Below are 144,179 nucleotides of genomic sequence, written 5' to 3' on the forward strand. Positions count from 1 at the left end.
GAGCATTGATGTTGGGTATCTCATTAGACTCACCAGAAACTCTTTTGAAGTATATTGGTGGTCTACACAGCTACATGAGGCATACCATCCTCATGTTTAATCCCACTAGTATAGATGAGGTATCTGTATAAGCTACTCATCTAGAAGCTAGAGGAAAGAATGGAAATCCAGAAGTTGGGGGACCATCCCAACCCACTGTAAGCAAGAGCAAGGAGAAAAGAAAGCAGAAGTGGAAAGCAAGGAAGGCTAACACTGCACAGAAAAGCAAAGCTTCATGCACTCACTGCAAAAAGGATGGGCATGATGATGAGCACTGTTGGATTTTGCATCCAAGAGCTGAGACCTAAGAAGCTCGAGGGCAAGAAGAAGAAGACTGCTGCAGCTATTCAGAAAGATTTGGGGTCAGACTTGGGAGATAAAACAATCATTGCAGCCACAGGTATAAAAGGTAAGAATTCTGAAGCATCTACTAGTAATTCTGCTCAATCTGTTATTGATGAAGAACATGAGAGAAAAAGGCATGAGCTTTTCCATATTCGGGTTGTTTCCAAAAATCAAAAGATTGATACTTTGTTTGATAGTGGCTCACAAGTAAATCTAATTTCTGAAGCAATTGTAAAGAAACTGGGATTAAAAAATACACCTCATAAGAAACCATACCCATTAGGATGGTTGAATGATAAAGCACAACTACAAGTGACTAGACAGTACAAACTCAAGTTTTCTTTTGGGTCAGCATTTGTAGATGAGGTTTAGTTAGATGTAATTCCTTTGGATATATGTGGAATTGTTTTAGGAAGTCCTTACTTGTATGATAGAAAGGCTATTTTCTACAGAGCTGAGGACAAGTATCTACTTGTTAAAGGTGGAATCGAATACTTTGTAAGAGCTCACAAGCTCAAGAATAACTACACTCTCATAAACTCAGGACAGATGAAAAGAATGATAAATTCATGCAAATAATTCTTACTAATGGTTGTAAAGGAAAAGAAACCTGATAAAACCAATGTATTTGACGGCTGTAATGCTAATCAGCAAGCTGATATAGAAAAGATTGTTTCAGAATATGATGTCTTGTTCCAAGAACCTAAAGGTCTTCCACCCAAAAAGGGAATAGTACATGATATTATTTTGCAGCAAGATGTTCCATTGCCTAACATTGGGATGTACAGGTTGTCTGCTTTAGAGAATGCTGAAATCAAGAAGCAGGTGCAAGAGTTGCTCAAGAAAGGGTTCATTAGGCCTAGCACATCACCATGTGGGTCACCAATCGTTTTGGTGAGAAAGAAAGATGGCTCGTGGAGAATGTGCATTGACTACTGAGCACTAAATAAGATAATGATAAAAAATCGTTATCCCCTTCCTCGCATAGATGATCTTTTAGATCAATTGAAGGAAGTTGTTTATTTCACCAAGTTGGATTTGCACAGTCGATACCATCAGGTCAGAGTTGCAGAGAAAGATGCATGGAAGACTGCTTTCAAAACAAAGCAGGGATTGTATGAATAGATGGTTATGCCTTTTGGCCTAACCAATGCTCCTACTACTTTCATGAGATTAATGAATGATATACTCAGGCCTTTTCTTGATGATTTTTTTATTGTGTATCTGGATGACATTCTGATTTTTAGTAAGACGTGGGAAGAACATTTAAGGCATGTTAAGTAGACATTAGATGTTTTGAAAAGAGAAAAAATTTATTTTAAACTCTCCAAATGTGAATTTGGCCAAACCTCTCTAAATTATTTGGGTCACATAGTAGGGGGAGGTGAATTGAAAATAGATCCCTCTAAAGTGGCAGTCATTGTAAACTGGCCCAAACCCAAGTTTGCTACAGAAGTGAGAAGCTTCGTAGGAGCAGCACAATATCGGAGGAAGTTCATTTCAAATTTTTCCTCAATTGCAGCTCCCTTACATGCCTTGACAGGATTGAACAAGGTGTTTCAGTGGGGATGCAAATAGCAGAAAGCCTTCGACACCTTGGAAGAAAATATTAGTACAACACTGGTACTAGCACTGCCAGATCTACAAAAACCATTTGAGATCGAAACTGATGTCAGTGACTATGCCATTGGGGCAGTGTTGACACAACACGGTAAACCCATATGTTATCATTCTGAGACTTTTAATCCTGCAGTAGTTAACTATCCTACATATGATAAAGAATTGTATGCATTAGTTGAGAGTGTGAAAAAGTGGAAACATTTCTTAATGGGAAAAGAAACAGTAATACATACTAATCATCAGCCACTTCAATACCTACACTCCCAAACTAAGTTGCAGCAATCAAGACATTACAAATGGATGGGTTTTCTACAACAGTTTCATTTAGTCATCAAATATAAAAAGGGCATACATAACAAGGTTGCAGACATGTCATCTAGACCCATTATAATTGCATCTACCATACTTAAGCATAATTATGTGCTGCATGAAAGCTACATAGAACAGTATGCTCAGGACATGGAATTTAAAGATGTATATGCAACTTTGAGTCAAGGTAAAAGAATAGAAGAATTGGAATATCACATGAAGGACCAACTCTTATATCATTGTGGGAAACTCTGCATTCCACAAACTAAGAGAGTAAAGATCATTAGGGAAGCACAAACTTCTCTGATATCAGGTCACTTTAGGGTAAGTAAAACAGTTGCACAGTTGCAAAGGTTTTGCTATTGGACGAGAATGAGTGAGACAGTTTCTAGATATATAAAGGGATGTGCTATGTGTGCGAAAAGCAAGCCCAACAACAGAAAACTAGGCTTGTACACTCCCTTGCCAGTTCCTTCTCACCCTTGGGAAAGCATTGTTTGGTCAATTTAGTGTGTCCTAAATTGCTATATAAATTGTCAATCCGGGAGTCATAAACTCCTGAAGTGAAGTGCATTATATATGCAAGATAACCGATTTCTTATTTCTTTGTCGTTTTTTATTTTTGGCTTGTTTTTGGGTTTATATTTTGTTGATTCCTTAATGTGAGATGGCGAAATAAAAAGTCAAGTATGGATATAAGTGTTCAAGGCAATGGTGACCTCTACAATGATTTCCAAACTTCAAAGTTCTCAAAAAGGTTTCAAAACTTGCAATGATGAAATCAATTACTAAGATAAAATAAAAATGTACCAAACAATGAGCTAGTGACTATGAAAGCCAGTATCCTTGGAGCTATATAAAAAGAAAGAAGACTGAACTCAAAGCAATTCAAAAAATGTAAGAAAAGTAAACTAAATCATACTACATCAACTCATATTCTGACCCCTCACCATTCGACTCGCTCTGGCTATAGGAGGTAATCATAAACAAATTGAGTAATCTAATATCTAAATTGCATAAAATGAAACTAAGATCAAACTACGCATTCATACTTCAATCCCTCACCATTCGACTCGCTCTGGCTATAGGAGGTAACTGAAAATGACATGAGTAATCTAATCACTAACTTGCAGAAAAATAAACTAAACCATATTACATCAACTCATATTCTGGCCCCTCACCATTTGACTCGCTCTGGCTATAGGAGGTAATCATAAACAAATTGAGTAATCCGATATTTAAATTGCACAAAAGTAAATGAGCAAAACAAAACTGAAAGAAATAACAATGCTGGAATTAGAACTCAGAAAATAAATCAGCAGAAGGACAAGATAATTTCATGTCATTAATCAATAAAAAGCTATGTGAAATTTCCCGGGCTGTCTACAAGAACCTGAAAGAAAAACACTGATCAGTTAACAGTCATTAGAAAGCATAAAAGAAACTATGGATAACAGCTAACATGAATACCATAAACAATGTAATATATATAAGCAAACGATTATGGCATCAATAACATAAAGGAAGAAAGCATGAAATTATACAGTAATTACAGAACCTTGGTGTACAGGAGCCCTCTGCAACCTTGGCCAATCAGCAATCAGTCACAAATTGAACTTAAGAACACTGTCTTCTCATGTATTAAAATGCAGTCATAATATAAAGATAGAGTCACGGTATAGTGGGCTCGTAAAACAGTCAAAATTACATACACAAAAGCTAACTAAGATGTGTATGATAACGCGTTATTTATAACTGAGGATGATACAACTACTTCCTAAATTCTGTGCTGCTAAACATACACGTGAATAACCACGTCCGTAAATCTAGCAATATGGTAGCTGTGACAATTAAATCCAAGGAGTGGTGGCTATTAGATTTGGTTCACGGAACAGTCCAGAGGTGTTAGCACACCTCCTGAGATTGAGGAATTTTCCATGCAAGTCTTCACGTGGTAAAAACAGAGTCCTGCCACCGCAAAACTCTTAGGTTGATCACCGCTTTGACTGTCCTTGACCATGGCGTTTTGTGAGTGATTCGGCTGAACCAAGGGGACACGTTCCATGTCCATATCATTTGCAGCTTGACCATGTGGCCGGATTCTCCAGTAGACACCTATAACATAGACTTAAACAAAAAGGTTGCGGAAAGTTGAGCTGGCTGCAGAAAGTGACAAGATTCTGCAGCTAACTGAGCAAAAATCTAGATCAAACAGCAGTCACAAGACATAGTTAGGAAACCATTTTATAAGCTCTTTTTAAACTAATATGCAATGATTTGACAGCTTGGTGGTTCAGGTAACTGGAAAAAAAGGCTAAAAAGGTGTATAGCGAAGATGTAAGTTTGGGACTCAACAAGCATTTCCATGGATTTTGTTGGAGGACTGCCCAAATCTAGGAAAGGTCATGATTATATATATGTTGTTCTGGATAGGTTCAGCAAAATGTGTATTTTGATACCTTGTAGTAAACAGATTACAGCTGAACAAACTGCAAAATTGTTCTTTGAACATGTATGGGTTCATTTTGGATTACCCACTTATATTGTATCTGATCGAGACACCCGATTTGTGGGGAAGTTTTGTTCAAGTCTGTGGGAACTAATGGACACCAAATTAAAGAAAAGCACAACTTTTCATCCACAAACAGATGGCCAAACAGAAGTAGTTAACAAGACAGTGATCTAGTTACTGAGAGGATATTGCAGCAAACACCCTAAACTTTGGGATGAACACTTGTGTTATGTGCAGCATGCTTACAATAGAGCCAAACACTCTTCTACACATAGATCTCCTTTTGAGACCTGTTTTGTTTTCATACCAAGGTCTCCTTTGGATTTTGTCTTTGGTAAACATACCATGGTTGATAGACACAATGATGTGGACAAGGCAACTAGGTTCATTGAATAGATCAAGGAGATCCACCAGGCAGTACAAGAATAGCTAGAAAAGAGCCAGGCCAAGTACAAGGCTAGGCATGATAAGCATTGGATGGAGCATAGTTTTCAAGTTGGAGATCAAGTCTGGATGTATATCAGCAAGGACAGGATGTAAGGTGAAGGTAAAAAGCTAAAACCTATCAGGTATGGACCCTTCAGGATACTTGAGAAGATTGGTGAAAATGATTTTCGCCTTGATCTACCAGCTTACATGCACATCTACTCAGTCGTAAACGCAAAATGCTTGAGGTTATTTGAACCTTCAATGATTGAGGACCCTGAAGAGTAGAGTCAATTACCTTCTGTTGATGGCCTGCTACCTGAATATCTTAATGAATTACAGGAAGACATAGTGTTGGACATGAAGGTAAGGACGACGCCTAATGGACAAGTGGAATACCTTAGGATTGGGCACAAAGTTTCGAAGCCAAGTAGTGCGAAGTGGATTGAGATTGGACAAGTGAGAAAGCAATACCCTCACTTAGTCGATGCTTGAAAACCAACTTTTGGTGGTCCAAAATCTCTTTCAGTGGGAAGGCCGTGATCCGAATTGGATCCATCAAAGACTGGCAAAGAACCATGACTGTATTAGGTTGGGACGAATCTCTAAAAATTACAAAAACACCGATCAAAAACACCCTGAACCAATGACAATGGTAGCCAGCGTGGAACGACGAGGACCTCGGTCAAAGTGCGCTGACTGAGGCCCATGGAGACTGCGCAGGAGGTCAAAGTAGCCCCTAGGAGCCCCGGATTGAGAAAAGGAGGTGATTTTTGATGTGCGATTAGCGCCTAGCACTAATCGCGCATTGTTGGGCAAACAGGGCCGAAATGGGGGAAGCTCGAGCACTTGGACGCATGGCGAACCGGAGAACCACGGGCGGGAAAGGCAAAAAGCGCTAATCGTACAAGGCGGGACCTGCACTCTAGAAACTGGCGGTATTGATCGGGGCGCCCTCAAATGGTAAACGGTTTTGGAGAAAGCAAAGTGATCCCACTCAACGATCGACGCGTGGCGGTAGAGGAGAGAGAAAACCACTGTTGATCGTGCGTTATTGGTCGAGCAGGTCAACCGCGCAGGACGTGCGTATGACGTTGGATTTGGGGAATCCAGAGCGGATGGCTGAGATTGCGCCCGATGGAGGAAGTGGAATCAACGAAGGATTAAGTCACGTTTGTGAAGATTTGAGGTCCGTTTGACCGCCACAGTGGAGGAAGAACGCATCCATGACGTAACTGAAGAAATGAACCGATGAGCAGGCTGGCACTATTCAAATGGGGAGATGTGGCCACTCCCTGAGCGTTCATGATGACGCCGAACAGGGAACTCCAAGCGTAGTTGCAGAAGGTAAATTGACAGAGGCAGAAGAGGAACCGAACGGGCATGGGGGTGAATGGCTAAAAGCCATGAATAGGAATAGTCGAATAAAAAGTGGAATTAGACACAGAGAGAGTCAAGAGACGACGAAGGTGGAACAGTTGAACAGTGAGAGACAGAAACCAGAGAAGAGGTAGTTAAGTGAAAGCAGAGATAGACAGAGGGCCGAGCTAACCAGTGGTAGAATCGAGCACCAGAGAGCTTGAGAGATTCAAGCCATCCCCTAGAGGAATCTGTCAGGATCGAGATTCACATTTGGCTCCTTCCACTATAGACCAGAAGATCATAGAGCTGGTAGGAAAAAGAAGAGTCTGTGTACTCCAGTGGTTTGGGAAATCCAAGAAAAAACCCTTCCAAGCAAACCTACTTCAGGAGAACTCACATTGAGTCCTTGCATTGTAATTCTCTGCTCAAATACCCAATAAAATAAGGCCACCACTGAAAGCTGGACCGAAGACGTAGCCCTGGAGAATAGGGTGAACTCCTTATCAAAATTGCTTGTGTCTTTCTGGTTGCTTACTGTATTTCTCTGTTGTCTTTCCATTTGAAATGTTTGTGTGTTGGCAATCTGATCGATCCGTTGCTTAAGTAACATAGAACACACACTGACACATGAGTCTGTAATACCTTTTGTTTAATAAATCTTTAACTGATGTTGCTCATAGGGTGAATATCAGATCACACACCCAGGGGGTTTCTTTGTGCTGCTTTCCTTTGTCATTGCTTGTCGCGATCCCACTTCAAAGTACTATTTTTACACTTGGGTCCTCCTCGCACGGTTCAGACCTCATCATCTATAGGTTCTGCGCCAGGGAGGTGGAAGTGTGCCCTTGTCACATAGTCTTGCTATTAGCATGGGAAAGTCCTCGGCTTCATGATCAAACATCGTAGAATACACACATGAGGGACGCCTTGGATTTTTGCAATCTCGGGCATAGTGTCCCGGTCCTCCGTAGTTGTAACATATTAACTGTCCTTGACCTCTTCCTGGTCCTATTCCACCTCCCCCTCGTCTGCGCCCCTGAAATCCAGTGCCCGTTGGCCCTGCATTCTAATCAAAAGATCGTGTCTTGGTATGAAATCGGTAGGCAGGAGTCCGATCCATCATTAGGCCATAAATTTGACAAGCACATTCATCGTGACCTACTGATCTGCAGAAATTACAGAACAACTGTTAATAGTTTTATGTATACTTCTACAATAGGTGGCAGTTATCTGTTGTGTGTTTCCCTTCGATCTCACAAATCACACACCATAGTGCAGGTGCCGCGTTGGGTCCTGCCTGTGCCTTTGGTCTTAGTGGCATCGGCCCTCCTCCCGCTAGGTAGTTCGCGAAGACTAGACAGTGGTCCTTGTCATGCGCCTGGCCCTTACATTTTACACCCCATACCTCTTCGCACACTTCTAGGCAAGCTGTCCTGTCTTGTTTCAAACCCTGCATCTCCAAACATAATTTTTGCAACTGCGCATGGATCTACTGAACTCCCAGCTTGGTATCTTGCAACGGGTTTTCATGTACCCTCATCGCAGCTTCCAAGGCCTCAGCTTGGGTAGTGAGCTTTTGTTGCGACAACGCGTTTTGTAGTTGCGGTGTTAACGATGCTACAAAGCACGTGAGCTGTTGTCCATCTATTAGTGTCATGTTTTCTTTACACTTCAACCTTTGATCTAGATCCCATCGGGTTTCTCCTGGTAGCATTGCAATTTCTTTGAACTCGATGACTGACTGTGCCTCTGACTTCAGCTTGCTAAATTCCTTGTCTAGCGCTGCTTGGATATCCACAATTCTTGCATTTAGGTGATCATTGGAATGCTTGATGTACCATGTCAGTGTGCAATCTTGCAGAACACTGACCAGTGTTACCTTCTTTATGTTGTCGTCTATGACCCCTTATACTTCCCATACAACCTTTATCACGAACCAAAACTGGTCCAGGTCTTCGCTTCATACTGACTTGAATATGGGTAACTTAATTGTGCTTGCCATAATGCTTCGTGGTGGTTGCAGAGGTGGTGTGGGTGAAGGTGAAGTTGAAACTAGTGAAACTGGCAGTGGTGTGGATTGGAGTGGTGTGCGCGGGATTCACTGCCTTATCAAGTTAACCGCACTTCTTGGGGAGACCTTCGTGAGCTCTTCCTTTCTTGCAGAGGTGAAATCAAGGGGCTGGTTCCTAGATCTATACTTCCTTCGCCTCTATAGATTTTTCCACTTCGCGTAGCCCCAAACATCAATTTACTTGCATCACCCATTTTTCACACAATAGCATCTTAATCCAGGAGTTCAAGGATTTAATGTACTTACCATGCAGTCCTTTGAGGAAGCATCGCTCTGCCTCACTATAGCTAATCGTCGTGTCTACTGCAAACTCAGTGATAAATCCTCCAATAATTCGGTCGATCCAGTGATCCACAGTGCGCACGATCTTATCTTCTGATGCTTCCAACCTGCGCACCAATTCTAGGGTCCACACAATAGGTTTCTCAAGTCTACACCTCCCTTGATTGTCTTCTAGCTTCACGATCCACTCATACAGCTCAGTTGGGAAGGATGCAAAGAATATTGCATGGATTTATGTATACAAATAGCAGTCTAGCCACTTTTCTTCTGATAACCATGGATTCTTGTTTTCCTGCGTTGCGAACTCGTGAACCTTTCGATCCAACCAATTCTTAATTTCTTTCTTTATTGGATCCCAATGATCTGACATCAGACATCTCTTAGGCAGATCCCGGTCCTGGCAACGGAACCATTTGTTGGCTTAATGGGGCCTGACCCAAGTTCAAAGTTAACTAGCCAAACAAATCCTGGTACTACTAGCCCTTTCAGCAATAGTCCACGGTGCACTGACTGAGGTCTCACCTAAAGTAGTACGGGAGGGTGCTAGAACTAGGTTTCCACACCCTAGAGATGTCTGATGAATTCAAGTGGTCCAGGGTTCGACCCTGCGTGCATGTCGCTATGTGCACTTATCTATACCTCGCAGCCTAAGATGTTGTCTTTGCACAGCCCTACTTGGGGGCCAAATGCTACTATTACTCAAGCTCTTACTAGTATTCCACCATCAGTTCATTAAATTAGCTTATTTGCATGTGTAAATTCTACTTAGCAATATAAATCATTCATACAAGTGTGTGTGCAGTAAATAAACCATATAATTTCAATTGAAATCAAACATGTAATAATTCAAGAACATATACACAAGATTTAGATCAAACTTCTCTTTATTATTCTCTCCTTTGGTTAAAGACTCGACTCCGCCCTGCGCACTCAGCTGCAGGGGTCTGTGCACTCAGCTGCAGACTACTAGGCCTCTACACACTCAGCTGGAGAGACTTCTCCTACCCTATGACCTAGAACACACTTACGCACTTAGACTCATTCTTTCCTTGAGCATCTATTCATCCTTCACTTAGATTTATCTTTTACAACCTAGAGCCTTGCTCTATTTATACACTTCCATGGTCCGTGGACCATGGGTAGGCCGACATTACATTACAAAACTTAAGGCAGACAACCTTATGACTCTAACCTACTTCTGCACCCCACGCCCATACTTTGCGAAGCTTTACAACATCATTCGGGCAAAATATGGGCTTTAAGCCCCAAAACATGCCTCGGGGGGGATTCCATGTCCAACAACCATTTAGACAACCTCTACCTACAGTTGTAGACCCTTGAGGTACGTTATGGCGATGTAGCATGTAGATTTTTTCCATTTACCTTGGAAGGCCGCGCAACTACTTGGTATCATAGCCTTCCACCCAACTCCATACATAACTTGGGTTCTTTCAAACCTAAGTTCCTTGAAAATTTTATTGATGATAAGACCCCAGCCATGCTACTCAAAGAATTGGGAAACCTTAGGATGGAGGGAAAAGAGAAAGTGAAATATTTCAATCATAGGTTTATGCATATTTTGAACAAGTTTGCAACAGACACCAAACTCATGACTCCATCACTATCGACTATTACACGTCTACACTGCCAACCACCATTGTGCAGTTCATCAAGTGAGCTATGAAGCCAACACTTTTAGAAAGATGCGAAGAGGCTATTGTTGTTGAGAAATATTTGCGTGCCATTGGAGTCATCATGGATGATGAATCAATCAGACTCCAAGGATGCGAGTAGAAAGCCCCAAGAAACAGTGAGCAAGGGCAAAGACAAGGAAGCAACTGACATTGAGACCCTCACTTGCCTTGTCAATATTTTGACCACCGAAATGTCCAAACTCAAGCAACGGAAGACAGACACATTCGTGAACAGTCATCCACCTAGACAGAGATAGGCAAGAAGTTCATCAACCGATTCATCAAGCAAAAACCAATTCAATTCCAAATTCGTACATAAGCCTATGTCCCAACTTGATCAATGCATTGATCCTAAGTATTGTTCCTTCCATGAAGAATTTCACCCCAAAAACTCTTGTTTAGATTCGAAGCAAGTTGTTACCTCTGTCTATACTCATGCACTCGATGCAGATGGCGACATACAGGATCAATCAGAAGACATTGATGATAACAAAGAGGTTGCACCTGATGAAGCAACAAGTTCTGGGCATGTGGTGAATTCATATTAGTGCTCTCAAGTAATCTTGAAGACGAACACCGAGAAGCAGCCCCAAAAGCAAAACGATCGTTACCATATTAGGAGTAAAGGGGCTCCCCCTACACTTGAGGAGATGCAAGAGAAGGTGAGACAGCTGATAAAGAAGGCTGACCCACTAGCTGCCTCAAAGCAATAAACACAAAACAAGTCTAGGAAGACAACGATGGATAAGAGTACATCCATAGGTAGAAAATTGCAAAACCCTCTGCCCGATAGCATGAACATTTGTTCCACCCCGAACACCTCAATGAGTCTACCTCCTATCAATTACAACATAGTCGATGACATGAAGAAAATTCAAGTGAATATCAGTTTGTTCGAGCTAGAAAAAGTCCAGAGTTAGCGAGATATCTTGTTGCGTGCATCGAGACAAACAACAATAGACAACGTGACCTCCACCAGCAAGGGAGCAAGCATACCTCCTGGATCACTATCCACTGTGCTCATTACACTACGGATGGGAGAAGAAAACTCATGTTGCCCCCCATTCCTACTTTCATTTGAAGTTTTCAACTATAATGTCCACAACTGCTTGGTTGATTCTGGCATGATGGATAATGTCATGCCACTCTCCATTGCTAAGAAGATCAATGCATGATGGAGTGAAACATCTACCAGAACCATCCAACTCGATCAAACATTAGTACCAACCATTGGTGAACTACAAGACATGATCATCTAATTATCCCATGACAGTTGATTCCACCAATGCATCAACATAGTTGTTGTGGACATACCAGAAGCATATGGCCTGCTACTCATCGGAGACTGGTCCCGCAAGCTAGATGGATATTTTGCTACAGACTGGTCTCACATGTGGCTTTCGTACAAGGGCAGATGCAACCAAATCCGAGTGTTATCAGAGAGGTATATGAAACATAATTTCACTCCCCTCAACGGTGAGAATGGACCATTGGCCTTCGCAGAACTCATGTTTGGCAAGTGTTTCCTGGAAAATACATTGGAGTGTTATCTTGCACGACCAACCCCAACCTCATCAGAAAAGAAGTTGGGACTCCTTCCTCACCCAACTGATGATAACGAAACGTGGACTATTTGTTTTTTTGATAGTAGTAGTAGTAGCAACAACAATAGTAGTAGCAGTACCAGCACGCCAAATGGTCCATGTACAGACAAGCTGTGGGCCATGAGTCTTGACAAATCAGGAACACATGATGGCTTAAGGAACGAGTGTATTTCAGTCATCCAAAATAATGAACCATGAGTGATTTTAAGTTTTTTGAAGTCCAAAGTCACAAACTATGATGTTGAAGAACTCGTGCTAAACACACGAAGGACCAACACCATGAATGAATAGAGAAACTTGGGAACCCACCATGATCTGAAGATGGCCAATCTTGGTACAATTTACACACTGCAACATCAATCAATTGTTGACCACCTGATCGAATAGTACCGAGATGGGTCTGCACGAGTAGATGATGACCTCAGTACCCATTGCATGAGAGCAATCTAACACGAGATTCCAAGTAAAGGAGGAGACAAGCCATTGCAACAAAGAACAGGTAACACATACATGTTGTTTGTCCTCCTTTTGTCAAAAAGATTGACTAACATTTTAAGTGTTTGGATTACTTGCAGAGTTCATCACCGTACTTGGTTTTCTAATTTAAATCCTGCACGTAAGAAATCTCGAAGGATTTTCTTACGCATTGACTTAAGAAACTTAAACCCTTAATATATTTATATTATAAGGGTTGGTCCGTTAGTTAACTACTTTCCTTTTAGTTTTAATTATTAAATAAAAATAAAAATAACAATTATAATTATTATATATATATATATATATATATATATATAATTTTACACCTAATATAACTAAATTTGACCGTCGTCCTATGTTAATTTTTTTTTGGCCCAGCTAACCGTTGGTGGCTCTGCTCTAACTATTTAACATGCGAAGCTGGATCTGTTTTTTCAACTTGTCCTGATGATAAACCACACTGGTTGGTTCGAAACGCCTCGACAAATGGTTTCTCATGTGATTTTCGCCAAAAAATCTATCATAAACTTGTTATGGATCACAAAAGCCTCAACTATACAATTAAAAACAACTACCTTGTGCCATCATCCGAGTCCATGTTGCACATAGTACCTAAAACAATGGTGTTTTCTTCACTTGTAGGTATTTCTGGAATGCCACCAGGTTCCAATAGTAGATCCCGGTGGACTGGCACTGGTCCATGAGAAACTTGGCTCACACATGTATCACTTGCAATCACATGACAGGAGGATTAATAATCTTCCTGTTAATGGCCAGGTCCTCAAACACTAGTTTCTGTAGGTCGAGTTGCGCCTGTGCCATGTACATAGTCTGCTTGTTGCATGTTGTTTCATTTGGTTTGTTTTGATTATTATCTTTATGTTTGATCCTGCTTACTACTTTTGTTCACGTTCATTTTGTTTGTTTGATATATTACTATTTTTGTTTCCAGAAATAAGTGTTGCCAACTACTACGTTCTTGATTTTGAATAGAGTAGGTGGCTGAAGTTTGAAGAGACTTGTGACACTGCAACACTTGGCCCGTCTTGTGTCCATTTTCTCTATGCTTGGTTACAACCTTCGACCGATGAAGTCGTGACGGAAAATACGAACCATCTGTAAGGGAAGTTTTGGTCCAACTGTGAACTTGTTTCCACACTGGGAAGCCCATAACTGTACTCAAATTTTTGCTCTGTGTGTTTAAGCTACTCCAACTAGTAGAAATGGAGAAGGGGAAAAACATAAATGCGCAAACCTATGTCAAAGGTCTTACATGATTCTTTGCAGGAACAACCTCTTTTGCTCTCAATAAGTTGAGATCCCTCTTCCGCCCCAAAAATAAATAATTGCCTATGTAGAGTTCTCCTAAAAAATACGAAGGAGAAAGAAGAGAAAGGCTTCTTGTGTAGAGAGGTAAAACATGCAACTCCACAGGGTACTGACTAGGCTCACTAGCAGTGGAGCCATGTGTGTGTTCCTGCATGACTTTGCTGGGGTACTATCCAGGCTTGTTGGCAACGAAGCAACACCATAGATGAAAACTTATACTCTGAAAATATTCAACTCATGAACTAAACTACCCTTCCCAGATTCAAAACACTGAGATCTAAGTTGAACATTTGATTGTGTTTGACTGAGTTGGCAAAGGGTGAACCATGTATGTCCATGGGGCAAGTGGGGAAACTGAAGTAACCTGCACATCGATTCAATACTCCCTGAAAGACCAAGGCCCTGTGCTAGCAATGAACCAAAAAAGAGAAGTTGGAGTTCTACAAGTGTGTCACGAAGTGTTGTAGTAGCTACAACCACCCTCCAAAATTTTGGCCTGCACCAATTTCGGAGCCTCCCTGAAGAGTTTCACTTGATGGTTGCACACACTCGAGTTCAATCTGTGAGATCGTGTGAGTATTTACATTCACCTTGCTTGTTCATTGCATCCAAGTCTCTGCATGTTGATGACCAAGTCATGCTTGCAACCGTGTTCTAGTTATGCTCAAAGTCTTTGCTTCTTATGTGTCTGTTGTGTTCACCTTGAAAGCATCTGTCGCACTCACACATGGAGTCACGTTCACTGTCACACATGCGTCATCTTGATCATGAATGATCAATCACGAGTGTCACTCTCGTCACTTGCACCATTGGTCAGTCATGTTGAACATGTGATCTGGATGGTTTTTTCATTTCATCATCAAGTCATGCGAGTGTGTGTTCATATGATCACCTATGCATCTTTCGACTATTCACACACTTAGTAATTTTGTTGAAGTTCTCACAACCAAACTCCTCACTGACAACCAGACCATCACCCACCTTTCGACTTGATCGATTATCAACCAGATTAGTGCAGAAGCACCAAGCTAGTCCTTTAAAGCTGCGATGTCCACAAACAAATCAATCAACTGTCATGTTGGCCACCTAGACAGTTGGACCCGGCAGCCACCTCGAGACTAACTCCCCTCAAAATTTGCGCAGAGGCCATTAACCTCACTCGTTCAACTGGCTGGGGGAATTGTGCAGATAGGCCAGATAGACACCAAGTTCCTATCCCTGTCTCCTTTAGAAAATTATGCAGTTTTCCCAGTCAATCATCCGGACAGTCGACTGACTGTTCATATAAGAAATTTCACAGTTCTCATGAGCAGGCCTTCTGCTGCCCATCAATCAGCTCACCTCAGAAATTGTGTAGAGATGATCAGCAAGCTATCCTCCAAGCCTCAATGCATTTTCCCAGCCAGCAGCTCCCAGCAGTAGATAGCCTGTTCCCTCTAGGAATTGTGCAATTTTTGCTGCCAGTGATTGGGCAACCAACTGCTAGTTCTGTCTAGGAATTTCACAGTTTTGGCTACCATTTCCCTCTAGGAATTGCACAGTTTTTCCTACCAATGACCCCAGTAATCAAATAGTAGTTCCCTTTGGGAATTGTGTAGTTCTGGCTGCCAGTGACCCAGCAGCCAACTGGAAGTTCCCTCTGGGAATTGGCAGTTCTAGCTACCAGTCTCCTAGGCAGTTCCCCAGAAAAACTACACAATCCCTGCCTGCTGACCCTTCATGCATTTTGCCCTGTTCCAACTTCCTATGGAATGTTGCAAAAATTTGGCTCTCCAACCCCTGCTGACTGTTCGTTCCGAAAAATGTGCAGAGCATGCCTTCCTTGCCCTCCTAGAGCCCAGATTGTTCTCACCAAAATTTGTGCAATTTTTCCTGCCAGCTGATCTAGACCTTGTACACAGTCATTATCAACTCAGATTGCTTATCTCCATCTCTCGGTGACTCTTGTGTAGTTTTCATCAGCTGTTGCCCAGAGCCATCATCCCGCATCACAGCCTTGCTGCCTCTCTCGGTCAACCCAAATGATCATGTGTCATGGTAGACTAGGAGGTTTTGGATTTGATGTCGTCTCGTCATGAGTTATTGCAGGTACAGGTACAACAACGAACATGACAAGACAACGAATGGGATGACCAAAGGGAGCACATGCAGATAGATAGTTTCACCAACAGAAAAATGAATGAAGCATGTGAAGCAGACAAACGTGAGGAACATGCACCTTCGCAAACAAGTGAGCCTATCAAGCCTTCTTGCATGAAAGCAAGGAAAAACATGTTAAAGCTTCATTAAGTGAACCAAGGACCATTGAAGGCTTCACACACTTCTCCATGTGGAGGTGAAGCTATGGTACACCATGAAGACATCCATCACTAAACAACATTGTAGCTCGACATGCACTCCAGCAACAACAACACAAATGTACCAGCGTTTTCATGTCAAGTCATGTTGAGTCAAGTCATGAGTCATGTTTCCCACATCTCCACTATGGGCTTGTTGTCAATCAATGTGATGTAACATGGAAGTCCAAGAGACCCACTTGTTGAACATAGAGTCATGTAAGTCGAAAAGTCATGGAAGTCGAACAGTCATGAGGGTAGTCAAACAACCACAAGGGTCAGTTTCACCCTTGGCTATAAATACCCCCCTCATTTGTACATGAAAGGAATTTTCACCTCAGCTCCTCCCACATAGCCAAGAGATTCTGTAATATTTTCTTTGAGGAGTAAGTAGTGGCTCCAACGCCCCGCTGATGGGGTTAGTGATGTATGGTGTAATGATGTGTCTTGGAACTTTCGCTTAATTCCGAAGTTTGTCAACTGGACAACACATTTTCACACATGTATTGTATTTGTTGTAAGACTGATCTTTAACACTTGTAATGCATGTTGCTTTAACCTGTGTTCTACATCTGAACTAATTCATTTGTTGTAATGCATAATCTATTAAAGGTAATGTGTTGTATATGTTGTTAATGCTATCCCGTCTGTGTTGACTACTCTGCCAGACACCAGAAAGACCTTTCGCATGAACCTTGTTGTAACAACCGTTGCACTCGTTCGGACTGATCCGTGAGTGTTGAACATGTTATCTTACCTTGTATGTTGTGACTGCCACATTCGAGTGGACTGCTCCATTGGAAGCTATGTATGTCGTTTGTGTTGTGTGTTCCAAGCCGAGTTGGGACTGATCTTTTTCAACCTAGAACTCAACTTCACCTTATTCCCCTCATAGTGAGAGAACCATTAACATAAGTACACTTACACTCACTAGGCATGCGAACCTCACTTCTCGAAGGCAAAGAAAGCCACTCTCGTATGCTAACAAGCAAGAGATGAGGCAAATCCTTAAGATAATGGCAACCAGACCATCATACCAGATGGGACTCCCACACCAAACGATGTGAGGTCTAGTTGGGACTTCATAGCGGGGTGATCCCTTAAATGTTGGTGGGTCCAACACCATCAATAGGCTAGTAGGGGTCTAGTCTGGTCCTTGTTGATGTTTTTGCAAATGCATCTTTGTTCCCCTATGAAATTTCATTTTTGAACTTGTCATTGAGTTATGTAGTGATCTGGGCTCTAGGCCTGAAAAAGTGGCACAAATCCCAGAGTCGCAGGCACAAAATTGGGGAAAAACTCCCCATAAGCTCCCTTCAAGCCTCCCAGATGAACCCTTATCCATATCAAGGGAGCATCCAGTGGTTTGAAACACTAAAACTTCAGTTGGTCTCAGGGGATGCTTACCTGAGTGGTTGGGATGGCTCCTAGGAGTTCTATTGCTGATGTGGAAGGTATGTGTGGTGTGCTTCCAACAATTCCACTTCCTTAAAGTGGCTTAGGAGGTTGAAGCCCATTATAGTGGCCTCTCATCACATATTTACCTTGGTTGGACGGTTACTTGGGTAGATGTGGGATGAGGGTGTTACAGAGTGGTATCAGAGCAGGTTTCACTCTCTTTGCATCATATATGATACTACAAAGTGGTAACAAGCATGGTTCAACCCTTGGACTGGATGGGCGAAGTGTGTTTGTCATGGATGCATATATGTTGTATATGTGCTTGTTATCTATGCATGGTAGTGGTCATTGTCACAGTTGTGTTTCCATGTAGGAGTTGATGATGTTTTTGTTGGGATGTGTTTGTCATAAATTCATGTCAGTTGTATATGCATTTGTTATGCATGTCAGTGTCTATAGGTTGTTGTGCATTTATTATTATGGTTATGGTTATGCATGCATAATAGATTAGATATGCATTGTGAGGTCATCGTATGTAGTTATGTGATCATGATGTAGTTATTATGTTATGATTCTTCTGTGTTGATTAAGATAGAGCATGAGATGCAAACCATCAGAGTGAGGTTGCAACACTAAACTTTTGGGTAAGAGAAGCTCATCATACATGTATTGTATGTTAATTAATGGATTGTTATATGCATTAGGGTTATATATATGTTTGTCATTTTATTGTTGTTGTGGTTACATGCATGGTAGTTTCTAGTGAATCAATGTGGTCATATAGTCAATGCATTGTTGTTGTTGTTTTTAATTTAGATAACTTGATGATTATGTTATATGTTAACTTGTTGATTTTTATATGATAGTTAACTTGATGATTATGCTATATGTTGTTGATGAGTATGTTATATGTTAACTTCTTGTTGTTATATGTTACTTAACTTCTTGATTAGGGTTATTGCAACTAAGATCTTGATGTTATATGTATCATGCTAAATTTGATTGGCCTATGTAGATGGTTAGGGTTATGACATTCAGGTATGAGTTGACATATTTGTGATATTGTGTTGTACTAATCTAGACTTACTTTGTATATGTGATTTTTATGCATGAATGATAATTATTTATGATTTTATAATGTGAACATGTTGGCTAGTTATTGTCATGAATATCATGACCTTATTTATGGTTGATTTGATATGTTGTGAAGTTATATCATGCTAATATAGCTTGATTGTGCAGACAATATAGCCTCCCCTGAGATACATTAAGGTATCAATTTTCTTATGTCGTATATTTTTTGCTTGATTGTTTGATTATGTCGTCTATTTTTTGTTTGAGTGTTTGGTGTCTATTATGTTGTCTAGTTGATTTATCTAACATGGCATGTTTATAGTTTGTTTGAATGTTTGATTAATTGCATGATATGAGTATGTGTCTGTAAGATTGCATGAATAAATGATCTTGTTTTAAGATCGTTGTACTAACACATATGTGTTGAAATAGATGATATGTACTTAAGTGTAACATTATGTATTATGACTGATGAATGTGAGTTGATTTTGATTATCACATGGTTGTTAGACTTGGTGAAGGTTGATTTCCAAATAATATATATGTTTCCTTGATCTTTGGAACATGTGATCGACATGTGTGAACAATTGTAGGAAACATGCTTGGTATTAGCATGACAAGGTAACAATTGATTTGTTTATATAACTATCCATTGGGTGATGTGACAGTACATAGTAATACTAAGTTGTAGCAAGGTAAAGGTAAAATAAAGGAATTGGGTAAGAATCCTTTGGCTATGTTTGTAAACTGCAATTCCAAACGAATGAGTGTTTTCCATACAAGAAGTCTTCTTAACCTTGATTTGCCTGAAATTATGTGGATATGTGCTATATTCATGGACATGTATTTGACAAGTATAATAACTGGTGTCTAGTTATAGCTAGATCTTTCAAGGGAATTGGAGTCCCTTGAGACATGGCACATATGTGTTCAGCTATAAGGCAACGTGCTTGACATAACAAGGTAAGATAAATGGTGTATTGTTATGCTTATTTATGCACTGGCAATTATGTGTTTATGGAAGTATGATGCAAGGGATTGCATAGAAAAATAGACTTCCATGAAGTTGTGAAGAAGGCCTAGCTTGGGGTCTCCCTTGGAGGATTTCGGAAACATGGGGATTGGTTCATGGTGTTTGTTGTTAGTCTTTTGCTTTTGGTCTTTTGTAATTTGTTTGCGCTTGATTTTCGGTTTGTTTATGTCTAGTATATGGCCATACCACTTTGTTTGTGATGTCGTATTGTTATTGGTTTTCATGGTCTGCTTCTTGTTCTTGCCTTTTATGTTTGAGGGTCTTGGGAATTGGTTGGGAAAAGAAGAAAGTTAGTGGAGCTTGGGGAGAGCTGAATGAAATGTAGTAGGAAATCTAAGACTCAAATGAAGCCCAGTGCATCTATAAGGGAAGTTGAAGGCAAGAGTATGACAATCAATTGGATTAGTTGGGCCCACTGGTGTAAATGGACGATGGCAGGATAGTCATGAGAAAAGTAATCAAGAAAGGTAAAGTAAATGGACTTGAGGTGTCAGATGCCTTGGCTATGTCAGGAGTCATTGTTCTTAGTGTTGTGCATGTTGCAAACAGATAAAGGGAGTTCTCTTAACCTTGATCTTATGATATCTGGTAATTATGTAGTGATCATGATTATGCTGATGTATATATATGTATATATGTATGTCATGTCTGACAAGGTCATCACGGATCATGATTGTTTAATGTTAATATTTATATGTATTTATGTATGTATGTATATCGTTTTCTGACGGGATCATGATTGTTTTATGCTAATGTTTATATATGTGTATCTATGTATGTATCTATGTCACTGTCTTATAGGGTTGTCAGGGATTTTTCTGTGGAGGAATGATTTCTTATGCAGGTGAAGGGAATGAAAGAGGTTCCTGGTCTATGAAGAATCATGTGGGAAGAGCAGCCTTGAAAAAATTATGAGGTCAGTATCATGTGTATATGAGTTGATATTATGTGTTTATAACATGCCTATGTTTATGTTATGGATGGGTTAAACGCTGAGAGATACATCATCGAAATGAAAAAAACGTGATCCATGACATGCTACGATAAACATGAATGGCGGAGAGACACTGGAAACAAGATTTCTTGGAAGAGATAGTGTGGTTTCGGATGTGCATTTCTATTGTTGTGTATATGTTGTGCATATCGTATATTCAGTGACTATACTTATGGTGTTGAGTGCATGTTGTATATATGGTGTTGTGTGTATATTCCATATGGGGTGATGGGTATAGATAGTGATATGTACATGTTGGATATGTTGTGTTGTGTACATATGTAGTGTGTGCATGATGGATATGCGGTGTTGTGTGCATATGGTGTTGTGCGCATGTTGGATATGCAGTGTTGTGTACATATGGTGCTATGTACATGTTATATATGTAGTTCTATGTACATATGGTGTTGTGTGCATGTTGTACATGTGGTGCTATGTACATATGGTTTTGTGTGCATGATTTTACATGTGTTGTTGTGTGCATGTGGTGTTATGTACATGTTGTACATGTGGTGTTGTGTGCAGGTGGTGCTCTATACAAGCCATGCATCTGGCACTGTGTACATGTGGTGTCATGTACATGTCGTGCATGTGGTGCTGTGTACATGTGGTATTGTGTACAGGTTGTACATGTGGTGCAGTGTACATATGGCATTGTGTACACGTTGTGCAGATGGTGTCGTGTACATGTGGTGTTGTGTACACATTGTGCAGGTGGTGTTGTGTACAGGTGGTACTATGTACATGTTGTACATGTGGTACTGGTGTACATGTCATATTGTGTGCTTGTCATACATGTTGTGTTCTGGGCATGCGATACTATGTATGTGCATTGTGTAGTCATGGTATTGCAACATGTGTATTAATTTCCTTGTACTTTTTGTACGTATATGTATTGTGTTGTACACCGGATGTAGGTGTAGGTGTTGTGTTGTACACCAGGTGTATGTGTATGTGTTGTGTTGCGTGTCGGATGTGGGTGTATGTATTGTGTGGTGTTGTACGTCATGTGTGGATTTACATGTTGTGATGTACACTGTGTGTATGTGCACGTGATTAAAGAGAAGCAAAGGAACTGGGTGCTTTTCGGGTTTAGAAATCGATTCGATGCATGTACAGAAAGAACAAAGGAAAAATTAAGGACTGACGAAGGATAAGTATTATTATTTTATTTCATTTTTTTATACATATTGTTGAAGAAAAGTGTAACTAGGTTTGGTATTTGTTAATGTAATCTTGATCTTTGTACTTGTCAAGAAAAAAAAATATTATTTTTATTAATTTATATGAATGAGTTTCTTGCTCATTCCGTAGGTCTAGGAAAATAAAAGAGTCAATATTATGTTAAATATCTCTTTATGAGAATTAATGTAATGTACATGGGTCAACCTAGTGTCAAGAAGCCCTCTAAGACAAGCACCATTCTTCAACAAAGAAGACTACAAGCAAAATGATGAAGAGAACTTCATGTTGTCTTGAAAAAATGAATTAAAAAACTAAAAGATGACATGCCAGCTCATATAAATGACAAAACAGTTCACTTGGTCATGTTGAATCAAATACAAGGTCAAACCACTATAAATAGGCATGTAAAGTTCATAATTACAGTCAGATTTTCGAACAATTCTTTGCAACTATGGATGGGTACAAGAGGTGCACGAAGCACAAAAAATTGGATTGCTTTACAATTTCAGATGACATAGAAAGTACAGATCTTAGATGGCACAATGAATCTTAGAGAAGTGCAGGATTATAGGAATCTCGGACAAGTGCAAGATTACAGGAATCTCAGACAAGGGTGCAGACATCTCAAATAATTACAGTGGCACAATGATACAGTCTCATTGTGGTAGAGTAAATCTCATTGGAAGAAACACACAGTCATAATTGTAGTGATAAGGACGATATCATGAATCCTACTAAACCACATTGGCAAAAATTTGATGTGAATATACTCTGTCTCAAGAGTGCAGTAATGTGATCTCAATGAAACACAATCATAAGACTATAACCGCAGTTAAGGGTGCAACCATGAGACAATCATGATCTCGATGAATTTAAGGACAAACATCAATCATATATGTGGAAACCTCGTTGAAGATTTTGATAAAGGATCATTCCTAAAGCAAATATGATGATGATCTCAGTAGTAACAAAGGAAGAGGATTGGTGTCTTGCTCTTGGAGTGGCATAGAGGGTCAAGTATGATTGTCTTGGTGTTCGTCAATTAGAATCTCTATAAGAAGAATTATGTGCAGGCTTTCCTCTCCAAGAGGGAGAGGTTTTGACCTTGGAAAAATGCCAACTTCTTGTGTTCTTGTCTCTTTGTTTTGGTAGAAGTTTGATGAAGTAAACACATACACTCATAATAAGAAGAATACCAAGATAAGATAAATAGTAAAATCATTTCACAAATTGTTATCAAGTATATAAGAATATATCTAATGTTAACTGCCCTAGATTATTCAACATGGTATTAGAGCTAAGGTGCAGAACTCAAAGGAAAGGAAGTAGTGCTTGGTGATGAACAATGCAAGGAAGTCTCAAGAAAGATTCTGGGACTCTATTGTACCATGCAGCTCAAGCAAGAATCTCATTGAAGGAGATCAAGAAAGCATCAAGGTGAAGATTTCATTTTCATATGACAAGTAAGTATCCTTTCATTCTATATTCAATTTTCGTTAAATGACTTCATGATTTCAAGGACATCTATGAATTTGATGGTTTATCAAGATTCCTTGCATGAAGAAGGAGAATAGACATAGTCCACTAAGTAGTTGAAGTTATCAATAGGTCTCCTCTGAATTTATGAAAAGGGATATTTATGAAAGATTCCCTCACATATAAGAATTAGAGATATCAAAATGATGTAGATGATAAACTCATTCTATTAAGGTGTAATAAAGAAGGTCAAATGAAATCTGATCTACATGAAAGTAAAAGGGCATCAAAGGATGTAGGATATCTTCACACGGTCTTATATATAAGATCTAGGAATGAAGATAACTATCATTGATGCATTGGCAAGGTAAAAAATATCTATGAACAAGAAGGTTGCCTCATTTAGCAACTTGTAGTCTCTATGAAAGATAAAGAAGGACAAGTTGGTGGAAAAAATGTTGAAGGTTAAAATAAATCAACCATGTACAGAAAAGGACGGCAAGGTTGGTCCTCAAGCAAAACAAAATAAGTATAGTTAAGATTCAATGCTATAGAAATATTTTGGAAGCTCATATCACTGAAAGATGGAGGAAGCTGAAGAAAAGGGCCAAGGAAAGAGGAAGTAATAAATCTCTCTCTATGATTAAGATATTATCCCTCACAAAAAAAGTTCTATCTAGGAGCTTATGATAATAATATGCATCATGGCATCATGAAAGCCTTAGAAACAATAGCTCATGACATCACCATGGGAATCATGAAGGACAAAATGGAAAAAATCCATGGTAGTCAAACATGAAGGGTATAGCTCTTGGGAATCTCATTGAACATTGAAGGAAAGACAAATGTCACCCAGGACAAAGCTCATCATACATTAAGGAAAAAGGGAAACATTTTCCAGATGGGGATATGCAAGATCCTCAAGGTTCTCTGATGGAATCCTCATCAGAGGGTTCACTAATCTAGAGAGAAGCAAGTGTTTTATCAGGAACTCCAACTTATTGAATTCATGGGATGATGGTGTGATGAGATGAAGTAGATCAAGGGATTGAATATCTTTTCAATCAAGGAAGCTGTTGGAAGAAGCCTAGATGACCAAAAGGTAAAATAAGGAATGTATGCTTGTATTTAATATTACAATGTCATTTCATATGGCTGCAGGTAACATGGATCATACTTCTATCTTGAGAAGCATGATCAAGAGAAAAATGATCTTCTCCTATGAAAGAATGTAGGAAGGCATAAGTCACACTAGATGAACTCAACATAATATGTCCTCATATGAAGTATGAGGTAGTTGACTAAGAAACTCTGATTGAAACTTCCTGGAAATAGAATGTGTGAGGAAGGAAGAGATCATGAGATATACAACCATGATGAAGGTGATCAACATCCAAACGACCAAGAAGATTTTACTACGAAATCTCCTGGAAAGATATGAAGACTCTGATGAAAGTCTAAAAAATATGAAGAACCTTGACAATGGATATCTTTGGGAGATGTGTCAACATGTATGCAGGATGTTGATACCTACAAGAAGATGTCATGATGAAGAGCCATCTTGAAAGGTACAATTTTATTTAATGTTATGTTTTGATTGCTTAAATAATATCTAGATAAGTTCCTGCAGGGCTACTGGCACAAGAGTTGTAAGTACAAGTACAACTAGAATTCATGTGGTGGATGGAAATTGTTGAAAGAAACATGATGAGGAATAATTAGCTATATGAAGAAGGTTCCAAAGATGTACCAAGAAGGCCACTTTCCATGAAGAAAGGAATGACATGATGGAATAAGAAGGAAAGTGATTGATGGTTGTTGCCCTACAAGGAAGAATCTCAACTAAATTTCATGACATCAAGGACAGAAGTTGATCAAGCAGCTGAAGGACCCACAAAGAAAAAATTGTTGATATATAAAAGAGTCCCTAGCTAAGAGGGAACTATAATAGGTCCCAAGAGGGAGTTTGAATTAAGATCACTCCTGATTACAAAGGAGTGACGATTGTGTTTTTCCATGTCACGTGTCAAGCACTAGACCAGGACTAACAACCGTAAGTCTAGATGAAGGCCATGAATAGAAATGTAGACAAAACATTCTTGTCTTCACTTGGGAAGAAAGAATGGGAGGATTGGGTAATCATCTGGCATCTGATGCTCTTTGAGGATGTGTAGGGCATCCAAGATAAGAGTAGGCAAGAGGATCAATATTCTTTGAGGGTTGGGAACCCAAGACAAGAATAGTCCTAGAAGGTCATACTCAATGAACACCCGGGTGGGTATGTACCTTGAGAGATAATGATGAAGGTGTCTATAAATCATTGGTCTCGCTAGAATTGTAGCTCATGGTATCATGGAGAGATGGAGATATTATTCAATGCCTTGCACTATGACAGTGTTGATTGATATGATGCTTTAGAGTTGGGATTACCAATCCGATTCTTATTATGAGAAATTCTTCAGATTGAGAATAACCAAGTACCATTGTAAATACCTCCCTAGTTAAGAGGGATTGTTGAAGAAAAGTGTAACTAAGTTCAGTATTTGTCCATGTAATCTTGATCTTTGTACTTGTCAAGAAAAAAAATATTAGTTTTATAAATTTATATGAATGGATTTCCTTCTCATTCCATAGGTTTAAGAAAGTCAAAGAGTCAAGATTATGTTAAAGATCTCTTTATGATCATTAATTTAATGTACATGGGTCAACCTAGTGTCAAGAATCCCTCCAAGACAAGCACCATTCTTCAACAAAGAAGACTACAAGCAAAACGATGAAGAGAACATCATGTCGGCTTGTAAAAATGATTTAAACAACTAAAAGATGACATGTAGGCTCATATAAATGACACAACAGTTCACTTGGTCATGTTGGCTCAAATACAAGGTCAAACCACTATAAATAGGCATGTAAAGTTCATAATTACAGTTAGATTTTCAGACAAGTCTCTGCAACTATGGATGTGTACAAGAGGTGTAGGAAGCACAAAACTTCAAATTACTTAGCAATTTCGAATGGCACAGGAAGTACAAATCTTGAATGGCACAGTGAATCTTGGACAAGTGTAGGACTGCAAGAATCTCGAACAAGTGTAGGATTACAGGAATCTCGGACAAGGGTGCAGACATATTAGATAATTACAGTGGAACAATGATACAGTCTCATTGTGGTAGAGAAGATATCATTGGAAGACATACACAGTCATAACCGTAGTGATAAGGATGATCTCAGGAATCCTACTAAACCATAGTGGCATAAATAGTCTCGGCATAAACATGATGGGAAGATACTCTGCCTCAAGAGTGAAGCAATATGATCTCAATGAAGATAAAGTCATAAGACTATAATCTCAGTTAAGGGTGCAACCATGAGACAATCATGATCTCGGTGAAATTAAGGACATACATCACTCATATATGTGGAAACCTTGTTTGAGATTCTGATAAAGGAGCAATCTTGAAGAAACTATGATGATGATCTCGGTAGTAACAAAGGAAGAAGATTGGTGTCTTGGTCTTGGAGTGGCATGGAGGGTCAAGTATAATGGTCTTGGTGCTCATCAATTAGAATCTCTATAAGAAGAATTATGTGTGGGTTTTCCATTACAAGTGGGAGAGGTTTTAGCCCTGGAAGAATTCCAACTTGTGTTTTTGTCTCTTTGTTTTGGTAGCATTTTGATGAAGTAAACACACACACTCATAGTAAGAAGAAGATCAAGATAAGATAAATAGTAAGAGAATTTCACAAATTGTTATCAAGTATAGAAGAATCTATCTAATTCTAACTGCCCTGGATTCTTCAACACATATGACCTATGATTATAATTTATGATAGTTATATGTGATCTATCATTCTGGTTTATGATGATTGCATGCGATTCATGATGGTTGTGTTTTGAGCTAACCTGATGTGATATGTTTATACATAATGATTTGATCAAAGATGCTAGTTTACTTGTTGTGGTAGGAAGTAAACAAGATTGCGAGTGTACATGATTGACAAGCTACCAATGAGGTATGATGTGAATTAATAAAATTAATAAATTTAAAATAATAATAATTAAATGTTTGTTAAATATTTTAAATAGTTTATATGGAATAAAAACAAAATAAAATTAAAAATATTAATTAAAATATTTTGATTTTGTAAAATTATCTTTAAAAAAATAAAATAAAATAAAATAAAATAAAATAATAAAATTAATATTTATTGTGTGTAGATGCTTTGTCTAATTAATATGGTAGAGATGTTGTAATGTAATGTAATATCCTTAAACATTCTGATTGAACCAAAATAAAATAAAAATAAAAATACGATAAATAGAAACAAAATCAAATAAAAAATTAATAATTGTAATTATAATTAGCAATTAAACCAATTTTGATCCATCTTATTTATACATCTACGAAGGATGAAATCTCTGGAGATACAAACATTTTTTAAAATGAAAAATTAAAATATATAGACTTAAACTAATTACAATCGTCCCGCCAATTCCTCCACCTCGTTAAATGACTCCATTTATAATTAAAACATCACTATCCAAAAATAAAATTTTAAACCTATTACTGGTTGACCGAAACATAAAGACCCAAACCCTCAAAAACAATTTTCCTTAAAAAGGAGTACAAATTCCAACCCTACTCAAAATCATCAATACCCAGGTTAAAACCGGGATGCCTAGCACGTTGTTTACAGACATGGCACTGCCAGCGGTTTGTCATACCAATCAGCGTTACTAACTTGCCGGAGAGTCAAACGAATCTTTAGAACCAGCTAATGTGGGATCATCACCCTCACCGCCCTTGCAGCCTGGTGCTGCGACCGAGGAACTCAGAAAAGGACCCCCACTTTGACCGGAGAGTCGACTCTCGTCTGACGCATGGAATATGACCTGCGCGCTGCTCAGATCCTTTTAACCGTTCTGGTGTTCAGTAGAAACCACTAACATCAATGTCCAGTGATGACGTGGAAAAAGTAGAGGGCAGTCGATGGTCAGAGGCGTGCACAGGTGCCAATGCCTGTGTATATAAGACGTACTTGTGCCTCGTAATCATCGTCGATAGCGCGTGATTAGAAATAATATATTAAACTTCTGTGGTCCTGCCCTAACCTATGACATTAACGGGCAGGATGGGGATCTGGATCTGCCCAATAGCAGGCCCACCGCATGACCGAGCACAATATATAGGCAACTCCTATTTCCAACCCCATAGTCTCATTAATGCGGGGCTACATGCACAGGAGATAGGAGTTTATAACACGCGAGGTGGGTACTACGCCGTTTTTTTTTTACTATCTAAACGCGAGGTGGCTATCTCCTGCACATGTAGCCCCGCATTAATGAGGCTATGGGGTTGGAAATAGCATTTTCCCAATATATATACGTGATTTTTTTATTTGTTTATTTATGGGTTGTTGAGTAAATTAACGATGGCGTCACGTTGCTTTCCAGTGGCCATCCTCGTGTTTATTGCTGGGCAATTGGGATTATTTTTTGGAGATTCTGGTGTCGGAATCTAGCGGAAAAAATTGAGGTTAAATTTTGATTTGTATTATTTAAAATGGGTTTTTAACTGCATATTTGGATTCAGCATCTTGAAAAACCCTTAGAAGCTTTGATTGTGCAGAAACTGACTATCAAACTTGTGATTCCAATAAATTACTACCGAATTTTAACCAAAAAAACCCACCCAAAAAACTTTCAAAAAATCACATTATAAACAACTGCTACCTGAAATGCGGGCACATTCTTGACTTGTCTCTGTATCTTGCCGAACCCTTACCCTAACCCCACTAAGCTTTAGATAGTGACATCTCATGTTTTGAATAATGACAAATCGGCGCACTACTCTGGCATCCATTCATTTTGTGTCTGTCAACTGTGCAGCGTCGCATTCAGTTCATACAAGTGGCATTGCCTTGGCATAAAGCCTAAACTATAATATAATAAAGTTGACATCGTAATATTAATATATTTCAAAGAGTTTCATTAAAATACTGTTGCATTCACCATCTACACTGATAGGTTTTGGATAGTCCAAGGCTTTTGCAATCCAACACTATAAAATATGTAATTATTTGATAGACTTTAGATCGTGTGTAAGGCTTTTGTATCTCAATGCCATAAAATATATGCAAGTCTGTTGTATCTGAGCTCCATTGTTTAATATTAGATTTTAAAAAGGAAAAATAATGTAGAAGTTTATTAATTGAATAATATAATTGGATTAGAGATAGATTTATCTCAATTTGGAATTTATAAACCGTGAAGAAGCATTAAATTTTTTAAGGCAATTTTTTTTTATGAATATAAAATTTGAGAAAAAATTTAGATTTGTATTGAGAGAGATTTACTTATTTTTGGAGTTTGGTAAATATACTATTAAGTTATTTATAGCATTATAAACATATGGTCTCTTAATAATATTATTTATATTTATGTAAATTTATGTAAATTTTAGATCTTTTTAAAATTTATTTTATGGGAAGGTATGTATATTATGTTTTTTTAGGAGAAAAATTATTTCTAATTTTATCGATAAAAAGAAAGTTACAATATAACAAATTAAATTGAATTGACTTATTATCATTTTTATTTTTATTACTTTTTTAATAAGTTAATATTATGTGCTATTATTATTTTCATAAAGTGTCTCCAAACACCCAACAAAAAAAATACTTTCCAAAATATTTATAGTTTTAATTATTTAACATTAAAAAATAGGAAATATTACCCTCAAGCTCAGTAGGAGGGGGAGAAGGTCGCCCGTCTTTCAAGCCATTAAAGAGGGGGATGGCTTGGCCAACTCATATTTGTGATTGGAAATTATTGAGAGGGGGTGAATAGTTAATTTAAAATATTTACTTTTGCTGAACTTAATTTTCTTCTTATGCAACTAATAGTTTATGTATGTGTTTTATTATTATTGAATTCCTTTTGCAGGTGTGAGAGAGAGATATTTGCAGATATATTTGTTAAGAATTCAAGAACATTCACAAAGCATTCAAAAGCGAAAACATGAAAACATGAGATATAAGTGGAAATCCCAAAGGGAGAAAACCACAAATTTTAGGCTGAAAGTGATGTGAAGGCAAACTGCTACTCCTTATTACATCATATTTTTATAGGCTCCAGCCTACAAGATGATCCTACCTCAAAGGAAGCTCCAACCCCCACATGTTTTCTCGAGCCTACAACCCACACAAGGGTCATACCTAAACAGGCTACAACCTATTTTTTATCAAGCCACAACATAGAAAGGGACATAAATCTCTCAATCACAACATCAAGTCACAAATGCTCGTTATCTCATATACAATTATGCTATCATGTTTACTGTTGCAGTGCTTCTCCTTTTCAACTTTGTGCCTCTTCTCCTAGTGCTCATCAATCTTCTTATGCATACTACTTCACTTCCAATAGTTATTTTTCCATTCCACATTGTATATTTTATAAGCAAGCCATATTGGTTTTTTGTATTCTTTGCAGGAATATGAAATGAGCCATTGTCTCTTGGTCTTCTCAAAACTATTCACAAGCTTGTCTCTTCATTTTCAGTTCTAAAAACAATTTGTAACATTAACTAGAGTTGAAATAAAATGGCTCAACGAGTAATGATTACGAGAGACAAATGAGATTTGTATTAGTTTTTATCATACATTTTCTGTTCAATGAAAACATATATTTTTCAGCTTGTGTCTCAATATTTTATGTTCCATTTGACAATGTTTAGCCTTCACATTGATTAACATAGCCTTTGCACTTCACATCACTTTCAACCTTTGCAATGACATCAACAACATTCATCGACATTAATCAATCAACTTAATTTGACATAAATGCCAATATTGCCAACATTCTCCCCTCTTGGAATTCATGACAACACAACTATTCCTCCTCCTGGGAAAAAATAATATCTCTTCTTCTACCTCTATTTGTCTCATACCTCCCCCTTTGACATCAATGAAAATGAGTGATTGTGATGAATTAGTCTCTCAGTTTCATGCCCTCAAAAAAATTCCATAATTCTGCATGTAATAAGTAGTAAATCTCGAAGACTAAATGTTGTTCCAAGGTATATGATGAATTCTATTACTTGTAGTGTTGCTAGTTGCAAGAAAGTGAGAAATATGAATGCATCATTTGAATATGAATACACATTAGAGCATTAATAAGTAAGGAAGACTGGCATGAAGGTCAATAAAGCTAAATAATGCTGCATATATAATAATGTTGCATATAATAATAATGCCAAATAATGTTGCATATATAATATGTTGGACGGTGGATTCTTGATTAAATGGATTTCATTATCTTTGTCATTAATGCTGGTAAATTGTTCAGTCGAAGGTGTAAGGTTCAATCCTTCACAAGCTCTTAACCATTCATATAGAAGCTGTAATGATTCTCTAATGTAATGTTGCAAACCTCTCAAGGTGTTAAGGAGGCTACTTATTATTTAATATCCAGTTGCATAGTAGTTTGCGCAACAGTCCAACTTGTTCATACCTCCAACCCATTTATGAAAAGATGAAGCTGATGGGTTGTCTTGAAATGTCCCTAAGAAGGTTATGAACTCATGAAATAACTTTCAAACTAAAAAAATGCCTCCAAACCATTTCCTTTTGCTATCAAATGCACAACACACTCGCGTAACACCTACAACATCTCCAAAACTTTAACCATGTGGTGATTTTTCCTGAACCAAACTACTTAAGGAAACACCCAGTAGCTATGATAACCTTATAACATCCCATAAAACTATCCAAACCTAAAAATTGCACCCACTTTATCAAAATGGGGAATCATGACCAATGTGCAGCATGTCCTGCTACGTTTATGCATTCTTCATCAAAAAGCTAACCTCCATTCGAACGCATATGAACTGCCTCGAATGTATATGTAATACCTCCATTTGAGCACATCTCCATTCCAAATCAAAGGCATATGTAATACCTCCATTCCAAGTGGAACACATATGCAATATTGCCATTCCAAATTGAAAACATATAACCAGAATGCATAAGCTTATCTCCATAATGCAATAATACAGAACGCATTACCCTATCTCCATAACGCAATAAAACATAAGGTATCAAACTTGTTGTCTTTTCCAACCAAAACACATATGGAAAACAATTGCTTGGCACACAATGCATTGTGGATAGGGTCAAATTGCTTGGCTAGGCCAAATTGTTTGGCTGGACAGATGAATATTATGCCTTTTCTATTCCAGTCTGTCAAATGCATATGTAATATCTTCATTAAATGCATATGTAATATGCATTATGTAGCCATGGCGCTATATTAGAGTGTTGGGCTTGTATGTTGTTGTGTTGAGTTGTGTTTGGCAGCATCTCTGGCTTTATCAATGTATATCAACGTATTATGGTGATTGCTTGGCATAGTATCACTATATAATGTTATTATAATATTATTGTACTCTATTGTTTGACATAATATCATTGTACTCTATTGCTTGAAGTAAATATATTCTCCAACATTGAATAACTTTTGTGAAACAATAAGACTATTCCGCAATGATAATAATAATGTCATTGAACGCTTGATAATGCCATATCCATCTTGATAATAATAACAATAATAATGTTTGATAGTAATAGTAATGTCATCAAACAATAATAATGCTTAATAATAATAATAATGCCATCGAACAATAATAACCACTAATGTTGCTACAAGGTAATTAATGTTGAAGGTATCAGTAAAGATTCTCCAATAAAAATGTTGCAATGAAATATATTAATGCTGCATGTAATTTGTTCATGAATAATGTATCGAATGTTAGAGGTATCAATATTTACACCATATTGAATAATTATTATTCCATTGCATATTATTATTCCACTGTCAGGTTGTCACCACTATTTATGCATCATCATTCCATTGTCAAATTATTATTCCATTGCTTTAGGATATTTCATATTGTCTCAGGGAATTTTAATGTTGCTCCAATCCCACTAGCTATCAATACTATGAAGGGGTCTGTCTTTCTGTCCCTGACATTTCTACTCCAGTCAAATTTTGACATTCATAATTGCACATAAGCATCACTCTTCCTTTTCCTTGTGTTACCTTCCTTGCCACTATTCGTACCCTTTTATGATATATAAAGATCATTTTGAGTGCTTGGTTCTCTTTGATGGATGCCATTGTTAGGATATTCTGACACATAGGAAATAGTTAAGTATAACTTGGTCTAGTATAGAGTTAGGTAAAGTGTGTTTCTTTACTATGTACATTTTGTAACTTACAATCTAACGGTCACGATATGTAGTGATCCGACGGTTCATTCTCTCCTCGGTATTACCGACACTTGATCCGTGGCTAAACACCCGATTGGTCCATGATCTCTATTTAAAGAGCATGGAGGGTCATTTGTAGGTTAACTGTTCATGAGAGAAGCTTATGTAAATTTTCATTCTTTTATTAATAAATTGCCTGAAGTGGCCGCGTTGGCTCAGGCCATGGATTGTTTCCCTCTTTGAGGGTTTTAACCATGTCAAAATATTGGTGTATTGATTTGTGATCTGTTTGTGAGCAGTGTCCTTTGGTGTTCTGTCTGAGGAACTTACCCTGTAAATTCCTACATGGTATCAGAGCTATTTGAGGGTCGCGTCCGTTGGTGATCCAAATCTGAAGCCGGTAGAACTACATCCGACAACCGTTTCCTAGATCTACTGTTTTTGACTGTTTTCGGGCCGAGAGTACTGCTCTGTTGTGTTGGGAGCATCTGTTCCAGTGAGGAACCCCTTTCATTTCACGCGAAAAGGTTTCCGGTAGCCCTAGCTACGTCATTTTTAAGATCTGGAGGTATACAGTGTCTATTTGCAGTTTACAGTCATTTTCTCTATGTTTATTTCGATTTCAGTTTATTTAGCTTTTTTATTACCAGATCTGAACCTTTCATTTCTGCGTATGCTCTTCGCCCCACGACTCTGTGCGATCTGGGCAAATCAGAAATAGAAAGGAAGGATTTTTCTCATGCGTATGCTCTTTTCCGCTACGCCTTAGTGTGATCTCGGAAAATCAGAAACATTGAGGAAAATATTTAGTTTCCGGCTAAAGCTAACTTCAAGCCGCAAGGTTCGTTTTTTTTGTATGTCCGTGTTGGGTTTTGTGTTTTTTGTTTTGTAAGGAAAAAGGGCTTTCTCAAAGCAAGCACGCAACCCAAAGCTTTAACCCCCCCCCCCTCTCTCTCTCTCTCTCGGCATCTTCAACAAATTTTCTTCAAAAAGCCATAGCTTCTTCATCCGGAAGCCGTTTTCTTTGAAACAGCCTAATTTTTCGAGATCTTTCCATTGGTACACTTAGTTTCAGCATCTATAGCTTCAGTTTTTAAAAAAAAATAGAAAGTCCATGCCAAGTTATTCTTGACAGCACCAACTACTTCCAATGGTGGTCCTACATTGTGGATTTACTTAGAAGTAAAGGTCTTTACAGAATAGCCACACGCCAAGAGACCAAACCGAAAGATGAAGACAAGGTAGCTAAATGGGAAAATAGGCAAGACCAAGCACGTGGGTTGATAGGGATGTCTATTTCTCCAGATCATAGATTCCATATTACAGAACTTGATACTCCTGATGAAGCAATGAAACAGATTACTAAAGTCTTTGGAATTAAAAATGGACTTGTGTGGTCTAAAATGCGGATGCAAATTAGAGTTTAATTTAATGTCAACCCGGGAAGGTAAACTTAGAAGTGCTTATCTAAAATATATAGATCTAGAAAGATTCATAATAACTAATCAAGCCTAGATCTAACAATTATTTGAGATCTATGATTCTCTTACAAGAATACTTTCTACAAGATCTCTTCCAACATTAGAACATCTAATAAGAAATTAACAGCGGAAATGAAATAAACCTAGGTCTAATAATTGTCTGAGATCTTACGGTTCTCTTACAAGAACACCTTCAAATAAGATCCTTCCAATATTAGAACACTTAAGAAAACTTGAAAGCTGAAATCAAACAAAAACATAAAGTAAATTATATACAAATAAGCATGCAAGTGAGGCCATGGGGGCCCTCCATAACTCCACAAGCACACCACTTCAATGGAGACTCAGATGTAGAAGCAAAATATGATCCTTTATTTCAAAATGAAGATTCTAAGATTACAAAAACTTCCAGATTACAAAAACTTCAAGATTACAAATGGAGGAGATTGTACTCCTATTTATACAATGGGATGAGTAACAAACTCATAATGATCATCCACTACTTTCCCAGAATATGATCCCACAAATCTCTCAAGCATTTTTTGACTGCTTTCCCATTATTACAAAATATGATCCCACAAATCTCTCAATAAATCTCTCACATATCTTGGATAAGATATGCCAACCATGATTTTCTCCTTAGGATAAGATATGCTTCCATGATTTTCTCCTTAGGAATAGGATAAGATATGCCTCCATGATTTTCTCCTTATGATAAGATATGCTTCCATGATTTTCTCCTTAGGAATATGATAAGATATGCCTCCATGATTTTCTCCTTTGCATAACTATCTCCTTAATATGGTGGAGGAGATATTAATTCTTCACATATTTCCTATACATCACAAAACTCACATATTCTTGAGATATATATAAAAATATGTATATTTTCTAATGTTTAATCATAAATTCACTTGTAATACAAAAATGAATAAAATGGAAAATAAGAAGGTGAAACCCAAATGTATGTATGAAAATGATATGATAAAAGGTTAATGGGATGATGAAATGTAAGGAAAAAGGTGGATGAAAATATGACATTTCTAAGTCCCAACATCCTCCCCAACTGAACTTGTTGCATGTCCTCATGCAACCATGCATGGGTCTCTTTAAGAACATTTGGCATCTTGAACAACTTTGGCTTTACATGATGGTGTCTTTAATAATGAATGTTTCCAGGATACATGAGTAACAACTTACATTTTCTTATGGTTGGTTCTTGTGTGACAACCATGAATACAAAGAATGTACATGAGTAACAACTTACATTTTCTTATGGTTGGTTCTTGTGTGACAACCATGAATACAAAGAATGTTGGTTCTTGTGTTAACAACATTCATTTCGTTTTCTGTTCTCTTTTCTTCAATAATATAAACACTCACTGGAAACCAATGTGCATAAGAAAGCCATTTTGTAATATTAATGAAGAATGCCAATATTGCGTATGCAGCAAAGTGCAACAAAGTATCATTGGGAAATAAATGTTGGTGAATGGTAAATGGAGTGATAGTGGTGAAGAAATGGAATCATGGAAGTGAATATGTAGTGAATATAGTTCTCCCCCCCCAACTGAATTGGTTGCATGTCCTCATGCAACTTGACATGGTTCATGAAAGGAAATGTAGCATGGTGAGGGAATTTTCCAAAATATTCAAGTTAGCATATAAGGAATTGCATGATTAAAGGCTAGAAAGCAACATACCTCTACTTACCCAAGAATGATGAAGTATGCAATAGGAATGTAGCTGCTGCTGTTGGATCAGGAAAATGTGACTGAATGCTGGGAAATGAAGGAATCAGAACTGCTGATGCTGAATCATGGAAAAGATAAATGCTGAAAGTGGAACTGTGGTACTCTCATAGATCAGAATGGATGTCGCTGTAACTGCTGAGGGAGTCGCGAAAAAGTGTATAGTCTTCACCCGCTACAAAGCCGATGGTAGAATTCTAAACATGCGAATGAATGTGTCGATGTCGAACATGAATAGAAATCATTGGATTACCGGCCATTGATGTATGCCGTTAACCAATGCGAGGCAACTCACCATTGATGTCAATGAGTGCCAAGGTACCGGAGTACATCTTGCGAAGTGCGAATGGATGTGTCGAGGTCGAGCCACTTGCAAGATCTGAAGATCAAGGGACATTGATGTATTCCCATGATCGCCAGCGAGAGAACTTGCCATTAAGGCATGCAAGCCTCTAGGTACTCAAAAGGAACTCTAGTCTATTTCCCAGATAAGGTGCTGATGTCGATGGGGCAAGACTTGTTGAAAGGTGGGCCTTAAGGAATCCCACATCAGTCAACGCGAGTTTGTACAAAAAGATTTGGTAGGACTATAATGGAAAGAACTCACGGACAAGCAGTGTGGATCAGCATGGCGAGGAAAACAAGGCAATGTAATCATGGAAAGGGAATGAGTTTTATTCAAAAGGAAAACTAGATGTAAGGAAATGGATGTAAAGAAATGCATGGTGTATGAAGATGAACTCTTGCTGTGAAAAATGGAATTGGAAATATCATGCTTTATGGATTTACAGTTGGTGGAATTCAAAATTTGCTTCAAAAAGGGAGGTGCAAAGTAATGGTTGTGGAGTTGGATTTGTCTTTAGAATTTTTCATGAATTGTAGTCTTTGGAAGACCAATTGTCGTCACAATGTAATCTCCTTATGATCACTTGATTATCCTGTAACCTATAAAAAAAACTTGGCAGAAAGAAAACATAAGTGTGTTCAAGAAGAAATGGCCATTTCCTTCATGATTCTTACGCAAAAATTTCATACCAAATAAAACAAATTAAGGACAATCAAAATGTTTAAATTGACTCAATCATGATATTAAAATCAATCCATTCTTAAAAAATAACCATGAAAAGTAATACTCCCTGTTGGTGTCAGATGATATATGCTCGGCAAAAAGATTGGCATTAGAAAGATCTGTGTTGTTCTGCATATTAGTATGTCGTATAAAAGCATTCAACAAAAATATGTTATGAGTTTAATGCCAACTTGAAGCTATTGAAACAAGATAATCATCATCTATAGAATCCTCCAAATGTTTGATCCTCGAAATTTGTTTCCAAGTATCCCATTTTTTTAATTTTCAAACCTGCATGAATTTTGTGAGATTTTTTTTTATTTTTATTTTTGCACTTGTACCAATTCTTGCAATTTCAACCAATTCCTATAATTCTTATGATTCTCTCAATTTGCATGCCACCAAAGTTTTGTTTTGTGCCAATATCCTTCGCATACCCTTTCAAAACTATAACTGTTATAATACACATAACAAAATTTTTATTTTTATTTTTATTATTTTTTTTATTTTTAAATTGATAACAATACTAACATAACAATAACAATCAACTCATTGGAAACACAACCATGCCCTAAAAGAAGTCAAGCCAAGCCTTTTTATCTTATGAGACTAATACAGTAGTCGTGATTCTCTGAGAACTTGTGGTCTGGACATTATAGCAGCGATTGTTGTTGGCATCCATGCAAGATCAGTGGCATGATACTATGATGAAAGGTTCTTTAAACGCTGGTATAAGGAATGTAAACACTGAAATGTCAAAATGGCACGCTGGTTTGAATCACCGCAAACATGACTAAAATTAACCATCATCTCTACTATCAACTTGACGAGTAAATTCAGCTTTTAAATGAGAGTAATAGAGAGTGTAAGGAGGCATTGGGATTGCGCTGAAGCATTGAACATGACCATATAAAGGAGCCGTGGTAAAAAGGGACAGCGCCAACGCTACCCTTGCCAATGGAGGATGCAATTATATCCGTCAACAAAAGGCTATGCATTCAGTCTCGAAACATCAACATCACATGAATCATTTTATTGATAATAGGCAGAAGTAATAAGCATAGTTGTGCATCATCCTCAGGAAATTGGGGCATCGAACGTACGTTGCAAATACACCAAAAACCAAGCAGTGTGGTAAAGTGGCTCTCAAAACGCCGGAGTCGGAGCTCGATGATCATGCAGGGCTTGAGGGGGATTTACACAGCTGCAAAGATATGATACTTGACATGCAACAATGCACAAAGCAAATGGCAATCAGCCTATCCACCTGACAGAGCCTTCAAAAGACAGATGTACAAAACCGTTTTTATTCACGCAGTTACCAAAATAGGGCCCTGAAGAACCACGATTTCCTCTTAGACCGTTAGGAATTTAAGCAAACGATTTCTGGGTTATATAATTCGTTCTATTATGGAAAAAACCCATGTCTTCGTTTGTCTAGATTTTCCCTGGTTTGATCACAAAATTCTTTTCAAAACTGACGTTTTTAAAGGGTTGCGTTTCAAAACCTGTGAAGTGGAAGACTGAAACAGAGGAACATGAGATGGACTCTGATGAATTGCTATCAGGCCAAGGATATGTAGAGGCAGATACAGGTGCTGGAAATACGACTGTTTCAAGCACAGGTGGCAGGCGTTATAATCGGTCGTTATAATAGCTCTCTTGGGTTGTTAACAAAGAAGTTTATTAGTCTAGTCAAGCAGGCTGATAATGGTATTCTTGATCTTAACAAGGCTGCAGATACTTTGGAAATCCAAAAGCGTAGAATATATGACATAACCAATGTGCTTGAGGTGATAGGACTAATTGAGAAACGTCTGAAAAAAAGAATTGATTCCAGCAACTTATAATTCAATACATCTTCAAAATTCAGAGATTAGTTTACTGCGTCCATTAGACATCAGTAATTCTTGTAAAACCCAGACTCAGTATTGATTTCTTCAAATCGAATTTCAATAACCCTTTGGAACGATTTTCATATATAATTCCAGAGTTAAAAATAAGAATTGCGCCTCTTTCAACTAGTGATTACAAAAGTTGATTTACATCCAAATTTTTCTTTATATAGAATCGATCCAAATTTTGTGATTGATTTACCCAGTTTCACAATTAAAATTAATGCACCATCTCAGACAGTCAATCAATCACCAACCAAATTTTTTTTATTTTTTTTTCTTTTTAAACAAAAATCTAAAAAAAAAAAAATTAAGATGATTTTTCGTTCATGTAGATCAATTTTCCAGCAAAAGTAATTTTTTTTTTTTTTATTTGAAATAAATCAATAGATTTTTTGATCTTCCAGATCGCACGAAGCGCAGGAAGAGAGCATACTAATCTCTTGATTTTTTTTATTTATGCAGGTTTGCAGATTAGTTCTCCAGCAAGAGTATGTTTATTTGAAATAAATCAATAGATTTTCTGATCTTCCAGATCGCACGAAGCGCGGGAAGAGAGCATACTAATCTCTTGATTTTTTTTATTTATGCAGGTTAGTGTGGATGGATAAAACACAATTAAGATTTGTGACAAAACCTTGCATTATCTACACTCTTTCTGCAATGTCACGGCGGCATTTAGACTCTCGGAAGACGAATCTTTCCGATAATCAGGCTCCTGGCTCACTCGTGATACAGAAACAAGACATAGAAATGCAAAGATGTGCCACTGAATTTATTCATGATGATTTATTTTTTGAAAACAAAACCAAAAACTTCTAAGGATAATGACTTCTAATGAAATGAGATCTCATTTTTATTTTTTTTCTAATCTATTCTACATTAACTTAAAAGATGTTTTATTTTCTAAGTAAAAGCATGCTTCCAGTGAAGCCATCTACGGACTAAAAATTCGAACATGCTCACATCAAGATTTAAAAATTTTACATTATGTTTTGCAAGTATGTGAGAATCCTGTCTTAGAGTTGGCTCAAGGTTATTGTCCTTGCTCTCCAAGAAGTACTTGTTCAACAGTGTCAAAGCCCTCATCCGTAGATGGATTAGTGAGAAATGGGGGGTTTAGAATGAAAACTGAATTTAAATTAACTATGTGCGAAAATGAAAAAAAAGAATGCTCCAAACTTTGAACTCCTTTACGAACCTGCTGTCACCAAGTTCCACAAATTAGTCCATAAAAACAAATGCATAAAATAAAGACTAAATCCTTCTAGTTGCACTTCCCCGGCAACGGCGCCAAAATGTGTGGTCTAAAATGCGGATGCAAATTAGAGTTTAATTTAATGTCAACCCGGGAAGGTAAACTTAGAAGTGCTTATCTAAAATATATAGATCTAGAAAGATTCATAATAACTAATCAAGCCTAGATCTAACAATTGTTTGAGATCTATGATTCTCTTACAAGAATACTTTCTACAAGATCTCTTCCAACATTAGAACATCTAATAAGAAATTAACAACGGAAATGAAATAAACCTAGATCTAATAATTGTCTGAGATCTTACGGTTCTCTTACAAGAACACCTTCAAATAAGATCCTTCCAATATTAGAACACTTAAGAAAACTTGAAAGCTGATATCAAACAAAAACATAAAGTAAATTATATACAAATAAGCATGCAAGTGAGGCCATGGGGGCCCTCCATAACTCCACAAGCACACCACTTCAATGGAGACTCAAATGTAGAAGCAAAATATGATCCTTTATTTCAAAATGAAGATTCTAAGATTACAAAAACTTCCAGATTACAAAAACTTCAAGATTACAAATGGAGGAGATTGTACTCCTATTTATACAATGGGATGAGTAACAAACTCATAATGATCATCCACTACTTTCCCAGAATATGATCCCACAAATCTCTCAAGCATTTTTTGACTTCTTTCCCATTATTACAAAATATGATCCCACAAATCTCTCAATAAATCTCTCACATATCTTGGATAAGATATGCCAACCATGATTTTCTCCTTAGGATAAGATATGCTTCCATGATTTTCTCCTTAGGAATAGGATAAGATATGCCTCCATGATTTTCTCCTTATGATAAGATATGCTTCCATGATTTTCTCCTTAGGAATAGGATAAGATATGCCTCCATGATTTTCTCCTTTGCATAACTATCTCCTTAATATGGTGGAGGAGATATTAATTCTTCACATATTTCCTACACATCACAAAACTCACATATTCTTGAGATATATATAAAAATATGTATATTTTCTAATGTTTAATCATAAATTCACTTGTAATACAAAAATGAATAAAATGGAAAATAAGAAGGTGAAACCCAAATGTATGTATGAAAATGATATGATAAAAGAAATGGGATGATGAAATGTAAGGAAAAAGGTGGATGAAAATATGACATTTCTAAGTCCCAACAGGACTTAAAGCCCATCAACTTGAAAATGAATTGCTTACATTGGACCCCAATAATTTTTCTTGCATTGAAGATTTTTTGTCCAAGTTCAAGACCCTTAGACTTCTCTTGGAAGGTGTTAAGATTAAGAAAGAAGATAGTAGCCTTATCTACTCCATTCTTACTAAGTTGGGACTAGCCTATTCTGTGTTTGTTTCCACCTTCCATTCTACACGAGAAGCCTTCATTTCTCAAGGACAAGCCTACAAGTCCCCTTCCTTTGATTCCTTTTGTGATTCTTTAATAAGAGAACAAGAAAAACTCTTACACCTTGGTCTTCTTCATCTTGGAAACTCTTCTAAGAAAGCGTTAGCCGCCCAGCAACAACCGAATTCAAAGAATCCTAAGAAGTCGTATCCTAAAAGGAATGGTCCTAAACCAAACAAGGGTCCTAAGCAATTTCCGCCTCAAAATGAAAAATCATTTCAACAAAATGATAAGACAAATAAAAACAAAGGGAAGAAGACTGATAGACATTGCAAATTTTGTAATCGAGATGGCCACTTAGAATCCAAATGCTTTAAGAAGATGGAAGCCTTGGAAGTAGCAATGAAGAAGCATAACATCCATTTGGAGAACTCTTCAACTTCAACTTCATCTTCAGGAATGACACTTTCTGCATGTGGTTGTTAAGCATCTCGGTCTGGCTATGCACTAAATGTATCTTCTTCTTCTCATTCTCATGAGTGGCTCATTGATTCTGGAGCTTCTTATCACATGGCCAAAAACAAAGCCATGTTTTCTTCTTTAAATGATTGTAACACCAAAAATATATATGTTGGTGATGATAGATCTCTTAGTGTTGTAGGGACTGTAACTGTTCATATAAACAATGGTCAGTTTAATGATGTATTATGTGTTCCAACCTTATCCTACAACCTTCTATCTGTATATCAGATAACTCATTCAGGTGAAGGTAAAATCGTTGAATTTTCACCTCACGAAGTTGTAATTAAGGACCTAAGAGATCCTAGACAGTTTTTAGCTATTGGCATTGCTGATGATTCTACAAGGTTGTATAAGTTTCACAACTTTGGGTCATCAAATCTTCCCTCGGTATTTGTTGCTCATAATGATGAAGTGAGCAAACTTTGGCATGAGCGATTTGGTCACTTAAACTATCGCTCTCTTTAGAATCTATGTAAAGAAAATATGGTGATAGGTCTTCCAATGGTATCTTGCAGAGATGGTGTTTGTTCCGGATGTGTACTCGGAAAACATCATCGAGACAGTTTTGAAAAACGTGCCTCTTGGCACGCCTTAGCCCCTTTACAGCTCGTGCATAGTGATTTATGTGGTCCACTTCCAGTTGCTTCATTCTCTGGCTACAAGTATTTCTTAACTTTCATTGATGATTTCTCCAGACGCACTTGGGTATACTTCTTAAAACTCAAGAGTGAAACTGTATTTAACATGTTCTTGGCCTTTAAGGCCTTTGTTGAAAAACAATCTGGACATCAAATTCTTAAGCTAAGATCTGATAATGGCGGAGAATATGTTAAAAACACATTCATCAACTTTTGCACCGAGAATGGAATTCAAATGCAACATACTGTTCCATATACTCCACAACAAAATGGTGTAGCTGAAAGGAAGAATCGCACCTTAAAGGAAATGGATAATTGTCTGCTTCAATCTAAAGGACTTAGTCTAAATTTTTGGGCAAAAGCAATTAACTGTGCAAATTACATAATAAATCGCACTCTTACTAAGGTTTTAAAGAATATCACTCCAGAAGAAGCATGGAGCTCAATTAAACCAGATGTAAGTCACTTTCGTGTTTTTGGAAGTGAAGCATGGGCCCATATTCCAAATGAGAAGCATAAAGCTTTAGAACCTAAGAGTGAAAAATGTATCTTTGTTGGATATTCTGAAGATGTCAAAGGATATAGACTTATTCCACTTAAGTCCAAGAATGTTATCATTAGAAGATATGTAAAGTTTGTTGAAATATATCGGCCTACGAGCCTAGTTCGACGGATTTGCCACCTCTTCCTATCTCTTCTACTTTTGAAAATATTTCTTCTTCAGATGATGAAAGCAAGGATGACAATCCTCCCCCACCTTCTCAGGATCCTCCTTTAGCTCCTCAACTTCCAAAATGGGTCCGCGCTACTCGGGATGCAGCAGGTGATCTTGCCGGTGATCCTACATATCAACGACATACACGTTCTCAGTTTGATAGAGCCTCTTCCTTACTGGCTCAAGCTTCAGTGAATTATGATCCCGACACCTTTGCAGAAGCTTCAGGCCATCCAGATTGCGAAGTAGCTACGAATGAAGAATATCATTCATTATTGGCAAATGATACATGGGATCTTGTTCCTCTACCAAAGGGACGAAAACTTGTTAGATGCAAATGGGTTTACAAAACCAAGTATGGACCAGATGGGAAAGTTTATAAACATAAAGCTCGTCTTGTTGCTAAGGGTTTTTCACAAGTTGAAGTCATTGACTACACTAAAACCTTCTCCCCTGTTTCCAAAATGAACTCTATCCACCTTGTTCTTTCCCTTGCTGCTTATTTCAAATGGGAAGTCCATCAGATGAATGTTAAATCCGCCTTCTTGCATGGGGACTTGCATGAAGAAATCTATATGGAACAACCTATTGGCTTTATAAAAACAGACTCCAGCCTTGTATGTCAGCTTAAGAAATCCCTTTATGGTCTCAAGCAAGCTCCTTGAGCTTGGTATGCCAAAATGGATAACTTTCTTTTAGAAGCTGGCTTTTCTAGGCGTCATTCTGATAATACTGTCTACAACAAGAAAGTGGGCAAGTCTCTTATCATTCTTGTTCTTTATGTTGATGATCTTATCCTGACTGGTAGTGATCCCAACCTTATAAACCATGTGAAGTCTAGCTTTAAAAGGAAGTTTGAAATGACAGACTTAGGACACTTACATTATTTTCTCGGTCTTCAAGTCTTGCAATCCAAGGAAGGTATTTCCCTTTCCCAGTCCAAGTATGCTTGTGATATTCTACGTCATTTTCACATGGAAGACTGTAAGCCTTTCAGTCTGGAGTCAAAATTTCAGTCACTTGTATTTCTCCTGAAGTTGATGCTACCTTATACCGTCAACTTGTAGGAAAAATTTTGTATCTAACCCATACTCATCCTGACCTTTCCTTTGCTGTTGGCCTTGTTGCTCGGTTTATGCAAAACCCACATGAAAGCCATTGGAAAGCAACTAAAAGAATACTTCGTTATGTTCAAGGTACAGTTCAGTTTGGGATTCATTACAGTGTCGAAGCAGCTCCTCTATTGGTTGGTTTCACTGATTCCGATTGGGCTGGTGACCCTGATGATCGGAAGTCTACTGCAGGTTATGTGTTCACTCTTGGTTTAGGACATATTACATGGGATTGCAAGAAACAAGGTGCCATTTCTCTTTCTTCAGCAGAGGCAGAGTATCATGGTGCCGTAGAAGCTAGTAAGGAAGCCTTGTGGCTTCGTCAGATCCTGTCAGAGTTTGGCTTTCAGCAGCAACATCCGACTACACTTTGGTGTGATAATCAAAGTGCCATTCAACTATGCAAAGATCCAGTCCAACATCAGCACAACAAACACATTGAACTGCACATGCACTTCATCAGAAAGCTCATTCACGACCATGTTCTTGAAGTGCAATATTGTTCAACAGATGATCAAGTTGCAGACATCTTTACAAAGGCTCTCACAGAGGCGAAGTTCACTAAACTTCGATTTATGGTTGGAGTTCAGGAAGTTGTCACTAAGGGGGGATAGGCTCTAGTGCCTCCTTCCTTCTCCTATTGTGTCATATTTGTAATTCCTTCAATCCTATCCCAAGTTGTTCTTAAGGGGGGATGTTAGGATATTCCGACACATAGGAAATAGTTAAGTATAACTTGGTCTAGTATAGAGTTAGGTAAAGTGTGTTTCTTTACTATGTACATTTTGTAACTTACAATTTGACAGTCACAATATGTAGTGATCCGATGGTTCATTCTCTCCTCGGTATTACCGACACTTGATTCGTGGCTTAACACCCGTTTGGTCCATGATCTCTATTTAAAGAGCATGGAGGGTCATTTGTAGGTTAACTGTTCATGAGAGAAGCTTATGTAAATTTTCATTCTTTTATTAATAAATTGCCTAAAGTGGCCGCGTTGGCTCAGGCCGTGGACTGTTTCCCTCTTTGAGGGTTTTAACCACGTCAAAATACTGGTGTATTGATCTGTGATCTGTTTGTGAGCGGTGTCTCCTTTGGTGTTCTGTCTGAGGAACTTACCCTGTAAATTCCTACAACCATTTCTTTCCTTGTGCTTACTTTCTCATATTTCTTGAACTTTTGGTATCTTCCCCTGTTTTTGTTTTTGAATATTTTTTGGTGTAGGAAAAAGATCAATGTTAGTGGTTCCCTTTTCAATGGCATGCACTAGTAGCCTCTTATTCAACAATTTATTGTTCTCAAAATTTTCTTACAATTAAATGCCCGGAAATTGCATCTCAATGAATGTAGAGAATAGATTGGACAATACAATGAATTTGAATGTTTCTTTTGTTGAAATATGGCAACAAGAATATTCCAATTTAATTTATCCTTGAATTAAATTGTGAATTAAAATCGAATTTAGTCTTAATAGCTACTTGGAAATAATTAATTAATTTATTTAAATTAATTAGTTGGAGAAATTCAAGTTAGAAGTCTTTCTGAAGTCATGCAAGAGTTATCCCTTAAATGAAGGAGATAAGATTGATTTATATTTGAGTTATAATTAGTTAACTCAGTTTACTAAGTTAAGTCCAGTTAAATTAGTTCCAAACTGTTTGAAGAACTAATAGTGAGTTAACAATCAGTTGATGCATTAATGCACTCAACTAGTGCTACTCCAGTTAACTGAAGATTCCCTCATTAGAAACTCATGCATGTCTATTCTAAGAAAGATCCAATTGAGATTAATGTTCAAGGATAATGTATTATCAGTCACATGTGTTTTCTCATGGATAAAACTCATGCATGCAGTGAAGGATTCATCCTTGAGGATTGCGCAGTTTTGAAGCATTGTTTTCCACTTGGTAATAGGAAAATCATCCACAAGGAACATCGCAAGGAAATAGGAGCTTGGAGGGCAGAGAGGAAGATTGGAGAGAAGCCAAGATTTCCTATGAGCACCTGTGAGGATTGTACTGAGAGCTAGCTAGCTATGAGAGCTAAGGCTTTGTATAATTCCTATGTATTTCCACCATGTATGATAATATAATAATGTGGGGTTTTTAGCTGAGGGTTTCCCCAAAGTATTTTCATGTGTATTGTGCCATTGATTCTTCTTATTTTAGTTATATTGTTCAGCTCGATATTTAAGCTTCCACAAATTGATAGTAGAACTAGGTTATAGTATTATGCTTTGATTTATATAGCATTATCAGGTTAACCTATCACAAATTTTCTACATGGTATCAGAGCTGTGAATAGTATACTGAGAGGAGAATTCGAAGTTTGAAGTTCGGGGTTGCAGGTGAAAATCAAATTCATATCATACTTCAAGGTTGGCCAATGGCGTTCTATGGCTTGAGACTCGAGTATGCCTTGGAAGGTGGCTCAAATTACATAGCATGGAAAGATAAAATGGAGGTTGTATTAGAAAACAATGGCTTGAAGGAATTCATTGATCAAGAAATCCCAAAGCTAGATTCAACTAATGCACAAGAGTTGGCTAAGTGGAAGAAGTGTGTGGTGAAGGCGAGACAGGTCATCCTTGAGGGAGTTCGAGATCATATTGTCTCGAGTCTCCATGGGAAGGATACTCCATTTTCAATGTGGAAGACATTGAAGGACATCTACCAGAATAGTAGCAACCAAAGGAAATTGGCACTCAAGGATAAGCTTTGAAGAATCAAGATGGAGAAGGGCGATACTATTTCCACATATATGAACAAGCTCACCACCTGCAGAGATGAGCTTGGCAATGTGGGAATAACTACTACTGATGATGATATGGAGAGCCTCGCTCTCCTTGGCCTTCCAAAGAGTTGGAAAAGCTACCAGGACTTTGTGAATGGAAGGGAGAAACTACTGGATTGGGAATGACTGTGGTCAGATCTTATGCAAGAGGAGACCAGGAGGAGCACATGAGGTTCTTCATCCAAGAATGATGATGAAGAAAATCTGGCCTTAGCAAGTAAGGCAAGGAAAGGGAATGGGAAGGCTTCCCATTTCAAATCAAATTCTTCTCATGGAGGGAAGAAGGGTGACATGTCTAAAGTAAGATGCTTTAATTGTCACAAGATGGGACATTATGCGACTAATTGCCCATCGAAGAAGTCCAAGAAGGGATCCTCGGAAGGATTGAAAGGTGAGGCATTAGCCTCTCAGTTCAAAATGGAATTTACCCTCATCACATGCATGGTGTCATTGATGATTGGTTGTGTCTGGTATCTTGACAGTGGAGCCTCATTCCACATGACTGGTGATAAAAATTTATTCAGTTCGTTGGAGGAGAAAGACCTCAAGATGCGGATAGAGATGGGTGACGATAGAAGGTATAGTGTTTTAGGAGTGGGCGCGGTTGCTTTTCAGAGGGAGCATGGAGCTCCTCTCACCTTGACAGATGTGATGTATGTGCCTGGACTGAAGAAAAACTTGGTATTGGTTGCGCTGTTGGAGGACAAAGGCTACGATGCTGTCTTCAGTAAAGGAAAGGCATTCCTAAGACACATAGCCACGGTCAGACCAAGAGGACAGGGATTCAGGCGAAGAATCTCTATAAACTAGAGGTAGATGATTATGAAGCATTGAGTATGAAAGCAGAATTAGTGCAAAACCAAGACATTGGTGAGTTGTGGCACAAGCGGTTGGGCCATTTGCATCATGGGGCTTTAAAGATAATGTAGTATATATCTATAGGATGTCCCAAAGGTAAACTTGATCAAGTTGACATGTGCAAAGGTTCTACCTTGGGAAAGTACACCAAGTCTTCCTTTCATGATCGAGACAGTCGAGTAGAGGCTATCTTAGAGTGAGTTCATACTGATTTGTGTGTGTTAGTGCTTGAAATTTCACCTCAGGCTGAGAAAGGTAAACTCCAAGGCAACATCAAACCACTTAGCCTCGTAGCTAGCCCTACGGGGCAGGAGAGGGCTCTCTCCGGTCTATCTCGGTAGAGATCTTCAACGGGCGAGATAACCAATAAATAACACTGATTTTAGGCTAGTAAACTGATAAAAGGTTTGATTTGAGATTTTTAGGATTTTGGTGGAAAATCGGGAAAAGGCAATTTGGGTGCGGGGATTGGACACAGTTTTTGCAGGGGGTTCTTTGGGGCAAGGTAGGAGACTATATTGATGCCTTTGAATTAAGTGAATGGATAGGAATGACCGGTGAGGAGCTAAAGAGAGCAAGAAACCTTCAAGAGTTCTCTTTAGACAGATGAAAACATAAATATTAAGCAAACTTAAAAGCAAAGCATGACAATCATGAATTCTACTTTAACACTTCATTTGCCTAATTTGCAGAAGGAAAAGTAAGAAGATGAATCACATAACAAACTTACAAGTACAAAGAGAAACACACCATCAATACATGTAACCACAGGAATCCCAAAAAGGACTGCAAAACCCTGGTCTTTCTTCCTTTGTCAAAATTGCAGAGATACAATGAGTAATACAATAGAGCTTTCTCCCTCAAGAGTCCAACCATGAAAATGACCAAGAAAGTACATAATATAGGAAATCTAACATCTTTCCTTGCCTCTAGGGGTCTAGCTCACTATCCTAGGAGCTGTTTCAACCAATTCTAAACTGAGCACTGAAAACTAGGCAGTCAAAACAACTTGCCTCTATAAGTTAGGAAACCAATTCATTCATTAAATTTTTGCCTATCTCATGAATGAATCTTCTAGAAGAGATAAATAAGTGTCAAAATATCATAAAATTACATCATTTACAGCAAGTAAGATCAAAATCTACTCCAAAAAGTCAAATCCAGTCAAAACTGCGTTTCGCTGAGCTGTAGGTGAATTTCTATGAAAACTGCGCAACACGTCGCGCCCTGATCCTGAACGCATCGCGCGCCTTTGGAGCTGCCTTTGAGGCACTTACAGGTGTCCAAATGAGGAAAAAGTGGGCTTGTTGGAAAGGTCTAGATGTCTACTTTCCAACCCAAGTGGAATTTCTGAATTTGGTAGCCATTTGCCCCTCCAAAATTGCAATCTCCCAAGACTGCTTCCTGTGTGTCAGAAAGGTGGCAGAAAGTCATTTTTTGCTTGTTTTTTGACTTTCTGGAGGCCCAAAACTTGGTGAAATTTCTTGGAAATTGCTGAGAAAGTGTATCTTTGCATGAAAAATCGAAAAATGCTGAGCTTTCCTGAAAAGGAGTTTCCCATCGAAAGGGTCGCGCGCGGCGCGCAACGTGTTGGTGGAGAAAACCTGTTTTTTGCCCAAAAATTCACAAGTGACCAAAAATGCTCAAAATTTTTTGAAATTTGTGCTGGAGTTAAGTCATTTAGCATCATGCTCCTTCAAGGAAGCCTCAGACAAGATGTGGAGGGGATCTGGCCTTTTTCTCCGTTTTAGTGCTTTGCTCAACCTCCTTGGATTTGGCGATTGTATTTTTGACATTTCTCTAAAACCATGACACCTGTGCAAAAAGTGAAGGAGGTTTTTATTCTTTGGCATGTTGTGAACAAAAACCTCTCTCAGTTTTCCAAAATTCATCTTTGATTTCTCTGAAACATCTTTTGAGTGAAACTTATCCCGATGTGTGAAACAAGGAATTTTGTCGAAATGAAGCGAAATGAAGGGGATAAGGGGCTTCTAAATTCTTGGGGAAATTTTTGGAAGTAGGGAGGGATGTTAGGAAGTAGGGGAAAGTGGAATCTCAGATATTGAGTGAGGGGAAGGGGTCCAAAAGGGAAAAACACAGGCCCAACCTAGAAAATTGCCAGGTTGTAGCTAGAAACTAGGGTTTGTGCGAAAATGCTGAATTTGGGGAATCTCAGTGATGGGAAGCATTTGGTAAGGTACTTTAAGGATAGGGTAAGGTGTATGAACATCAGGATACAAGTTTTGCCGATGATTTGACCGTCCAAGAGAAATTGGCTTCAAAACCCTAGGAGAGGAAAATGACCTTACCTAGGCGCAACTGAAGCATGGACAAGGTGTAAAAAGACTCCTTAGACACTGAGATGATAATGAAAGCCATATGAATGATGATAGACTCAGCTGAATAGTGACATAGATTGGCATTTGGGCAACTTTGAAAAGAGTGAGAGCAAACCCTAGACCTAATGCCTAGTGACCAAAGTTTGCTTGAAGACTCACTGAAATGACAAAATTTGACCTTGACACTTCAAAATCACTTTGTAAGAGCACGTTTGATCACTGGAGGAAGGCTGGAAAGATTGACACTAACAGTGTGGACCATTCTCAACGACATCCACAACGAAGCAAAGCTATTATGTGATTTTCATTGATGACTATTCTCGCAAATGCTGGATTTATTTCATGCAGAAGAAGGACCAAACCTTCACAAAGTTTTGTGAGTTCAAAGCTTTGGTCGAGAAAGAGTCAGGGAAGAAGATCAAGGCCTTGAGAAGCGACAATGATAGATAATATGTCTCTCAAGGGTTTAAGGATTTCTATGCAGTGGAAGGAATTAAACGAGAGTTGACGACACCTCATAACCCACAACATAATCATGTGGCCAAGAGGACGAACATAGCTATTGTAGGGGTAGCATGGGCAATGCTGCATGACCAAGGCCTACCACTTCACTTGTGGGTTGAGGCATGCAACACAGTGGTCTATTTGTAGAATAGAAGCCCGCATCACATACCCGGGAAGAAGACACCAGAGGAAGCTTTCTCTGGTAAGAGACAAGATGTGGGTCACTTCAGGATCTTTGGCTCATCGGTATATTTCCATGTGACAAAGGATGCACGGAAGAAGCTTGAGTCGACAGTAAAGTTGGGGATATTTGTGGGGTACACTGATACACCTCACAACTATCGAGTGTACTTGCCTACCAATCGGAGGACATTGGTTCTCAAAGATCTCAAGTTTGATGAGCAGAAGGCCATGCGAGTCTCCCTTGAGAGGGAGCTCCAACTATATGCTGTGGAGGAATTGTTGGATCTTAAGGAGGAAGTGCCTCAGACTGATGCAGAGCAACCGCATGAAGAGGTTCCAGGAATGGATACATCCACTCAAGCAGGGTCTTCCAGAGATGGATGGAAGCACACAAGAGAAGTTGACAGATTGTTGGAGGATGCGAGAGAGAATATGGGAGCACCATCTTCTCAGTGCAGACAGAGGAGGTCACCTGAGAGGTACACTAGATACATGGCCCTTGCTAGGGAATGTATTGAGACTGAGCCATCTTCCTTTGAGGAAGCAGTGCAACAGTCGATTTGGGTTGATGCTATGGTGGAGGAGTATTACTCCATAGTTCGTAATAGTGTTTGGGACATGGTTTCAAGACTAGAGAACAAGTTAGTTGTGAGTTCCCATTGGCTTTACAAGGTAAAGCAAGCTGCTGATGGTAGTGTGGAGAAGCATAAGGCAAGATTTGTTTCTCGTGGCTTTTCACAGGTCAAGGGGATTGACTATGATGATACTTTTACTCCTGTCGCAAGGTACTCATCTATCAGATCTATGTTGGCACTATCATCATAGATGGGTTGGAAGATCCATTAGATGGATGTGAAGACTGCATTCCTCCATGGCCAGATTGAGGAAGAGGTGTACATAGAGCATCCGGAAGGTTTTGAGACCTTCGATTGTGAGTCACATGTGTGTCAACTCAAGAGAGCGTTGTACGGGTTGAAGCAAGCACCTCGTGCTTGGTACACCAGGATAGACAACTACTTCACTAGGTTGGGCTTCACAAAGAGTGAAGCGGATGCGAACTTGTACCACATCGTGGTGAAAGGTAAGATGTTGATCATCATACTTTATGTTGATGATCTCATATTGACTGGTGATGATCAGTTGATCGTGTCTTGCAAGGAGGACCTTGCAAGAGAATTTGAGATGAAAGACATGGGTCTCGTGAATTACATCCTTGGCATGGAAGTGTGGTAGAAGGATGGGGAGTTGTTTGTGTCTCAGGGCAAGTATACCAATGAGATACTCAGGAGATTCCACATGGAGAAGTGCAAGCCCATTTAGACTCCTCTAGCAGGTAACTGGAGGAAGGAGGTTTCTACTTCAAGAGAAGTGGTAGAGGCTACTATGTACAGGAAACTTGTGGGTTCACTGATGTACTTAGTGAACACATGGCCAGATTTGTGCTATGCGGTGAACCAACTAAGTCAAGCGATGGTTCAACCTACCAAGATGTTTGGAAGGTGGAAAAGCATGTATTGAGATACCTTAGAGGCACATCTTAGTATGGATTATGGTACAAACGAATAGAGGGAGTGAAGCTATAGGGCTTCACTTATGCAGATTGGGCAGGGAGTCCATCAGATCGGAAGAGCACATCTGGATGGATTTTCAACCTTGGGTCAGCGACAGTTTCTTGGTACAGCAGGAAATAGAGGTTGGTTACACTCAACATGGCAGAGGCAGAATACATGGCTATAAGTCAAGTAGCATGTGAGGCCATCTAGATGTGAAAAATCCTAGTTGGTTTGTTTGATTAGAGGATGGATCCAATTGTGATCTATTGTGATAATCAGTGTTGTATCATACTCTCTGAGAATCCAATATTTCATGATAGGTCCAAGCACATCGACATCTGGTATCATCATCTCAGAGACTGTGTAGCGAGGAGGATCATGCTGCTGCAGTATATTTTGACAGAGGAGAAAGATGCTGACATTTTGACAAAGGTATTGTCAAAGTGTAAATTCAAGTTCCATAGAGACAACATCGGGGTGGTATATAATCCCTTTCTTGTTGAGAGGAAGTGTTGAAATATGGCAACAAGAATATTCCAATTTAATTTGTTCTTAAATTAAATTGTGAATTAAAATTGAATTTAGTCTTAGCAACTACTTGGAAATAATTAATTAATTTATTTCAAATTAATTAGTTGGAGAAATTCAAGTTAGAAGTCTTTCTGAAGTCATGCAAGAGTTATCCATTAAATTAAGGAGATAAGATTGAGTTATATTTGAGTTGTAATTGGTTAACTCAGTTTACTGAGTTAAGTCTAGTTAAATTAGTTCCAAATTGTTTGAGGAACTAATAGTGAGTTAACAATCAGTTGATGCATTAATGCACTCAAATAGTGCTACTCTAGTTAACTGAATATTCCCTCATCAGAAACTCATGCATGTCTATTATGAGAAAGACCCAGTTGAGATTAATGTTCAAGGACAATGTACTATCAATTGCATGTGTTTTCTCATGGAGAAAACTCATGCATGCAGTCAAGGATTCATCCTTGAGGATTGCACAGTTTTGAAGGATTGGTTTTCCACTTGGTAATAGGAAAATCATCCACAAGGAACAATGCAAGGAAATAAGAGCTTGGAGGGTAGAGAGGAAGGCTGGAGAGAAGCCAAGATTTCTTGTGAGCATCTGTGAGGATTGTACTGAGAGCTGGCTAGCTGTGAGAGCTAAGGCTTTGTATAATTCCTATGTATTTCCACCATGTATGATAATACAATAGTATGGGGTTTTTAGCTGAGGCTTTCCCCAAAGTATTTTCATGTGTATTGTGCCATTGATTCTTCTTCTTCTGGTTATATTGTTCAGCTCGATCTTTAAGCTTCTGCAAATTGATAATAGAAGTAGGTTATAGTATTCTGCTTTGATTTATATTTCATTATCGAGTTAGCCTATCACATATTTTCTACATCTTCATTTGCTTGCTATGAGATGTATGAGATTTATTTTCTGCATCTTGTATAGATATAGAGAATGCTCTCTTTGTATGATTCCATTTCTTCTTTTGTAACATTATTGATGAATTGACTCTTCATTTAAACTTTTAGATGTAGGAATTTGTTCTTCTTCAATTGAGATGTTGATTCTTTGTGAAATTCCTTCATAATTTCACTTTAACTCTTCTTGTACTTTGATCATATAGCATTAATATTACTCAAATATTTATGGCCATAATAATGAAGCTGAAGGATTTGGAGAAATCCTAGTGATGCAATTGAGTGCGACACAATGTTTCAATCACATGATGACCTTCTAATTGTAGAAGTATTTTCATAATTTTCTTCAATAGTAGTTCTTTGCAATCACATGGGGATCTATGCATGAAATGATCCTTTGCAGCAATTTGTTCTTGATCATCTATTGAGCTAGATTCCTTCATATGGAAGGTACAAATAATGTGGATTAGATGTCAACCTCATGATTCTTCATGATGGAGGCTTCTTGAAAACTTGTCATAAAGATGAATAAGATCTGCTCCTCTAGGCTTGATGGTAGCATACATATTTGAAGATATCTCAGTTTTGAATGTAGCATTGTAGCTTAATTACTAGTTGTCCTTTTTATTTAAGAGCCAATTTCCATAGTAGTCTCTTTGCTTGCATGTATATATTTGAATGGATCTTAGATCAAATGTCAGTTAATATATGGATCATCATATTGTACATCGATGTATTCCATATAAACAATTAGATTCAACAAAAGATGAAGGATTTTTGAGAAAATTCTGGTGATGTCAACATGCTTCGTCTAGATATGTTAATGTTCATTTGAAAACATTTATTTACATGCTTATATATAGGATATATACATGTGTACATTTTTCTATAAAAGCTTTTCATTAAAGATTAAACTTTTTAATGATGCACCTAATTGATGCTGCTTTCTCATGAAGGAGATAATTTGATACCAATTGATATTGATGATTTGATGTCACAATTTGATGATGCCTTTTTTCTTGCTACTTCTTAATGAATTCAAATTTTTGACAAAATCATGTGCTTCCTCTTCTTGTTCTTTACTTCTTCCTGCTCCTATAGTCTCCCCCTTAGATGGTGCATTTAATTTCAAGTTTTAGATTCTTCTTTTCAAGTTACATCAGTGTGAAGCAATTGCAGGAACTATCCCTAACTTGTTTCTTAGATATTCAAATGGTTCTCTAGCAAGAGGCTTTGTAAATATGTCTCTTATATGTTCTTTTGTGGGTATGTACTACATCTTCACTGTTTGTTCAGCCACTCATTCTATGAGAAAGTGGTACTTTATAGGGATATGTTTAGTCTTTGAATGAAGCACATGATTTTTTGAAATGAGTATTGCACTTGTATTATCAAATTTTATAGAGATAGGCTTGTTGAAATTTACCTTTATAACCTGGAGTGTCTGCTTCATCCACAACACTTGTGTGCAACAAGCTACAACTGCTATGTATTCAAATTCTACTTTAGATAGAGAAACTAATGTATGTTTCTTGCTTAACCATGCCACCAAAGACTCTCCTAGGTAGAATGCACCACCACTTGTACTTTTTTTGTCATCCACATAACTGGCCCAATCCGCATCTGTGTATGTTGTCAATGTAAATTTCATCCCATTTGGATACCATAGACCATAGCCTGTAGTTCCTTTCAAGTATCCAAATATTCTCTTTGTTGTTAACAAATGATTTTTTTTGGGTGTTGATTAATATCTTGCTACTAATTTGACTGCCAACATTATATCTAGTCTAGATTACACTACAAGAAAAAAGGTCATTGGTAAGGGGCGAAAAATGTTACCATAAGCTCATTGGTGATGGTCAAAAGAGCCTTCATCACCAAAAATTGAACATCAACAAAGGTGGCATCGTCAAAAGTATATGTGTTGTAGTGACATTCAAATTCCATCACCAATAATGATTTATAATGATGGATAGCAACTGTCACCATTTCATATGAGCAATGGTGATGGACCATAGCTTCCGTCACCAAAAACTTTGGTGATGTCACCAAAAGTATAGGTGTTGTAGTGAAATTCAAATTCCATCAGCAATAATTATTTATAATGATGGATAGCAACTGTCACCATTTCATATGAGCAATGGTGACAAACCATAGCCTCCGTCACCAAAAACTGAACGTCACCAAAAGTGGCGTCGCCAAAAGTGGCGTCTCCAAAAGTGGAGTCGCCAAAAGTATAGGTGTTATGGTAACACTCAAGGTTTGTCACGAATATTGATTATAATGACGGATAGTGACCATCACCATTTCATATGAACAACAACGATTTATTGTGATGGATCTTTCATGGTCTTCATTATTGGTGCATACATATGGTGATGTTTGTTGACTGTCACCAAAAGTCGCATTGCTAGAGGTATAAGTGTTGCGGTGACATTCAAGGTCCATCACGAATAATGACTATAATGATGGACAACGACCGCCACCATTTCATATCAACAACAATGATTTATGGTTACGGATCTTTGAGGGTCATCACTACTGATGCATATATATGGTGGCGTTCGTTGATCGTCACCATTTCATATTTTGGTGAGGGTCAAAAAATGTCACCAAAGCTCATTGGTGATGGTCAACAGAGCCCCTGTCACCAAAAATTGATCGTCGCCATTCCATATCGATGTTAGGGCATGATGGAATCGAACCACCAACCTCTTGCTTGAAAAGAAGGTGCTCTTCCATTGAGCTAGCACCTTGTAAAGAATTAGACTTTTAAAAATTAGACCTTGAAACTTCATAAACTGTAATTTCTACAACTTTCAATAAATTAAAGTCTTGGCAATATTTTACTAAACAAGCAATGCAACATCGAAGTTGTAGGTCCCTACCTAATGGTTATGGAAGTTATGAAAAATAGGTGGAGGGAAAAATAATTATGTATAAGAGAATCAATATGTTCAATTGAATACTGAATTAGAAGTGAAACTCCGAAGACATTTATAATCTGTAGATGAGCTATAACTAGAAAATGCATCAAATATTGAAAAGGAAATGTCATAAGTGGATAGCATATGGCAGAATAACATTGATGAAGATAGATGCAATATGTTATAGGTTGAGTGAAAGAAAAATCTCAATGCTGTTGTTGTTTGGTGTTTAGATATCTGAATGATATCTAAACTTTTGTACAAATGTAACACGGATCTCCAGAAACCATGAACGACATATGATATATATATATATATATATATATATATATATATATATATATATTTCCCCTTTACATAAACCAACATGCAATTTGGAATTTCACAAGTCTGCACTCGAAACATGACAACAACCAACAAATAAAAGAAATTGACTTGGACATAAAGCAATAGCTTCACCTTCATTCTTAAGTTTCTTCTATTTATTTGAATTTGACTTGTGACATTCTTTATCTGACAAGGGATCAAAATCATCACTAGTATTAAATTCATCCAACACAGACTTTGGAGATCCCACTGACATCTGTGTTTTTGTTGCCATGCCTGAAAAACATGGAGATACATGTCGATAGTAGAATAAGATGTGTGTTTGCAGCTCAAGAACACATTACTTATTAACCATTGTTATTTGACAGAAACCAAAGAGACAACACAATATGAGCGTACACAAAATACCCTATCGAAATATAATCATAGCTTAGATAAGAAGTCTAAAATATGTTCTTAATTAATAAACTTTGTATTTGGAAATTTTGTTTTTTTAGATTTAAAAATACTATGTTGTACAACGCTTCTGTCTATTTATCCAGGAAATTATATCATAACATATGTCACACAACAGCAATCTACAGTACCTAAAGTAAAAAGACAAATTTGCTCAAGAAAATAGATTTAGAAAAGAGCTTTGAAAACTATATGTTTGTCATCAAAGCTTTAATTAGTTTAACAACAAACTAGTTGGAGTTTGAAAATCAAAATCATTCATAGGAAATGAATAGGACAATGGCCAAAGTCACTTTCATACAAATAAAGCTAGAGTCACTATTGTCATTGCAGATAACTGAAATTTGGGCAGTGGTCTAACAGTCTGAGCTTATTTGCAGGGAAGACTCGTCAATACCATCAAATTTTTTTCCACGGTTTGTTGCGTCTCTAGATCCAGATCAGATAGATTGTTATTCTTAAGTTCTACCTTTCAAGTGTTGATTTATGGCTCACCCTTTAAAACACAATTCTACCACTCCATTTTATTTTGTTTTGTCAAGAGAATTGGTAGGACCTTCCCATCCTCTATTTTACATCAATCAATAACCATCCATCAATGATATAAAGAATAACAGATACACAACAAAGGCCAAAGATGCACTTGTTGTATACCTATGTTCTAGGAATCATCTGACCTTACTGGTGCAAAGAGCTCACCCTGAAAAAATAACATCCACGTGGAATTTACAAAACTTTTTAAAATCAAGCTCCAAGTAAACCAATCAAAATATGAACATCCTTTTAATCAATAAAATCCCTGACTTAAAATAAAAGTGGCCTAGAATTGAATTTTATATCAACCATGTCAAGTAACTAACATCAGGTGAGAAATATAGGCCATGCATATTGGATTAGCGAAATAATTGATGTGATAAATCTCAAAATCAAACAGATGACTTATAACTAAGAAACACAAATAAATGACTTACAACTAAGACATGAGGTTTCCCTTTCAACCCTGCCATTAAATAACTCTTCTTTATGTCACAGACCATTAAACTTTTTCTGATACTAGGTGGAAGTGGTATTGTAACGTTAACCTCTGATAGAGTCTGTGTCCATGACTATTTCTCAAGATCCACTCCATTACCAGTAGTTGGGGCTAGATAAGATACATGCAAAAACCATCAACATGAAAATGAAATCTACATCCTTGTTAAAAAATGGGAGGAAAAAAAAAATCCACAAATTGAAACAGATTGTAGGATAACTCATTCCTACAACATGATTATCTTGTCATGAACACTAAAAAAAGAAAGTAGGAGAAATGTGTATTTTGCCACTTTTTGACAATCATTTCCTTTTGCATATTCTATGAGAAATTGATGAAAAAAGTCAGCTAAAGCTTGTCAACATCAAGATTATAGTAAAACATAAAGGAACCACTCCAACACATATAATCCTAAACACAAGTATCTATAAATATCAGTATTTATTGATGACATTGTATTTTGTGAAAATATGGAAGTCAAATATTTGAAATAACACAATTTATGGTACCACCACCTTACGAAGTCCATTCTTTCGAGTATTTACGAAGTCCATTCAAGAATTTCTTCAAAGTTCAAAGTTCAAACAATTAACATGTAGCCTAAAAAAACTCAGTTTTGAAAAGGAGATAACCCAAAGATGTAGAGTATATATCTCACATTTATATATCCTAATTTCCAGACATTGAAATGACACTTTTTAGCATACTATTGTGAATTCAGCCCAAAATGCTAGAAAAAATATTAATGGTTATTTTGTTAAAAATGGAAATTATGGCCAAATTCCACTTTGAATAGTCTTGTCCTTTGAGATAGCCTGAGGTCAATTGGTTATGCTAAAGCATCTATAATGTTTTGTTGATTTTAATGATTAGATGACCAACGAACTGTTTATAAATAGGCTTTAAACTTAGATAGATTCTTAATAAAATAACAGGTTGATCTTTACATGCACATGGTTATTTTGATTTTAGCAGGATGGATAAGTAAAATATGGAGAAGTATAACTGATTTAATATTCAAACTAATTATTTAACCACTTATAAGGAGAAATTAAGAAAACAATGTTCTTTTAATCAACAAAATATAAACAGACTATCATAATGATATAGTGCAATTTATTCTCAAAGGGAAATTTACAATAACATATAGTTCTGTAAATTTATCTCTCATTTATATTACAACTGCATAGAGGATCCAAAATCAAATTGAAATTCAATTAAATTTTAAATTGGATAACTACAAAATACATGGTTTTTATTTAGAAGGCATAATGAATAAACAAAATGAAATACAACTCACTGAGAGATAGGCCATATGAGTAAAATCCAAAATCTTTTATAATATAAAAAACGCTCCAACTTAGTACAAACATGATTGATAATTTATTCAAGGGTTCAACCTTGAATACTTTGACAGAATGAAGTATTTAAGAAAAAATAAAAAAATATTACAATTAATGCCCGAGTGACACGACATTCTATTATTAACTTAGAACTAACAGAAAAAGAAGTAATTCAATAAAAAGGAATGAATCTGAACATCTGGCCCTGCTTTGAAGGAGAACAGTTGCTGAGTGGCCACCATTCGAGTGCTGCGCTGGTGAAGCTGACCTCTCCTTTAGTCCCGAGAAAAAGTGGGGTTTGCTGTAAAAATGTGTTTTATCTCATGTTATATAAAACTTATGATGCTGATAGCTTTGTAAAAATATCTGCCTGTCATATAACCTTTGATGTTGGAAGACTTAGTTGTATCTTTGGCAATGTATTGAAGCTTCTTCATGTAGCCATGTAGTCTTCTTTGGTCAATAATTTGTCATGGATTAGAAACAAGGAAGGCAGACCTTTCTTGTTCAATGTATCAATTCTAGTGAAAAACCTGTTAACTTCTACCTCTAGAGTGTGACACTTCTCTGTCAGCTGTACAACTAAGTTCTTCTTTGTTAGAACTTTGTTTACCTCCAGAATAGTTTTGGTTTTTTCATCCACTCCTAGATCATCCAGCTCATATATGTTCTTGGAATTGAGGAACTTTATGATGTTGTTGGCTGTAGCAGGAATTTCTCCCAATTGAGCATTGATAGTAGAAATAGTTTGCTTAGCTTTCTCCATCAATTCCTTCTGCTAAAAAATAATCTGGATACATGACCAGATTTCATCTATTTCTTCAATGATATTATTCTAGATGATTTCTTTAACATCAACCAATGCATGGCCAATAGAAGACTTAGCTACTGACTTCTTCCATGCCTCTATCTGATTTTGAGCTCTTTGTAGCTTCATTGCATGAAAAGTCACAGTCTTCTTTTGATGATCCTATAGAAGTTTCACTTGATCCTGCAAATTTTTGATCTCTTCAGTATGGAGAGACATGTTTTGTACTGCATTTTCCAACTGATTTGCAACATCCCTTGTACTTGTTGTAGAAGATATGGCTGTAGGAATGGCTGTAATAGGGAGTGCTTGCAAAGGGACAACAACCATTTTTGGAGTTTTCTCTTTCTCTTTAATCAATTTTTCCATCTCTATCTCCATTTTCTTTAGCTGTGCACTCTTCTCCATGATGAGATTCATCATATCTACCTTCTGTGTCTCTGTCTCTTCAATATCCTTGGCTAGAGGATCTTCTGTAGATGGTAATTTTAACTGTTTCCTTAATGATTCTATGTCTAAATTCTTTTTCTTTATAAGCTCTTCTGCATCATTGATGTTTGAAGTGTCATAACCCACTTTGATGACCAATTCCTCCAGAGTTTTAATCCTGGTGTCTTTGGCAAGTACATAGACCTTCTCCATCTTCAGCTGTGATTGGACATTTGCTAATGTAACCTGTAGTTTAGACAAACTCATAGCAGTGTTAGTGATATTTGAAAATATCATTTCCCCAGTCTTCTTATGCATCTCCATTTGGTCAATGGGATGTATATCTTTTACATCAAACTCAAAATTTGTCTTCTTGTATACTGATGCTGCCTTTGGCTGGGGAACCTGTGCCTGTAGGAATTCCATTTTCATTTTCCCTTTCTTTGAATCAAAGGTTGACAATAGCCTTCTTTGAGCACCAGAAGTTTGCTTCCAGAATTGGTTGTAAGTTTTAATCTTCAAGGCCTCATTCTTGACTCTTACCTCTTTAAAAATGTTCATTATAATTTTCTCTGTATCCCCTGAAGTAGGTATGTTGGTCTGCATAATTTGATGTTGCTCTTGTGAAGTCATGGAGGTAGTGGGAGATTGTGTGATCTGATCACCCACTAATGAGGAAACATTGGTTCATTAGTGGTGATAATGGTTTCCTGCTCTGAGTCCTTGTTGAGGCTTAGTTTGGAACTAAGCTTGGCCTTCTTCCTACACATAATTTTGAATCCCTCACTGAAAATTTCTATCCTTGAAGGGGAATCTTCTTCTCTACTTCTCTTAGCTATTTTCTCCTGGATGGTAGGAGTCTGTACTATAGAGGATGAAACTAACTCCTCTTTTACCTCTTGTAGGGTATTCTCAACCCATTCTAGTTGATTTTTGTGCTTCTCTATCTCCGGTATGGACGTGTGAAAATAAGGAGTAGATTTGGTTTCTACTCTTAATTTAGAAATGATCCCTAATGGATCATATGACCAGGTAAAGCTTAGGTTGAACTACATTTCCTTTAGCAACTTGTCTGCTTCTTCCCCTGCTTATCTTGTGTTGCAAATGAAAGGCCCAAACTGTGTTTTGATTTGGAACTGGGACTTATTTTTGACAATGAAAAAGTGGATCTCATCCATATTTGGCATCTGTCTTATGTGCTCTAGAGCAAAAATCACCATTGGGAGGAATTTAGGCAGCTTGTAAGGTGCAAGCTGACACCCCCATATTCTGAATTCTGTATAGTTTTGGTAGAGGTACCAATCACCAGTATGAATTTGGTCTGATAGATGCAACACCTTTCTAATATCCTAACTAATCCTTGGTATTATCTTGTTGCCTAAGAGATAGATTGTTGGATGCACAAACATCTCTATGAACTATTTATATGTGTATTCCTTTTTTTCCTTCATCACCAAAGTAGTCCAAAAGATGACTGACTGCTGGTTTCCTTTTTCATCCAGCTTTTGCAAAGTAAGGTTGATGTTGTATCCCTAAAAGTATAAGAAGATATAAGATAATACAGAAGAATACTTGAATACCTCCTTAGTTGGGAATTTGATAAGCTGCTAATGAATTGACTCTGCAAGAATTTGGCTAAAGTTAAATATGATGGAGGGCTTATAATCAACAAAGAAAATGGATAGAAATCCCATGATGGCCTCATCTACCCACTGATCAAAGTAGTAGCCAAGGAGGTAGGAGACATCTGTGATGATTTTTTTGGCTCTCTTAGGGAAAATAAAGGAGGGATAGGGAGGATTTTTCTTTGGCAATGGGGCATATTGTGTCAAGAATAGCTCAAGAGTTTTGACCCTCTTGGAAAAGTCTAATTTTTGGTATAACTCAACAAGTGCTTCATAGGAAAAGGGGGTGGAATTCTCTACTGTGGGGGCTTGCATCACTTGGTCTATGGATTGAGGAGTAATAGTAAAGAGAATTTCTCCAGTGGGGGTAATGATGGCCCTTTGGCTTGGAAAATAAGATGCTTGGCACTTCTAACAAAGTCTGGGGTGTTGTGGGTATGAGGAAAAATATAGTGGGGTAAATTGGACTCCCATAGCTGAATGTCATCAAATTTGTCAACGTATTTGTCATCAAGCCAGCAATACATCTCAAATAGGTCCAATTCACAGAGAGTTTCATGGATTTTGAGGTCTCTGTCAGCCAAAGGGATGTGGCGAAAATCAATGGGAGGATAAATTAGAGGATTGACAGGCTCTTCTGGTCCTTTGTCCTTTGGAGGCATCTTTGGATAAGGCTAAGGACAGTAGTGAAAATCAGGTTGAAGGTTTCAATACATAGAGAGGAGTAAGGTTTTGGGGGGAAAAATAGATGTGGTAGGCTGAAAACAGGTTAGGAGACAGTGTTGCTAAGAGGTGAAAACGTCAGAGTTTAGCCCAACAAACCTTTAAAAAAGCAATATAGTGATAGTGAATGATTTCAGTAACATGTTAACAAGTGAAAGGGAAGTTTATATAACAGTGTGGATTTTCCATTGAATATGGCATGGGCCTATTGGATTAATGGCTAAACCATTAATTCTTAATGACTTAATTATGGAGGGATCAGAAGCAATTGGTGGAGATAACAGACGAATGTCGTGGTAGAATGTGAATGGCGGCAGCACAATGGGTAGGAGAGCAATTTCGGAAGTGAGGGAAACATATTTTTGGATGGGGGGGGGTGGGGGGAAGTGGTTAGTAGTTTCGCCCGAGGGGAGTCCGAAAAGCCATAGTGCTGACATGTAAGGGTGGGTGTGGTTTGGAATATGACCATTTCGAAACACCCCTCCCCCCCTCAGGAGTAAATTTCAGATGGTGAGGGGCAGCGAAATTCCACACGGGCTGTTAGATCTAGGGAGATGGGCAAAGATGGAGTGAGAGGTGGCAGAGAATTAATATGACATGACTGGAGACCCAATGGGGCCAACAGGAATTAATGTATCACCCGAGGGGAATATTTGCAATGTATGAGGGGGGTAATAAACTTAGGAATAAGTGGGTGGAGGGTAATATGAGCGGAGGGGGAACTTTGGGGTTTTGAAAACTTAGGGATAGGGAATTAATACCAAAATTAATTGATATATAAAACCTTAGAGCAAAACCTTTACTCCTTTTCCTTTTCTTCTGCACATGAAAATAACATTTGATATTTGACTTGTGGCACATTTTGACTAGCAACCTGTGCACTTATAGAAATATAAAATGAAGCCACTCTTTTATTTTTGGTTCCCTAACATTTTATTTTCCTTTTTCCTTATTTGTTTAGGGAAGCTAACACCTAACATTTTATTGAAATGGATGCCTATAAAACATTAAATTGGCCTAACATTTTAATTTTTCTTTCTTGTTCATCCATATCCTAACTTAACATTTTAAAATTATTTTTGACTAATATACTAACTTATCAAAACCAAATAATGTTACAACATCGGCTCTAGTTGGGTACTATTTCCCCCTATGGGATGCAGAGAACAAGCAGATCCAAGTGCCTTCTCCTTGGGTTATGGAGTCTTTGCTGAAATAGATACTCACTTGAAATTTTTTCAAAAATTAAATAAACTCTCTAGATATTTACAGATGATGAATGAATGGAAGAAAAATTAAAAATGAATGTAATGTTTCAATTATTTCCCATTGACTGGAAATGAGGAATACTCTCCTTTCAGATTTTGTAGGATGAATGTATTGTTCCCTTTAACTTCTACAATGCTAAATGGACCAAACCGAAGGTTGTCAAATTTTGCATGCTTGCCTTTATCTTCTCTCCTTGTATCCCACCTAAGAACCAGGTCACCTTCCTTGAAGTTTATTTCTCTAGCCTTTTTGTCGAACAATTCTTTCATCTTGTTTTGGTATTTCCTTATCTTGTACTAAATTTCATCCCTGCCTTCATTCAACTCAATTATTTGATTAATCCTTCTTGAGAAATAATATTTTTCTTCATAGGATTCCTGAAGGAATATCATAATAGGTAAAGCTAAATGGGTAGGAAAAACTACTTCCTTGTCATAAACTAATTGGAAAGGAGACATGTCTGTTGATCTCTTAGGAGAAACTCTATTTGCCTAAATTGCATGGATTAGATGGTTGTCCCAACTCTTTTTATGTTCTTCAAGAGCCTTCTTACTGACCTTAACTAACCTCTTGTTGGAAGACTCTGCTAGGCCATTAACCTGTGGATAGTATGGTGTAGAATGGTGTAATAGGATTGAATATTTTTGACAGAACTCGATCCTTTTAACACTGCTGAAAGCTATTGCATTATCTGTAACAATCTATTGAGGATAACCAAATCTTGATAACACGTTTTCTTCAAAAAATTTAATCTCAAAAACATCGGTTGCATTTTAATAGGTATGGCTTCTACCCACTTGGTAAAATAGTTTATAGCAGTTAAAATCCATCTGTGTTAATTACTTGATTGTGGATGAATTTCCCTTATAAAGTCCAATCACCATTGTAGAAAAGGAGCATGAACCAATACTGGAACCAAAGGAAGTGCTGACAGTTTCTATTTCACAAAAGTAATTGGCATGGTATGCAACTCCTTACTCTTGCTCCAACTTCTTTAAAAAGTGTGGGCCAATAGAAACCTGCTTTTAAAATTTTGTAGGTTGTTTCTCTCCAGGCATAGTTTCCACCAAAAAACCTTGCATGAAACTGATCTATGCTTCCCTCTATTTCATTTTCAGTTAAGCAAAGAAGAAGGATATTAAGAGGGTCTTTCTAGTATATATTAGCATTGATAATGCATTATTTTACTGCTTTAAGCTTCAAGGCTTTGCACTGCTTCAAGTTAAGATCAACTGGACATTGAAAATCCCTAAGAAACTGCAAAATATCAGAGTACCAATCAGAGAGTAGATATCCCTGATCTATGTGAACAAGAATGGCTTGATTTGAAGAAGGAGGTTCTTGTGGGTTTTCCCCTTCTATGAGAGGAGGAGGTTCTTTTGGATTCTCCTCAGATATTAAGGAAGGTTCTTGTGGATTCTCCCTTGATATTAACGAAGGTTCTTGTGGGTTCTCCCCTGATGAAATTTCAGAAACCATATTTATCCCCAATAATTTGCAGTTGGACTTAGCTAGAAATTGGCCATGCCTTGGCCTTTTATGAGCTTTGTGGTCTTAATTTCAAGGTCAAATTCAAGGATTTTTCTAATCCATCTCCCTATTCTTCCATAAGTATCAGGATGGGTCAAAACAGTTTCAACAACATGATTAGGGACATAAGCTGTAATGTGTGAATGCAATATATAGGTTCTAAAGGCTTTGAGGGCTTAAATTAAGGCATAAGCTTGTTTTTCAATAATATCATACCTAAGTTCAGCATCCCTCATAACTTTGGAAAAGAAGGCTATAGGCTGGTCATCACCATTTGGGTTATTCTGTAAAAGTACAACAACTAAGGTTGTCTCAAATGCAAAAGCAAACATGATAAAAGGTGAAGAATAATCAGGGCTAGCTAATGTAGCAGCTTCAGATATAGCCTTTTTGATCTGATCAGAATCATATCTAATATAAATTGTCCATTTCACTTCATTGTTTTTCTTTAGCATATCAGTTATATCCTTAACTATCTCTACATAATTAGGAATGAACCTTCTGATAAAATTAATCTTTCCAAGGAAGGTTTGTATCTCTTTCTTATTCCTTGGTAGAGATAGGGTATGAATAGCTGAAACTCTCTTTGGGTCAATTATAACTCGCTCCTTGGAGATTATATTCCCTAGTAATTTCCCTTCCTTTACAGAAAATAAAGATTTCTTTGGATTGATGGACATGCCAAATTTGCTGCACCTATCAAAAACCTTGCTCAAGTGTTTTAAATGATTTTCATTAGGATCAGAGAAAACACTTAAATCATATAAATAATTGACAGTAAATTCATATGTTTTACCTACAAATGCTAGATCCATGGCTCTCTGGAAAGTGGCTCTAGAATTGGTTAACCCAAATGGCATTCTAACATACATAAATCTACCCCAAGGTGTGGTGAAAGCAATTTTGTCTTGGTTAGCTTGACTTACCATGATTTGGTTGTAACCAGAAAATCCTTCTAGCATAGAAATCATATTTACACCCGAATGGATAATTATCCTTTAAAGATGATTTGTTCATATTTCAGAATTCTACACATAGCCTAATCTCACCATTTTTCTTTCTGTTAGGAACTAGGTTGGCTATCCAATTAGAATACCTTAAAGGTACTATGATATGAGCATCAAGCAGCTTTGTAAGTTCTTTCTCAATGGTTGGAAGTAGTATGGGATTGATTCTTCTTAGATTTTCCTGAAAGGATTTTACTTCTAGTTTCAAAGGAATCTTATGTTCAATCAAAGATGTATCATAAGTTTTTAACTCATTATAAGACCAGGAAAAAACATCTTTGTAATTTTAAAGAAGATTCAAGTATTTTATTTTTATATCGAAAGGTAAGGTTGATGACAATTTAATAGTTCTCACATCATCCAAAGTCCCAATATTGCATTCTTCGATTTCTTCTTCAGGTGAGTTAAATAAGGGATTTTTAGAGACATCATTATTGCCGAATAGTTTTTCCAATTGAACCAATCCTTTAGGAATAAAATTATTAGATAATTGGATGATATCATGATCAAGAATTTTAGGGCTGAATGAAGTTTCTAGATTTAGGTGATTTGATTCTTGAACATCGTTTTAATCTTCTTCAATTTTCATATTTGAGAATTCATGAATGACTTGAAGAAAATATTTTAATTGGTCATCATCTTCAAAAATCTGCCAGTGTTTAAGGTTATCAAGAATTGATGGTCTATACTTGACTTGAATTTAGTATTCTAACAATACTGGCTCAGGGATTTTGAAAGAGCTTGTTGATAAAACTAGTGAGTCAGCATGCTTATTTTCATCTCTGGGAATAACAATTATGTTAAATCCTTGAAATAAATTTTCAATTGTGTCCCAAGCTTCATTTCTATAGGACCTAAGCCTTGGATGTTTTGTTTGACACTTATTTCTAACCTGGTTCACTATAAGCTTAGAATCTTAAAAGACACTCAAGTTTTGAACCTTTAAACTCCTAGATAGTTGAAGGCTAAGAAGAAAATCCTCATACTCAGCCACATTATTGGTGACATCAAATTCAAGTTTACATGGATGAGTTATGTTTTCTTTATTTAGTGAAATTAAAACAATTCCTGCTCTTGCTCCTTCTTTTGAGCAAAAGCCATCAAAATAAAGTTTCCAAATATCTGATTCTACAACTTTAGGTTTGGAAACTATATTTTCAATGGCAATATAAGTGTTTGATGCATTTTGTGAAGATAACTGAAAGAAATAAAAACCCTTATCTACTGCATAGATAGGGTGGTTTTTTGCTTGATCCGACCTACAAATAGTATGAAGGAATCTCACTTCCCTATATAACCTTATATGTTCACCTCCATAGATTGGAATAGTAGCAAAAGACATGTCCATCTGAAGTGATCCTCCAACTTTAGCACATCATGATCTAGATAGAATCATGCCAAACTTGGCAGGAATATCAGTGACAACTATGTCTAAAACTATACTCTTGACAGGTGTTTGAGCTAAGGTCACAACTAGGTCTTTGATCAATCCTAGGCATGGTACTTTCTTTGAATCAAAGGTTTAAAGATCATGATAAGAATGGGTAACTTGTAACTGAAGCTGGTCCAAAATTACCTCTGGCATAAGATTATGAGAAGCTCTAGAATCCAGCATGCAGTTATACAAAAGAAAGTCATGAGATTTTAAAGTTACATAAAATGGGGAAAAATTTCATCAATCATATCATAACTAGGGCCAAACACTACCGAGGGCTTTTCATCTTGCAAACTAATAACATCTCCCTCAGCATCTACACTAGAGGACTGTATCCATTTAGACACTTGATTTTTATAACCAGGTTTTTTGGAAATTTCAACTAAAGGTATAGGAATCTTGACCCTTTGTAAATCCTTTACAATATTAAAATTTATCAAAATGGTCTTGTTAGATGAAAGGTTTTAGTGGATGACTCTGTAGTCTGAGGTGTTGGAGATTGTGTTCGAATGGATTTTATTGCAGGTTCAATTATAGTGGTAGATTTTGAAGGTCTACCAGGACCTAATTTTGGTCTTAGATCATCTCTCTTATTCAATTTTGCAATCAGAAATTGAGAGAATGCTAGGTATTTTGAAAGTTTAGCATCTCCATGTTCTTGTTCAAAAGATTGAGGTGAAGATGAAGGAACTATTTCCATTTGTATTGTTGAAGAATCAGTATTATTGATATCTTTAGTGATTAAAGGGCATGTATCCTGTGGTTGTTGATCATCAATCAACAAGGGTGGTTGAACCTTTTGATCAGAAGTTGGTCTTTGAAGAATCTACATTTGAGGAGTTCTTAGAAATTGAGTTTGAGCTTGAGTTCTGACAATAGTTCGTTGATCAGTTCGAGGTTGTGTTCCAATTTTAGAAATCCTATTAAGAAGGCTTCTGAGTAAAGATGTAATTTCATCAATTTTCTGATCTTCAAGTTTAGATTTGGAAGAAGATGATTCATCAACCCTAGTTTTTAGTTTTCTTTCTTCTTTCTCCACTTTAGCTTTAAGTTTGCTAGAAGCTGGCCTATTAGATTCTACCTCTATATTATTTGTCTGCATGTCTTATAATGTATTAGAAACCCTTTCTCTTAGAATCACTGCAAAGTCATCTTCAAATGCTTTGGAAAATCTGACCATTGCAGCTGCTACTGGTGGTTTACAATCAACAAGCATTTTATGATAGAGTTTGATAAATCTTCTGATGAATTCAACGATTGGTTCACCAAGGTTTATCTTTAGTTCTTGAAATTCAATGAGAAAGTAAACATGATCTTTCTTTACCCCAAATTTCTTTTTAAAGATAATTATGAGCTCATTCCATGTTCTAATAGAGTCAACTCTAAGTTGCCTAAACCAGATCCTAACATTTCCTTCTAAAGATTGTAGAAATAATCTCATAAAAACATCCTCCTATTCTATGTTCATATTGTTAGCAAAATCAAGGAAAGCTAATAGATGATCCTCTGCTGAGGGACCTGTTTCTCCATTAAATCTTGGTAGATGTTTTAGATATCCATAAGGAAAATTTCCCAAGTTTGCAGGCAGAACTATAGCAACATACCTTGCTTGAAAAATGGTTCAAAAATCCATAACAGCAAGAGGAGTATGGGGTGACTGAGTGAATGATGATGAGGAAGAGGAGGATGATGAAGATGAAGATGTAGGAGATGAAGATGAATCTGTAGGGGTATTACTACGTGGAGGAGAGAAAGAGGGAGGAGACCTTTTCGAGGATTTCAAAGGGGTTTTAATAACCAACTTCTAAAATCCTCGTGGAAAGTCTTCCTTATTATCAAACAAAGGATTTGAATAGAAAAAAAATGTCTCTTCAATATTAGTAGAGGCTAATGGAATAGAATAAGGAGTTGGAGTAATGCAATCTTGAGGCTTGAATTTAGGTAAATGTAAACCCAATTCTTCCTCAGATGAAGGTGATTTGACATGAATAGATGGGACTTGATATGGTTCAAGTGACCACATTAAAAAGGCTGATGGAAGATCTACTCCTCTAGAATGGAGTTCAGAAACCCTAGGAGGTAGTTCAGTCCAATCAGGATGGGATGGTACAGATGAATTGCAAAATTTGTTGGATGTAGGGTTCATATACCCCATCTCAGATAGTGAATGGGTGTCCCCTTTAGTTTTAGTCCCAAAGAAGAATGGGAAGTGGAGGATCTATGTGGATTGCATAGAATTGAAAAAATACACCAAGAAGGACCATTTCCCTTGGAATTTCAATGATCAAGTTTTAGATGGTCTTGCAGTGTAACAACCTTGGTGGAAAGTTCATGTAATAAAAGTTAATAAAGGAAAAATAAGACAATGGTTAAGGGACACTTATTCCCAACTAAGTGTTGGGCCAAGATATCCTAGTGGGCATCACTCCATGTGTTTTTTGGTGGAGGAAAATAGGCAAAGGATAACACAAACTAATTAAAAGGAAAAAAGGGATTTTGGCACATTTATTTATGGAAATAAAGGAAATTAGGAGAAAGTAAGGTGAAAGGTCATAGGTTTCATGTGTGGATGAGATTGAAGGAAAATAATGGAAAATGAAGAAATTAGATGCCTCATGCATAAAAAGCCTTTCGAGGATCAATTCATGGGTTTTGTCAACTTCAAGTTTGGATCTCTCTCATTATTCTCTCTCTCACTCTCTTGGTCACTTAGAGTTTTCTTGGAGCACTCTAACTTTGGATCAAGGAAGGAAAATCAAGCAAAGGGAAAGGAAGGAAAGTAAGCATCAAGGAAATGAAAGTAGGATCAAGCAACTTTAGCAGGAATACATGCAGGTACCTTCTACATGTATGATTTCCTCACTAGTTTGGACATGCATGGATTTGCATGTTGGTGTATGGTTCTCTTGTTGTCGATGGCATGGTTTTTCCTGGTTATGAAAGTGGTTTTCATCATAGCCTTTCCTTTTTCTGAATGCCATGGTATGTTGGGATGTTTATTTTAGTTTTTGAGCTTTGGTTTTCCAGATGGATTTCAGAATCCAGGGCGGAGGTGGTCTCAAGTACCATTTCAAAAGGCCTAGGAATCCCTTGACCGATTTTAGTGGGATACTTGGAAAAGCCTGAGGGAGATATCTCGGTTTAGGGACTAGTGATCTAGGTTTGGATTGAAGTAAAGCTTGAGAGATAACGAGATGAAAAATTCCTCAAGGATAATGATGGATTGTGGATGGCATTCCAATTTCTGTTCGATTGTGATTGGAGCACCAGTTTTGTTGTGATCATGGTTTGATGAGGGTGGAGGTGGTTTAACCTCTAGATTCCCTTGGCTATTCTTGGATTGGTTGTCCTATGAGATCCCACATTCATGCTTGGAATATGGAACGGAGCTGACTGACTGACAGAGTGATTTGGGTCAGTCATGTCTATGGTTGGGTGGTATGTGAAAGTCCCCAACCTAGTCATATTTTCCTATAATTAATAAAAGCTAAGTTATCTTCCTTTTGCATTGATTTATATGTGAATTTGATGGTTATCTTATCTCTAATATTTATATGTTTTTATGTTGGTTATAAGCATGGTTAAATTACTCATTCATGTCATGGTTATTTCATGTATTTACTTCTAAATGTTAAATGGATATATGCAAGACCTAATTGATGATGTAGTAGTTCAATGGAGAAGGAGGTGATCCTTCTGGTTATGTTTCATAAGTTGTTTAAGTGATTTATGTTGTGTCTTGCATCCTAGACTTATAGGTTGCATTGGCACCAAGTATTTGACAAAATGTCAGTCCTGGTTGGGGATGCTCAGGCCTAGTCCTGAGGTTGATTTTGAATGATCAACATTGTTATCATGTATTTAATGAATTCTGAAGTTTGTAGAAAGTTCTGAGTAGAGGTCGGGATTTTGGGCTAGAAAAGTGGATTAAATCTCGAGGTTGTTGGTGGGCTCTAGTATTGTAGCAATAATGCTACAACTCCTAGAGCTTCCTTCTTTAGTTTTATCAACCCGGTAGTTCGTAACAAACTTGGAAGCGACGGTGCTGTATGCACAAGTACTAGCTCTTGCCGCAGCTGTCACTTGGTCAGCTGGCACAAGTCCACTAGGGGCTCAAGCCAACTTCTATGAGCTCTTAGAAGAAGCTTTTTAACTGATGGACGAAAGCTAACTCAAAGGAAGCTAATCTACTTGCATAAAGGAACTGAAAGCCAACAAGAAATGCAAACCCTAGCAAACCCTAATTCTGCCAGCTAGTCTTACTGATGCAAAGATGGGAATGCAAACTACTGAAAGAGATGCCATTACTTCTATGAAGGTAAAATGCATGTGTCTAGACTACCTCTATCTGAAGAAAGCACTGTTTGTATTTTTGTTTCAGTTATTAGAATTATCATGCATGTGCTTTTAACTAGCTTTTACTGTGCAGAGGTGGGTCAAGGAGGAGAAATGCTTGAAAAAGGTTGGGAAGGTTCAGAGAGGGTCTAAGGGGTTCCTAACACCCTTCCAGAGAGTTTCACAAAGTTTGGCTACCAAAAACCGAGTTTATGAGCTTCTACAGGAAGTCTGCAGGGGTTCTACAGGATGTTTCAGAATTTCTACAGGATGTTCAGTAATTCCTATAGGATGTTCTACGATTGGATTTTGGATGATGGGTGAGTAGAAGAGGCTGCATGGATGGGTAGGGAGGTAGGAGAGGGGTTTGGAATGACTTAGTGACAGAGAGATGAGATGATGAGGGGGTGTGCAAAGCTAGGTTGTCTTAAAGAGGGCAGAGGAAATGGAAGGCCGAAAAGAGAGGTAGGATGTCGTGGGCAGTAGAGTAATTGAGAGACAAGGGGTCAAATTTGGAGATGAGCAGTTGGCCTGGGCAAGGCTTAGAAGGACGAGAGAGGGATGGAGTTGCACTGCACAATATAAACTAAACCAAATCATCCACGTCCTGCACATAACCAAAATATTACTAACCTATTCTAACTGTTTAATGAAACCAATGAACAGCAACGTTATTTCCAAAGAAAATCATGCATGGTACTGAAGCAAAGAAACATTCCAAGAGGTCTGAGCGCATGGACAACTACTACAAACGAAAATATTGCACCAAAGATTGCATGAGTACGTAAACCAATGTTTTTGGTGGGTAACACTGTCTGCAATTCCAGCCCCTAGAAAGAGGTGAAAATGAGAGTACAGTCAACCCTTTTCTGGAACTTTTATCAAGTCTAATCTCTTTACTCTATTCTAAACATATGGAGCAACTCTATCTTCTAACAATAACCTACCTAACCATACCACGAAATCTAACTCAACAAACTGCGTTTCAAATGCATGTAAAGAAAACCATAATGCTGAAAGAAAAGATAACACTACAGAAGAAGGAGGCCTTAGGCTCTCAGGTTGGGCCCAACCCCGAGAGCTATGGCTCCTTTTTAAAAACTCAGAACGGAGATCAAATCTGACTGCTTCCCATTAAAAGATAATAATCATAAGTCAAAAAGTATGCCAATGATGGCTACAAAAGAACAACAAAGCTAGCAGCTCGTAGTGCAGAATGTGCAACAATGTTTCAAAAGTCCTTTTCGAAGGCTAAAGCCTTATCATTTATACATCACGAGGCCCCAAGCTGGCCTCCTAAATCAGTGGGACTTGGCTGACCAAACTAGGAGTGAACAGTTGCTTCCTCAAAATCCGTTTGGCTACCTTCTAGATCCGGTTGTGGTGGCTGTTGGAGCTTGGAGTTGGGGGTGAAGATCCCGAGGAAGGCCATTTAATGCTGTGGACAACCCTCCTACGAATCCTCAACCCCATCTTGGCTATCTCCTGGCCCTTATCTGCTCGGTTTTGTTCCAATCATGTGTCAAAAAACTTGAAATGAGCACGTGTTAGCCACCTAGGAATAGTGACTGCCCTTATTCGTACAAATGACATAAACATACTAAAAAATGATGCATAAGTTATGAAAAATGAAGGACTGAGCAAAGGTAGTGAGGCCAAATGAGCCCAAAATGTTACCAAATTTGGGGCTCATCAGTTGCTGGCACAAAACTAACAATTTTGGTCCATAGTCATTGGCAAACAGGCATGTGAGAGTGACTTTAGGTTTCTAGTCACTCCCTTGCCCATCTCATAAGAGTGAGTATGGCCTAAGAGATATGGAAAAGTAGTGGGACCTAAGGACAGGTTGCCTGAGTGGCTGACTTGTCTCCTGAGGGTTCTGTTGATGATGTTGGATGACTGTGCATGATGTTCCATTGATTCCACTTCCTTAAGGTCACATAGGAGGTCGAATCTGATCATAGTAGCCTCTCGTCTCATGTTTACCCTGGTTTTCATGGTTACTTTGGGTAGATCTAGGAGGGGGTGTTACAGGTTAGTATCATACCATGGTTCTCCCCTCAAACTAGATGGGTGGTGTGCATTGGTCATGCATGCATTCCAGTGGCATGTGTGTCTCTTACACTTATGTTCCACGTGCTTGTTGCATCGCATTATGTTGGTCATGGTAAAAGTAAGGTTATCATGAGGAATTTGATGTAATTTTTTGGAATGTAACATCAGAAGTATATGACTGGTTACTTGATTATATGAAGCTTATACATAGCTTCATTATATGTAGCTTAATTACATCCTTTTATGTTGGGTTGCACTCTTGATTGTTTGATTACATGTATCAGTCTTGTAGGTTGGTTACAAGAATTGATTTCTTATGCTTGACTACTTTTGGTTATGCGCATGTGTAGTTAATTAGGCATTTCCTATGCATGTTGATGGTTTAATGTGGAAATGTGTATGATGGAATACCAATTATTGTCATGCATAAGATCATAGCATGCATTGTTGATATGGCCTTGCATTGATGAATGGACCCTACCTAGAAGGATGTTTATGTGTTGATGCATTTATTATGTTATATATGTATCACATTGATTTATGATATTGCAGACAAGGTATCCTCCCTGAATTATGCTGAGGTAAGTTGGTTTCTTGTGATTTGGTTTAGCTGACATAGTATGCCTTGAAGGAAAGGGATCAAATGGCTAGAAAGGTGGTAGACTACATATAATCTCCCTATGCATCAGATAAGTAGCGTGGTGTGGGGAATTCTTATGATTTGGAAGACACATTAAGAAGATTACAGGAAGAAATAAGGAGTTGCAAAAAGGATAACGATAAAATCATGCAGGCACAAGAGAAATAATCATAGGTGAATGCAATACTACTTCAGAGTTTGTCAGAATTGCAGTGACAGGGGCCACTTCAAATCAGCCATGGGAAAGTGGACATAAATAATGGGGCATATGGTAGTATATATCCTAGTAGACACAGGTCTTATGGTGGTCACATGTCGAATATATTTGACACGATCAAGGATGGAAGGTTGCTGGAAACATCGAATAAGAGAGGTATTAGACATAGGTATTATTCTAGTTCTATTTATGACATGCATCACGATCATCATCATTATCACCCTTACAAGAAGAGTGATAGGGTATACTTTCCAGATGTTTGTAAGAAAAGAGAAGCCACCTACCATTGATGGAGAAGTGAATAAATCACAAGATGCAAAGCCATGGTTTTTTGGTATGAATAAATTATTTCGATTGCACAATTAATCAGAAAACATGAAAGCAAGGATAGCCCTTTTCAGTCTCAAAGGTATAGTAGATATTTGGTGTGAAGATATGAAGAATGTTAAAGGTATTAATGAAGATGATTTAACTTGGCATGCATTTGAAAGGCTCTTCAAGAAGAAGTACTTGTCAGAGAGGTACTATGATGATAGAGCTAAGGCATTTTATGAGTTGCAGATGGGTTCTTGTTGTGGGGAAAAATGCCTATGCAGGACGATCCTATCCACCTAAGGTGTGACAGTGCCTTAGCAACAAACAGAAACAGCTATTCTAGTATTCTTCCTTTATGAATTAAGAATGAAGAGAGATGGATGGACTAACCGGTGTCTTCCGTTTGTCCCTCGATCCGGTTTCTCTTCTCTTTGAGAGTTCCCAGCTACTTGCCTTCTCGCTCGCCCAGCTTCAACAGGTTCCTGCAAGATCACAAGAAGAGAACACTACACAAAGACATAGATTCATATTCATAACTAGTTCAGGATTAGAAATAAACTAAACATACTAATGCAATCATACATAAAAGATACATCAGTATATAGGAGAAACCAAGATAGCTTTATTGATGAATAACAAGGTTCAGGAGGAGATACAACCAAGAGAGTTCCAATCCAGCATCTACCTCCCAGCGAATGAAATTCCTATCTTCACCTCCCTTCAAAGCATTAAGCACCCAATGATTCCAATCTCAAACCAACAACAATTCTTTGCAATAACAAAATTCCAGCCTCCTGGATCTCATGGAGGAGAGATCCATATATAGATGTTTGGAGAGAGGATGAGTCAGCTTGAGATCTGACTAGTGTCCTCTCCCTCTGTCAGTTCTTGCTTCCACTTGGAGACTAAGAGCCTCTTACTCATCACTAGTCGAATTCATTGAGGCAAGTGTCATTGGAGAAGATTCTGGAAGCTTCCAGGGTCTTTCCACCTCGTTGAATGAACTTGCCATTTGTCATTTCCCGCTCAGCGCACCCTGGTAGTGCTTCTACCTGCGTTGCAGTGCACCTAGCTAGTGTAATCTCTGCATTTCAGCGCAGACAGCTAGTGGAGCCTCTGAATTGATCTTGAATTGACTTGTTTTTGAGCAGTTTCTGGAGGAGAACTTCTGTGAATTGCTGTGGTTTGTTAGGCTTGTTCTTCTAGGGGTAGGAACAACATGTTTAGGGACTTTGGATCCCTTAGATTATGGAAATTTCATGCTTATAGCTGTAAGGCACAAAAATGTCTATAACAGTTGCCCCCTAAAGTATGAGGCCGTTTATTGGGTGAAATGCTTTATTAGGAGGATCCGAAGTTCATCCAATGCTGGGAGGAGATCTCTAATAAGATACAATACAATACATTATTTTTCATACTGCTTTCATGATCTAGCTGAGGCGGGCATTCCCATGCTCAGCTTTATAAATTCATTTTTCTGTACATAGAACAGACAATCGTCTGATGGTAGACTGATAATTTTGATGAAATTATCATCCTTTGGGTAGGATGATTATCTGCTGCAATGATGTACATGTCAATGTCTTTATCTTTTCTGAATATATATCGCAGCCCAGATGGATGAAACTAGATCCGGGGTCTTCAAACTCGTTCGATCTTCACTCTAAGTACAAGTCGATCCATGTGAGAAATGTTCTGAAGTCGAACATGGAAAGACATCGCTTGATTACCGGTCAATGAGGTAAACCGTTAACAAGCGCGAGAGGAATCACCGATAATGATAATGACCCTCAAGGTACTGCAGTACAATTCACGTGGTGTGAATAAAGGACTTGGCGTCGAACACCACGCAAAATCTTTCGATCGAAGGTCATTGATGTATACCTGTCGCCGGAAGTGAGAAACTTGCCATTGAGGCATGCAAGCTTCAAAGTACTGAAGGGGGTGTTCCTAGATCAACTTCTTGGATAATGAGCTGATGTCGACAAGAAGCGATCCATCAAAGGAGGGCCTTAATGTATCCCACATCAGTGACACAGAACGTAGCAAATGATTTTGATGGAGGTGAAAACGATCTGATGATATATGATTCAGGGTGGTAGTCATGAAAAGAATGAAGGATAATGTATGGTAGTGGATGGGACACAGGTGACTTCTCTGAACGACTTCTCTTGAACATATGGCGACACTTATGCGATGGATCGGTAGCATTACCCCAAATATGGATGGTATGGCGAGACCATGGTGATGTGACCGGTGAATGAAACAACCCAACCCGATTGTGGTACGGAGGAAAAGTGTCATGTTCAAGAGCGACTTGCTACCATCAAAGTTTTCTTGAGTTTCTCCCAATTTTTCCCCAGTCATTGTTGACCAGTACCTCTTTATTTTTGTCAAGCTTGAGGAGGATAACATATGCTTGTTCTATAACTTTCCCTTCGGGCAAGCCCATCGCTATGTTTTAACGAGCCTAGCGATAGTGAAACTCGTTCTCGTCTAAAGACAAGTTTGTCGCTATTTAATGTTTTTAACGAGTCTAATGACAAAGATAACTCGGTCCTTTTCATTTTTAGAGAGTCTGAAAAGGTACGTAAAGTCAACTCCGAAAGTCCTTTTTCGTCATCTAATCCCTTAAGTCCAAAAAAGTACAAAACAATACAGAAGGGATGAGTTTTCGATAGTTTTAACGAGCCGAACAAAACAAGCGCTCGATCTTTTTGTGCAATAATCCCTCAGGTCCAAAAAGATTAAAATCTAGAGGAGGGATAGCACTTCCGGTCGCTTTAACGAGCTGGAAGGCCAAAACTCGATAATCTTTTCATTTTTTACGAGTCAGATGAAAAGAGCTTAAAGAAGACTCGTCTTTTGAGGAACGAGTGATAAAACGGGTTAGCAGCTGATTCCAGGTACGGGTTGGAATTTTCCAATCACGACAGTGTCACAAGGATGGCTAGTGAAATCACTCTTCGTAGCTGTTCCTCAAAATGGGTAAACAATCATATGGAGGTGAACGATCGGCCAATGGAAAAGTGGAGGTGACGGTGCAAACACGACCAAGGCTTTAATGGCTGATAATGTTACATTCACAGTGGCTATTTACCAGAAGATAGTTCATTTTTTAACGAGCTTAAACGCGGAAAAACACTGCTCAGTCTTATGTTTATTTTTTTTTTTAACGAGCATGAACTATGTGCTAAAACTGCTCAGATCTTGCGTTTATTTTTTAACGAGCATGAACTGTGTGCTAAAACTGCTCGATTCTTGCGTTTATTTTTTAACAAGCATGAACTGTGTGCTAAAACTGCTCGATAATCCAGTCATATGATAAGAATGTCTCATGTAAGATGCCATTTTTTATGGAGCTTGCGCCTTACCAAAGCTATGCCCCGCATCCTTTCGTTATGCAAGTTCGGAAACGACTAATCCTACGAGTTTAAAGGGTTAGACCTACAGGTTTAAAGGGAGGACCTAAAAATTTTAAAAAATAAATAGTCGCCCCTTGCTTGCACTACAAAAGGTTTGCATGCCCCCAGGCATAAAGTACGATTTCAAGGTTACCCCTCAATTTGCAGATAAAACATTTGTTCTACCAGGAAAGGCCTACCTCTTTCAGGTTACCCAAAGATTGTTCTATTAATCTTTCAAACAAAACATTTCTTCGGCAATGTCTACCGAAATAGACAAAGGTGAGAGACTCCGTCTGTCAACTCACATAACTTTGACAAAAGAATCTTATTCTAGAATAACCCTCTTCCAGCATGGGCGGGGTACAAACTAGTCATATTCTCCCGCGGAAACCTACTCTATACCCAAAGTTTTCCTGCCGAAGCAGACCAGGACGCATGCCCCCTGGGTTCCAATCATATCCCTCCGAATTACTCGCGCTCATCGGGAGGACGGACCGTGGGTTGAGACATTTCTTGCGTGAAGAGACCATTTAGGGAAGGTATATGACTATTTGTGATGCGTGATCTAGGAAATGAAAGCTGGTCCATGAGTTTGACCACTCTTCCTTCATGCGGAAAACACATTACTCTAAAGAGTGAGGAGACGATGGCTCCCATGCAATAAATATAGTCTCGTCCAAGGAGTAGGTTATAATCCAAGGGTCCTTGAACGACCATCACGTTCATTTGAACGGTCTTCCCTTTCAATGCTATTGGCACATTGGGAAGAATCCCTAAAGGTCGACTGGTTCCTTTATCAAAGCCTGTCAGATTTCTCATTTCAGGCAAAAGCGCTGGCGAACCAAGCGCTTTCCAAGAAATAGAGGAAAGGATACTCACAGATGCCCCCTCATCAATGATGGTGCCAGCCATTACCATTCTGTATATTTGAACGATAATTCTGAATGGCATGCTTGCTGGCAACCGGGGTCTTCCTAGTTGGTTCCAATCGAAGGATACAACTAGGTTGCTTGGTGGTCGGACCGAATAGACGGTCGGATATCGCTCTGACGAACTTCCTTCCTGCGATAAAGGAATGGGCGAATTGCCCCCTTGTTCGTCGGAGTCTGTGTTGATGAAGAGAATTTGGACAGTGTCGTCTTTATTCTCCTCTGTGATGGTATCATTCGAAGATAGAACCTCTGAAGGCAAGACCGGGTCAACTGCCGCCTCGACCTTTTGACTTTCGTCAGGTATGGATTCAGACGGTTCATCCTCAATGAAAGGTGCTTCGGCTGACCACCTGGGCGGGCCAACCGGGTTCTCAACTGGTGAAGGACTTGGCAGGAGTTTTTGATATCCAGGAGGAAGTCGCGCTGGTAAAACCGGGCGATCTTTCAAAACTCTTTTAGCCTCGTCTAAGAAGGGACAACGGTGGATGGCATGGTCACCTTCACACAGTTTGCAGGGAAATCTAGCTCTCCCTCTCTGTCCTGTGGCTTCACTTTCACTAGTTGACGGTGTGCTGTCAACATGGCTATCAGAGGTTGACGCTACCAAATTGTGCAAACGGGGAGACCAGTCCCTTAGTATCCGAGGGATGCAAGGAAAATCTCTGTGAAAGTGGTCTCCCTTGCATATGACACATGGCGATTTAGGCCTGGTCAGTGCAGTGTGTGGATTTTCATTAGACGCCATTCGCTTGCCCCCAGTCGCTTTTGGCTCCTTCTTCTTCTTCTCTTTCTTCTTCTTTTCCTTCTTCTCCTTAGGAGCTTGGCTTTTGGTTTTTCCAGCTCCATCAAGCGAAGAGGAAGGAGGAGAGGAAGTGTTAGAGGAAGTGGAAGGCTGGTGGGTAGCTCTGGACTGGTCTAACTGCTGATTCGATTGTTCAGGAATAGTGGTGTTTTGAACAACATTAGTTGAGAAGAGCCAGACAGGCAAGCCGATTGTCAGTCCTAGAAGCGACAATGTGGCCATATGGGGCGCTCCAACATCTCCCCAAGAGGAGAAGGGACTAGGACTTCCACCAAGGGGAATTCCTTGGTTGGAGGGCTCCATTTTCTCAACTGAAAGATCAACGCGGGAATAAGGGTGATTTATTATTCCGTTAAAATAAATTTTAATGACGCTTTAGACACAACTTGCTTTTTCAATTTTAAAGAGTCGAGAAAAAGCTAAAGATGACTCTAGTCTCCTTCGATGTTTTAACGAGCCCGAAGTGACAAATGCTCGGATGGAATTTTTCCATTATAGAGTCTGAAAAAGGCCAAAAGGAACTGCTCTGGAGTTCTAGGTAGAGGGTGTGCCAAACTTTTCGCAAAACCGCAGAATACTTTTTAAGGTACGGGCGGTCAATCTTCCTGAATGCTGTGTTCAGTGCATTGTGATCAGTAGGGCGGCCGACACGGCTTCCTAAGGATAAAGGTTTTATGCCTATAGGGGTCTCCCAATATATACTCGATGGTACGTGGGAGCACAATCCGTACTGGCGCTATCGTCCCTCAAGAGGAATCACCCACCATCAGCGAGATCGACAGTCACCAGGCTTTACGACGCCGGAACACGTCTCTATCCTAGACCTCTATGTTGTGCGTTATGTTATAAAGCTTTATTAAGTTCATTCAATTTATTTTATGTTGATCTTTCTTAGAAGTTTGCCTTTTGAGGTTCACCACGAGATGTATAGACAACTTCCTAAATGCAATCTAAAAGATGATAAGCAAATTCTATCTATTTTTCAACAATGAAAATCCTAGCTACAAAGGGAAAAGAAAGACACCATCTTTTCTTAGAGAGCAATCAGCACACTCTAAATGAACTTTCCCTAAATCAATCATGCAAACTATCAAGATGCAAATGCACAATGCAAGTGTTTGTTTTCCGCTTTCTTAATATTGATGCCTAAAAAGAAAGCTTTTTGCACAACTTTGAATTTGCTTTTAAATGACAAATACAAACAAGTTTACTTTTTCAAAATCAGAAAGGGTAGAAGAGATTACAACACTTAACGATTTTCGAAATGAATACTTGTTTTGACACTCAAAAGAGACAAACTCAAACCAAAAGCAAAAATGAATGTATAACCAACTGTAAACAGCCAATGAACTCTCTCCTAAGATCACAATCAACAGATCTGAATCAAGGGCTACAGGATGACTATTTCACTTTTGCAAAGGGAAACTGTAAATGATGCCACAAACACATAAAAACACTCACAGTCTTTTGTACAAAAGGAGGCGGAATTTAAGCAGAGAAAAGGGCTATCAGACAGGTACCTATGCTGGTTACAGGCTGCAAAAATCAGAGATCAAAACAAGGCAAAATAGAGCAGAGAACCCCAGCTGCACAAGGCCTAACTGGATCAGCGCACCTGTATAACAGGGAAACTGAATTTCAACGTAGGTAGCCTTCACGGGAACTGCGTTGAAATGCAGAGTCTCTTCACAGAGCCTGCGCTGAAGGAGAAACGAGAGTTCCTCACTGGGTTCTGGGTCACGGTTTGCTATTTAATCTACAGTTTCAGGCCAAATCAAAGCAACAAGCAAGGTACAATCAAAGGGATGATTTGAAGGAGGGCTAAGATCTATCACAAAGGATCATCAAATCATTTGTGAGTCCATTTTTCAGATCATAGACAAATCCAGTGATTGGATCAAAGCAGCAGTTGTCTACTTTGCATCTGAGAATAGCAGATGCAGTTCGATTGTTGCTGTTGAGTCTATGAAAAAAACAATGATAGAAACACAAATAAAATGACTAAACAGATCTCCCCAGTGGAGTCGCCAATTTGTTGTGGGGAAAAATGCCTATGCAGGATGATCCTATCCACCTAAGGTGTGACAGTGCCTTAGCAACAAACAGAAACAACTATTCTAGTATTCTTCCTTTATGAATTAAGAATGAAGAGAGATGGATGGACTAACCGGTGTCTTCCGTTTGTCCCTCGATCTGGTTTCTCTTCTATTTGAGAGTTCCTAGCTACTTGCCTTCTCGCTCGCCCAGCTTGAATAGGTTCCTGCAAGATCACAAGAAGAGAACACTACACAAAGACATAGATTCATATTCATAACTAGTTCAGGATTAGAAATAAACTAAACATACTAATGCAATCATACATCAAAGATACATCAGTATATAGGAGAAACCAAGATAGCTTTATTGATGAATAACAAGGTTCAGGAGGAGATACAACCAAGAGAGTTCCAATCCAGCATCTACCTCCCAGCGAATGAAATTCCTATCTTCACCTCCCTTCAAAGCATTAAGCACCCAATGATTCCAATCTCAAACAAACAGCAATTCTTTGCAATAACAAAATTCCAGCCTCCTGGATCTCATGGAGGAGAGATCCATATATAGATGTTTGGAGAGAGGATGAGTCAGCTTGAGATCTGACTAGTGTCCTCTCCCTCTGTCAGTTCTTGCTTCCACTTGGAGACTAAAAGCCTCTTACTCATCAATAGTCGAATTCATTGAGGCAAGTGTCATTGGAGAAGATTCTGGAAGCTTCCAGGGTCTTTCCACCTCATTGAATGAACTTGCCATTTGTCATTTCCCGCTCAGCGCACCCTGGTAGTGCTTCTACCTGCGTTGCAGTGCACCTAGCCAGTGTAATCTCTGCATTTTAGCGCAGACAGCTAGTGGAGTCTCTGAATTGATCCTGAATTGACTTGTTTTTGAGCAGTTTCTGGTGGAGAACTTCTGTGAATTGCTGTGGTTTGTTAGGCTTGTTCTTCTAGGGGTAGGAACAACATGTTTAGGGACTTTGGATCCCTTAGATTATGGACATTTCATGCTTATAGCTGTAAGGCACAAAAATGTCTATAACAGTTCTATGACAGGCGAGGAGTATACTAGCAGGTTGTTGGAGATATTGAGATATGTGCCTTACCTCAAGGAGGAGAAGGGAAAGGTTCAAAGATTTATCAATGGACCGCCAATAACATACAAAGACCAGATTTAGTTCGATGAGACTAGATTGTTGGAGGAGGCCATTTGAAAGTTGAAGCATTGTTATGAGTAGTTGAAGTGAAAAGTTGAGATGAAGCATGACTTGAAAGGAAATGAGAAAGATAAAGGAAAATGGCCACCAAAGCAAGGAGTATCTCAAAATGTAGGTGAGAAAGAAAATGGAGTTCCTCATAAGAGATTAAATACAACTGAGAAAGGACATAGAGAGCAGTAGGCTAGAGGTAGCGGTAGAGAACCATTGCAGTGTTGGATATGTGGTAAGCATAATCGTAAGAAGGATTGTGCAAATTATTAGAGTGGTGGTAGACCACAAGTCTAAAATGCTCAAGAGGCACATATAGTGGGCAATGTTGGTCATAACATTTCTCTGATTTATGTAGCTATGGAAAACAGGCAGGCAGATCATCCAACATCAATCATTGAGATGGACGGTGAGCTTTATGATCAAGTTGTTTCTATTTTGATTGATCATGGATCTAATTATAATTATATTAATCCTAACCTGGTGGATAAGTGTGGTTTGAGAAAAGAAGTGAATGCAGAATCTTGGTTGGTAAAGTTTGATACAGGTACAAAGAAGCGAGTTCACCATTGGGTAAGAGCTTGTGCATTTGATTTAAATGGTATGCCTATAGTAGCACACTTGAATGTGTTTCCATTGGGATTGTATAGCATGATTTTCGGTATGGATTGGCTATACCTTGACAGAACCAAAGTGGACTTATTTAACAAGGCCATTAAGTGTGTGGATGATAGTGGAGAAAATAAGACTTTGCAGGGAAGGAAGAAGCCTACATCAGTGAGGATGGTTACTGTTGGCTTATTGGGCCCTGACCCAGGTTCGGAAGAGTTATTAACCAAACAAATCCCACAGCTACCGGCCCTTTCGGCAACAGCCCATGGAGCGCAGACTGAGGTCTCACCCGAGGTAGAAGGGGAGGGTGCTGGAACTAGGTTTCCGCACCCTTGGGATGTCTTGATGTGGTCTGGAGGGGTCATCTCCCATTCTGTCACCTCGTGCAACTCTGTACTATTGTCGAGCTTTTGCGTGGATTCACACAGGCGCATTTTCTTATTAATGAATTTATTATAGAGTTACTGTACTTCTTATGGTCGTTAAGCCAACATTTAACAATATTACCCAGTGCCAATTATTATCATTCATAAAGATAGGCTAAAAGTAATATAACAAACACATAAACTAGAATATAACCAGATCCACAATAACTTAGAATCAACACAATGTTTCTGAACCAACTTTTCTTTATTGATATCGTCATTTTAGTACAATCTTGTTTCTACCCTACACACACAGCTGCAGGGGTCCGTGCATACAACTGCAGACTCTATTAGGCCTCTGTGCACACAGTTGCGGAGCCTTTATCCACCCACTAACACCCTTGACTCGAACTTATAGATGCAAAACACCGATTACCTTCACCAACCCATAACACATCAGATCTTTTTTCAAAAAGCCACCTCTACCCTTAGAGCCTCACTCTATTTATACATTCCCATGGTCCATGGACCATGGGCAGGCCAACTCACTTCCTATTATTTTATATTATTTTTGGGCGGACAACCCTTTGAATCGATCTATTACATTTCACATCTCATGCACTTCATGGACTTTTACAATATCATTACCCTAAATTATGGGTTCTAAGCCACAAAACAGTTACACAGGGCCTTTGCTACCCAACATGCCCCCAACATAATCACCATGACTTGTCCTGAGTCACTCGATGATACGGCGATACGCACTGCCAAGTCTTCACAGTCCACCACCCCTATGAGTGATGCACTTCGTTCCGTGGCTCCCTTTTTGTCTCATGCAACCCTTCTTCAAGCTCCTGCTCCATTTCCTTTACTAATTCGCGCAACTGATGATGCTCATTTTGCTCTAATCGGTTAACAAAGAACACCCCTTCATAGGATTCTAGCTCAAGTTGGGGCACCACATACGGGAACTCTTTGTCCCAACGCAGCCAATTTCCAATTTTTGGTCTATTATACACACTGTCTGTTGCAGCGTGTGTTGCAATTTTGGAAGAAGTTTGTTGTTGTCCGCGAGATCCCAATCTTCAAGGTGCATCAGGGAGGAACTTTTAACAGTAATTCCATCAATTGTATCCATATTCAAAGTGTTCCCTTTATCTTTTATGGATCGTCGACTAGCCCATGGGTTAGGCAGCGACATCCGAACTAGTTCTTCTTTGTGTCTAAGGATTTCCGATACATCCCCTACCGTTGGCACTGAACTCTATGCGACACTCGCAACCGTCACGCTATCCAAAAAGTTCTGCAACTCCATTGGCCAGATTACAATCCCCAGGTTGACTCCTTCAGCGTCGATGATGAATAGTTCCATACCGATGGAAATGCACAATAGTTTACTTCTCTCAAAACCACAGATTGTTTCGCTGATGCCCCCTTGTGATTTATAAGTGTTTTGAAATTAAAATTCAGTGGTTCCCTCCATTTTTGGCATCGTAGCATTAAGCTTGCGACAGATCGTTTCGGATCTGGCTCGTACCTCGTCTCTTAATTGCCCACCGCCCACTCCTTTTCGCCATAACTCAGACATCTTGTCATGAATAATGACAACAATGGTCACATTTTGGCTTGTCCACATAGTGGCATAGCTCCTTCCGCGCAACCATGATCCTTGTGACATATCAATTTTATGCGTACCCTTGTTGTTGCACAGTTCCTCCCCAAAATGCTTTATCGTCTCACGCCCTCTTTCAACTGGTTGGAGTGGTGAGATTGTCCTTCAGTCGGTTAGTCAGGTGGTTGGCCCACCCATGTAGAGCTTTAGGTGACTGCCATTTACTCTGCCTGGAAAAGGTTTTCCATTCAACTTAGTAAGCTGGACCATGCCGCCATCTGTAACTTCTTTGACTACATAGGGTCCCAACAAATGCATTCGAAGCTTTCCAGGGAATTTCTTGAACTTGTTGTCGTATAGTAAGACTAGATCATTTGCTTTGAATGTGTGCATCTTGATATGGCGATCATGCCAAGCTTTTTCCCACTGCTTTTGTAATTGCTGGTAGAATATTTCCAGAAATCGTTCCTCCTCAAGTTCTTCTAGCTGCACGATCCTTTCTTCCAAATCCCCATGGTGTGCCATGCCTGTCGTTGCTGCTATTCGAAAACTAGGTACAATGTATTGTTGGCATTATGATTCTGGTATGGCTCTATATTACAAATGTTGTACTTGATGGCAACACCCTCAAGTGGCAATGCTCTGATTAGGCTCTCAAAATTAAGAGGTACGCAGGAGAATAGCTCAAAAGGTGCGTACATGCAGGTACGCCGTGAAGGGACTGTGACCAGACACGCAGGTCACCCGTTCAGAAGGTGCGTACCCCCAGTTCACTTACTTCAAGGTAGAGAAGCGCGTTCACGTGGGGTTTCCTATGTTTGGCCCGTGGTATTTAGCCCGTCGTTCTTGATTCTATGGTTTTGGCCCGTGGTATTGTTTTATATTATTATTATTATTGAGCCCCATGTTTTAGGGTCCCTTGTATTGGTGATCTATGGTATTGATCCATGATTTTAGGAAGAGCTTGCCTATATAAAGCAAAGGAGATCACTTGGCTAAGTATCTTTTGAAAATTGAACATCTTAAGATCTGAAATATTGGGTTATTGTTTTAAAAGGTTGATCTATATAAAAGTGAAGTTGAAAGCGAAACTGTGAAGGGTGATCTCTCGAGCGCATGAACAGATCTAGGCATCTGACGATCTGTAGCACACTGGTGGACTACCGATTTCGGCCCTAACCAGAGGTACGCAGGTGATTGACAGTGCAAGTGCGTGGCTACGCAGAGCAGAAGAAGGCGCACTGCGTGGGTACGTAGAGCAGCAGAAGGCGCAGTGCGTGGGTACGCAGCGCGACAGAGGTTCAGGTGCGTAGGCACAGGGAAAGTACGCGGCGCGTCAGAAGTTGCAGGTGCGTAGGTACGCGGCGCGATAGCATCTATGGGTGCGTGGCTACAGTAGCAGTACGTGGCGCGATAGTATCTGTGGGTGCGTGCCTACAGTAACAGTACGCAGCGCGATTGAAGAAACAGTGCGTGGGTACGCGGTGCAGCAGAAGGTGCTCTGCGGGTATACGCAGGGGAGTAGAAGGTGAAGTGTGTGGCCACGCAGACCAGATAAAGGAAAACTGCGTATCTGTCTTAAGATCTTTTATTGGTTGAGTTCTTCTGTTGATAAGGTGTTCTGGGTTTAGTTTACTGTTATTGTTGATCTGGTTACTGCAGTTGACTGGGTGATTTACTTGTTCTTGATGATCTCTTGATGTTTATGGATCCAGTTTGAAAATTTATGAAAGGTGGTCCTTGAAAGAAAAGAAGTAGGGGGTTGTAGCTCCCTTCCAGGAGAGACTGGAAAACGAGAGAGAGTTGTAGCTCTCTGCAGGTTGCAACCTGCGTACTGGTAAAGGACTGCACCAGTACAAAACCATTGTAAAAGAAGTTTCTAATTTGAAAGAAGATAGAGACATATTGCAGCAGGTGGTTTTCACCCACATTGGGTTTCCACCTTACATCTGGTTTTATTTGGTGTGACTATCTGTTTTCTTTGTTCATGCTCATTATTTTATGGTACTGACATGCAAAAATAATTCAAAGTATAAATAAGGAAGATTTATTAAAAGAACTTGATAATACTGATTCACCCCACCTCTCAGTATTATTTCCAACAATTGGTATCAGAGCAGGTCCTTCATAGAAGCTTGATCGCTTGGAGGAAGATCATTCATCATGAGCAACTACGAGAGGGAAGCTTCAATCAGGCCACCAATCTTTGATGGGACAAACTTCAATTATTGGAAGGTAAGAGTTACTGCCTATCTTCAATCTCTTGGTACAGAAGTTTGGGATATCATAGATACAGGCTACACTTTTCCTTCAGCTACTCCTACAGATTTGGCCGAGAAGAAGAAATATGAAACAAATGCTAAAGCAGTCAATACTCTGCTAGGATGCTTATCTCAAACAGAATTCGTGAAGGTTATGCAATATAAATCCGCAAAAGAAATATGGGACAAGATTGTCTTGAGCTACGAAGGAGATGAACAGGTAAAGCGTGGTAAACTTCAAACCCTCAGGATTCAGTATGAGAATCTCAAAATGTATAATGATGAAAGTGTGGCTAACTATTTCCTTCGGGTATATGAGATTGTTAATTGCATGAAAAACTTGGGTGAAGAAATAAAAGAGGCTATTGTGGTTGAAAAAGTTCTAAGATCATTGTCCCCCAAGTTTGAATCTAAAGTGTCTGCAATAGAAGAAAAGGAAAATCTACGAATTCTTACTATGTCTCAGCTACACGGAATTCTAACTGCTTATGAAATGAGAAAGGGAGGTCCATCAGACAGAAGAGAAGCTGCTTTCAAGGCCTCAGGCAAAGGAGACTATTATGAAGCAAGTCACGTGCCAAAAGAAGAAGAAGAAGAATCAAATTTTGTCAGAAATCTTCAAAGGGGTTCTGGAAGGTTCAGAGGTAAGTTGCCTTTTAAATGCTTTGCTTGTGGAAGAGTAGGTCATTATGCTGCGAAATGTCCTCATAAGGATAAAGGAAAGGAACCTGCTAGATGGAGCAAGAAACAGAATGCAAATAAGAAAAGCTACTACACTCATGAAGATAGTGATGGTCTATCAAATAGTGATGAAGATGAATGAGGTAATGACTATAAACTTTTAATGGCATTTGAAGATGATGATTACATGGATGCTATAGATGTGGATAGCTTTCATGAAGAAATTTGTAGATTCAAGACATGTATAGAAGAAAAGAATATGATCATTGATACTCTACAATTTCAGATTGATGAAAAGGAAAAATATCTTGAAAAGTTAGAAGGTGAAATTGTTGGTCTTAGAAAAGAGATTGAGAAAACAAAGGCTATTAATCTTAAGTTTGTCAAAGGATCTGAAACTCTAGATGAGATCATCAATGTATAGCGTTCTCCTCTAAACAAGACAGGTCTGGGCTATATTGGAGAAACTTCTCAAGCATCCACCTCAAAGAGTTATCTTGATGCAGCAAGAAGGAATGAGCAAAAGCACAATGGAGATCACCAGGTAAAGCAGGGACCAATTACAAACAAAGACTATCAGGCAAACCAGGGGCAATCTGTCTTAAGGATGAACAAAAGCTACAACCAGCCACAGGTAAAATCTTCTCAATTTTCTTCAAGAATGAATGACAATAGAAATTACAATCTTTTGGCTGGAAGATTTGATAACCGCATAAGTTTCTTCAATGGACAATGCTTTTCTTGCCATAACTTTGGTCACAAAGCAGCTCAATGTGTTGCATACAAGACGATCATGACTAGAGAAGCTCAAAAACAAAGAAGTATGACCGGGATTACAAAAAGGACCTATAACAACTTTTCGGTTCTTGAAAATGAAGTTGAATGTTCTATTTGCAATAACTTTGGTCATGAAGATTCTGAATGTAGGAGCAGGTTTCAGCAGACAAAGGAACAAGCCTCAAGCACCAAAACATGGAGAATAAAGGAACCACAAACAGAAAGATGTGGGATAGCATTTTATGCAGAGGGACAGGAAAATCTATGGTACATTGACAGTGGATGTTCGAAGCATATGATAGGTGATAAAGAAAAACTTGAATCATATTCTGCTTTAGAAAAGGGAAAGAAAGTTTCTTTTGGAAATGATACTCCTGCAACTATAAAAGGAAAAGGCACTGCTCAGTTAAAAGAAAAGGTCAAAGCTGGAAATGTTTTGTATGTTGATGGATTGAAGCATAATCTTCTGAGTGTCAGCCAGATGTGTGATCAAGGAACCGAGGTGATATCTAGATCAAATGGGTGTCTTGTTCGTGATCTTGATACAGGTAAAACGGTGATCAAAGGTAAAAGAACTCCAAATAATCTATTCATATTTGAAGAAGGACAACAACAATTCTATCTAAGCAAGGATGATGAACACTGGTTATGGCACCGGAGGTTGGGGCATCTAAGCTTTTCACAAATAAGGAAAGCATGCAAATATCAGACAGTTTGCGGTCTTCCAGATATCAAAATTCCAGATTATTCAAATCATGTCAGTTTGGAAAGCAAACCAGAACTAAATTTGCAGAGAAGGAAGGATCAGCTAGGATGCCTCTTGAGCTTGTACATACAGATGTATGTGGACCATTCAGGAAAAGGACACCTCGAGGAGAAGAATACTTGATATTATTCATTGACGATTTCTCCAGGTTTGTCTGGTTAGGACTTATGAAGCACAAAGATGAAGCATTCGAAAAATTCAAATCCTTTAAAGCCTTGGTTGAAAATGAATCAGGATACAAAATTAAGTGCCTCAGATCCGACAGAGGTGGGGAGTTTACCTCAAATGAATTTTTCGATTTCTGTGAAGAACATGGGATAAGAAGAGAATTCTCTACAGCTAAAACTCCTCAGCAAAATGGAGTTGTGGAAAGAATGAACAGAACAGTCCAACAAATGGCTCGTGCTATGCTTGATGAGTCAGGAACTCCCGCAACTTTCTGGGGTGAAGCTACATATGCTGCGGTTGTTATTCTTAACAAAAAAAATGTCCGGGTGAACAGCACTCAAAGTCCTCATGAGCTCTGGTATGGTGAGACTCCTTAGGTAAAGCACTTCAAAATCTTTGGGAGCAAATGCTATATTAAGAATACTGATGAGCAACTTGGCAAACTTGAACCTAGAGCAGATGAAGGCATTCTTCTTGGTTATTCTCCACACAGCAAAGCATACAAGTGCTACAATAAAAGACTTGGAAGAATTGTTGACAACATTGATGTAGTGGTTGATGAGAAGGGATACATTCCTAGGCAAGTAAATCATGAAGATATCGAAGAAGATGAAGACTACCCTCAAAGACAGAATGATGAAGAAGAAGAACCTCAAGAAGAACCAGAAGAGCAGATAAGGATAGAAGAGAAGACTCCATCCAGATATGTTCAGAAGAATCATCCAGAATCTCAGATTTTGGGGCAGAAAGAAGCAGGTGTACAAACAAGAAGAACAGTTGCAGAAGCTTCAAGCTATTTGGCATTACTCTCTTCCACTGAACCACAAAATGTGAAAGAGGCATGCAAAGATGAATGTTGGGTGAAAGCAATGGATGAAGAACTTGAGCAGATCGAAAAGAACAACACTTGGGAGCTGGTTCCTAGACCAAAGGATAAGAATGTTATAGGGACAAAATGGGTCTTCAAAAATAAATTGAATGAAAATGGAGAAGTAATTAGAAACAAGGCCAGACTTGTTTGTAAAGGATATGCGCAGCAAGAAGGAATAGATTTTGAAGAAACCTTTGCTCCTGTTGCAAGACTTGAAGCCATCCAAATGTTCCTTGCTCTCTCAAGCTTTCAAAACTTCAAAGTTTTTCAAATGGACGTGAAATCAGCCTTTCTGAATGGAGACTTGGAAGAAGAAGTATACATTGAGCAACCAGATGGTTTCATTCTTGGAAATGATCCAAATCTTGTATGCAGATTGAAAAAGGCTCTCTATGGGCTTAAACAAGCTCCAAGGGCTTGGTACTATCGTTTGGACAAATATCTTCATCAACAAGGTTTTTCAAAAGGATCTGCAGACAGCAATCTTTATATAAAAGTTGAAAATGACAAATTGCTAATACTTGTTGTGTATGTAGATGACATTATCTTTGGCAGAAATGAAGAAGCTATGAGTCAAAGCTTTGCTTTGGTGATGCAGAAAGAATTCGAAATGTCCTTGCTGGGAGAACTGACATATTTCCTTGGTTTGCAAATCCAACAAAAAGAAGGAGGGATCTTTTTGTCTCAAACCAAGTATCTCAAGCAGATTTTGAAGAAATATGGCATGGAAGATGCAAAACCAGTATGTACACCCATGGTCACAGGATGTAGCCTCAGTGCAAATGATGAATCAGTAGCAGTGCATCAACCAACCTACAGATCTATGATTGGAAGTCTACTTTATTTGACAGGTACCCGACCAGACATCATGCATGTAGTGGGAATAGTTGGAAGATTTCAAGCGAATCCGAAGGAAGCTCATCTTCAGGCAGTGAAGAGAATCTTTAAATATCTTCAAGGGACTCAAAATTATGGCGTATGGTATCCTAGAGATACAGATCTCACACTTCATGCTTATACAGATGCAGATTGGGCAGGAAGCGTTGATGACAGGAAGAGCACAAGTGGTGGTGCGTTCTTTATGGGTTCCAGATTAGTATCTTGGTTCAGCAAGAAACAGAGTTCGATTGCCTTTTCTACAGCTGAAGCAGAATATGTTGCTGCTGCATCTTGCTGCACTCAACTCCTTTGGATGATGCAGACCTTGCAGGATTTTCAAATCACTTGTACACCACCTATCTCCATCTTATGTGATAACACAAGTGCAATCAGCATTTCAAAAAACCCAGTCATGCATTCAAAGACCAAGCATATACCAATCAAGTATCATTTTCTCCGGGAACAAGTACTTGAACAAAAGGTCAAGTTGGAGTATGTTCCTTCTAAGGAACAAGTTGCTGATATACTCACCAAACCATTGCCCAAGGAGACCTTTGAATACTTCAGGAAAAAACTGGGGGTTGTTGATGCATCATCTTGTTGAATATCTTCTGATGGTTAGTTGGACGCAATTGCGGTTTGGTTGAAGATCGATTGGCACAGGTTCAGGGGGAGCATATAATGCATTGTTGGCATTATGGAGGACGTACAAAAGGAGATCACGGATGCTGGTCTGAATATAGCTGCAATATGTCTCTATCTTTCATGGTCATTTATGGTGTTTGGTGGATTATGGTTCTTCCTTGAAGATCTGGTTCACATTCAGGGGGAGCATAACCCTTTGCCCTTGATGTCAAAGGGGGAGAATGACGTTGAAGATTTTTGAGGTTGCCATCAAGTCCAAAGGGGGAGATTGTTGGCATTATGATTATGGTATGGCTCTATATTACAGATGTTGTACTTGATGGCAACACCCTCAAGTGGCAATGCTCTGATCAGGCTCTCAAAATTAAGAGGTACGCAGGAGAATAGCTCAAAAGGTGCGTACACGCAGGTATGCCGTGAAGGGACTGCGACCAGACACGTAGGTCACTTGTTCAGAAGGTGCGTACCCCCAGTTCACTTACTTCAAGGCAGAGAAGCGCGTTCACGTGGGGTTTCCTATGTTTGGCCCGTGGTATTTAGCCCGTCGTTCTTGATTCTATGGTTTTGGCCCGTGGTATTGTTTTATATTATTATTATTATTGAGCCCCATGTTTTAGGGTCCCTTGTATTGGTGATCTATGGTATTGATCCATGATTTTAGGAAGAGCTTGCCTATATAAAGCAAAGGAGATCACTTGGCTAAGTATCTTTTGAAAATTGAACATCTTAAGATCTGAAATATTGGGTTATTGTTTTAAAAGGTTGATCTATATAAAAGTGAAGTTGAAAGCGAATCTGTGAAGGGTGATCTCTCGAGCGCATGAACAGATCTGGGCATTTGACGATCTGTAGCACACTGGTGGATTGCCAATTTCGGCCCTAACCAGAGGTACGCAGGTGATTGACAGTGCAAGTGCGTGGGTACGCAGAGCAGAAGAAGGCGCACTACGTGGGTACGCAGAGCAGCAGAAGGCGCAGTGTGTGGGCACGCAGCGTGACCGAGGTTCAGGTGCGTAGGCACATGGAAAGTACGCGGCGCGTCAGAAGCCGCAGGTGCGTAGGTACGCGACGAGATAGCATCTGTGGGTGCGTGGCTACAGTAGCAGTACGTGGCGCGATAGTATCTGTGGGTGCGTGCCTACAGTAACAGTACGCAGCGCGATTGAAGAAACAGTGCGTGGGTACGCGGTGCAGCAGAAGGCGCTCTGCGGGTATACGCAGGGGAGCAGAAGGTGAAGTGCGTGGCCACGCAGACCAGATAAAGGAAAACTGCGTATCTGTCTTAAGATCTTTTATTGGCTGAGTTCTTCTGTTGATAAGGTGTTCTGGGTTTAGTTTACTGTTATTGTTGATCTGGTTACTGCAGTTGACTGGGTGATTTACTTGTACTTGATGATCTCTTGATGTTTATGGATCCAGTTTGAAAATTTATGAAAAGTGGTCCTTGAAAGAAAAGAAGTAGGGGGTTGTAGCTCCCTTCCAGGAGAGACTGGAAAACGAGAGAGAGTTGTAGCTCTCTGCAGGTTGCAGCCTGTGTACTGGTAAAGGACTGCACCAGTACAAAACCATTGTAAAAGAAGTTTCTAATTTGAAAGAAGATAGAGACATATTGCAGCAGGTGGTTTTCACCCACATTGGGTTTCCACCTTACATCTGGTGTTCTTTGGTGTGACTACCTGTTTTCTTTGTTCATGCTCATTATTTTATGGTACTGACATGCAAAAATAATTCAAAGTATAAATAAGGAAGATTTATTAAAAGAACTTGATAATACTGATTCACCCCCCCTCTCAGTATTATTTCCAACATGTATTCCATTGGCATGATGACTTCCTTGCCATAGACTAAATAGAATGGTGTCTGGCCTATCAACTTCTTGCACGTTGTTTGGTATGCCCATAGCACAGCAGGTATGTGCAAATCCCAATCGTTTCACTATGCATTACATACCTTTGTCAACATAGTCTCCAAAATCTTGTTAAAACCTTCAATGGTCCAATTCGCTTGCAGGTGGTACGGCGTACTCTATTGATGATATATCTAGAACTCCTCAGTGAGCATGCTAATAGTATCATTCAAGAAGTGTGTTCCGCTGTCAGTCATCAGAATTTTTGGACATCCAAACTGTGTTAACACCTGCTCAATTTTTTTTTTTTGCAGTTGTAGTAGCCGTATAGTCCTTAACTGGCTATGCTTCCACCCATCAGGTCAAGTATTCTGTCGCTATGATGATATAGCGTGCACCCGTCTTTCCTAGAGGTGTGAAAGGCCCCACAAAGTTGATTGACCATTTTTTGAATGGTTGCAGCATCATCTGTGGCTTGAGAGGCATTTCATCCCTTGGCAATGGTTTCCCAATCTGTTGACATATGTCACATGCCCGACAGTATGCTTTTGAGTCTTGATGTAGAGTTGGCCACCATAGTCCTGCGTAAAGAATCTTCTGTGCTATGGCACATCCTGCATACACTACAACAAAACAGGCAATTTGCGCCAGATTTAGCACCAGATTCTAGTGCATTTTTTTCTCAATTGGGATGAGCAACCTGGCGCTAAATCTGGCTCTATTGTACAATTTTTAAAGCGTCCTTTTTTGCACCAAATTTTGCATCTTTTTTACGCCAAATTTTCCATCATTTTCTGCATCATATTTTGCACCAAGATTTTCATTTGGTTTTACAACAGGTTTTGCTTCTAGTTTTATGCCTTTTTTTGCATCTATTTTTGCATCATTTTTTGCTTCCTCTTTTGTGGAATTATTTGCTTCTATTTTTGTGTCATAATTTGCATCGATTTTTACACCATCTTTGACATCTTATTTAGCGCCTTTTTTACATCCAATTTGTGCCAATTTTTGCATCTGGTCTTATGCCATCTTTTGCTTCTAATTTTGTACTTATTTTTACATCTATTTTTGTGCCAATTTTTCTGCCTTTTTTTACACCATCTTTTCCATCCAATTTTGCACCATATGTTGAATCTGATTTAGTGCCAAATTTCGCATGCATTTTTGCACCATTTTTTGCATCCACTTTTGCATTTTATTTATCTCCCTTTTTTGCATCCTATTTTGCACCATATTTTGTATTTAATTTTGCATCATTTGTTGCATCCAATTTAGCATCATTTTTAACACCATTTCTTGCATCCAATTTTTCATCCTTTTGAGCATCTAAATTTGCATACTATGTTGAACCATATATTGCATCCACCTTTGCATCCCATTTTGTGTCTATTGTTACGTTCACTTTTGAGCCATTTTTTCGTCTACTTTTGCATTTGTTTTTGCACCAAGTTTTGAATGATTTGTTGCATCATTTTACATCCAATGTTGCATCTCAATTTGCATCCAAAATTGAGCCATTTTTATGCCCATTTTTGCACCATTTTTTCTTCTTTTGTGTCCAATTTTGCACCATTTTTTATGTCCAAATTTGCATCCTTTTTGGTATCTAGTTTTTCATCCTTTTTGGCTTCCAAATTTGCATCCTTTTTTCTGCCACATTTTGTGTCCACATTTGCATCTCATTTTTCACCTAGATTTTAGTTGGAATTTTCATCTAGTTATGCATCATCTTTGACATCCTTGGTTTCACCATTTTTTAGTCCCATTTTTCATCTTGTTTTGTGTCTTTTCTTACATCCTTTTTGCATCCTAATTTTACACCATTCTTTGCATCCTCATTTTGGTGTCCATTTTTGCATCCTTGTTTGCACCCAATTCGGTATCCTTTCATATGCCCTATTTTGTTCCCTTCTTTGTGTCTAGTGTTGCACCCTTTTTTAATTTTACTTTAAAAACCTTTTTGTGTCATTGTTTGCATATTGTTTTGATGGCTAGTTTAACATCCAATTCTACTCCCAATTTTTCATCCATGGTTAAATCCACTTTTGGCTTCTTGTTTAGAGTTTTACTTTTATTTCCATTTATGACCACCTCTATGGGTTCATTTTACTAAGTTCATTTACATAGTGAAATATATTAAATTTTCTAAATATCATTTTGCTCTAGGATTTAATGCATGGTTAGATGAAAACAAAACCCTCTCAGTTTATCTCAGAAACCTAGGACAAACCAATTAAGAGAGGTTGTTCTAAGGCTTAGGATTCTTAGTAGATCAAGATGTAGAGTATAGATTAAGAAAAAGAGAATGAATTCTTGTGAGTCCTCGCATGCAGGTCTTCTTGGAGTTTTTCGTATAGCCAAGAAGCGCTCCTAGCTAGCTCCAAAGTTTGGTCCTACACATAAGAGAGAGAATAAAGCAACCTTCACAACATAATATCTTAATAATCAAAACTATAAAAAACATATAAATATTATTGAATAAATAAATATAAACCAAAAACCCATGCATACATTAGTTAAATAGAAGAAGTAAAGAATGAATAGAAACATATGGAAGGGAGAACAACTGATCTATATGAATAAAGGAGTTGGAGGAAAGTTACAACAATCAGATATAGTTGCAACATCACCTCCCCCAACTCATAGCTCCAAAACTCTCCCTCTCAAGACAGATCTCAAGAGCGTGACAATACAAAATTCCCATCATTTTTTCAATGGCCAAGCCTCTAATATATAGGAAAGTGGAGGCTATGAAGATTTCCAAAATTCCTCATTAGTTCAATTTGGGAAAAATCTTTTGGGTGAATAATGTTTCCTCATATAAAAAATGAATTTTCCACTTTTTAGATGCTTTTGTGCCTAGGAAAAAGCTTCCCCATGCTTTATGGCTCTTTCCCACTTTTGTATGCTTTTATTTTTTAGGAAAAAGCTAAAGATGAGGATAAAGAGATTACATTCCACCATATGTTTCCTAAAGTGACCAAGAATGTCAAATTCAAATTCTAGTTTGCTTATGTTTTAGTTTTTTTTTAAATATATATTTAGTTTTAGTATTTTTTTTTTCTAGAAAAATATATTTAGTTTTTGGTATATTTTTCTATAAGAAAAATTATATTTTGTTTTTATAAAAATGGATTTTAAACATTCCATTCATGCTAAATTTGTGATTTTATGATAGGAGTTTAAATTATATATAGTAAAGTAACTTAATGTCATGTGTCGTGTTGCTGAGATGGGTGTTATACATCTCTTTCTTGCTAAGTTATAGAATGTGCTTGGGTTTTATTAATGCAATAAAACTAATTATGTTCTTCATGATATCTTGAAATGTTCATCTTGAACCAGGCTAATAAAACAATAAAGTTAAAATAGGTTTTCCTTTGTCCTTTATAGATCTTTGTCCCCATTAATCTTGGTCTTAATAGATTAATTGTCTTGTGGTGGCCTTGAGTGGTCACTTCCATTAGTTGCATGCTTTGTAGTTTTCAGTTAGTGACATTTTTTAGGCTTGATAATATGTTATTTAATTTATCAAAATGTGTTATTGTCCATATTATCGTTAAATATTAATATTAAATATGCTGATTTTTAAGCATGTTTTAGCAAAACTTTCCCAAAATGTTTATAGATTGTATTTTATAATGCAATGATTCTTTGCTTGATGAAATTGTTTTGGATATTTTTTTTAATGATTCATTGATTGATGAAATTGTTATGGATATTTTTTTACTATATTAAATTGTATGTGATAAAGTCAAAAATCACCTCTTTTTTAGATTTTCATTGATCAATTTCCCTTAAGGCCATCAAGTTCACCATTTGGTCCCAGGTTAAGGAAATATAGGAGTCATGAAGTGGAATTGTCCAAGCACTTAAATCTTGAGACATGTTTCTTTTTAGTCACTTTATACTTTCTTTCTATGTAAATTTTTGATGAAAATAGTCTTGGAACATGAGGGGCGTCAATAGTAAGCGAAAACAAACTCCTAAAAGAAAAATGGTATGCAAAGCACCCATAAATAATGTTGATATAAGAAGCAAAAATATTAAGTGAGGTTCAACCTCATATAATTAGAAAATGGGGGAGGAATTTCCAAGTAGTAGTGATTGATGCTTAGAGATACTTGGGTGGAATGGTTATTATTTGAAATGATTAAGACATCAAGGTTACCAATATGTTTACCTCTTTTCGCATTATGACAATACAATTTTAGTTAATTGACATTGAGGACTACTACCATGTATCCAATGTCAATGACTCCAATATCGCAAATGGAAAACCTCTATTTATCAATTCTATTTCTAGCACAAGTAATTTATGCTCCCCATCTCCATGGATTGTTGGGAGTGACTTCAATATTATAAGTGTCTCGAGGAAAAGAAAGAATGAATCGAAATGTTTAACAAGATATTTTGTAAGCTATACCATTAAAGCCACAAAGTAGTCTCCATTAAAGTTGTCAAGAAATGAGTCTCCAACCCACACATGTGGATCAATGAGATGTAATACATGTGTGTGTGGTTACAAACTCAATACACCTCTATAATAACTCCACAAACTTATGTATTTCACTCTGTCACATAAATTGACAGTAGTGTGACATAAGTAAACCAAGAGTAGACATGAAAGCCTTAGGAAACAAACATTCCTTAGATCCTCAATTAGGTGCTTAAATGATGAAGTAAAAAAGCAAGGAGAAAAGAAGAATTCATGATTTAACCATCACATACATGTGATCAAGTGTGACTAGGAGTGTATATATTCATATATTTTCCAAAGAGGGAGTGAATACATGAGTTACCATTTATTGGCCCTTATTTTTCTTTCTTTTTCATTTTCTTATATATAGGACTTAGGGAATAAGGTTTTCATAAGTTTGGCACAACTCATAGATATAAGATTTACATGAATTTTCACTTCAACCTTAGAGTTTAGACTTAGATAAATCAATATAGTGTATGTTTAATGATTTTGGCTTTCACTTTTTTATTGTATTTCATCACAAATACAAAAGGGGAAATATTTTGCCACAAATCTATGAATGCTTAATCATAAAGTCGTCATGTGATGAAAACAAATTAATGATGTTATTCTCTACGAAAATGATGGGTATTCTTGAGAAAATCTTATGCTTGTGGATGTTTCCTCCCTGGTTGAGAGGGAGTGAGGGTAGACACCATGTTATCCATGTGTCATGTACTATGGCTAGGATTAACAATCGTAAGCCTAGTAAAGGCACTAGTAGGGATAATGGTGGATTGGATAAACATCTGGGACCAATATTCTTTGAGAATTTGGACATTGACTAGGACTAATCGCCATAAGTCAAGTACATTAATCCAAGATAAGAATAGTCATGAGGATTGACATTTTCTGGTGTCAAATATTATGATAGTGGATTAGGAAATGATCATGTGAGGACATACCTGGTAAACATCTTGGTGGGGTAAGTGCCTTGAAAGGCAGTGGTGTCCAAATTTATGCCTCCCAACATTGTGCTCTGATCTAATGGAGAGATAAACTTGTTAGTAAAGGCCTTACTATTTTGAAAATTTTGTATGATGATGTAAATCATCATTGATGCTTATCAATCTAGATCCCTTCTTATATGAATATTTCAACTTGAGAGTACTTTTTTGTCTCATTATGAGTACCTCACTAGTTTAGAGGGAGGGTCATCATCTTCATTATTGCCATCATCACCACCATCAATGTGATCATTATTGTCATCATTTCATTATCATCATAATCACCATTCATGTCTTCTTCATGATCATCATCATCATCATGATTTTGTATATTGTCGTCAATTGTTCATAATTATAGGTATCATAAGAAATATCACCAACCTTAGGACACATGATATATGAAAGAAAAATAACCACTTTATTTTCTAGAAATGATTGATGATCATCAACATCACTACCATTATCATCCTCATTATAATTGTCATCATCCCCATCATCATAACTAATATAAGTTTTATCATAATTTTTGTCATCTTCATCATGAACATCATAATCATCATTCATGCCATTATTGTTCTTGATTATGACCAAGATGAAAATAATGATAATGATGATCAGATGATGATGACTTGGAAGATGACGCCAAAGATAATTATTATGATTTTTACCATGATAACATTTAAAAATTGGGAGGAATGGCCAAGGTCATTAGCATCATCATCATTGTCATTGTAACTCCCATCGTTTTTATCATCATTGTCATTATCATAACAATCGCAATTCATGTCATCGTCATCATCTTCATTATCATCATCGTTATAATTATTGACATTGTCATCAGTTGTTCATAATTTTCAATGTCATAAGAAATATAATCAATGCAAAAGATATGATGTGTGTTGGAAAATGGATGCAAAAGTAAACAAAAAAATGGGGGTAAAAATAGACGTAAATTTGGATGAAGAGTGGACACAACATAAGTAGATGCAGAACAAGACAAAAAAATTGAACAAACGTGAATGAAAAAGTAGATGCAATAGTTCATACAAACTTGAACACAAAATAGGACTCAAACATGGATGAAAAAGTGGAAGAAAACATGGGCACAATAGTAGGCATAAAACTTAGCATGAATTGTGGTGAAACAAATGTGGATACTCCAATGAATGTAAAAAAAAAGGGACACAAACTTGAATGCAAAAAGGAGGAAAACTTGGATGAAAAAAAGGATGTAAACATGGGCCAAACATGGGTGCAATAGTGAACACAAAATTAGTTGCAAAACTAGACAAATCAAAAGTGGATGTAAAAGTAAATTCGAAATGGGATGCAAAAAACATAAACAATATTTGATGCAAACTTGGACACAAAAGAGGATGCAAATATGGATGCAATAGTGGAAGAAAATGTGGGTTGCAATGATAGGCATAAGATATGGCACAAATAATAGCACAAAAAAGGTGGATGTAATAATAGACACAAAAAAATATGCAAACTTAGATGCAAGACAAGATGCTATAAGGGATGTAAAAGTGGATGCAAACACGGGTGCAACATGAGAAACAAAATTGGATGCAAAATATGGATGAAATGGAAGTACATGCAAAAGAAGATACAAAATGAGATGCAAAACCCAACACAAAAGTGGATGCAAAAATAGATGAAATATTTTATGCAAAAGAGGATGTGAAGATGGATGCAAAATTGGAAGCAAACGTGGGTACAACAGTATGTGCAAAACATGGAACAAATTTTGTCACAACAAAAGTAGATGTAATGATAGATGCAAAAAAAGAAGCAAATGAAGATGAAAAATAGGATGCAAAAAGGGACGTAAAAGTGGGTGTAAACATGGGTGCAACAATGGATGTAAAATAGTTTTTGCAACTTATTTGAAAGAGCAATTTTGTCCCAACAATTAGACTTGTAGCATAAAGAACATGGTTAATACATATGATTCGACCAAAAACTAGTTACTACCAAAATTCAACCAAAAAAAATATTACTGCATAAAAATAGAATTAAAAACAAAAAAAATAAAAACAAAAATTTCCCAAATTAAAAATAAATAAATGATAAACTTTTTTTTACCAAAATTTAGTGATTTTTTTAGTGCTAATACTAACATCACCATTACAACAAGATATTTTTTTAGTGCTAATACTGCCATTACAACAAGATATAAGAGGGATATAATGCAAAAAGTTTAATAATAATATGTATGTAGAAGATGGTCTTCAGACTGGTGAATTCATGATAATCAATGGGACTACAGTCAAAATAATTGGATGTTATTTACTTTTTTACATAGATTGTCAAAATAATTGCATAAATCGATTTTTTTTAACCAAAATTTAACAAAAACTTTGCTAGTGCTAACATTAGAACCACCATTACAACAAGATATCTTTCTAGTGTTGACAACACCATTATAGTAAGATACCTCAAGAGAGACAGAAAAATTAAAAAGTATGATAGTAATATGTATCCAGAAGATGGTAGTGAAACTAGTATTTGTTCATTCTCATTATCATAATCATTGTCATCATCATCACCATCATCCTTGTCATCGTTATTGCCATCATTACATTATCATCATAATCACCATTCATGCCATCATCATCAGCTCCATCATCATCATCATTATGGACATTGTTTGCAATTGTTTATAATTATAGACGTTGTAAGAAATATCATCAACCCAAAAAATGTGATCAGTGCTAGAAAAGGGTTGTTTAGGACACATTGATATACGTAAGAGAAATAACAACTCTATTTTTGAGAGATGATCGATGATCATCATCATCACCACCATTATCATCGTCATTGTCATTTTTATCATCCCCATCATCATCATTAATGTAATTTCTATCAACATTGTTGTAATCATCATCATCATTCATGCCATTATTGTTTTTGATGATGACCTAGATGAAAATGATGATGATGACACCAAAGATAATGCTTATGATTATGGCAATGACAACATCTAAAATTGGGAAGATTCGCCAAGGTCATTAGCGTCGTCATCATCATAATCATTGCCATCATCATCATTAATGTCATTATAACCACTATCGTCTTTATCATCATAATCACAATTCATGTCATCGCCATCATCTTCATTTTCATCATTGTCAATATTATTGACATTGTCATCAATTGTTCATAATTGTCAATGCCATAAGGAATATCATCAATGCATAAAATATGACGAGTGTTGGAAAAGGGATGCAAAAGCGAACATAGAAATGGGGGCAACAATAGAAGTAAAATTGGATGAAAAGTGGATACAACATAAGTAGATGCACAACAACATGAAAAACCTAACACAAAAGTGGATGCAAAAGTAGATGCAGTTGTCAATGCAAACTTGGATGCAAACATGAAGGCAAAAGTGGAAGCAAACATGGGTCCAATGGTAGGTGTAAAACTTGGCACAAACTGTGGTGAAACAAATGTGGTGCAACAACGGACACAAAAGTAGACGCAAAAATGGATGAAACAAAAGTGGATACAATAGGGGATGCAAAAACATACACAATATCTGATGCAAACTTGAACACAAAAGAGGATGCAAATGTGGATGCAAACGTGGAAGCAAATGTGGTTGCAATGGTAGGCGCAAGATATGGTGCAACAAAAGTGGATGTAACAATAGACAAAAAATATGCAAAATAAGATGCAAAAATGGATGTAAAAGTGGAAGCAAACATTGATGCAACAGGCAAAACAAAATTGGATGAAAAAAATGGATACAATGGAAGTAGATGCAAAAGTATATACAAAACGAGATGCAAAACCCAATGCATAAACCTGACACAAAAGTGGATGCAAAAATAGATGCAATATTTGATGCAAAAGAGGATGTGAACATGGATGCAAAATTGGAAGCAAACGTGGATACAATAGTGAGTGCAAAACATGGTGCAAATTATGGCATAACAAAAGTGGATGTAATGAAAGATGAAAAAAAAGAATCAAAGTGTGATGCAAATGAAGATGTAAAAAGGGATGAAAAAAGTGAAATTTAAAATGGGTGTAACTGTGGATGCAAAATTGTATGCAAAAGTGGATGCAATAGAAGTCGATGCAAAAGTAGATGCAAAACGAGACACAAAACCCGATGCAAATCCTGGTCCAAAATTGGATACAAAAAGGGATGCAAAAATAGATGTAGTAGTTGATGAAAACCTAGATGCAAACATGGATGCAAAATTATAATCAAAAGTGGGTGCAAAAGGAGGTGCCAAACTAGGCGCCAATTGTGGCACAAAAATATTAGATGCAATAGTGGGTACAATAATAGATGCAAAAGAGGATGTAAATATGGATGCCAAACAAGATGGAAAAGTGGATGCAACAAAAGTAGATGAAAAATTATATGCAAAACTAGACACAAAACTCGATGTAAAACGTGGCGCAAAAGTGATGCACAAATGGATGCAAAAAGTGATTTAAAAAAGGATGCAAAAAAGGATGCAAAAGTCGATGCAAAAGTTGATGCAAGTGTAGGTGCAAAAAGTGGATGCAAAAGTATGTCAAACAAAAATAGATGCCAAAATTGATGCAAAACCTGGAACAAAACCTGGTGCAAAGGATGACATAAAACTTGGCATAAAATTTGGTGCAAAACGTGGTGCAAAACCTATTGCAATACCTGGTGCTAAACTTGGTGTAAGATTTGGTGCAAAACTTGATGCAAATTTTGTGTCAAGTTTTGCACCATATTTGATAAATGGATGCAAATAGCACCAAAAATGGGCTCTAGATGCAAAAAAAGAAGTAAAAAGGGACGCTAATCGCTGGTTTTGTTGTAGTGATAATGTCCTCCTACAACCCTCCCATGTGCTTCGGTAAGGATTTTTCCTCTCTCAAATTCTGGTACATATCTTTGTAATATTTCATTGTTTCCCATTTTGTAGAGGTTCCCTACAATAACAGTAAAGTCTGTTGCACGTATCACCGGTTATTTCTTCTACTAAATTGAATACCCCTACAACACAATTCATGTGTTTAAGAAGTGGATTATATCCTCAAAGTGACCATCCGTGATGCGCATGACATAGAGTTGTGCATTAGGTGGTTCCTCCTCTAGGTTTGTGGGTTCTTCACCATTCTCAAATCGGGACAAGTGATCTAGGCCTGTGTTCAGACGCCATAGCTTTACGATGAATTCAAAATCATATTCCTAAAACAATACCGACCATCTACAAATGCGCCCCCCCCCCCCCCCCAACACAAGCTTATTCACTAAGTATTTTAACATGGAATGATCAGTATACATCTTAAAGTGTCCCCCGAGTGGATAGTGGCGGTATTTCTGGAGCGTGTATACCATCACCAACCCCTCACGTTGAGTAGTGGAGTAATTATTTTTAGCTTTGGACAATCATCGACTTGCGAACACGATCAGGTGAGAAATTCCTTCTGCTCCTTCCTGTGTGAGTACTGCACCCAGCGCGATACATGATGCGTCAACATGCATGTGAAATTCGATGTCCCATTTTGGAAAGATCAAAATGGGAGCTGATGCCATCTTTTCCTTGAGAGTTTCCAGACTTTTGTTACATTCCTCATTCCAACAATAAGTAGCGTCCTTTTTCAACAACTGTTTCATCGGTGCCATGATCTGCACGTAGCTCTTGATGAACTTTCGATAGTAACTAGTGTGTCCCAGCATGGCCCACAACTATTTGACACTTCACGACGCTTGTAGATTAAGTATGACAACAATCTTTGTCGGGTCAGCCATCAGGCCTTGCTTGCAGACCACATGGCCGAGCAAGTTCCCGAAGGGGACAAGGAAAGTACACTTCTTTAGATTTAGTGCAATCTGGTGCCATCGACAAGTATCTAGCATTAACCGTAAGCTCACAGTATATTTCTTAACTAGCCCAAATGCAGTCCAATCATCAAGATATACCTCTAGAAACTTATGTATAAATTCCTTAAATGTAGCTACCACAATGCGCGAGAATATCGTCAACACGTTCTTTAGCCCAAAGGGCATCACCGTATACTGAAAATAGCCTCATTCGGTAGCAAACGTTGTTTTACTCCTATCCTCTGGCATAGTCTTGATCTGGTGGTACCCCGAGAAACCGTCCGTAAAGGAGTAGGCTTCCTGTCCCCCAACATTTTCCAGGACTTCATCTATAAATGGCGTTGGGAATGGATCGTTAACACATGCATTGTTGAGCTTCCTGAGATCCACATAGATGCTTATTTCTCCCTTTTATTTTTTCTCCTATACAACCGTAGGACTTACCCAGTCGGATTCCTCTACTGGTTCAATTATTCCTGATGTAAGAATTTTATCCAATTCTTCGCAAACCTTTGCTTTATATTTTCGATTCAACCGATAGGGCCACTGCTTGAGTGGCTTCGCATTCGGCTTTAGAGTTATCTTCATCATTCCTAGGTCGCTAAGGATTCCTTTTAACTCCATGATTTTGGTCAGGAATAAATCCTGGTATTCACGAAGTAACTCAACAACCTTATCCATCGTGGCATCATCCCAATAGTCCCCAAGCATTGCAAACTTCATCCCCTCCTCTGTACCATTGTTCACTTGTTTTTTTTTCAGCGGCATAGTGATGTTGGGGTCCTCGATCGCTGGACCGCGAACCTTGTGACTCCCCTCTATTTCTAGAATATTGATGTTTTTGAGGTCGTCTTCATCATCTTCTATCTGCACGTTGTAACATTCTAGGGCCTGGCTTAGCGAATGCGACCAATCGGGCTGCATTATTTCTTCTGGTTCCAGTGGTACTTTGAAAATGGCGGCCTTCACAACTTGCAATGCATCATTGACAGTATCCATCCATTGGTCCTCAAATAGGAATGTCAATAAAAACCCTTCGTGCAAGATATCCCATTCGCCCGTACCATGTCGGAGTTCTATTTCAGTATACCAGTTCCTTGGGATGACATCCAGGGTATGATAAAATAAGTGTACCCACTCCGGTTGAGGCTCTTCTCCATAGGCCTGGGTCCATCTGGTGAGGTGCATGCGCGGGTCATCACGCCCATCGTACTTTTCAGTTATTCATAGTTCTGGCTTCCCAAACCTTATCTACATCATCCGCCTACAGTCGCACCAGTCTTCAAAGGTTCCTTCATGTGTTCCCCACCAACGTGCAGGCGTCACGTGCAATGCCCATTTTAACACATTGAACCATTGGTGCTCTGGTACCACGCTTTCAAACTTGGTCAGGAATTCATCTACCACTGTTAGCCCATCATACATTGGCAGTTCTCGATCCTAAGCTTTTACGCAATACAATGACCTATTCGTCATGTTGCAGTTTAACGTTGTTACTTCGTTCAACCAATTATGCCACCGCTCGTATTCCTCATCAGAGTTTGCATGCCCCCATGATATTCTTCCTTTTGCAGTCGGATTGACCCAATCTTGATTTTGTGCAGTGATCTTGTAGATACAATCTAGTTCATCATCACTTCCTTCATCGCGCACAAGTTTAGTGTAACGCACTCCTTCAGCCGAGTCTAGTGGAATGACTACGCAGAGTGACTTCTTCTCAAATATCATTTTCCTTTTCTTTAAATTAATGACCCCATTCATATCCGTGGCCCAGTCTATCCCTAACAACGCAGGGTAAGGGCTAATTTCATCCATGATTTCTATTACCTCAAATTCCGTTTGTGTACTCGCGCCTTCTATATCTACTGTAATTCCTTGCAGTCTCCCAATGGGTAGGATGTTCTGTTGGTTCGCCATCTGCAATTGATTAGGAGACCATTGCAGTGTGGGCTTGCCCATGCACTCCCAAGTTTGTTTACATAGCACCTTTGCATCCGAGCCTAAGTCTAGAATGATTTGATCCATCTCATAGTCGCCAATATGCACCATTAATCACATTTCCTGTGAAGTAAGCGAAGCATTTTTCCCTAGTTTTCAGATCATACGAGGTTCACTTGACCCTGCGGACCTAGTTATCAGCTCTTGTAATCCTTTAAATGCCTTATTGTCATGGAGCAATTTCATGCATGTCTCTAAAAAGGTAGTTAGCATCGAGGGATTCATTTCCGGCTCAGTTTGATCCTTACTACCTGGGGTAGAGACCTTTGCGAAGCTCTTCCTAGCTTCCAGACTTGTCTCCTTGTGAACCCCTGCATCTTCCTTGGTTAATTTCCCCTTATCCTCCCCTATGGTCGTGCCACTTCTGAGCATCATGTTTACGTTGGGGTCTTCCTCGCATGGTTCAGACCTTATCATTTGGATGTTTTGCATTTCCATAGGTTGTGCTGCCCTTTTCTCACGTATCTACGCTATCAGTGTGGTCATGATCGAACTGCTTGCAGTAGGGGAACGATATTCTGGTTGGTTTGGTAGAATCACGCACATAGTACCCTGGTCGTCTGCAGTTCTAACAGATTAGCTACCCGTGGCCCCTTCTTGGCCCCATTCCTCCCTGTCCTTGTTCTCTCCCCTGGAACCCACTGTGTGCTATCGCTGCAGTTGGATCTTGACCTCGTGCCTCAGTCTGCATCCTGTAGACAGGTGTGCAATCCATCAATAATTCATAACTATGACAATCTCGTTCATCGTGGCCCACCAATCTGCAAAAATTGCAAAATCGTTGTTGGGGGGTCTAGGTAAAATTTTGTAGTAGGTGATAATTCTCTGTGTTGTGCTTTCCTCCCACCTGACAGATTTTGCACCAGAGCGAGGGTGTCACGCTTGGTCTTTCCTGTGCCTCTGGTCGCAACGACATTGGTCCCCCCACTGTCAAATAGTTTGTGAATATCGGACAATGATCCTTATCGTGGCCCTGGCCTTTACATTTTACGCACCACACCTCCTTGTGCACTTCTGGCCTGGGTGCCTTCTCCTATTTCAAACTCTACATTTCCAAGTAGAGATTTTGTATTTGCGCGTGGATCTACTAAACTCCCAACCCAGGATCCTGTATTGGAGTCTCATGCAACCTCATCGCTATTTCTAATGCTTCAGCCTGGGTGGAGATCTTCTGTTGTGACAGCATTGTCCTCAGGTGTGGCATTAAGGACGCCACAAACCACACACGGTGCTATGCATCTGTTAGTGTCATATTAGCCTCTCAAATCATACTCTTTAATCTCTGATCTAGATCCCAAGGGGTTTTTCCTGGTAGCATGATGATCTCCTTGAACCCTATGATCGATTGCATCTCTGATTTTGGCCAACTAAACTCCTTGTTTAGCGCATCCCAGATCTTCGCTATTCTAACATTGGGGTGATCGCTAGAGTGCTTAATATACCAAGTCAATGCGCGATCTTGTAGTGCACTTACTAGGGTAGCCTTTTTAATATTATTGTCCGTAACTCCATGCGCTTCCCACACTACCCTTACTACGAACCAAAACTATTCTGGATCTTCACTTCCTACTCCTTTGAATACAGGCAACTTGATCACGTTCGCCATGCTAAACTTCTAGTTTGCGCGCAGGTGTGCTAAGGCCACCTACGAACTTGTACCACTCCTGATCCAATCAATCTTCAATTTTCATAGGGTTCCAAACTTTTGACATCAAACATCCCTCAGGAAGATCCCGGTCTCGGCAATGGAACCATTTGTTGGCTTATTGGGCCCTGACCCAGGTTTGAAAGAGTTATTAGCCAAACAAATCCCATAGCTACCAGCCCTTTCAGCAACAACCCGCGGAGCGTGGACTAAGGTCTCACCTGATGTAATAGGGGAGGGTGTTGGAACCAAGTTTCCACACCCTTGGGATGTCTTGATGTGGTCTAGAGGGGTCACGTCCTATTCTTCGACCTCGTGCCACTTTGTACTGCTGTCGAGCTTCTGCGTGGATCTGCACAGGTGCATTTTCTTATTAATGAATTTATTATAGAGTTACTCTACTTCTTATGGTCGTTAAGCAAACATTTAACAATATTACCCAGTGCGCATTATTATCATTCATAAAGACAGGCTAAAATTCATATAACAGACACATAAACCAGAATATAACCAGATCCGCAATAACTCAGAATCAACACAATGTTTCAGAACCAACTTATCTTTATTAATATCGTTGTTTCAGTACAATCTTCTTTCTGCCCTGCGCACATAGCTGCGAACTCTATTAGGCCTCCACGCACACAGCTGCGGAGCCTCTATCCACCCACTAACACCCTTGACTCGAACTTACAGATGCAGAACACCGATTACCTTCACCAACCCATAACACATCAGATATTTTTTCAAAAAGCTACCTCTACCCTTAGAGCCTCGCTCTATTTATACATTCCCATGGTCCACGGACCATGGGCAGGCCGACTCACTTCCTATTATTTTATATTATTTTTGGGTGGACAACCCTTTGACTCGATCTATTACATTTTGCGTCTTGCGCACTTCGTGGACTTTTACAATATCATTACCCTAAATTACGAGTTCTAAGCCCCAAAACCATGATGTGGGGCCTCTTTTGCCCACTAGTTATCGCTATGCAGGCTAAGCATAGTCGCAAAATAGGTTGTGTGATGTTTAAAGTGCACATTTCTGCTAACAATGGTAAGGAGGTTGAGGATGCATATCTATTGAAAAGGTACCCAGTTTTGCAATAGTTTCAAGAAGTATTCCCTAAGTAAATTAATGATTTTACACCTCATAGGGAGGTAGATTTATCTATTGAGTTAGTTCCAAGGGTTGCTCCAGCATCAAAAACACCTTACAGGATGAGCACACCTAAGTTAGTAGATTTGAATTTTCAGTTAAAGGAGACGCTGGAGAAGGGATACATTAGGCCAAGTGTATTGCATTGGGGTGAAAAAGTGTTGTTCGTAAAGAATAAATATGGTACTCTTAGATTTCGCATTGATTACATGCAGCTAAACAAAGTAATGATCAAGAAAAGATACCCTTTTCCAAGGATTGATGATTTGTTTGATCAACTAAAGGGAGTAGCAGTGTTCTCTAAGATCGACTTGAGATCAGGATACCATCAGGTATGCATCAAGGAAGAGGATATCTTCAAGACTGTGTTCAGGACCAAGTATGGGAATTATGAGTTTGTTGTTGTTCCATTCAGTTTGACTAATGCTCCAGCTACATTTATGTGTTTAATGAGTAATATGTTGTGTCCTTATCTAGCAAAGTTTGTTATTGTATTCATTGACGACATACTGGTACATTCTAAAAATGAGAAAGAGCATGCTGAACATTTAGCAGCAGTGTTCAGGTTTCTAAGGGAGCATCAGTTGTATGCTAAGCTTAGCAAGTGCAACTTATTTTAGACTAAGGTACACTACTTGGGACATGTTGTCTCCAAGGAAGGTGTTGCAGTAGATCCAGAAAAAATAAGGGCCATCATGAAGTGGGCAGCTCCTAAGAATGTAGGTGAGGTGAGGTCATTTATGGGATTGGAAGGTTACTACAGGAGGTTTGTCAAGAACTTATCATGCATTCATATCCTATCACATCATTACAGAGGAAAGGCAGTAATTTTTAATGGACAAATGAATGTGAGGCTAGTTTTGAGCATCTTAAGCAGTTGTTGACACATGCACTGATCCAAGTGGACATTGGTGGCCACCTACCAAGTCCACTTGGATCGCCACCATTGTTTCTCTTAGCATTTTCAGTTTCCTTAATTGTAGCACAACTTACTATTTTTAGCAGTTTTTCAGGTCCTGAACTTCTGGAGCCATTTTGAGGCCCTAAATGATGTTTTTTTGGGAAAACTGAGAGCAACATGGGTCCATGGACCGATGTTGCTTTTCCTGAAGTTGTAGTTCTCAGATAGATCTTTCTAACGAGATATTGTGCATGTAAAACGAAGATCATATGCCAAAGTTACGATCCTGGGAAGTTGATGTACCAATTTACCCAAACGGGGCCCACAATTTGGTATTTCATCTTCTAGGGTTAGGTTTTTGGATGTTTAGGGTTTTCCATTGTTTCTCAACAATAAATAGGCCTTCGAGCCTCATTGTAAGACAGTTCAGAGGCATGTAGCAGCCACATATCTTCTTAGAGATAAGATACCATCGCCCTAGCTGGTTTATTTCCATTACTGTTTGTAAGCATATTTCAGTGTTTTACATTAATGAAATGAAGTATTATTTCCGTTTCATATCTGTGTTTATGGTTATCTATGTAATTTGTTACATTCCTGTTTAAATCCGGATCAGTGGTATCAGAGCGGTCTGCTTTTTATCTGTTTTTCTTTGCATGTCACCAACAAGGTCGGGATATAAGGAGTTAGGGCTTGAACTGGTCGAACCTTTGCAAGACCAGCCTTGCAAATCTCGATAGCCTCCCATGGCGGATGAGAAGAAAGACAAGGGGGCAGGAGATCCTATCAAAATCTTGCTCAAAGAAGCCCTTGAGCAACAAAGGAATGCTATGATGGACAACTTTGCCCAGATCCTTCAGTGGCTACCCAGAAGCGATGCATCAGCTTCCAACAGCTACTCTGGAAACACCACGCCCTTTAAGGTACAAGTTAATTTTGAAATCCCCATATTCAAGGGTGAGATAGACGCAGATGCCATAGATAAATGGTTAAATCTGCTAGAGGGTTATTTTTCTGTTCATGAATTTTCGAGTCGGGAAAAGATTGTTTTCGCTCTTCTCAAAGCAGCCCCCCACGTCAAGGACTAGTGGGAAACCTACTGCGAGCAAAAGGATGAAAATACCGGCTCACTATTTTCAACCGCACCCACCTGGAATTCATTCCAGGATGCCATCAAGGAGCAGTATCACCCTTTCGGAAGCTATGAGGATCAATACATAAAGTGGACCACGCTACGGCAGGGAAGGGACCAAGACATGCTGGAATTTACCAATATTTTCCATACCCTTCGCACAAAGTTGGGTATCAAGGATTCAGAGTAGCATATGATACTAAAATATCGTGGCTACCTGCACAAGTACATCTAGGAAGAAATAGAATTCCTAAACATCTTCTCACTCGGCATAGCATACCGATATGTTGTCAAGGTCGAGCAAAATTTTAAACAGAAGAAGTGAGACTTTGGATCTACAAATCTAAAGCAAGGGAAAGGCCCCCCTAAACCATAGAACAAAGGAAAAAGCCAAGGCAGGGCAACCCAAGACAACCCGCCAAAGCTGCAAGCAAAGAACAGCACTGCGAAGCCGAAAAAGGACACGAGAAAATGGTGTGAGTTCCATAAGAGCTCCACTCACAAAACATGTGAGTGTCGGTCCAAGCAATCACTGGTGGCTGAGCTAAAGGTTTCAGAATCAGATGCATGTTCCGACTCTGAGTCAAAACTTGACAAGGGGAATGAAAAATGGAATCAGATTATTGATGCGGAGCCCAATGCCACCGTCGCCACCATGAAGATACAGGAGGAGGAACCCGAAGATCCAGAGGAGGAGGAGCGTCTCTTCCACTCCCAGATGTGGGTAAAGGGCTCCACGCTACAGTTCATTGTTGATAGCGGGAGCCAAAAGAACCTCATTTCGATAGAGGTCATGAAGCAGTTGGGCCTACGACCACAGCACATCCACAACCATACACCATTGGGTAGCTTCACCAATGATAAGATATTCGCGTGAGCCAGTAGTGTTGCTTTCCATACAACATCAAGCCCTTCACTGATGAGGTATTGGGTGATATTGCTCTCCTTAAAGTTTGTGATGTATTATTAGGACAACCATACTTGTGGAAGCGACATGATGTGTATGAATCACAGCCCCGTGTTGTTATTGTTACATGGGGAAATAAGCTGTACAGGATACCGGAGGTAGCACTTCCTACTGCCATCTCTTTGGTTACTGCAAAATAATGCAGTAAGCGCATTTCCAAAACCGGGAAATTTATTTTCCTGATGATATGCCCTCAAGGAAAGAAGAAGATGGTGGCCACGACCTCTAGACAAGGACCCTCCACACGACAACTATAGATGGACAAGGTCGTGGAGGAGTATGAGGACATCTTCACCTCCCTCGTAGGGGTTCCTCTGCACTGTCAGGTCAAGCACTCCATCGATCTGACCCTAGGTGTGCCACTACCCAATGGACCAATCTATCGGCACTCTGTTTTGGAGAATGATGAAATCAAGAGGAAAATTCAGGAGCTGCTACAGAAAGGTCACATCCGTCCGAGTTCATCGCCTTGTGGGAGCCCGATTGTGTTGGTATAGAAGAAGTATGGGACTTGGAGACTCTGTATTGACTATTGGGCGCTAAACAAGATCATTGTCCGTAATAGGTACCCGATCCCGCGGATTGATGACCTCCTGGACCAACTAAACGGGGGAAAATATTTCAGTAAGATCGATCTAAAGTCAGCATATCACCAGGTACCAATCGAACCCTTTGATGTGTGGAAGACTACCTTCAAATCCAAGGAGGGCCTTTTCGAATGGTTGGTTATGCCTTTCGGGTTGACAAATGCTCCTGCAACCTTTATGAGGCTAATGGATGACATCTTGCAGCCATTCACCATCTCATTTGTAGTGGTATACTTGGATGACATTCTGATCTTCGACCAAAGTTGGGAAGAGCACCTTCACCACATCCAATAGGTTCTCCAAACACTGCGGCAACACAAGCTATGTGCCAATTTGGAGAAATGTACTTTTGGCATGACCTAGGTTTAGTATCTGGGATACATTATTGATGAACAAGGGGTGCATGTGCATCCAGCCAAGATCCAAGTCATTTGGGATTGGCCATCTCCAACCACTCTGACAAAGCACCGCAGCTTTCTAGGTCTTGCCAACTTCTACCGCAGGTTCATGTTGGGGTTTTCTCATATCACTTGGCCCTTGAGTCAAGTCACTAAGGGAGGAGCAAAAGAAAAATTATTTTGGTCTGAATCTCAATAGAAGGCATTCATAGAGTTGAAAGATCGCCTTTGCACGACACCAGTGCTCGTGTTACCAGATTTGCAACAACCATTTGAGGTCGAGACAGATGCCTCTGACAATGGTATTGGGTTAGTCGTTACTCAACATGGGCATCCAGTGGCATATCATAGTGAGACACTTTCAGACACAGTCTGGAAGTATCCCACTTATGACAAAGAGATGTATTCCATTGTGCAGGCCAGCCGACAATGGAAGCATTACATTTTGGGGAAGGAAACAGTCATCCACACAGACCACCGACCTCTATAGTTCATACAGACCCAAGGGAAATTGTAGAATGATCACCATCAGAAGTGGTCTACATACCTGCAACAGTTCCATTTGTATATCAAGTATAAGAAGGGTAGCACCAATAATGTTGCAGATTGCCTCAGTCGATCACTAATCATGGCGTTAACCACCATGCTCAACTCTTCCGGGCACGAGACTTCTGATTGGCCACTTCTCTACAAACGCGACCCAGAATTTGGCCACACATACCAGACACTCTTGGAGGGTCAACATGTTCCATATTTTCATGATGCCCTGTTATGCCACCTAGGTCACCTTTGTGTTCCTTCAAGCGAGTGTGCCAAGATGATTTGGGAAGCACACTACAGTCGGGCTACTGGGCATTTCGGGGTTGAGAAAACGGTGGCAGTAATGCAAAAGTATTTCTATTGGCTGAATCTTCGACAGGATGACGGGAAGTAAATCAGATCATGTATTGCTTGCGCCATTCCCAAACTAACCATCAAGAAGCAAGGCCTCTATTCCCCACTGCCTACCCTTAGTCAACCTTGGAAATCCATCTCCATGGATTACATGCTAGGCCTTCCTTCCACTAAGCATGGAAACAACTGTGTTTTTGTGGTCATCGACAGGTTCTCAAAGATGGCCATTATGGCGGCCTACATGAAGAATATCACAGCAGAAGCCACTACTAAACTCTTCTTTGAATGAGTGTGGGTGCACTTTGGGATCCCATAGTCTATCATCTCAAATCGGGATAGTCGGTTCCTCAGTACATTTTGGTCCAGTCTCTGGTCAATGCTAGACACCAAACTCACTAAGTCCACAGCCTTCCATCCTCAAACTGATGGTCAGACAGAGGTTGTCAATAGGATGATTGTACACATTCTACGCATGTACAACTCAAAGCATCCACGCACATGGGACGAGAGCCTCCCCTATGTTCAGCACAACTACAATCGAGCTCTTCACAGCTCGACTAGCCACAGCCCTTTTCAGGTGAGCTTGGGATTCTAGCCACTATGCCCCATTAATGGGGCCATGCCACTTGTAGCTACTCACACAGATTCGGCTCATGTCCAGTCTGAAACAGACAAGGCAACCAGCTCCATTGAGCACATCCAACATATTCGCCAGTAGATCCATGACATTCTGGAGAAATCAAATGCCAAGTAAAAGCAGCGACATGATCAACATTGGATGCCACACAAGTTTTAGGTAGGCAACAAAGTATGGTTGCATTTGCAAAAGGAATGCCTTACTGGAGCCTATCGGAAACTAAGACCACTCCGATATGGTCCTTACACCATTACTAAGGCTGTGGGAGACAATGCATTTGAGCTCAGCATTCCCCCATTCCTTGGCCTACACCCAATGTTCAATGTGGACCGCCTTTGGCCATACTTTCCACCATTACTAGACACATCCGACATTGTAGAACAGCTTACACCCACAGAATTAAATGTAGATTGCATGGAAAAAGCTGGAACTAATCAGATCATGGACACATAGATCAAGAACACTCACTAACAGAATATCCAACTGTATTGAGTTGTCAAAGCAGACCAACTACTTCACCAGGGCAAGTGGCTCACCAGGGACCAAGTTCAACAGAAGTTTCCTCATCTCATGGAGGAACTCAACGCAATGGGGACCATTGCTTCCTAAGGGGGGAGGAATGATCCAGGTGGACATTGGTGGCCACCTACCAAGTCCAGTTGGACCCCCACCATTGTTTCTCCTATCATTTTTAGTTTCCTTAATTGTAGCACAACTTACTATTTTTAGTAGTTTTTCGGGTCCTGAACTTTTGGAGCTGTTTTGAGGCCCTAAACGGCGTTTTTTGGGAAAACTGGGAGCAACATGGGTCCATGGACCAATTTTTCTCTTCCCAAAGTTGTAGTTCTCGGATAGATATTTCTAACGAGATATTTTTCACGTCAAACAAAGATTATATGCCAAAGTTACGACCCTGGGAATTTGATGTACCAATATATCCAAACGGGGCCCACAGTTTGGCGTTTCATCTTCTAGGGTTAGGTTTTTGGATGTTTAGGGTTTTACATTGTTTCTCAACAATAAATAGTCCTTCGAGCCTCATTGTAAGACAGTTCAAAGGCATGTAGCCGCCACATCTCTTCTCAAAGATAAGATACCATCGCCCTAGCTGGTTTATTTCCATTATTGTTTGTAAGCATATTTCATTATTTTACGTTAACGAAATGAAGTATTATTTCCACTACATATTTGTGTTTATGGTTATCTCTGTAATTTGTTGCATTCCTGTTTAAATCTGGATCATGCACCAGTGCTGAATATTGCATATCAGGACAAGGATTTTGTAGTGTGTACATACGCTTGAAAGAGAGGACATTGTGGAGTTCTCAAGCAAGAAGTATAGGTAGTGTGCTATGGGTCATGGAAACTGAATGAGCATGAGAGGAACTACCCAACACATGATTCTTAGTTGGCAGCGATCATACATGCATTGAAGATATGGAGACACTATCTTCGAGGAAAACTGTTTGTGCTGATGAGTGATCACAGTGGGTTGAGGTATTTGTTTGTCCAACCAAATATAAATTCCAGGTAAGCTAGATGGTTGGATACCCTTAGCGAGTTCGACTTCGAGATCAGATATATCAAAGGGAAGGAGAACTGAGTTGGAAATGCTCTTAGCAGGAAGGTGCAGGTAAATCATATAATAACTATGAGCTATTATGGGAGAGAGTTACAAGATAAGATATTGCACATGGGACAACGAGATGATAAATACATGGAGATCATGCACATGTTACAACAGAGTACAAATATGGGTGATGAAGATGTAGACCATCATCTCACGATAGATGGTTTGGTGAGATTAAGGGATAGGATCTATGTACCGAATTGAAATGAGCTCAAGAAGCTTATCTTGAGGGAGTTTCATGTCAAGCCATACTCGGGTCATCCAAGATATCAGAAGATGTTGACGATGATAAAGAAGTTTTACTATTGGTTGAACCTAAAGAAGGAAGTGGCAGAGTTCATGGCTAGATGTTTATATTGTCAGTAGGTAAAGAAGGAATACAAGAATCTAGGTGACTTACTACAACCATTTTTCGATTCCGTAATGGAAATGGGAGGTCATTTCCATGTATTTCATCATAAGTCTTCCAAGGACAGTGAATCAACATGATTCTATTATGGTCATGGTTGATAGTTTGAGCAAGGTAGTTCACTTCATTCCATTGAAGACTACATATTCAGCTAGTGAGGTAGAACATGTGTTCACTAGAGAGATAGTGAGACTGCATGGCGTTCCAAAGAATATGGTGTAAGGATAGGGATGCAAATTTCACTTCCAATTTTTGGAAGGAGATATTTGTAGGCTTATGTATATAGTTGGTCTTCAGTACAACTTATCATTCGCAGACAAATGGACAGATAGAGAGTGTTAACATGATCTTGGAAGATATGTTGAGGATGTACATGATGCACCCACAGAGGAAATGCGAGGAGTATCTTCCATTGCTTGAGTTCACATACAATAATGGTTATCGCGAGCCATTGAGGATGACTCTTTTTGAGGCATTACATGGGAAAAGTTGTAATACTCCTATCAACTGGAGTGATCCAGTGAATAGGGTACTTATTGGACCTGATATGATGGCAGACACGGAGAAGGAAATGTAGGTTATATAAAGGAATCTAAAGTTATCCCAGGATAGGAAAAAGAGTTATGCGGATTAGCATAGGGTATTCAAGGTGTTTTAGGTTGGGGAGCATGTGTATTCGCGCATCAAGCCCAATAAAATCTCTTTCAGGATTGGTTCATGTGCCAAGTTGGCACCATGATATTGTGGGCCTTTTGAGATCCTTGAGAGGATTGGAACAGTGGTATATCAACTTGCACTACCTCCAACAATGAAAGTCCATGATGTTTTCCATATTTCATTGCTTAAGAAGTATATAAAGGATGTTGATCATGTTATTGATTGATTTGTATTGCAGGTGGAGCAAGAAGGAGAGTTCCAACTGGAGCCTCAGTGCATATTACAGTGGAAACATCTCATGTTGAGGAACAGAGCCATAGAGAAAGTTAAAGTGCAGTGGAAGCACTTTGGGCCTAAAGAAGCTACATGGGAGATTGCGAATCAGATGTGGGACCTAGATCCTTCATTGTTTTCCAGTTGAGGAAAATAGGTTTTTTCTTGATGTTGGTATATGGCTTGCTGATGTTTTGGTATATGTATGTATATGTATATGGATGTAATACCTCCATGAGATAAGTTACAAATCTCCAATAAGTGGTATGGGTGTCATATTATTATGGTTGTTATATTGTAACGTTGTAATGATGTTTTTCTTTTGAGCAGGTCTTGTAAATATTGCAACAAGCTAAGTTATAAAGCTCCATGGGAAGTATGTTTTCTTTTAAGTTGTTTTTCTTAGGTCATGGTCTGGTTTAACAATGAGAATGGTGTTCCCCAAGGGGGGAGGGCTCTGTAACAACCTTGGTGAAAATTTCATGTAATAAAAGTTAATAAAGGAAAAATAATACCATGTTAAGGGACATGTATTCCAAGCTGAGCGATGGGAAACATATAAAAGTAAGGTGAAAGGTCATGGTTGCATGTGAGGAGGATATTGAAGGAAAATAATGGAAAATGAAGAAATTAGAGGCCTCACGCATAAAAAGGCTTCTCAGGATCAGTTCATTGCTTTTGTCAAGTTCAAGTTTGGATCTCTCTCATTATTCTCTCTCTCTCTCACTCTCTTGGTCACTTAGAGTTTTCTTGGAGCACTCTAACTTTAGATCAAGGATGTAAAAGAAACAAAAGGGAAAGGAACACAAGCAAGGATAAAGGAAAGGAAAGTAGGATCAAGTAGCTTTAGTAGGAATAATCACAGGTAAAATTTTCCATGTGTGATTTCCTAACTGGTTAGGACAAGCACGAATTTGCATGTTGGTGTATGCTTCTGCTGTTGTCAGTGGCATGGTTTTGTTGGGTTATGACAGTGGTTTTTAGCCTAGCCTTACCTTTTTCTAGATGCCATGGTATGCTGGGATGTTTATTTTAGTTTTTGAGCTTTGGTTTATTGGATGGATTTTAGAATCTGTGACGGAGGTGGTCTCAAGTTCCTTTCACAAAGGCCTAGGAATCCCTTGACTGATTTTGGCAGGATACACAATAAAGCCTGAGAAAGATGTCTCGGTTTAGGGCCTAGTGATTCGAGTTTGTATTGTGGTAAAGGATGAGGGATAAGGAGACAAAAAATTACTTAAGGATAATAATGGATTTAGGATTGAATTCCAAACTCTGTTTGGTTGTGCTTGGAGCACTAGTTTTGGTGTGATCACGGTTTGAGGAGGGTGGAGGTGGTTTAACCTCTAGATTCCCTTGGTTGTTCTTGGATTCATTATTCTATAATATCCCACATTCATGCCTAGAATATGGCATGGGGGTGACTCACTCAAAGGGCTATTTGGTTCAACCATGTCCATGGTCAAGTAGTATGTGGAACTCTCGAACCTGGTTGAATTTTCCTATGATTAATAGAATCTAAATTCTCTTACTTTTGCACTGATTTATATGAGTAATTAATGGTTGTCTTATCTCTGATATTTACATGGTTTTATGTTGGTTATAAGCATGGTTAAATGACTGGTTCATGTCATGGTTATTTCATGTATTTACTTGTAACTCTTAAATGGATGGATGCAAGACCTAATTTATGATGTAATAGTTTAATGGAGAAGGAGGTGATCCTTTTGGTTATGTTTCATAAAATGTTTTAGTCATTTATGCTCTCTCTTGTTTCCTAGAATTTTAGGTTGCATTGATGCCAAGCGTTTGACAGAATGCTAGTTTTGGTTAGGGATGCTTAGGCCTAGTCTTGAGGTTGGTTTTGATTGATCAACATTGTTATGATGTCTTTAATGAATTCTGAAGGTTGTAGAAAGTTTTGGGTAGAGGTCGAGATTCTAGGCTTGAAAAGTGGCCTAAATCCTTGGGTCACTGACACAAAACTTGCAATTTTGGTCCACAATCACTGGCAGGCAGGCCTGTGAGAGTGACTTTAGGTTGTTTGTCACTCCCTTACCTATAGCATGAGAGAGACTATGGCCTAAGATATACAAAACAACAGTGAGACCTAGGGACCAGCTGTCTGAGTGGATGACTTGTCTCCTGAGGGTTCTATTGATGATGTTGGATGAATGTACATGATGTTCCATTGATTCCACTTCCTTAAGGTCACATAGGAGGTCAAATTTGATGATAGTAGCCTCTCGTCTCATGTTTACCCTAGTTGTCATGGTTAATTTGGGTAGACCTGGGAGGGGGTGTTACATGCAGGGAAGAAGGTATTCTTTTTCTTCGATGGATTCAATGGTTAAAATCAGATCCAAATAAGCCTTGGGGATCAAGAAAAAACTAAATTCACATGTCCTTGGGTTAAATTTTCTTATAGGGTCCTCCCTTTCGATCTATGAGATACCCATACCACATTTAAAAGGGCAGTTTTGAGCATTTTTTTGAGCTTGTCCATGACTTTGTGGAGATATACATGCATGATTTTACTTCCTATGGGTGTGACTTCTAGGAGGCTCCCTCTAATTTGGGAAAAGTCTTGAGGAAATGCATTGAAATTAACCTCTTGCTTAGTCTTGAGAAATGTGAATTCTTAATGAATACATGGACTGTCCTCGGCCATTCAATATCTAAGGACGAAATACAAGTGGACCCAAACAAGATTGCCATCATCAAAAGGGTCCCTACTCATCAAAAGAAAAGGGATGTTATGAGTTTCATGGGCTTAGATGGATACTATGGTATGTTTATCAAGGAATTTAGTAAAGTGGATTACCATTTTTTGGATTGCTGGGCAAGGACTCATGTTTCTATTGGACAAATAGTTTCCAAGATGCCATTGAGATTTTGAAAGAGAAATTAACCACTACACCCATACATAGGGGTTGAACTTGGGCTCTTCCTTTCCGTATCCATGTTGATGCATCCAAAAAATATGTGGTGGAAACCTTGGGACAAATAGATGATAAGTTACCCTATGCCATTTATTTCATTAGCAAAAATTTGTCTAAGGCTGAATTGAAATACACTGCAACTGAGAAAGAGGTCTTAGTTGTTTTACACTCCTTACACAAATTTAGACATTACATCACTGGATACCATTTTTTTTTCATACTGGCCATGTACCTATTGAATATTTTATGAATAAAGTTGGTTTGAATGCTATAATCATTTGATGGTTGCTACTATTAACATAGTTTGATTAAACTATCATTGACAAGCCAAGAAAAGAAAATGTAGTTGCAATTTTTTTGTCTAGACTTGCTTTACCTGATGAAGGGATGGTTGATGATAAAATTACAGACGAGAACCTATTTTATATCTTAGTGCTCTCTCCATGGTTTATTGATATATCCAACTACCTAGTTGCTGCATGTTTTCCTACAAATCTGTCGTCTAGGGAAAAAAGCATAATTGTAAGGAAAAGTGCCCCTTTCACTTGGATTGGGGGAAATCTCTTCAAGTTGGGACTAGATTAGATCTTAAGGAGATGTGTAAGTGAAGAGGAAGTCTTTGAAATCATCTTGGACTACCATGATCGACCTTGTGTAAGTCATTTTTCTACCAAGATAACAACTTTCAAAGATCTACAGGTTGGATATTACTGGCCCACTCTCAACCAAGATGCAAGAAGTTATACCAGTAGATGTGATCAATGTGAGAAGATGGGAAAACCACACCTAGGGATGAAAGTATTCTACAACCTCACATGGACTTGGAGCCATTTGATAAGTAGGGCATGTTTTTCATTAGGCCAATTAATCCACCATCAGGGCAACAAAAGTACATCATTGTGTGCATTGATTACTTGAATAAGTGGGCTGAGACAAAGGATGTCAAGGCAACAACATTGGAGAAAGTAGATGAGTTGTTAAGGGAAAACATCTTCTACAAATTTTCATACCCTAGGGAGATAGTCACCGACTAGGGAGCTCAATTCAAATCATATCTGGTTAAGAATATTCTAAGGCAACATCATATCAAACACAAAACATCTACTAGCTATCACCATCAGACAAATGGGAAAGTAGAGGTTACAAATAGGGAATAGAGAGGATCCTCACCAAGGTTGTGATCAACAGTAGGAGAGATTGGGTAGATGGATTAATGGAGGCCACTTGGGCCTATAACACCACTTGGAAGACAACCACTAGGTTCACTCCATATGATCTGGCTTATGGAAAGAAAGTTATGCTTTCTATTTATTTTGAATATAATACTTTGAGAATGGTCATTCCTAGCTTACGTAAAGAACACTAGCCTAAGCTCTTGTTAGCATGGAATATAAACCCAGAACCAGGGTGTACATTACTGAAAACATGGAGGAAATCACCATACAAAGTTATAGGTCAATAAGGATAAAAGAGGAGGAAATCCCTAATATCACCATTTTGCAACATAAGAGATGCTAACTTGTAATCAGCATATTCACCATGTTGCAATAAGAAAGAGTTCCCATACTAAATATTTCTATGAAAAAACTGATATTCTTACATGTCGTCCCAACGCCTTTAGACATTAACATAACACATTAGTCATTATTGTAAATAACACTGACATGAACATGCCTCATGGATTAAAACACCTTCTCAACTGGGAATGTGAACATAATTTATTGTGAGTAAAGAGCATAATAAGAACTTAGCTTAAATAGTGGAAAAGTGTTCCAAATGAGAGTGGAATTTCAACTCTCCACCCAACCTTAGACAAGCTACAACCACTATTACTTGTAGCTATCACCCCTGAGCCAAATTCCAAAGCTTGAAGTGGAGTGCTTCCAGAGGGAAGCATTCAACGAATGCACAACTAAACTAGAACACCACTGGGCCACCCTACTTTCATCCTCAAGGCAAGCCATTGGTCTTTTGTAATGATTATGCCTAGCAAGTTTCAATAGGGATCCTCAGCTGGTTTATAGTTCTCTTTGGCGCCCAACAGAAAAACTCAAGTTATCACCCATTCTACCTCTTCTACCACTTATAAACGCCACTATCTCTTCCTCTTCTGTAGCTTTTGCATGCCATGAGGTTTTCTCCCTCTATGTATTCTGTTTTTTTGTGTGTGCGCACGCTCTCTGATTCCCCCGTAAAACACATGTATCAATGGTTGATTAATCTCCCCTTTTTCTCATGGACAATGCAATCCATGCTGCTTTAATTTTTTGTCATGTTCTTACTTGCTAAGGGAGTCAAAGGACACCTGCCCTTGTCCCTTTTCTGCCAGTTAATTTATGGTATAGTCAACCCACTCAACCAACCAGGTCTGATCATTTAAAACATCAATTCCTTGAAGCAATCTCTTGCCTTAAGCAATGGAATCAGTCTCCCTCTCTCAACCTTTTTTTTATCTATTTATAAAACTATTTACATTGCTTTGTCCACATCACTGTGTCCATCAACTGCTTAGTTCGCGTTGCTATTTTGTGTAGATAGGAACAAGTCAATTCTTTAAGAGTTCCTTCCGATTTGTTAGTGGAGTCAGCTATGGCTGATTTTGATAATTCCTCAGGGTCCTCGGCTTCTATTAGATTGTAAATGCTTTCGCAGCTCGTGTTTCCTAGGCCAAGGCACATCGTATATGATATTAATCCTTTCTTGCTTGGTCCGGGCTCTTTGGCTGGATGAGCTGCTACTGTAGGAGCTGCTGCTACTGATTTCTTTCCCATTTTATCTGGTTCTCTAGTTTCAGAAAAATCCTGCGCAAACAGTGATACAGAGAAAATGTTGTTGCAAGCTAATATGATAATATTTAGAATCATGTCAATTGGCATAAACTATAATGAAGCTAAGGATTAACACAGATGAAATCCTTTGAAAGATCGATCCTTAACTGCAATATTGAATAGTTACTCAAACTGTCAATCGTGGTGAATATCATCATAAATGCCCATCACATTGCCCATATGCTAAATGATTGTTTCAAGCGTGCCTTAGATTTTTAATGATCGACGATTAGTGATAAATCACTGATCGGTGATCGGGAATGTCAAAGGGAAGGCTTTTAACAGTTGCTTTAAATATTTCCGATCACCTAAAGGTGATACAAGATAATGCATGCAAACTTCCTTTAATATATCCAGTTTTCGGGATGTGTGCCTAATTAATAGTTCGCAGTCGGGATTTGACATGGGCATTATCGCTCTATTATGTGACTCTGCCGAGTGCCGATCGCCGATTGCGATTAGCTTTATCGCATCGGGAGTTTTGGTTAGGCCTCTTCAAATCGCATCGGAGTTTTGGTTAGGTTTGCTCACATATTCCTTTATTCTTGTCATAGCCAAATCGTCGATAGCCGATTGTGATTAGCTTTATCGCATCGAAGGAATTGAGGTGCTTCACTTTATTATGTGTTGGCATTTGCTTTCCCCGATCGCCGATAGTGATTACCTTTCTGGGTCGGAGGATTGGGCGATATTGTTTTTTGTGTGTTTCCTCTAATATTACGATATGCGATCTCCGATCGCTTTATCGCAATATTAAATGATTTTTAAGTATTATAAAGGAAACATTTTATTAAAAGTTTGTATAAAAAGATTTCTTTACATTGGGAGCTTTTAACAAGGATGTTCCTTATGATGAATTACACACCATTTTATTCATACATCTAACTAAGTTTATTTTTTAAGGGACCCATTTCACATTTAAGATTTTGTAAAAAAATTTTATAAAATGGGGGGTTGTTGTACAACACAACAATTGGCGATTCACTGGGAGAAATAGTTATCTCTGAGGAAATAATATAATACTTGACTTCTTAATCTGAAAACTTTAATAGATAGAGAAAATCTAATATAACTAGGTAGTTATAAATTCTGAATGTAATGAAAACTATTTTTGCTATTTCTTTCTCATCTCAAAATTAAATACATCCCTAAGTTTTAAGTAAACCTTACTTGGTTGATAACAATAAAACAAAAGACTTCTCTCACCTTGCTTGTATAATGACTCCTTTATCACAGGTAGAGCCACTGCTGCCAGCAAATGTCGATAGTCTCAGCAGGGTTACCTTTTACCATTTAATTATTCATTGTCCTATCCATTTCAGAGTATAATTTAAAAGAATGAATCCAAAAGATACGTTTCCATATTTTTGTATTTCATTTTCCTTTATTTTGTAAGATAAAAAGCCATTGTCCTGTTTTAGTGGCCAATTGTTGACAATGCCATTCATTGGTTATAATTTAACTGAATAAGTTGGCTTGTGATGAGACCCCTTGTCTTATAATTATAAGCCATTACCATGTTTTTTTATGCAGTATTGGTAATGTCGGTTGAATTAGTCCCCTATGAACATGGTAAGCAGGCTTATGATAAGACCTCTTATCTTTTATATCAAATATATTTTAGAATTACGCTCTGAAAAATCATAAACTTTGATGGATGGGGTGAATAGTTTTCTCCTTAAGAGAACATAGATGACAATTTTGAGAGTTGAAGATGCTAGGCTTGATTTAGTCTTTGCTTTGTATTGATAACCGTTTTTAGATTTTTAAAACTTTTAGAATGATTTACAGTATTTCTAAGTTTTGAGAAAATTTTACAAAAATGAAAAAGTTTCCAAAGTTCATAGTATTTTCCTTTTCTTTCAAGACTTACATCTAACAAAAGTAAATATTAAAAGTATTTTCTTTTGAGTAACTTTTTCAATACAGTAAAGACCAATAGAAGGCTATTTGCAACTTTATTGCCTAAGACAAAAATATCTGTTTATTCACACAACTGAAAATTGAATATTTACAAAGTGAGAAAGGGTTACCTCCTCAATTGAAGAATTTTTTCAAAATAAGCCCATTAATAGGAAGAGAGTCTCTCTTTCATGGTAGATCTTGTAATATGAAAGTAGATGGGCCTATCTTCTCAATGATTTGGAATGGTCCAAGCCACATTTTCTGAAACTTAGTGTGTTTTCCTTTATCCTCATGGGCTTTGTCCCATTTCAAAACTAAATCACCAACTTGTAGATGCTTTGAGCCTATTTAAGTTGCATCAAAAGAAGATTTGATAATTTGTTGATGCTTTGCATGTGTAATTCGGGCTTTCTCCCTTTCTTCCTCTAGTTTCAGAATCTGATCATGTCTTAATTGAATAGAAGATGAGGGATTTTCTTCAATAAACTGCACTAAAGCTAGTGATGGAAGTATTAAATTTGATGGTATGACAACCTCTTTTCCATACACTAGATTAAATGGAGAAGTGCCTATTGAGGCCTTCTGTGTTATGCGGTCTGCCCATAATGAAAATATTAAAGACTTATGCCAGTTTTTATGATTCTGTTCAATAGTTCTCTTAATGATTTTGATAAGATTCTTATTGGTAGATTTTGCTAAACCATTACCCTGAGGGTAGTAGTTTGCAGAATATTTCAATTTGAATCCTCTCTTGATAGCAAATTCAAGCATAGAGTTACCAGAGAAATAGGATGCATTATAAAAAATAAGAGCATTTGGGACACCAAACCTGGTAATGATGAACTGATCTATCAATTCAATGATTGCCTCAGAGTTTGTTGTCTTCAAAGGAATTGCTTCCACCCACTTAGTAAAGTAATCAGTGGCTATAAGGATATACCTATGTTGCTTGGATGAATGTGGAGTAATTTCTCCAATGATATCCAATCCCCATTGTTTAAAGGGTTGTTTAATGTTGACTGGTTGTAAAGGAAAAGCTGGCTTCTTTTGTCTTCCACTGGTAGTTTGACATATTTTGCATTTCCTTACATATTCATGAGTATCTCTGAATAAAGTGGGCCAATAATACCCAGCATGAATGATTTTGTGGGCTGTTGTATCAGCTCCAAAATGTCCTCCTGCCGGACCATCATGTAGTTCCTGCAAAACCTTTTGCGCTTCAGGTTTTTCTAAGCATCTTAACAAGATTGAATCATAATTCTGTCTAAACAACACATCATCAACCATCGTAAAATTCTTTGCCTTTAGTCTTAGGCCACATTTATTTTTATAGGAAATATTATAAGGAGCGTACCCATTTTTTAAATAGAATATCAAATCTGCATATTGGGATTCAGGATTGATGGTACTTATCTCATTGATTTCTTCAATATTGTGTGTACCTTCATGTTCCTGAATATTAGAAGCTCATGCTAACAACCTGCATAAACCTTGGCCTTTGACAATCTTTGCTGGTTTTATATCCAAATCATATTCCTATAATGCTATGACCCAATTTGCCCTTTTTTTATCCTAATTCCCTTTGAACTCGTAACTATCTTACTGATGAAAATGGAACTATAACTTTTGTATGAGCCTTTAAGAGAAAGGGTCTGAAATGTTTAATGGCTTTATATACAGTAAGGATTTTTTTCAACTTCAGAGTAATTGAGTTCAGCACCTTGAAGGTTTGAACTATAAAATGAAATTGACGCTTCCAAGTTTTGATTATTGATTTGTGTCAGCACTGCTGCATAAGATGAATCAGATGCGAGAGTATATAGAATGAAATGATTAGAAAAATAAAGAGTGTTTAATGCAGGAGCATTTATAATTGATTTCTTGATTGAATCAAAAGCTTCCTTTTTTATATGGCCCCATTTAAACACTGAATTCTTCTTAATCATGGTTTGTAATGGTAAAACAATTTGTGAAAAATTTGGAACAAATCTTTTTACAAAATTAATCTGGCCCAAAAATGATTGCATTGTTTTTTTATTATGTGGAAATGGAATATCAGAAATCTCTTTGATTCTATCTGGATCAATATAAATACCATCCTTTGAAACAATGAAACCCAAGAGCTTACCTTGGTCAAGAGCAAAAAAGGACTTCTTTGGATTGAGTGAAATACCATACCTTTTGCAGTGTTTAAAGATTTGTCCATCCAAATAGACAACTACAGATTTATTGATTAGTCCTCTAAATGCGATGTCCATTACTCTTTGAAATTTAGCTCTAGCGTTGATTAGTCCAAAAGGAATTTTTGATAGGCGTAAGTTCCCCACTTGGTTCTAAAGGTAGTCTTAAGTCTGTCATCAGGGTGGACCAAGATTTGATTATACCCTGAAAAACCATCTAAGAAGGACATTAATTCAGAACCAGCTACTGAATGGAGAGTTTGCTCCATGGTAGGTAAAGGGAAGTTATCCTTTTGACTTGCTTTATTAAGATTTCTGAAATCAATACAAATTCTAATGTCACCATTTTTCTTCCTTACTAGGACCATGTTGGACACCCAATTTGAATGTCTAACAGGAAAAATTATCTTAGCTTTCAAGAGTTTGTTTAATTCAGCTTTTATTTGACTCTCTAAGTTAGGATGAATCTTCCTTAATTTCTGTTGTACTGGTTTTTCTTCAGATATCATCGGAATTGTATGTTGTATGATAGATGTATCATACGTTTTCAAATCATCATATTTCCAAGCGAAGACATTTTTATATTTGTGCAATAATCTAATAAATGCAATTCTTTCTTCTGGTGTAAGTTCTAATCCCAAATTGATGTTTTGTGGATTCTCCTCAGTACCAAGGTTTATTAATTCAAATCTCAAAGTGGAACTTTGAAGCTTTGAATTAGTAACCTATTTAAACCTATCTTTAATGTCATAAAGATCTTCAAGTTTACCCACTGGTTTGGGTATTGAGTTTTCTTCGAGTTTTTTTCTTCATTTGAAGGTCATGCTCACTTTCATCAATAATTTGATCATCATAGGACTTATCAGAAGTTAAGAAATTTAAAATGTCATCATCATGATTAAATACTCGCCAATTAGTGACATTGTTAGGAATTGATGGCCTGAAAATTAATTCTACTGAAATCTATCGGGGCTGTAATCTTCAGATGGTAGGAGCTTAGAAGCGAAATTAGCTAGCAAATTTGCTGATGCATTCTAAGATCTTGGGATGTTATGTCTTCTTTCATGCTTTATTTTCCTGCAATGGTTATCAACATTTCTTTTCTTAGATGATAGTTTACTTGATGCAAAAACTCTATTTTTCTAGATACACTTATTTCCTTGCTTGCTTAATCTCATTGGTTGACTGTCAGTTGTTTATGCAGTAGAGTTATTCTAGCAGTAGGCTAGCCCATCAGCCATCTCATCCTCCATCTGATCCATGCCCTACAGGTCGCCCAAGTCTCCCCTCAATTCTACCTTAGTTTCCTGCATTTTCCATAGAATTCCTTCCTCTCTCCTTGAGTAGATCCTATCATATTTCTCTCTCCTAATGATTCTTGGTAGACCCTAGGTGCCCTAACACCTCATTCCAACCTTCACTCACCTTTTCCACCCACTTTCACACCCTTAAAACAACCAAAACTGCTCTTGGCCTCCTCCTATAGGCCTCCTGTAGAATGTTGTTTTTCCTCCTATAGATTTCTTGTGTCCTCCTGTAGATTTTCTTGTAGGCTTTCTTTTGAAGGTCAAGTGTGGGAAAGGCCACCTGAGACCTCCTAGGATCCATCCACACCATCCTACATCCTCTCAAATCCCAAAACCACCCTCCATTGCCACTTATTCGCTGCCACATTCACAAACAAATAAATTACATGCATGACATATTCACATAAAAATACATAAAAATAGGTAGATGTTGTTTACTTCCTTGAGTAGGTAATGGCATTCTTTTCATGGTTTTCATAGTGCTTTATGCAAAAGTAGGATTAGTGGGTAACTAGGATTTCCTTTGTTTTCTTTACATTTCAGTCTTCCTTTCTGCAAGTAGAATAACATTAACAAAGTAATCTCTCTTTCTCCTTTCATCACATATAGATTTTCTTTTGTAATCCATAGAATTTGGCTTGAGCTCCTAGTGATCTTGCGCCCGCTGACCAAGTGACAACCTGCAGTAAGAACTAGTACTTGTGCATACAACACCGTTTCTTCCAAGTTTGTTACGAACTACTGGGTTGATAAAAGTAAAGTAGGTAGCCTAGGAGTTGCATCATTATTGCTGCAATACTGGTGCTCACAAGGTGCTCTTTGAGGTTTTATATTTGTTGTTGTTGGTTTTGTTGCTTGATTTGTTGTTGGTTCTGCTTTCATTTTCCTTAGTTCTCACTCTTTCCGTTGGTATTGTTTCCTACAAGATTCTTGGGTTATTCTTTGTTGTTTTTTCGTTCATTCAAACTATATTTACCCTTTTGAAATCAAAGTCCATATTTATCCAATGGTGATCTCTAGATATCAAGAAAACTATCCAAGACCACAATGCTCTATTCCATCTTTCACTGCTTTCTCAAGACATCACTTCAACTTCTAATCTCTCACACTAATCATCCTTCTCTTTGTACCACTTCCTCATGCCTTCCTCAACTCTTCCTGATTCTACCAACTTAATCTTTTGGCTGGAAATATCCTCCTTGAGCTTGGATTCCTTATCATCACAAATCTGCAATAACTTTTCTTGATCCTTGCATTCAACTGTTAGTCTAGAAATCTTAGTTCGAAGACCCTTAATATCATTCTCATCTTCACAAGGCAATTCAACATGAGAAAAATATGAATCCTCAAAATTGTAACTCAAAATAGAATCATTAAAAGTTATATCTTTGGATTTATTTTTCTAAAATAACTTTGGTTTTTGATCTTCTCATTTATGCACATCATTAGCTGAATCATTTGCAGTAGGAGGTTGATACTCTTGTCACTGAGATTCCTAATCTTGGAGGCCCTTCTTCTTTGGAAGGCCATTAACTGTAGGAGGGGGCCGTTTCAGTCACTGAAGCCAATATCTTATCTATGTGTTGAATAGGGTATTATAGATCTCCATAACTAAAAAAATCAATCCTCTATATTTTCCAATGGCTTTATTAATATGCCATGGCATTGATTGTAATGGAAGACATTAAAATTGTAGGAATCGAACCAATTCAAAAAATTAACGCACATCCATGAATTGAAACGGTTAGATTCTCTATTTTCTTGGTTGGCTAACACTCAATATTAGGGTTTCAATCTAGATTAAGCCTCTTCAAATCATCATCATGAAGATTCTTGTAGATTATGAATCTATCTTGTGCATCCTCCTTCAAAACTTCATTTGTAGTTGGAAACTTGCCATAACCTTCACATACTAATCTCCAAATGTTAGAGCTCCTAGTCAATAATTAATATTTAACATTTTTACTCCATACCTTTTAATTTGTAGCAATGACCACAACCATTTCTTGAGAAGTTATTATGAAAAAAAATCAAATTTTCTGCCAACAAACTGTAGATCTACTCTCCAGCGATCAAGCGACAACCAAGAGCCTCACTCTCATACTAGTTGTTGGAAATATTTGACCACTATTGGGGGGGGGGGGGGGGGGGGGGGGGGGGGGGTGAATCAAAAATGTGTCTTATGATCAATTTTTCCCTGTTTAGACTTGCTTGTTGAATCATGCATCATTAACCATGGTAAATTTTAGGGGCGAGTTTTAGCCCAAGGCAAAATTTAAGGGGTTTTTTTTTATTTTAGAAGGGAAATTTTTTTATAAAACACCTATTTCATATATTTAGCCCAAATTTTTTTTTTCTTTTCATTTTAGCCCAAAAAAAGGGGGTGGGTAAATTTTGGGAGGTTATATTCCATTACAATCACCTGATTTTCTGCTTTGCAATGTTAAATTCGTTTGCAATCGCTGATTTTCTGGTTTTGGGGGTGGTTTGGGAGGTCGTATTTGGTACCAATAAATAAAAATAAAAATAAAGTGGAGGTATGGTAAATAAATAAAACCTCTTTTTATATCGAGTCCATAACCCTCTTTCTATTTAAGAAGGCTCAAAAAATAGTTTTTATTTAAGTGAATCCTATGGGCCAAATACCATATTTATAAAAGAGGTATGGTAAATTAATAAAAATATAAATAAACGAGATGTATGGTAAATAAATAAAACATTTTTTTTTATATTTACTCCATAAGTTAACTTCTATTTACAAACATGCAAGGGTGTAAATAAATAAAAATATAAATAAAGTGGAGGTATGGTAAATAAATAAAACATTTTTTTATATTTACTCCATAAGTCACCTTATATTTAGAACACTAAAAAAATGTGTTATATTTAGGTGAAGCCTACAAGCCAAATTATTATTATTAATACCATGCAAAAAAACATTATTAACCCTAAGATTAGTATTAATAAAAATAAAGATGGCACATGGTATTGACCCATGGTATTCATGTGGAATGTAGCCTATTTAAAGGGGGGAATTAAAACAGCATAGATCCATCTTTACTCTGGATCTACTAAGCACTGAGAGGGATCAAATATCATTATATGAAAACTAGCATAGAGTGAAAAAACATTTGAATTAAAGCAGCATAGATCCATCTTTACTGTGGATCTACTAAGCGTCGAGAGGGATCAAATATCGTGATATGAAAACTAGCATAGAGTGAAAAAAAATTGATCCCTCTCGAGGCTTGGTAGATCAAGAGTAAAAATGGATCTTGTAATTTAATGTCACTTAAACATTTTAACTTGGTTAAAATAAAATAAAAAATAAAAAAATCAATTATTAATTTCATTAATTTTTATAAATTACTAATAGTAGTTTTTAAGCTCCAAGTTTATGATAACCCATGGTATTGACCCATGGTAATACCATGGTATTCATGTGATCATAAACTATTTAAAGGGGAAATTCTATCAGCTTAGATCCATCTTAATTCAAGGTCTACCAAGTGTTGAGAGGGATAAATAAATTTCATCCCTCTAAGAGTGGTAGATGTGGAGTTAAGATGGATATAGGTTGGTTTTTATGATAATGAAGATATTAAATAGACTTAGGAGATTATATAAAAAACATCTTAAGGTGAATGGTTAAAGCTACATTTAGTCACTTCACAAAATTAGTAAAAAATACCAATATCTCCATTAATATCGGTTTTTTTTGATTTAACAAAAAAAAAATCAAAATAGTGAAATCTTCTCACTATTTCCACATCACCCTCGCAAAAGAGAGATAGTCGCAGCCCAGATTTCCCACCACTACCATTTTCCAAACGTTCTCAATATGATATCTTCATGAAAAAGTTAAGGTACTGATGTTGGATTAGTTGTTTGAAAAATATGTTGGTTTGTACAACCTTTCATCTTCTCTGTTATTCTTAGTTTGTTGTAATGATCTGTAGGGGTTGGGCCACTGCACCATATTATCCTAAAAGGCAAAGATTGTGCACGAAAAAGGAAATTAATCCACATGTTACAACGATGCAAGACGTATGAAGGTAGTGAATTGTGCTAATAAACAATTTAGATTGGGAGAGACGTAATTATATTTTATTAGTTAATTGAAGAATCCTAATCAAAATAATAATAAATCTACATTTATATATGTATATATTGATTGGAAGGCTTCTAACAACATTCACTTCTTTCCATTAGATCCCTGTGAGGCCTTTGGGATACCTACTACTTTCTTATATTATATAGTTGGCGCTTGCTACTTATTGGCGTGTTAGGGTAAACAAACATGATGTGTTTTTTTTTATCTCGTAGTTGGAGCCTATGGAATAAGAAAGTAATTTGATAGCTTGACAAAAGAGGTAGCTTGACAAAAGTGGTAGAGAAAAGATTAATCTCTCCTACCTTGATAGGAGTGGTGGTTAAAATCAACACCTACAAGAACTTTGTTGTGGAATATTATCAAAACTAATAGAAGGATATGAAAGAGTGTAGAGTAAGAACCTTGACAAACATGGCCACGGAAACTTGCAACATCGTTTGTAGGAAGAGAAAATTATGTTTCTTTTTTCCAAACATGTATGTTAGTATATTACAGTTTAATGAATATGTTCTCCTATTATCACATATGGTTTCATACTTTAATAAAACATTTGCCAAGACTTCACAATGTTTTATTTGCCAAGTCCTTAGAAGATTTTATAATTTAGTGAAAGATTCGCCATGACTTTACAAGATAATATAATCTGGTGAGATATTCGCCAAATATATATATATATATATATATATATATATATATATATATATATATAGATATATTATTATTGATAAAATTGCCTCCCATTTTTCCTATGTATCATGGGGATTCATCCATTTATTATACATATAAATTTAGGGTGGTTCTTAAAATTTTCCCTGCCATTAACTAGCAACTTATCATATAAACCACAACATGAACATAAACCATGTAAGAAGCTAAATTGAAATAAGAATTAGGGAAATAGTAAACAACACATCAGAAACATGTCCACATAAGAGACATAAGATATTAGGTGGAAAAACCTTCACTAGGCAAAAAACTACCCTTGTTGTTGTTGCAATGCTTTGAATGTTGTCTTAAGAAAAATGTATCTTTTACGTAGATTGTTAACTCCCATCAGCATGGAGACTCAACCTCATAAATAATAAGTTGAATCTAATTATTCAGGAGACTCGATTCTATTGATCAGCTTGGAAGACTATGTTCTCACCTGGATCTACGAACTACCATCCAAGGAAAGTCACCACGATCAACTATGCTCTCCCAACTTCGATTGCACCATCCAGCTACCATTGGATTGATAAATTGTTCCTTTCACTAAAAATTTGTTATCAATGTGCCATGCCCATGAAGTCACTACTCCTCTACTCTATGTGGACCTTGTTTCTTTTATTTTCACACTGGATCTCAATACTATCTGCTCAACTTGATTCAGCTCTGCAATATGATCTCCAATAGCAAGACAATCTCTTCAAATCAAAATAACACCACAAATATGCTCTATGCTCCAGAAAAATAGTGGCCACAAAGCAAACATCAAATATGAATAACACTAAAAGCTGAAATAAAACTCATACACAACCATAATAACAAACCCTCACATCAAAATATGAACATTTCATAATATAATCAACAACATTAAACATAGTGGCTATGTGCCAAATGCATTAGAAGCTCATGCAAAAGAAAAGTGATAATCTAAAATATGGAGCTATACCAAGATCTCCATCACTACCAACACCTCCACTACAATTCTCTGCTTCTTAGATCTAAAAACTGAAGTTCTAAATCAAAACATCGTTTCAGAAAAAATATCTTCTCATTCTACTGCCATTAGAACTCATACACTGAAGAAATATTGCTCACCAATAGATATGAAACATATTAACTTAGTGTAACCTTCTCTTACACACATACACACACCATCAACCATCACACAAATCCAAAGTATGAATATAAAACATGCAGGGTGAATTTCACTTTTGGAATGGGATCAAGAGTGCACAAAGTTGACAAAATCCAACCATAATCATCACTACTTGTGCACTAAAGGTGTTCACACCTAATGGAGGAATTATTCAACCATTTCCAACCTTAACTAATTAATTTATAAGCTTCCACGAATTACCATGTCGAATTTCTCCTGAAGTGCGTGAGGAATGCAAAGAATTCACTTCCATGATGTATACACAAATTTCCTTTATAACACCTACGTATACGTGAGTTTCCTTCACAAGACCCGTGTATGCCCTTAAAACTTCAATTTTTCAACTCTAACTAGCTCCAAACTTCTTGAAACTAATCTTGTTCTTCTCTCAGCATTTGTACAAGCCTCCAAACCTCTTCCAAGCCTTATGACACTTCTACAAATATGTCAAACATGTCTCTCAATTGTCACGGCCAAATGGACCTAGAAACCAACAAGGAAGGGTTGACAAGTCTGCCAACAAGTCCTCCACTCTTCTCAAACACCTGCACAAGTTGGAACACCTCTAAACATCAATTTGTAGCACCTCTGCAACATCATCATCAACATGAGGTCAAACTATCACTGCCATGAGTGATCTCCATGAGAATAAGAGTGATGACCTAGTATGCCAACTCAACTAGTGTGCCAAGTCAACAACATGAATGACACCTAAGCCATCATCTCCATCACATGTAGATCTACATCATCAACCTATAGTAGCAATGTCAATGCCTCTAGTCAATGCAAAACAAGGCCACAGAAGGAAACACCTCCATGAACACCACTAGCACATGAGGAACCATTAACCACACTAATTCCATCATATGGTGATCATGAGTGACATCATAAGGCTAACATCAATGCCAACACAATCAACTCAATGTCAAATCAATCGGTTGTAACCATACTACAAGTATTAAATCAATGCAACAACTAGGCTACATAGGGTTGACATCAATGCCAACATTAGCTAGTTGTCATCATGAAACCAATTCTGACATTGGCTAGTTGGAACCATGCACACCATAATGAAAACACTTGACAATTTATCGTCAAGGAGGTATAGTTGACACATAAATGATAAAAACAAATTTCACCACTATTTGAGAAAATATGAAAGCCAGGCACTGAGCATGGGATGAAAGGATGATGAGAAAGAGAAGCATTGATGACAGGGTGCTTGAGTGAGGAAAGAGTGGCACTAGTTATTCATAACTCTACAACACTATAAATGGTAACAATGAAATTTAAGGTTGGTAGGTTTTTTTTACTTAATCATGTTTCGGTGCATTATTGTATTCGTGTTAGTTTTTACTATTTCCAAGTGCACCACATTTTTTAAAATTAAACCCCCTATAGAGGTGGTCTTGGTATGTATGCATCGAGGCGTTTAAATACATTAATAACACCATCGCATCATGGGCATATAGAACCGAAATGGTAAAAATAATTCTAAGACCATCATTTTTTAAATTTAACCTTTGTCCAGTGCTATCGAGTAGCATAACCATTGGTGCCTCAGTAGTTAGGCATCGAGGTGATTTAATACACAAAGAGCATTGATGCTTGGTAGGAATATACCATCAAAATGGTGAAAATAATTTTACGACCAACATTTTTTTAAATTTAACCTTTGTTTGGTTCTATTGAGTAGTGTGTGCATGAGTGCATCATAAATAGGTGGTGCACCATTATTTTTATTTCTATAGAAAAGAACACTTCGATGGTGAATCACTTTCTATTACGAATTAGTGATTTTAGTGCACTATTTTATGTATGCACTAGGGAATTATTGTACAAATTTAGCATAGGTTCGTTGTTAGAGTATAGCACCGGACTAGGAAAAATTAATTTTATGACTAACATTTTTGTAAATTTAACTCTTTTCGGTGCTATCAAGTCATATGCACATTGGTGCGCTTTATGTATTGAGCGCACTGTTATTTTTTATTATTAAAAAAAAAAATCTTTCATGGTGCACCGTGTGCTATTAGGCACTGGTGCGTGTATATATATATATATATATATATATATATATATATATTAATGCATCGGTGCTTTAGGTTATTAGCAACGCATCGTTAAAAAGCAACCCCTCGACCATCTCTGCTAGTGACCTCCACTACAAACATATTTTTGGGCTATTTCTATAGGGGCTTAAGAAAAAACCTCAGCTAGAGGGCCTTTTTCTTGTAGTGTAGTTATTTTCATGTCAATTTTGAAAAGTGTTGATGCAATATCACTCTTTTTTTTTAAGAGCTTATTTTTCACACTGTAAATTTTATTATGTATTTAGAATGGATACAAATTTTAAAATGTTGGTGATTTTCAAGTTGATTTTGGAAAATGTTGATGCAACATCAACCTTTGTTTTGGGGAGGGGAATATTTTGACACTTTAAATTTTCTTATATCTTATGTATGAACATTTCTTTTTAAATGTTGGTTATTTGGCCATTTTTCAAGTTGTCTCCTTCTTATTTGTTTTCTTCCTGGGATGTTTGTTTCTTAAGTGTTTTGGTTTTTTCTTGGTTCTAATGAAATTTTCAATCTATTGCAAAGTTAAAAGAGTTGATAATAAAATAAATGTTTTGAAGTTATGATTTTTTATATATTTATGTATCATTAATTAATACTTCAATACACATAAAATAATTGTCACAAAAAAAAATAATAATTTTAAACAATTGATAAAAAGATACACATTTTGTGTATAGATATAATTAAAAATATATATATATATCGTTATCTTTTCACTAAAACTGACATGTCAAATAAAGAATTTTATGGAAAAAATCGAATAAAAAATGTTTAAAAAATAACAAATTTTATGAATTTTATTTCCAAAGATAATAATATATGAAGTTTTTTTTATTTAAAAATAATAATTAGCATAGAATTTTAAGTAAAAATAGAAAAAAAAATAAAAATTGTTTTAAAAATAAAACGAAAAAAACTTTACCCTAAATAAAATAAAACAATAATCTAAAAATAAATTAAAAGCAGGAACTTAAAAAAATATTAAAATAAAACATTATAAACTAGTTAAAATCCATATTTATTTGTAAAAAAAAAATTAATTAGAACAAGAAAACTAAAAAATATATATTTAAAAAAACAATTAAAACAGATCAAAACATTTCAAAATTTTAAACAAAATTAAAACATTATTTGAAAAAAATGAAACAAATTTAAAACAAATAAGAGAAAACGGGACAAACATAATTAAAAAAAAAAAAAATATATATATATATATATATATATATATATATATATATATATATATATATATATACTTTAAAAAATATCATATAATAATAATAAAATTAATAAAATATTAAATATTAAAAAACAAAAACATAAAAAGTATTAGGGAAAAAAGATAGATATATATTCAAGGAGAAAAAAATAAACATAGAAAAAAAATTAAAGCATTTAAAACCACATTAAAAAATTAAAAATAAATAAATAAAATAGATTTGGGCAAGGCTCATGGATCTAAAGGGTCACTGGCATGGTGGAAAGAGAAGGCTTCTCCTCCTGCCATGTTGGCGACCCTTTGGGACCATGGCCAGGGTGGCAGGTCAATTCTTGAAATCGACCCACACCCAAAGCACTATTCATAACAGTGCTCTAGGTAGGCAATAATTCTGGGAATCGACCCACCACTCCAACCATGGTGCCAAGGGGCACGAACAAGGTAGTGAGAGTGGGTCACCACTCCTCCTGCCCTATCGTGGGCCCTTTGTCACCGTGGCTAGGGTGGCAGGTCGATTTTGAAAACCTACCCCAGTGTAAAGCACTGTCAAGAATTGACATGTGAGGTCCACTTATATCTGCTTTATTTTTTATTTGCTTTCACTTCATTTTATTTTATTTTATTTTATTTTTTAATGTCTTTTTTAACTTTTTCCTTATGATTTTCCTTATTTATTTATTTATTTTTTTAATTTAAAATGTTTTTTTAAATGTGTAATATATAAATATTATTTTTATTTATAAATTTCTTATTTTTTTATTTTGTTTCTTGCCTTTTGATTTTTTTTTGTTTTCCTTAATTTTTTATGTTTACTTTTTCCTGTTCCTGGGTTATTTTTTTGTTATTTTTGAAAAAAAATTATGATTGATTTTTTTTAATATTTTTCATATTTGAATTTGTGTTTTTGTTTTTATTTTTATTTTTAATTTTTAATGCTTTAATTTTATTTTATCTCATTTTTTACTTATTAATATTTTTTATTTAAATTTTTAATGCTTTAATTTTATTTTATTTCATTTTTTACTTATTCATATTTTATTTAATTTTTATTTAGTTTTCTATTTATTTAATTTTTTACTTTTTTTCCACCAAGGTTTGTGTCGATGTTCAACTAAAAACCTAACCCCATTATATGTCAATTTGATTATTGATTTTTAAGTTTTCATTATAATGGATCAAATCATAATCCACTATGTGCGAATTTGACCGTTGATTTTTAAATTATCATAGTGATGGGCAAAATTTGACCCAATTGTGTTAATTTGACGGTGGTATTTTGAGTTTTTGTTGCAATGTGTCAAGTTGCCTCAAACTAAGATTTTAAAAGAGCTATATTTTTAGCATTTGGTATAATGAATTTTTGATTTAGTTATTCTTTTAATAGTTTTTTTTAGTTATGATATTTGGTCTCAAAATATGTTGAAAATTGAAGGTATTTTATAATCATGATTTTGGTTTTAATTCCATGGTCAAACAATGTCGCAAATTTAAGGCTTTTTAGATTCATTACCT

Source organism: Pinus tabuliformis, chromosome 9 (genome assembly GCF_031772625.1).
Source record: "Pinus tabuliformis cultivar Carrire ecotype Pingquan chromosome 9, CPIR1, whole genome shotgun sequence".
Lineage (NCBI taxonomy): Eukaryota > Viridiplantae > Streptophyta > Pinopsida > Pinales > Pinaceae > Pinus > Pinus tabuliformis.